General features: G+C 44.4%; 1 protein-coding gene across 1 annotated transcript; it reads right to left on the bottom strand.

The window, feature by feature from the left end:
- Positions 1-58,724: 58,724 nt before the first annotated feature.
- Positions 58,725-134,552, bottom strand: SV2B (synaptic vesicle glycoprotein 2B). The gene is made up of 13 exons (XM_080982141.1): positions 134,239-134,552; positions 95,977-96,857; positions 77,017-77,197; positions 75,368-75,519; positions 73,670-73,803; positions 72,259-72,348; positions 70,680-70,790; positions 69,545-69,633; positions 66,498-66,662; positions 64,178-64,311; positions 62,944-63,144; positions 61,530-61,689; positions 58,725-60,471 (listed from the first exon to the last, which is right to left on the bottom strand). Exons 2-13 carry the CDS (start codon positions 96,467-96,469, stop codon positions 60,288-60,290), a joined length of 2,094 nt encoding a protein of 697 aa, XP_080838267.1. The 5' UTR covers positions 96,470-96,857; positions 134,239-134,552; the 3' UTR covers positions 58,725-60,287.
- Between the last annotated feature and the right edge of the window lie 9,627 nt (positions 134,553-144,179).

The raw sequence follows: 144,179 nt of genomic DNA, 5'->3' as shown, positions 1-144,179 counted from the left end.
CCACCCCTCACCACAAAGCAAAGGAAAATGGTAAAAGCAGGAAATGAGTAATTTACAAAGGAGTATGCTCGGCGCCACCAGCAACATGCAACCGCCTTGTTACCTAATGGTGATTACTGCAAAGCAAATGTAAACTTGAAAGAACCTTAGCAGCTATTCATTTATTGCTCCCAAAATTTATTGCCCTCTTGGTGCTGTGAAATGTAAAATGCAGTAAAACGCTGTCCAGCCAGAGAGAGGCTCCGCTAGCAGAAAGTGCTGACTTAAATCTTGGAAGGGCTGCCAGGATGCTATTAAGCCGGACCATCACAAATCTCACGCTTGGTCATGATTAATGGCCTGCTGGGGTTTGTTCCCTGGGCTGCCCAGCACAGCCCTGCAAAAATGGTGAGCTCCGAAGGTCATCCCAAAATGCTCCTGCCTTGGGCACAGGGCAGGAGTATGTGCTAAGACAACTACAGGTGGCTGCTTCTACTCCGAGCTTTGAAGAAGGCGTTTTGATGAGCCTCAACTATGGATGGGGGAGAAATTTGATTCAGTTCACATTTAAAGGTGAATCTCCCCTAATTTGCACTTTCCACAATGATAGATGAACCAATCCTCCTAAATTTACACTTTCCCATATTTTTCAATGCACTTCTCCAGCCAAATGTTGTGTACGTGAACACATATACTAGGATAAAGCATGTATAAAAATCACACAGATTCACCCACACACAAAAAAAGATACAAAAAGGAATCATGGCTTTGTAAAAATGTGTACCTTAGGCAAAATTGCATAGAAAATGTGGGAGAAATTGTCACTAAAATGATGGTGAATTTTTGTGAGGCCTTTAAAAAGTGAAAACATATGTGGAAATTCAGAGAACTGAAGACTGGAAAAACGAGAAACAAAGAGAAACAGAAATGGACAGATTCATCCATCTCTGCACTGGCATCACTGCAGCTTACCGTATTTTTCACACCATAAGACGCACCTGACTATAAGATGCACCTAGTTTTTAGAAGTACCTAACATAAGGATATAAGTAGAGCCCTTCTGGATCAGGCCAATGGCCCATCTAGTCCAGCATCCTGTTCTCAGAGTGGCCAAGCAGCTGCCCTTATGGGAAACCCACATGAAGGATCTGAGGACAAGAGCAATCTCTCTGCTATGGTTCCCAAGCAACTGGTGTTCAGAAGCATGACAGACTGAAACCGTGGAGACAGAGCTTAGCCATCAATAGCCTCTTCCTGCCCAGATGGTGCTCGGATGGGGCATAGTGGCAGCAAAGTTGGGGCTGGGTGGTTAATCTGTCCCTTTCCAACTAGTCCAGCTGGAAACTAGAAATACTCCCAAGGTTTTTGCAATGGTGTGACCCACGTGGGTGAGTAATGCCATTGTTCCTACTGCCTCTCGGGGAAATGAGTGCTGCCTACCTATTCCCCTGATTCAACGCGATATGACGCTTCCACCACTTTTGTGTCTGAGCTTCTGCTCACAACAGTTATTATCCTTGCTGAAGCGAGGACAGAGAAAAAGACAGAGCAGCGCTGTCAAGCAGTTAGCAAAAAATCTTTCAAGGAACCAGAGATAAGCTTTTGCCTGCCTTTCTGAAGAGAATATCAAAGGCAGCAGTCCCCCCCAAAAGAGCTCTTCCCTCCACACCTCTTTTTAAAAGGTGACTGATTCCATCTCTTAGCAGTAAAGGCAGGTTTTCAAGTAACCCAGTGTAGTCACCTACATTCACAATTACAAAAATGATGGGTCAAATCTAAAGGTTCTGACAGCTGAGTAGTATACTGGAATCCACAGTGTCTTCACTCTCCCTGCTATGCAAGTCAATCACAGTTGCTTCAAGGAGTTTTTTTGATCTCAGCTTCACTTCACATCTGAAAATCCTACAAACCTCATATCAAGATGCAGCTGTGAGAAAAAGACAAATGGGCAGCACTTTCAAAACAGATGAGAAAACTTGATGGGTTCTGGCCAATTTTATAGCTTCCCTCTTCTCCTTTGGCATTCCGTGTACCCAGATTTGCTTCACAATGTTCTTCATGCCAAGGTACCTGGCACCTTGCTTCAAATGCTGTGTCACCAGCACTTTTTCTCTGCCAGAGCACAGTTCTGGCACCTCTCAGGTGGGTGCCATTGCAAGCCGATGCTCCCCCCGCCCTGTTCTTGCCTTTATGTACTTCTGAGAAGCCCAAAATGAGCCATTGTCATGTCAAAATGGAAACTGGCCAGTGTATGCAAGTCTACACATTTTTTTAGATCTATAACTCCACCTAGCTCCTAGCCGCTCCTAGCCATGATTGGTAAAGCTATGGGGTGAAGCCAATTTGTATTTCCTCTACTTCAATCCTTCTCCTGTGTAGCAGTGGTGGGCCTTAAGCCTTCCAGCCAGGCCTCTACCGTTGCACACATGGGGATTTGTGCGAGGGCCTTTCCGAGATGCCCTAGCCCTCCACCTGAATCTAAGACAACGAGGGAGACGGGGGCACATTGTTAACAGAAAAATCTGAGGGCTCCTTTGGACAAAAACAAAGACACCAACCAGGATAACTTGGAGCAAAACAGCAGCCTGTAGGCTTGGCCTTTATTGAATACTGTCATGACAGGACTCCCACCCACAACAAGATGAAGCAAAATGGAAGCCCAGAAAAAAAGAAGACCCCAACTTTTATTAGTTACTAATCCCCCAAACTATACCCCTAAGACTACATCACAACTACATCACAACTACATCACAAAAAGGAGGGGTTGAGGGAGGAGTTGTGGTGGTAACCTGAGTGTCCTGTCACCTGGCTGGTTCCTCCTTCCCCCCCCCTCCTCATGAGTACTTTCCAGGTGACAAAGGGGAGCTTGCAGTTTCCTGCCCCCAGGTGGAAGGGCTAATCATTGTCCTTTGCTCCAGTCCGTGCTGAATCGACTCCCATATGCAAGTTCTTTGTGATCTTGATGGTTTTCTGTCTAGGACCATCAGGGTTGGCATAGCAACTGGGCAGGGCTCCTGTGTATGTGCTGGTATGCTCAGGGGATTATGGCTGCCCTGTATCAAACCTTCCCCATTTTGTAGACCTTCCTTCATGGAGTAAAATAAAAGTGGAACAGTGCAGATCCGATGTGTGGTTGATTTTCTATGAATTTATAATATGTAGTGTGTGAGTATGAGTGTGAGTGTGAGTGTGTGTGTGTGTGTGTATGAAGTTTGTACAAACTGAATGATTGGGGGGGTTCCTGCAACAACATTTATTTGACCTGCACCAGAACCAAGACCTGCACCAAACCAACGAGGGAGACAGCTTGCAGTAGTTTTCAGCACCTTCATGGGCAGTGAACACGACTGTTGCCAAACCAGCATCTGTTCAGGGCTGCCCAGTGATTTACTGTAATGACTTCATGGTGAGTTCCAGCACCTATTTTTCGGGGGGAGGGGGGCAGAAGCACTGTGCATCACAGACTGATTTTGAGAAATGTGTAGCCAGCAGTTCCGTTTAGGCAACAAACAATCTGAAGCCCATGCTGCAGTATGAAATTGATCAAAACATATTACAGTGGTACCTCGGGTTACAGATGCTTCAGGTTACAGACTCCACGAACCCAGAAATAGTACCTCGGGTTAAGAACTTTGCTTCAGGATGAGAACAGAAATTGCGCAGCGATGTCGCGGCAGCAGCGGGAGGCCCCATTAGCTAAAGTGGTACCTCAGGTTAAGAACAGTTTCAGGTTAAGAACGGACCTCCAGAACAAATCAAGTTCTTAACCCGAGGTACCACTATAGTGGAAGCTATGAGTTGGAGGGTTTGGCATCAGAGCCTGTACCTTACCAAACAGGAGATGTCTCCATCATCTTTTCAGTGCCTGCTGAAAAACTACCGTTTTCTACAAGCCTTTTGGGTGGAGGTTTTTATTTGTTTTTATGCATGAAATTGTTTTAGTTGTTGTAATGCATGGAATTGTTTTTAATTCTGTACATATGGAATTGGTCTTAGGTATGGAAATCATTGTTAATTGTTGTTTTTACTGCAGAATTGCTTTGAGATGTTTTATGTGAAGTGATTCCTAAATGGAATTTTCATTTAAATCATTTAAATTAAGCAGGGGTGGTCATCTACCAGCCTGAAGGCCAAATTTGGCCTGTCATCCCCTTGACCTAAAATTTACTAGCAGTGGTCTTGGCAGTAGCACTAAACAGCCAACCACTTTCTTCCAGATAAAATTAAAAACAGGATATATCACTGCACCCTCAGTTGAGTCCTCCTTCCATTGAGATATGAAGCTGGAACCTGGAGCAAGAGTCATGAAAACTCACATCTATTTGGGTCCTTACTGCTTACCTTTTCGAGAGGCTCCATCTAAAGGTGGGAAGTGCCGTCATGGAGAATCTTGGAGTCTGATTAGCTGAGACACAGTGCTTTTTTCTGGGGGTACGCAGGGGTACTAAACATTTTGTGAATCTAAGTTTGGCCTCATTGAGGGGCAGTATTTCAATATGAGTAGGAGAATGATAGTACCTTTAAACATTTTTTTAGGAAAAAAAGCACTGCTGAGACCCATCAACACCTGGAGGTCTACAGATTAGTCACCTCTAGCGACAGGGGAGAAATTCCGTTTTGTTTACCTTTCAGTGAGACGCTACCTGATCCACTTTTTGAACCAATACACAAACCAAAACACAGCTCCCCCCCCCCATTTTTTTTTTTTTAGTTCTTCTCTGAATTTTGCAGTGCAGTCCTCCAACAAAGGACTGCCAACAAAAATGTATATACACTAAGGTAAAGTGTGTGTTAAAATGCATATGTTAGTGAAAATAACATTAAAATACATCATATCTGGTAAAAGTGCTTTTCAAAAATGTGTATATTAGGAGAAATTCTGCTGATGGGCTTTCATGAGGACTTTAGAAAGAAAATCACACATGGATGTGTATAACTGAACATAAGATTGGAAAAATGAGAAAATGAAAGAAATGGGTAGATATACCCATCTGTATCTGGTGCACAGTTTTGCATCCACCATATTAGGCACACCTGAGGCCCTCCCTAAACAAATGGCAGGATGTTTGCTGAGAGCTTTCAGTGCTGGCTGGCCCTGCAGCTGGTGGCAAACAAGCAAAAGCTCCTCGATAAACACGGTTTGTTTGTAGACCAAACACTGTGTAATTACTCCCCAGCCATTAACATCATACTGTTTATCTGAGGCATTATTCTGGATCAGCAAGAAAGCCATACTACAAAGAGCAGGAAGCTGTTACATACACCTGGTCCATGAGGGATGCTCATCTGGCTTGGATGAAGAATCTAGGCCTGAATGCCTTAATAAAAAGAGCCGTTTCCAGGTGGAAGGGTTGCCAAATGGCTAAGCCAGGCTTCTTCAACCAGGTGCCCTTCAGATGTCCCCTCCCTCCTGCTTAAATATTTTTGTTGATTTGCTGCACACACAAAGACGAGTGAGAAGTGACATGATAGAGGTTTATAAAATTATGCATGGCATGAAGAAAGTGGAGAGAATAAAGTGTTTCTCCCTCTCTTATAACATCAGAACTCAGGGACATCCAAGGAAGCTGTTGTAAACAAAAATGGCCCCTTTCCCTTATGGGGTATCCAAGAGACTGTATAGAGTCCTTACATAGGTTCCCTATTGGTAGGAGAAGATAACAAAGGCCAACCAGAGAATATTGAGAGGCAAAGCAGCTAGTAAGCTTGATCTTTATTGATCTGTTGCAGGAGAGGAGGAGGAACCCAGAACAATGGCACACAAGGCCTTATAAAGACTTTTGAAATTGTCACCCTGTAGATCAAGACCACCCCCAGAAACATCATACATCCATCACAGAAGGGGTGTAACCTAAGACCACCCCCCAGATACATCATACCTACATCACAAAAAAGGCGGTCTAAAACAGGAATTTGAATGTTGTTTTTCTCCTGTCGTTGTTTATCTCCTGTCTGGCAGGTTACTTGATTGGATTTCCTGGGGAGCCTGGCCAATCTTTTGTAATGATAAATACTTAGTTCCTGGGCCAGGTCACAGGCTCACACCCTATTCATATCTTAAATGTGCCCTTAAGATAGGATTTGTGAGGAAAGAGACAATGGGAGGTTTCCCACTTTGACCTTGCAGAGAAAACAGTTGCTCAGTTTACGAATCAAAATGGTTCCAGGTCGGTCTTCCTGCGCTGATCTATGTACGTGCTTGGTTGGTATGCTTATGAACATTACCATATATCTAAGACCTCAAAATTCCTATCACAAAGCTGAATGTTGGAAGATTCAGGATAAAAGAAAGGATGTCTTCATGTAACTCCTTCCCATAGGAGTTAGTGATGGACACTAACTTGGATGGCTTTTTAAAAGGCTAGACGAATTCATGGAAGATATGGCTGTTAATGGCCACCACTCACAATGCTATTCTCTGCCTCTACCATCAAAGGCAGCAGATATTATTTTCTGGAAGCCACTAGAGGGGAGAGTGCTGTTGTGCTCCTGACTTGCATGAGGGCTTCTCACAGGCATCTGCTTGGCCACTGTGACAGCAGGATGCTGGACTAGATGGGCCATTGGCCTGATCCAGCAGGCTTTTCTTGCATTCTTATGTTGTACTACAACTCCCATCATCCCTGACTGTTAACCATGCTTGCTGGGCGAATGAGAGCTGGAGCCCAAAATCAACAGGGGGGCCAAAGGTTTCCCACTCATAGGCTATTACAGCTCCAACAATATCCTAAATAGAAATGCTGAACCTTGCTGAAACACTCCCATGCCAGATGATCTAAGTGCATCCTTCAGAGAGTTTTGTCATTTCCTGGCTAAGGCAGCCGTCCAAACTATGTCTGCTCAGAAGCAAGACCTGTTGAATTCAGTGGAATTTACTCTCAGGTTAGGGGGAGCTTATGAAACCAAACTATAAATGCAGAAACCACACTGGTTCTCTGACAGACAACCTGCTTCAAAGCTGGCCTTTAACCCAGAGCTCTGTAGGCAATCTCAGCCCAATATGCAGATGGTCATATAATATTTCCGGGTAGGAATTGATGAGATCATTCACCTTCTAAAACACTACGGCTTGTTAACAACAAGAGCTGCATATACACCGTACATTTAAAGTGCATGACTTAGCCCCAAAAGTCTTGGGGACTGTAGTTTACCTTTCACAGAGCTGCAATCCCCAAAACTCTTAACAAGTAAAATGACCAGGATTCTTTGGGGGCAAATCCTGTGCATTAATTATGCTTTAAATGTATGGTGTGTGTATGACATCCAAAAACATACTCAGCATAGATGCACTGAAATCATTGGGGCTAATTTAAGCTCATTGATTTCAATGAGTGAACATGACTCAGTCAAAGCTAAAGCTAAAGGTAAAGGAACCCCTGACCATTAGGTCCAGTCGCAGATTACTCTGGGGTTGAGGCACTCATCTCACTTTATTGGCCAAGGGAGCCGGCGTACAGCATGACTAAGCCGCTTCTGGCGAACCAGAGCAGCACACAGAAACACCGTTTACCTTCCCGCCAGAGTGGTACCTATTTATCTACTTGCACTTTGACGTGCTTTCGAACTGCTAGGTTGGCAGGAGCAGGGTCTGAGCAATGGGAGCTCACCCTGTCACGGGGATTTGAACCGTTGACCTCTGATCGGCAAGTCCTAGGCTCTGTGGTTTAACCCACAGTGTCACCAGCATCCTTCAGTCAAATGTAATTCTGGGTAAATGCTGACTATTATCATTGTCTTACTTATAGCATAGTAGTTGTATGTAAATGCACTATCAGAACCAAACAATGTCAGGCAGGTGACCAGCTTTTAATTATTTCAGCTAGACCTTGTGATATACTGTCTAGGACCCTGCCCCACTCGCACATACACACACCAAAAAAATCCTTCTCTTGACCGCAATGTGAGAATCTTGAGAATAATTTCTGGGCGTCTCCTTAGTTCACACTAAGACTCCCTGCCCTGCATGACAGTCTTCCAAAACAACTCTGCCAATATAATTTTGCAAGCCGAAGGAGGAATTGCTGGGGATTTGGAAAAGTTAAAATGAGGTGTCAGCTAGATTGTATCCACTGTCCCTTCTTTTTTCTCTTTTTTTGCCCAAAAGATGCAAATAAAGATATATTCGGCTACATTACAAGCACAATTCCCTGCCTGCCCTCTCATTCTCTCTCCAAGCTTCATCTGCCTGCAGTGAGCGAAATGAGCTTTTGCAGCTTCTTGGCTCTCGGGGATGGAAGGAAGCCACGCAGCCCATTCAATTTGATCCACCAGCTTGCACAAGCTATGGATGAAGCAGAAGCCAAGTCAACATTATTGGCTCAGATGCTGTTTTATTTCATTAGCTAGTTATTTAAAACCCTCTCCAAAGAGCTCAGAATCAGTCACAAGTGAGTGTCAGGTTCAGCCACCAGAGGATTTTTTATTTTTTTAAATTTTTATCTTTAAAAACAAATTCGGTTTACTGAAAACTTCATTTTTTATTTATTTGATTTAAAATGGTAAATCTACCTTACCACTGGTTAAAAATGGTTAAAAATAAAATAAGGGCATTAAAAGAAGTGCTAAAAATGCAATAAAAATGCAATAAAACTTAAAAAAAAAAAACCAACAGCTTAAATCCATTAAATATAGTAAGCTGGGACAAACAAAATGGTTTTAGTCTGCTACACAGAACTCAGAAAACTCAGGGGAGAAGCCCAGGGCAACAAAACAAAACTAAACTTCTCCACAAAAGCACAACAGCTGTAAGCAAACTCCAGTTGTGTGAATGGCTTTCTTGTATTACACAAGACACCTGATCTCCAACATTTCTTTTCCCACCCAAGAGAACACAAACAAACCAGTCAAGCTGCACGACTGTTTTATCCCCCTGTCTGTGCTTTCTTCAGTATTTTGTCTCAGTGTGAGATGAGTACAGCATTTATTTGCCTGAATCTCTCCTGGCTTTGTCCTTGGGAACATAGCGTGTCCATTTTACAGAAGGAACGCTCCGGCAGAGTGGGCCCCCAAATAGCTCAGCCAGACTCTTCATCTCAGGGTTGTGGGTTCGACTGATCTATATGACCAAATCCTGCAGAGAGTTTTGGCCACTGTTAGTTCTAGCTTGGGACCCCACCCACAGTTATCCTTGATGTGAAGGTGTGCTTTTTAATGGATTGATTTTAATTATCACCCTGCTTTTCAGTCCCAATAAGTATCCCCAGGAGATCTGGGGCAGTAAAATCCCAAAGAACATAGAAGCAGAGAGTATTCGGCCCTGGCCCCAGCCTGGTGGAACACTCTGTCACAAGAGAGCAGGGCCCTGTGGGATTTAACAGAGCCTGCAAGACGGAGCTGTTCTGCCAGACCTTTGGTTGGGGCCCAGTCTGACCCTCCTTTTTCTCTTTGTTCTTTTTAATAAGACCCTGTATGTAAGTGGCCTCCCTAACCCTTTCCACCAGATCATATAAGACCAGCACAAACAGTTGGGCCTGGTGAGCACTCAATGTTCCCAACCCCTATAGTTATAATCTGTGGGCTGCTATCTGATTTTATTCTGCTCCAAATTTGATTTTTAAGCTGTATTTTAACTGATTGTTTGATTTATGTTTTTAATTTATCATATACTTTGATGTTAGCCGCCCTGAACCTGGTCCTGGCTGGGGAGGGTGGGGTATAAATTATTATTATTATTATTATTATTATTATTATTATTATTATTATTCTTGATTTGCTCTGCTGACAGAACTTTACCTCCCAGAAGGAAAATGATGTCTCTGCTCTTCCAGGTCAACAAACTCAATGAGATTATTTCCTTGGAAGAGAGAGATCTACCCCATTCCTGCCTTCTACCTTCTCTGTTTCCTTCTTCCTTTCTTCCCAGCCAGAGCAATATTTTCAGTTTTCATTTTTATTTCCCTCCTGGGAGGGCTTCAGACCATGCCTGTGTTGAATTGCACCAGACAGCCATGGAGTTTTGACTGCTCCCACCCTCCCTGAACAGCAACTATATTTAGAGCCTAACTAGACAAGATGACAAAGACTCTTGGCTTTAAAATGTATATATGTGCAAGCTTTAACAGGGCATGTATGAACTTCACGGGGCAATTTGCTTTAGGCAAATCATGCTGGGCAAAAGGATTGTGTTTACTGGACTCCTCTCCTAGGGCTCAGAGGCCAAGTCCAAACTGAGTGCTTGTTTAACGCAGTGTTCCCCAGCCTGGTGCCATCTAGGTGGACTCAAACTCCCACCAGTCCCAGCTAGCCCAAAACATCTTGAGGGTATCAGGTTGGAGGCAGCAGGTTAAATTAAACGAGACAGGGCCTTTCGTCATGGAGCTCTCTTGTAGTTTGGCTCTTAATTCAGGGGAAAGTAGAAGTCAAAAACTGGGTACAGAAGCACCAGTCAATTAATTACCTTGTTAGCGTACAATTAACTTCTGTGCTATAAGTGCTGCTAATCCTTGCTATTACCTAATCAAATACAGCTACATATGCAAACTCAATCTTCGCAAATAGGCTTAATACTCCCTTGATTCCCCAAGGCCTAAAGAACTCCCCCTGTGTGAACACACGAGGGTTTGCATGCACACTCAAACAGCTGCAGCCTCCCCCATGGAGGACTCTGACAAGGACAAGGTTCAGGGTGCTTTTGTCTCCCCAGCCTTTCAGAAACCAAGGGCTACAAAATAAGTCAAGGGTCCTTTAACTAGCCAGGCAGCTCCTCCAGGTAGGCAGAGCCTTCCACACTTCAGGTTTGGTCAGACTTATGTAAGGGTTCGGTTGGCACTAGCTTCCTGAGCAAGAGAATGCTTCAGCCAAGAGCAAGGAGCTGGCCAAGGTCCTGATCTTGACTGCCATCTGCTTGGACCAGATACTGCCTGCTTCGGTTGATTCAAGGTCCCTGTTGAAACCACATCTTTTGTGTCAGCATGGATAATACTGAGCTAGATGGACTGGTCTGACCCAATCCAAGGCAGCTTGCAATGTTTCTAAATGTTCTAGGAGGAAGGGTCATAGCTCAGGGACAGAGCTTTGCTCACAGAAGCTCCAAGTTTTTGAACCCTGATGTGACATAAGAATAAGCTGCTAGATCAGGCCAGAGGCCCATCAAGGCCAGATTCCTATTCTCACAGTGGCTGACCTGTGGGAAGCCTGCAAGTTGGACATAAGCACAACAGCACTCTGCCCACCGGCAGTTCCCGGCAAGTGGAATTCAGAGATGTAATACCTCCGACCACGGAGGTAGAACCGTGAAAGTGTTGTTGTTGTTTAGTAGTTTAGTCGTGTCCGACTCTTCGTGACCCCGTGGACCAGAGCACGCCAGGCACTCCTGTCTTCCACTGCCTCCCACAGTTTGGTCAAACTCATGCTAGTAGCTTCGAGAACACTATCCAACCATCTCGTCCTCTGTGGTCCCCTTCTCCTTGTGCCCTCCATCTTTCCCAACATCAGGGTCTTTTCCAGGGAGTCTTGTCTTCTCATGAGGTGGCCAAAGTATTGGAGCCTCAGCTTCAGGATCTGTCCTTCCAGTGAGCACTCAGGGCTGATTTCCTTAAGAATGGAGAGGTTTGAACTTCTTGCAGTCCATGGGACTCTCAAGAGTCTCCTCCTGCACCATAATTCAAAAGCATCAATTCTTCGGCGATCAGCCTTCTTTATGGTCCAGCTTTCACTTCCATACATCACTACTGGGAAAACCATAGCTTTTACTAGACGGACCTTTGTTGGCAGAGGTACAACCGTGAAAGTATCTCCACATAAAACTGGGGAAGAACGGCAGACCATCCGTGTTGCCAATGCTGAGTTAGTGTGAATATAAGCAGCCTCCCATATGGGAAGCAGAAAACATTTCCTCTTACTGTCACTGCTAATACTAGGCTGTCACCCAGTCCCCAACTGCTGCTCAATGAGGCAAGGCAAACAGATTGTTATCAGAAGGCCAACATCTTAGGGACCCCTTAACCCCCTTCTATCCCACCTCCATCACTGAGATCATTTCCAAGAGCATAGTTGGTCATGGTCCAAGTTGGTGAGGCTCCTTTGACAGACACATGAAACCAAGCTGGTGGAAGGGGCACAGGTGTTTGGCAAGACACGTTCAGAAACTTCAACCAGTCTCAGACTCCTCATGCTGTTCTTGAACTCCCAAGCCATACCTTTTACAATCTGTACCCACAGCCTGACGGTTGAAAGTCTCAAATCAAGCTTTCTTTCTAACTCAGTGCAGGAACCTCTGTCATAGCATTTGGGATGGGAGCCAAGACAGCAACAGTTAGCTGTTGATCTCTGGTTTTAACATTTTTATTGCTTTAGGTTGTGTGTGTGTGTGTGTGTGTGTGTGTATTTTCGCATGCCCTTTTGTTCTAAACCCCATTGATATTTTTCTATAAAATTGTGGCACATATTTCTATAAATAAATAAACAAGATGCGCTTCCTTCAAGAAATGGGTGAGTGAGGGGTTCTGTTTGGGAGGTAAGAACACTTAAACTTGCCAGTATATGCAGTTTTCCATTGAGCTGTGAGCTGTGAGTTCATCCCTGTTAGAACCAAGGATGTTACATAACAAAGGAGGCAAGTGAGGAAGGAATGAGAGTCATTTCTGTTGCAGCACACAGGTACAGCAGGAGCTCTGTGCTGAGAGTTGCTAGCCCTCTTCCAGATCCCATGTTCGGATGGTGATTTTTTTAAAAATTTTTGATATCCCGCTTTATCACTACCAGAAGGAGTCTCAAAGCGGCTAACAATCTCCTTTCCCTTTCTCCCCCACAACAAACACTCTGTGAGGTGAGTGAGGCTGAGAGAGTTCAGAGAAGTGTGACTAGCCCAAGGTCACCTAGCAGCTGCATGTGGAGGAGCAGAAAAGCGAACCTGGTTCACCAGATTACGAGTCCACTGTTCTTAACCACACTGGGTCTTGCCAGAATGCATTTAATTAAGCCCTTGCTCTGCTAACCCAGCAGCCATTTACAAGGCCCCATGCTAAGCAATCACTCTTGAAAGTAGAATTCTTTACAGGAGACTGGGGAGGAGCTCATCCTGGCTCTCAGCGTCATGCTGAAAGACTGTGGAACAAGTTCTTGGAGGTTCCCCATAAAGTACACTCCGCCTCAATGCAGCTACGAATCTTCAGCCCTGATCAGTAGTTGGCTTCACTGGAGGACCACTTTTAGAAGGGAGTGGTGGCAGTGACGCCCACCAACTTGGAAGGATTTAAAAGAGGCTTGGGACCCAGCTACACTGGTAAAGAAAAAACGATTTGTATGTGTTACAACACTGTGGCACCAGATGGCGCTGTGGAGTCCCGTCTTTCGCCAACGTGATTTCCCTTTATGAAGTTTACAACGTGTTTAACTGATACGCTTCTTTGATGTGTCTAGATCCAGGCTTGGACCAATTGTTGTGCTTGGGTCCTGCATGTGGGTTTCTCATAATGGGCATCTGCTTGGCCACTGTGAGAACAGGGTGCTGGATTAGATGAGCCACTGGCCTAGAGAAGAGGCAAGAACGAAGATATTGGAGATATTCTTCAGAGATCTAGGCTAGGCGGAGCCCGGAAAAATTAATAATTAACAATTTGGACTGTAATTTGTTCTGTTTTTTATATTATTGTTTTTAATTGGATTATGATGTGGATATGTTGATTGGCTGTTTTTATTGGAAAATCAATAAAAATGATTAAATTAAAAATTAAAAATGAGCCACTGGCCTGATCCATCAGGTTCTTCTTATGTTCTTATCTCTTCCTGTTCCTAGGAAGGAAAACCCTCATGGAAAATAACCAAGGTTTCCACTGGTAAAATATATCTTTGGAAATAGCTCCCTGCATTTATTTCCCAACAAGGTTTTCGAAAACAAAATGCCCTTGAGACGCCACAGGTTACGAGAAATGCATGTCTTTGGTGCTCAGCAAGAGACTAGAGGGATACTAATGCTGGCCTGTCACCCCAAATACAGTTTCTTCTCCCTGATATCTCTGGCTCTTGCCTTTTAAAGCATAAAGCTTTAGAACACTCTAACAAAGCAAGCAAAACAGCTTAAGCATATCAGACAGCACAACAACATCAAAGAAAGCAACAGCAGGAATAGTTTCTCCCCCTTTCAATGGAGCCTAAGAGAGTGAAACTAAGGAACAAATGTTCAACGTGCTAAAATAGCAAGTGTTATTCTTGCTATTATTACCACCATCTATGATGCTGTGATCCGTCACCACAGAGGGTTGGACTCGATGACCCCTTGTGTCCCTTCCAACTCTACAATTCTATGCTCATCAGTTACAGGAGTCTTAATTGTGACTGCCTAAACACAGCAGCGTCCTCTGATTGAAATCCTGAAGAGCCGCTGCCTGTCTGTGTAGACAATACTGAGCTAGATGGAGCACGATCTGACTCAGGCTCCATTCACACGACAGTTTCTTCCATTTCCCTGACATTTCTCTACTGTAACTGCTAATTTCTGCATCATATTTACATGGTGTAAAAAACACTTCTGGAAAATTATTAGAATACAGTGTATGTTTAGCATTTGTTTCCATCATCCAAATAATTTTTTTGTTAGCTTTGCTCTACTAAATGTGCATTCTGCAATTGACCTCCTCTGTAGTGGTTTTTTTAAAAAAGAAGAAGAAGAAGAAGAAGAAGAAGAAGAAGTAGTAGTAGTTTAGGATAATGTATTTTAGTTTGCTATTAATTATGTTTGAATGAATGTTTATTGTATTTAAATGTATACTTTATATTCAACTTTCTTCAGTAAGGTTTTATTCTGGATTATTTGTTGTTTTAATGTAGGTTGTAAACTGTTTCACCCCCCCCCTTCAAAATATAGAAATGAAATGAATAATAATAATAATTCCTCCCCAAAGAGCCCAGGGCAGCAAGCACATTTTTTTTAAAAAAAATATTATTATTAGAAACATTCTAATAACAATTAAAAACATTCTATTAACAGTGTAATGGTTCTCTCAACCAGTGATCTCAGAGTTGCCAGGAATAGTGTCTTTCAACCATCAAATGCTTTGGTAAACTGGAAAGTTTTTACATTCATCCTTAATTATGCAAGATATAGGCTCACCTCACTACAAATGTTTGCTTTCCAAAAATGGGGAACTGTCACTGAAAAGAACCTGCCACAATTCTGTGCCAACCAGGCAGCCCCCAGTGGTGGCAAACCAACCAACCAGGCCTCTCCTGCAAATTGTAGATAGTTGATGCTGGTTGTTATGTACTGAGTTGAATAGGATCCAAAATGCAGCAGTCTGATTGGTCCTAAAACAATAGGATTCAGAATGCAGCAGTCTGATTGGTCCTAGAACAATGCAGCAGTATGATTGGTCCACAGGAGCCACCCAATCCAGCTCCAGATGGAAGTGACTCCACAACCTGATTGGCCTACAGGAGAATCCCGGAATTAGCCAATCACGTGCAGCCCATTGTGTAAATAATGTATATAAAGCAGATACTTTGGGGGAACTTTCATTCCTCCTCACCACTATGAGCTGAATAAAGAGCATGAAATCCACTCCGAGTATATTTCTCTGGTCAAAGCACTCTTTTAGGTATCTGGGCCACTTGTCATTTAGGGCTTGAACACCTTGAATTGGGACCAGTAGCTCATTGCCAACCAGTGCAGCACTTTCAGCCTGCTCACCTTACCAGCCTAGCAGCTGCATTCTACACAAACTACAGCCTCTGGGCCATCTTCAAGGGCAGCCCCACATCGAGTGCATTACAGTAGCCCAGACAGTAGGTCACAAGGACATGGACAACTGCAGACCATGCTGAGCTGGAGGGACCAATGGTCTGGCTCAATATAAGGCAGCTTTCTAGGTTCCTGTAAGATAGCCATGGTTTCCCGAGGCAAATGAAAAAAGATGGGGCACAGCCTGCACTCTGGAATGTTCCAATACATCATACTAATTAGCTCTTAATGTGTTAAATGGTGTTTTACATATAAACTTACAGATATAATTTGTCTACCTCTCACAGGGGGGAAAAATACATAAGTTGGTCAGAGGACTGGTAAGCATATTTATCCTTCCTTGCTATTTTGGGAGCCAAACTTTAAGCAAGCGGAAGGTGATAAACGGCTCCCTTCAGAGTCATTACCTTTCGCCTTGGTAGGGCTGGAGGAAACACCTGAGGTTGAATTCTAGCTGAGATTAAGAAAAGGAGAGGCATATAAATCATTGTGAGATGCACAGCATAGAACGATGGATGAACCTTGCACAGGTCTCTTGCCGCTCGACAGACCTAGGAGGCAATCTTTTCTAACCCATTGCCTTCCAAATGTTTAGGACTACAACTCCCATCAGCCCCAGCTGTCCCAGCTGAGGCTGATGGGAGTTGTAGTCCAAAACATCTGGAGGGTACTAGGTTGGAAAAGGTTGCTGTCAGATCACTTAGATCATCCATTTAAATTCTGCTCGTGGTACCACACCCTAGAGAGTATCATTGGGCAGTGACCCCAAAATGTGTGCTTTCTACTATCATGCCTCTCCTATGGAATGCTCTTTCTTTTGCCACACATGAAGCATCAACTCTCTGTGGTTTCAGATGTCTTGTAAAGATCTATCACTTTCCCAGGCTTTCAGTGACTCATTAGATCAGACTTTTTATTTGAATCCCCTAGATTCCCATTTTTCTTTGTTCTATTGGTATACTGCTGTTCTACTGGTTTTTATGTTCTGTCTTTTTAAAATAATAATATTTTGTTTATTGTTTTTATGTTGTACATCACTTAGAGATGAATTAAATAAATGGGATGATTCAGTGGCGCTGAGACTCCAGCACAGATGTAAAAAGGAGAGAGGGTCACTATGACTAACAATCATTAAAATACGCAGTCAGAAGATGTCAGTTCCATCTCCCATCCCCCCCACTTACCAGGAGTTGTGTTCACAGCCTGGCAGTGGACTCCACTCCTGGCAGTTCTCATGGCTGTGGTGGAGCCAGGGAAAATCCACAAGGACCCAAGAGCCAATTGGCATCCAAGTCAGGCTTCTGAAGGGCGGGACTTCAAGGCGGACTTGGGTGAAGACTTCACCTGTCCAGGTCTGCTCTGAGGGAACATAAGGAGGTGAAAGGTGCTTTCAGGCACCCCAGTCTTCTTCAAACTTTCCCTCCCACTCACCTATCTTGTTTTGGCTTCAGAACTACAGTGGTACCTCGGGTTAAGAACTTAATTCATTCTGGAGGTCCTTTCTTAACCTGAAACTGTTCTTAACCTGAGGTGTCCACTTTAGCTAATGGGGCCTCCCGCTGCCGCCGCTCAATTTCTGTTCTCATCCTGAAGCAAAGTTCTTAACCCAAGGTACTATTCCTGGGTTAGCAGAGTCTGTAACCTGAAGTGTCTGTAACCAGAGGTACCACTGTATTCAAGGGAAATGAGTCAATTCTACTCACATACCTTGCTATGGAAATCTGTTGTTCACTGTTTTCAGGACCAGGGAGGAAGTTTCCTGCAGACTGGTTTCCTACAGAGTTGGCACATTTTGTGCACTTCAGAGGAATTGTCACAACTTTAGGGTGGAAGAGGCCTTGGGCTGCATCTTTAGTGAGAGTGGGTGGGGTAAGTTGCCCCCATCACATGTCATAGGGTTATCCTCCTAAGTGTTGGGTGGGGGGGAGGTTGGTGGCATAGGAGCCAACTCCTAGAGGCCAAGGTCCCTTCAGCCTCCCCAGTAAAATACCAAAGGGGGTATCAAGTTGATGTGCATTGCTATTCAAATGGTGTGTGTGTGTTGTGCCTTGTAATTGATTATGGAGCTTACCTGCCCCCCATATTTCATTCAAATTGGCACTCCTGGAGGTGGTACTTCCTGTTCACACACCTAGCTTCGGGGCTCAGGGCCACAACGCCCCCCGCCAGTGACAAGTCAGAGTTCACCAGATGCAGTTCACACCATCGGCGGACCCTAATATTTGTCATTCCCAGGTGGGCTGGTTGCTCACTGCATCCACACCCAATGCCTATCTCAAACCTGTTTTCAGCTGCAATCAATAAAGTTGTGTCCTGTTTTGAAACCAATACATACCTCCTTGAATTTGCCAGCGGCACACCCCATCACTTCATCTGGGCCTACAAATACATTACACTGGGGACATTTAAACCATCAGTTGTCCTCCAGATGTTTTGGATACCAACTCCCATCACCCACCCAAGGCACTGAGTCGGACCATCTAGCTCAGTGTTGTCTACACTGACCGACAGCAGTTCTCCAAAGTTTCAGGTGGGGGAGACATGCCCAGCCCAACCCGGAGGTGTCTTGGACTGAACCCGGGACTTTTTGCATATAACACAGGTGCTCAACCACAGAGTTTGGCCCGTCACCAAATATGATCCCAGCAAGTTTCAAAGAAATAGAACACTCCCCTCAAAACAAGCTCAGAGCTGGCTAAGTCGTTTCAGCTCAGCTGAAGTGTTTCCCCTCACCCAAGGATTATCTCTATGTGGGAAAATTGCAATGTGTGAAACAACCCACCCTCCCCAATTAAATCCGTATCTGCCCTGCAAATGGAGGTTAATTTAGGTGGCTAAAAGTGCGCCTCAGCTGGAATACTGTCAGCTGTTTTTAGAGCCCTGTCTTGAAATAAATTTAGTCCCTGAATTCCCAGAGCGAGGAAGAGGGTTGCCATGGTAACCGCAGCCTACCATATTGCTGCCATATAATCTCCCCCCATGAAGCTCTGTAAGGGAGGGATCAGTCAGTTTTAGCATAATGGGAACCATAATGGGAACGTGTCACTTTCAAGGGATAAAGAAAAACGAAATGAAACATTTTTGCAGTGGCAGAACATTTTATTAAACGTATTAGCCCACTCGTCTCTAAAGGTCCCAAGCAGACCCCTTCTCCCCCTCTGATCATTTTGACTCTGGAGCATCGGAAAGAAGAGAGATGACTTAACAGGGGATCCGCACACTTGCAAGCGACAAAAAAAAAGTGAAAGGATCAGTGCCTTAGATATTGAGAATTATAAAAATCCGAGACCGCAGCTAATAAATTGCAAGATCTGTAGGTTTATTAAAGTAGATTAGGGGAATGTTCCAGTGTAAGATCCTGCACTGGTCTAGAACAGGGCCTCCTCCAGGTGAGAAATGGAAGAGGGGTGTGTTAGTGCTTCACAGATGGGTATGGTATCTTAAATGTGTGGACTTGGCAGTTGCTCTTTGCATGTGGGGTGTAGTATTGTTGGAACTGAGTGGTTGGTTGAAAAAGATAATGTATGGTTAATGATTGACCTGGTTGGGTGGAAAGGATGGAGAGAGTGAGAATTGGTGAGCATGAACAGCTGCCACTAGGTGCCATTTTATTTACAGTGGTACCTCGGGTTACATATGCTTCAGGTTACATACGCTTCAGGTTACAGACTCCGCTAACTCAGAAATAGTACCTCGGGTTAAGAACTTTGCTTCAGGATGAGAACAGAAATTGTGCTCCGGCAGCTCGAGGCCCCATTAGCTAAAGTAGTACCTCAGGTTAAGGACAGTTTCAGGTTAAGAACGGACCTCCGGAATGAATTAAGTACTTAACTTGAGGTACCACTGTATTTCCATAACTTTCATCCAAGGAACTCAAAGAAGTGTGTATGATTCTTACTCTTCCCTGTTTTATCCCCACAGCAACCCTATGAAGATGATTAGTCTCAAAGTGAGCTCTCATAGTGAGTGGGAATTTGAACCTGGGTCTTCCAACCCTCTAACCACTAGACCACACTGACTCTATTCTGCTTATATCCCAAGAAACCTGCCCCGCCCCCCACTTCTATCTAACTTGCTTGCATTTTGGATTAAAAGCTTAAAGTGAGTAACTGACGGGAGGTTTGCCGCAGCTCCCTGAAGAGTCTAGCAGTTCATAACGCCAAAATATCATAAAGCCAAGTAAATAACTCAACAAAAGGGCAAAATGGAAAAGTAAGCATGTTTCCTCCCCCCCCCACTCCAATAGCCCTGAACAAAACATAATTATTTTGCACAGATACTCAGATTTCAAAGAAAAGCTGTATGCCTCTCTTGCAAGCTCTTCATAAGAGGAACAGAAGCTGCAGTCACTCAGCTGGAGATTAGGAGCAGATTTACTCTGTGGAAATTTGAGCATTCTTCCCTCCTGCTTGGATTTAGCAGTGTGCAGATAATCACTGAGAAATTTGGAGGCTTATGCAAAACTTGTCTAAACAAACTGCTTTAAAACACACACACACACACACACACACACACACACACACACACATAGCATACTGCTTTGGTCTGCATATTCTGAGCTAGATATAACCTGGTTTGCTCATTTGTGCTACCATCTTTACAGAGGACAGTTTTATAGCTGAAGAACTGCCCATTTATCTTGCCTGAAACCCTGGTAAGCTGCTGCCAGCCGCAGTGGTCAGTATTGACCTAGATGGACCAATGGTCTGACTTAGCATAAGGCAGTTTCCCGTGCTCTACTAAAGGACTGACTGGTCCAACTTGGGTTTGGACAATCAGTGGTACCTCGGGTTACATACGCTTCAGGTTACAGACTCCGCTAACCCAGAAATAGCACCTCGGGTTAAGAACTTTGCTTCAGGATGAGAACAGAAATCGTGCGGCGGTGGCACATCAGCAGCGGAAGGCCCCATTAGTTAAAGTGGCACTTCAGGTTAAGAACAGTTTCAGGTTAAGTACGGACCTCTGAAATGAATTAAGTACGTAACCAGAGGTACCACTGTACAGCACCATAACAAGGAAGAACAGGAGGGACCTGTGAAAACCTATTCTGCAGACCGAGTCATTTTTTCCCTTTCCCTTCTTTCTGGTGTTATATAATTTTGGGGTGCACACACACACATAGCAGACACACACGACACTGAAAACCAATCCTTCACCCTTCAGAATTTAGGAAATATTCCCAGGGAAAATACCGAGGCTAAAAATTTGCATTTGGGATGCCACATGAAAGCAAGGTGGGCAAGGTCATGCGATGATTCGTAAATATTTGCTTGGAACTGTCAAGTTCTTATGCATGAATTGTAAGGCAATGAATGATTCATTTGTTAAATTCAATCATTTATACCTTGTTCTCTCCACACACACCCTTAAACCACATCTGCCACCATCCATAATTGGAAATATTATTTTTAAAAATGTACCTCATGTACATACATTCAAAATTTCAGCAAGCAGCTTCATGGTTTTGTTTCATCTTTATTTCCTCTCAGCATTCTCTCTCTCTCTCTCTCTCTCTCTCTCTCTCTCTCTTTTTTATACTTCTGGCTACTACTCCACATGGCTACACATAGAAAAAATAAATATGAGATGTCATAGGAAGATTAATGCAAAGTCAAATGGCAAAAGCAATTGCAGCTCTTGCTAATCCTTTTTCTTTTCCTCCTCCAGGCCCACAACCCTCCTGCCCCCCACCACAGAATTCCACCTGCCTCCGTGGGGTTCAGGGCTGAGCATTGCTTTCCGTCACAGCAAGGCATTTTTATCTTCTCAGTTTCAGAATGGTATTTGCTGATTCTTAATAATCTGCTTCCTCGAGATAAAACCGCAAGTCCTTCGCCTCTTGGAAATAACAGAATGCATAGCTCTTAACCTACTGCCATTATTCTACTCTTGCTTGGCAGAGACCCCTAGAGAGGAGATGGCATTGGAACAGGTAGAAACACTTAACTTCCAAGGAAGATTGCCCTGAATTTCTTTATCATAAAGATTTTCTCTCTCTCTCTCTGTTTCAATTCTGCTTTATCCACCTAGCATGGGAACTAAATGGGCACAGTATTAGTTAAGAATTTAACAGTGGAGGAGGAGGAGGAGAGACAATATGCTGGAGAAGACCTATCTCCTGCCATGTCAACAAATAAATGGGTGATCGATTTAGTCATTGTGCAGATAAATAAGTGGCAACAGGCAATACTGCAGGCACTTTTACTGCTAACCTGGGACGCACCACTTTGAATGGTGAATCCGTAAAGAACCTTCCTTTCTGAACAGAACACTGCCGCCTTCAAACCAGAAGCAGACTTTGGTCTGTCAATGTTCAGTGGCGCCCTGTGTGCAGCCAAAATTCGGTGCCCCCTGCCTCTCACCTTCTGTTCTGTTCAATATGACTACATCATAGTTGTGACGCCTTGTGGCACCCCCTAGGCTCAGCGCCTAGTACAGTGGAACCAGTTGCACTTTCCATACTTAATTTCAGTCCTCTTCATTTGCAATTTTTAAAGAACTGTTCTCTTTTTAAAAAATATGATTTTTATTAAGTTTTCCATATTTCATTACATTTCCATATCAAAAATAAAAAATCCATAACTTAAAACATTGCTTAAATAAAGCATCGACCTCCTTCCCTCCCTCTATCTGACTTCCACACAATTTTACCAATTTCTTCACATTCCTATAATCACTTTTTTACACTTTTTTACCTTATGTCAATCTTTTAGCATTCACCTTCTTGTGTGTAAATCATCTCCTTATTTTCCCATTACCAAACATTTCAATTCAAACCTACAAACATTTTCAACTGTTTACAATTTTCTTTCATATAGAGTATAAATTTGCTCCAGTCCTTTTGAAACAATTCATCACACCGATTCCGGATCTTCCCCATCAGCTTTGCCAGCTCCACGTATTCGACCATTTTTATCTGCCAGTCTTCCAATGTGGGGAGTTCTTTAAGGACAGTTCTCATGAAAATTCACCAGCCTTTCAGTGCGCCTTTTCTCCTAATAGATATATTTTTTAATGCAAGTTTTACCGCAGTCGATGCATTTCTGTACACATTAATTGGCTGAAGAACTTCACTGCAAAATTGGGGAACATGTGGGTTTTGAAGGAGGGCTGTGTTTTGGTTCTCATGCCGTTTAAGGAAGCGCAAATTAGGTAGGTTTGCCTTTAAATGCAAACCGAATAGCATTTCTCCCCAACCACTACCTCTGAGTACCGGTTATTAGACACAAGCCATAGAGAAAGACCATCACTCTTGTGTGCTGCTTGCAAGCTTCCCAGGCACAACAGGACATTCACAGTTTGAAACGGGACTCTCTCCCTGTCCTCAGGCTGACTCAGCACCAGCAGGGCTTTTCACCCATCCTTATTCTCACACCTGTCAGCCTTCACCTCACCTGACAGCCACTGAGCTGACAGCAGCAACACTGCCACCAGCCTTTTCCCGAATCCGGCAGCTGTGCTGGCCCTGCTTATGAATGTTTCAGGATAACTAACCTCTTTCTCATTGGAAATTTCTCTGGGCCTCTTAGCCTGCTCATGTGGAATTGGGTTATTCCATTGCGCTGGCTTTCAAAAGCGCTAGCAGCGCACAGCGATGTGTCCACATGAACACAGGAGGCCTGTTGTGGGTAATCGAGTGGAAGGACATACAGGGACCCTCTTTCGGTGGCTTCCGCTCAGAACCTGAAGAAATGGCATATTCACAGCCGTTGTGGTTGCTCGGCAGGCTTCTCACAGAGTTATGGTTTCAGCCTGCAACCAGAATCCTGTGTGGGCAAGAAGGAGGGACAAGGTCACTCCCTCAAATTCTGAATGTCACAGTCACACCATGCATTTAAACAGAGCTACAATTTCCAGAGGGACGCGGGTGGCGCTGTGGGTTAAACCACAGAGCCTAGGACTTGCCGATCAGAAGGTTGGCGGTTCGAATCCCCACGATGGGGTGAGCTCCCGTTGCTTGGTCCCTGCTCCTGCCAACCTAGCAGTTTGAAAGCACGTCAAAGTGCAAGTAGATAAATAGGTACCACTCCAGCGGGAAGGTAAACGGCGTTTCCGTGCACTGCTCTGGTTCGCCAGAAGCGGCTTAGACATGCTGGCCACATGACCTGGAAGCTGTACGCCAGCTCCCTCGGCCAATAAAGTGAGATGAGCACCTCAACCCCAGAGTCGGCCACGACTGGAGCTAATGTTCAGGGGTTCCATTACCTTTACCTTACAATTTCCAGAATAGGTCAAACCACTCTGCAAATTGTAGCTCTGTGAGGGGAATAGGGGTCTCCTAACAATTCTCAGCACCCTTAACAAATTACAGCTCCCAGAATTCTTTCCTATACCACACATGAGGTAACTTTTTTGTGTTCTGTCTTTGCATTTGAAAAAAGCAGAGGAGGGGCCTCAGTTTAGCAGAGGAAGTATTGATCACATCTTAAGAAGCCACCAGGGACAGTGAAACAAAATGGGCTTGTCTTTCAACAGATCAATAGAGTGCAGTGTTGCTGATAAGTAGCAGTCATTTTGGAATTAGTTACCTGCATGTTAAAATACCATCTGCTAGGTGTCTTTGTTTTTGAATCTAATATTTTGGGAAAGGATTTGACTCTATTCTTCACAACCAAGAAAAGAAAGTGAATTGCCTTCTTCTTTTTAAAGTAGGGCTTTTCCCCAAAGAGTTATTCCACACTATCCATGGGCATAAAAGCACTGCCTTTATATGAACTGAATTAATGATTGCACATATTGATCTGTCACAAAGCAAAGTTAATAGACACATTTAAAAAATAAGATAATGTGGCATCAGCCTATAGATATACATACCTACATACATACTAGCCTATGAACAGCCTGGGCAGTAGACTCTGATAGGGACATAGGAAGCTGCCCCGCTCTGAGGAAGACCAATGGGTCATCTAGCTCAATATTGCCCACACTGACTGGCAGTATCTCACCAGGCTTACAGACAGGGCACGCTCCCAGGTCTACCTAAAGATGCCAAGGATTGAACTCCAGAACCACTACGGAAAGAGCAACAACATCCCCAGGATGATCCACCATCGATTCCCCTGTGCAATGGTTCCTGGTGCCTTTTAATATGATAGTATTATTTGTTGTGCTTTAAAAATATGTCATTGAACATCACTTGTAAGCTGCCGAAGTGGGATATATACATCATCACAAAGTGTAATAATAATAAATAATTGCAACAGCAGCAGCAGCAATAATAATAAAATAACAGTTTTATTTATGATATATGTTTTTGCTGTGTTTTCATCTAGTTTATAGGAAATGCTGCTGAATGTTATTGAGATAATTTAACTGCAAACTGCTTAGAGCTGATTATTACATTAAGAGGTATTAAAACGTTATAAGGGAAAGCATGGAAAGCATGCAGAGCCAAGCTGCATGAATTGTCCCTTTCCCTACTACCTGCCGCTCTTCTGAGAACAAAATTCATACATTAGGTCATTTCAGCACAGCAGCTTCTGAATGCTAGATAGATAGATGATAGATGATAGATAGATAGATAGATGATAGATAGATAGATAGATAGATAGATAGATATAGATAGATAGATAGATAGATAGATAGATAGATAGATGATAGATAGATAGATAGATAGATAGATGATAGATAGATAGATAGATAGATAGATAGATAGATAGATAGATAGATAGATAGATATAGATAGATAGATGATAGATAGATAGATGATGATAGATAGATAGATAGATAGATAGATAGATATAGATAGATGATAGATAGATAGATAGATAGATAGATAGATAGATGATAGATAGATATAGATAGATGATAGATAGATAGATAGATAGATAGATAGATAGATAGATAGATAGATGATAGATAAATGATAGATAGATAGATAGATAGATAGATAGATAGATAGATAGATGATAGATGATAGATGATAGATAGATGATAGATGATAGATAAATGATAGATAGATAGATAGATAGATGATAGATGATAGATAAATGATAGATAGATGATAGATAGATAGATGATAGATAGATAGATAGATAGATAGATAGATGTTTGTTTGTTTGCATGCACTTGCATGAAACTGTCAACTTAACAAGAGCCAAACTGGTTTGTTCTGTAAAGGAACAAACGTGGACTGGAATTAGTTCCTTTGGGGGCATGTTGAACCTGAGCCCATTCCTTTTTCAAAAAATGAACTCTCCAAGATCTGATTCCACCTGCATAAATTGTCTCTAGTTGTTTGTTTTCATCTTAGAAGCTGCCCTGAGATGACTTTTGCCCTCAAAGCATATCTAAATACAGTGGTGCCCCGCAAGACGAATGCCTCGCAAGACGAAAAACTCGCTAGACGAAAGGGTTTTGCGTTTTTTGAGCTGCTTCGCAAGACGAATTTCCCTATGGGCTTGCTTCGCAAGACGAAAACGTCTTGCAAGTTTGTTTCCTTTTTCTTAAAACCGTTACAGTAATACAGGGTGCATTGCTTGAAGAGGTGCAGTTGCGACTTGACTTAGAGGAGCAACTCATAGCACGCGGTGTGGTAGCCTTTTTTGAGGTTTTTGAAGACTTTGGTGATTTTTGAAGCTTTTCCAAAACTTCTTTTGCAGCCATTTGGTAAGTTAAACTTTTAAAACTTTTTTTGGGGTTTTTGGATTTTGGGTTGGGGTGTTTGGAATTCAAGGACTTGGTGTTGGGGAGGGGTTTGCAAGAATCTGGAAGCTTGTGTGGTTTTTTTCTGCATTTTTATGATTTTTTGTGACCATTGGGCCACTCTGCTGTTTTTTTAAAAAAAAATTCTGGGTTTGAATTTCTGTGTGGTGGGTGGCTGGGGGAACAGTTGGGGAGGGGTTTGCAAGAATCTGGAAGCTTGTGTGGTTTTTTTCTGAATTTTTATGATTTTTCTGTGACCATTGGGCCACTCTGCTGTTTTTTTAAAAAAATTCTGGATTTGAATTTCTGTGTGGTGGGTGGCTGGGGGAACAGTTGAGGAGGGGTTTGCAAGAATCTGGAAGCTTGTGTGGTTTTTTTCTGAATTTGTATGATTTTCTGTGACCATTGGGCCACTCTGCTGTTTTTTTTAAAAAAATTCTGGATTTGAATTTCTGTGTGGTGGGTGGCTGGGGGAACAGTTGAGGAGGGGGTTCTTCAGCAAGAAGCAAAGAGTGGAAGAGGAACCTTCTTCGAGTTGTCCCCCAGGGTCTTAGAAAATGTACTGTACACTTTGTTGATTTTTAAATGTTTTTCTGTCATGTTTAGAAACTTAATTTATTGTTCCTTCAATTTTTGAAATGTTCTTTACAGTATTTGTGACTTTAAAGAGCACTTAATAAACTCTTGTTGTACCAAATTTGGCTTTGTTTGGACTTTTTTTTGACCATAGGAACGCATTAATTGAATTTCAATGCATTCCTATGGGATTTCGTGCTTCGCAAGACGAAAAATTCACTAGACGAAAAAACTCGCGGAATGAATTAATTTCGTCTTGCGAGGCACCACTGTAAATAAACAGCAGCACTTCCTTCCCCAAACTAACTGTTTTCACCCCCTTCCCCTTCATCTGAAAATGTCTTCAATGTTGACTCTGTTGACTCCAACTCCCATCATCCTTGACCATGGGCCTTGCTGGTTAGGGCTGATGTGAGTTGGAGTCCATTCCAGTTGGAGTACCACAGGTTGAGCATCCCTGCTCTAAAGGAACAAACAGCCAGCCAATCTTTGTGGCTGGGCTTCAGCTGACTACAGAAAACCTCCTTCCCACATATGCATATATCTCCAGCCTTTGCCAGAATAATGAACTGTGCTTGAGCCAGCACTGGGCAGGCTGGGGGTAATTGTTATGATTCGTTTTTCCTGGTACAGTACAAATGCCATGGTTAATCTTTTCTGAATTTTAATCAGCGGGGAGAGGAAGACTTAATTAAAGGGTTCTTTGTCCTGTTTTATAGCAACTGCCATCTGCGAGCGCTTCAACTCGCTGTCTTATCTCCACCTCACAGCTTTGCCTTTGCAGGATTCAGGGAGGCAAAGAGATCTCTCCACTTCTCCCTCAACCTTCACACACACACCTCACAAAGTGATAGTTTTGGAGAAAGGAGAAACCAACATTCTAGAGGTAACACACTAGAGGAGGGATTGCAGCTTGGTGGGAGAGCGTTCACTCTAATAACAACAACAATAATTTTATTATTTATACTCCGCCCATCTGACTGGGTTGCCCAGCCACTCTGGGAAGCTTCCAACACATATAAAAACATATTAAAATGTCAAACATTTAAAAATTCCTGATACAGAAGTTTATCAGGCCCTGAACAACCTGGGTCCAGGAGACCTTAGGAACTCTACCTGTAGAAGGTCTGAAATCAGTGGGGGCTGGTCCATTTCAACCAATGGGGAACTGCCCCCACTGGTCTCAGTTTACTTGCAGCCAGCCCTCACCTGCCTGCCTTTTCACCTACACCCTGACCAGAGGTTGGTACTGGCTGTCAGCTTCCTCCTCCTTGGCCTTAGAGCGCATTCAGACATACAGAATATTGTGTTGGTTTCCCTAATTATCGCACTGGAGCATCCGCATTGTTTTATAATGTTCCTTTCACCTGTTGCACAGGTTGTGTTCTGGAACTGTGACCTTTTGACTGATACACCAGCCTGTTGTGCTAAATTTTATTCATATCACTGAGCATGATTGTGGCACAGCAATGAACATCATTGAACGATGTTGCTACTCTCCCATCTTCTCCACCTTTGTGTGCTTTTGCTCCCCCAGGATTTCCCCATGAAAACACCCCTCCTCGTTCTCTGGGTTAAGAGGACCACAAAACATCTCTTTCCCTGGAATCAAATTAGATGGAAATGAGAGGTTTACATCACTATATTCCATTAGTTTTCTAAAAGTGGCTTCTACATTGTGTGGAAGCTCAAACATAATGAGGAAATTAACAGCTAGGGAAATGTCAGGGAAACAAAATAAACTACTGTGTGGATGCAGCCTTTGTGTTGTCCTTCTGGATCTCAGCAGGAAGGAGGATGGGGACAAATCTAAAATTGGTTGGTTCTGTCACTAGCTCTGGCGCCACCTACTGTTAGCCTCCCTGCCTTCCTGTCCTACCAGTCCCAATCGGCATCAACCACCACAGTTCCAGATTCAATCCCTGATCTCTCTAGTTCCAGCAGGAAATTTACATCCCACCTTTCCTTGTGGTCTTGCAGGTCCTTGTTCAATGTTCTAGCCACCACACTGGCTGAAAAGATCACAAAAGCAGAATTGTGCTTCCTGCTTCTGCCATGGCTCCATTCTGTTAGGCAGCTCATTGGTTCCACCTGTACCTGCTTGGCTGTAAATGCTTTCAGGTTGGTCCAAACAAGGTGCAGCCAATGTGATGCCTTTCCACAGTTGTTGGACTACAGCTCCCATCAGCCCCAGCCAACATAGCCAATGGCCAAGGATGGTGGGAGGTATATCTAACAACATCCAAGAGGCCCACAGATTTCACACCTCTGCTTTCTAGGACCCAGACTGAGTCCCTTATGTCACCTGATCCTTGCTGATTTGACAGCTGGAATTCATATGCAGTGGTAGTGCATCAGCACAGCAGAGATCAGGGTAGCAGCAATTCCACACACAAACTGCAGCAAGCTGCCACAGAAACAGAGAGTAAGGTATTTGACTCCATCGACTAGCACCTCCACTTCAAAACCTCTGGCAATTTGCACCAGCCTTGCATTGCACAGACACTTGTGTGCAATCAAGTTGTACCTTCCAGACTCTTAAAAAGTGATTTGTTTTGTGCGGGCCTCTTTCAAGGCATCAGACATGAGCAAAGGTCAGAAGATGCAACTCCCTTCTCACTTACCAAGAATAAAATGGCACTGCAATGCAACCTCACTGCATGAAAATTCTACCTATCGCTGGTCATGGACTTTCCTTGGAGCAAGAGCTAACCCATTCATTTTTTATTTGTGAATCCAGGCCTTGCATCCTGGTGTCAGCATCTGTTCAGGGCAGCAGTACCAAAGTCAGCTCATTATAGAAGTATGTGCCCAGGGCCAGAGAGAGTCTCTGAAAAGCCAGGTAAGGAGATTGATTAATTCACAAATGTGACCTGAAAACATGGCCTGAATAACAGAACACATTGCAACACACACCAGCCCTTATCCATCAAAGGAACCTGGTCATGGGACTGATTCCCCCAACCTCCCATTCCCCCCCCCCCTTTTTGTTTGCTTGGTTGAAATCATCAGGAAAACAACTCACTGAACTATTTCAGGGACTCCATTTGACTGCTGCTAGAATTTCAGTCTTATTATCACATTGTCATACAGATTCATGTCATTGGCCCATCTGCCTTGATGTGGTCTACACCAAATGACGGCAGCAGCTCTCCAGGATTTTCAGCCCTACCTGGAAAGGCCAGGGAACAAACCTGAGACCTTTTGCATGCAAAACCTCTAGCTCAGTTTAGCTTTGAGAAACAGCCATTCTTCAGGATTTCAGACAGGATTTCTCTCTCCATGCCATACCTGGAGATGGTAGAAAGTGAACCTGGAACCTTCTACATGCAGAGCAAGTGATCTATGACTGAGCTACAGCCCTTGCCCAAAAGCACTTCTGCTCTCAGAAAATTAGAAAATTAGAAATTGCTGTGACTCAGGTTTACCAGATGGGCAGCTAATTCAATAAACCAGCATTATCTGTAGACTTACGTCTTGATTAGGGCAGGGATGTCTCCATGGAACTAAACATTCACAACCAGCTCTATGAACAGTGTTGTGCTGTGTGTCTGTTTTTGTAGGGTGGTGGCATATTTTTTCCCCACAGACAGAAGCTCGGGATCATTTTTGTTCCCTTTAAAAATAAATTTGAGGAGACAGACAGGTCTTGCTCTGTTTGTCATCCTTTGAGGAAAGCCAGAGAAATCTCTTGAGAAACATGGAGAGTGACATACAACGAAACGGCGCCAAATAAGACCCAAGTCTAGGGGATGAGACAGACAGAGATAACAACAACAACAACTCTGTACACCACTGATGATGTGTTTACTCTTTCCTTTCATAACTTTGAATGCTGTTTCTTTTCACTTTAATTGATGGAGAATGGTGTTTTTTTTTTTTCCAAGCAGAGGTAACTTTCAGTATAGTACTAATTAATCACTACCTATTAATCACTCTAAGGTCCCAGGCCAGGTTACAACACTTAAGGATCACCTGCTCCAAGTCAAAGCAAAGGACTTCTTAACGCAGCACAGAATTCCAACCTTTGAAATTTGCTCCCACATGACGGAGTAATGGCTGCCAACTTGGATTAGACAATCTGATGGAGGATAAGGCTAATGACAGCCACCCGCTACAGTTGCTAGCTTCTACATCCTCTGTTGGAGGCAGTATGCCTCTGAAGACCAGTTGCTGGGAATTGCAGGTGTGGAGAGTGCTGTTGTGCTGGGGTCCTGCTTATGGGTTCCCCATTGGGGGATCTGACTGGCCACAGGATCCTGGACTAGGTGAGCCATGGGCTTGAGTTAGTGTTACACTCCAGTGGATACCCACAGAGGCTAGGGTCCAAGGGTTGGTACAAGCCTCTCACCAAATACCCACCAACCCAGGCTGGGTTGCTGGTGCAGCACAGTCCAAACAGACTAAGGTCAAGCATAAGGAATCAGTCTAGGTTCCAAATGTGGTCCTGAAGTAAGGACAGGAAACAGTCCAAGGACTCAGCTACATCAGTCAAAAAAAGCGTTTTAAATGTGTTATAACACTGCGCCGCTAGATGGCCCTGTAGAGCTCAATCCTTTGGCAATGTGATTTCCCATTATGAGCTTTTGCTTCTTGAACATGGCCAGCCCACGCATGAGGCAAATCCCAAGGGGTGGCACACTCAGAAGCACCCCACCTACCTCTGCTGCTGCTGCTGCTGCTGCTGCTGCTGGAGAAGCAAGGAATGATGGTGGCTTCTGTCAAGATCCTGAGATATCTCACGGAACTCTCGTGAGACCTTACTGCTGCCACTACTTCTCCTCAATTCTCCAGAGCTGATCCTCTAAGGCAAGGCTTTGGTGAGGAGCAGACAGCAGCTTTCCATCTCACCTCAAATGGTGAAACAGGACTGGCCTGGTTCTTGCACCATGCCCTGATCACAACTGCTGGTAGTAAAGGAGTTTCATGGTGTGTCTACTCACATGTAGATCTGTACTTTCCAATAGCACAGCAGCTCTGAGCCTTTTGACATATGCTATAGTGTCACTCTTTGGCAGGGATCCAGCCCTTTTGGTGATGGTATTTTTGAGGACTGAGGAGTGGTTTCACCTCCTCCAACAGCTCCAGGGGTTCTGCAGCAGGTTGCAGACTGGAGGGCCCCTCAAGGGGTTCCTCAGCAGTGGTTTCTCTATGCCCTAATCCTGTCTGGTTGACTTCTTGTGTTGCTATGTTCTCATTGAAGCCAGCCTGGATGGTGACTATATTTTGGGAGGCCCACCACTGAATGTCTTTGTGGGATGGTTCCTGGCAAGAAAGAAAATTTTCATTGATGGCACCTTCTCAGAGGTTTCCCTGGCATAGAAACCTTCCATTTTTCTTTACCAGGTGAAGGCTCTTTAAATCTGTTGATCCCTGCTAGAAAAAAATGACTTTAAAAAAAAGCCAGCCACATTTTTATAACAGAAAACAATGAAGTTCACGCTACTCCAACAATAAGTCTTTTTTATTTTAAAAAATAGCAACTCTTGAGCTGGAGACTTTTGCCTTTACTTTTTCACCATTGTAAATCTGTCAGCCAGGCTGTTTCTTCCCCTTTATAATTCACCAGCAGTTTTCATCAAGCCAAATTGTGGCTCCTGCTCTGCTCAAATGAAAGATGCCCGAGTCCCTGCAGATGCTTCCTTTTAGCCTGCGTGTCAAATCCATTTTTGAAACAGCTGTAAATCCCAGACTCCCTTTGAGTCTCCAAGAGACAGAATATTGTTAATTAATTCTAATGAACATCAGGAAGTGGACCACTCTTTTGCACAGCTTTAGGAACAAGGCCTGTGCATATATCAAAACAGGTCAGTAAATTAACAATCCCCAACTCCATCCATGACCATACCCTTAGTTGCATGTAAGGACCAGGTGATTAAACTAAGAATGCCAAGGTTTGGAATTTTGAGAAAGTGCCACAGGCACCAGTTACAAAATGGCTGGTGTGGGGACATGGCAGAACACAAAATGGCTGCCACATTCAAATAAGCAGAAAAATAGAGATGTCATGGACTGGGTGGACACAGAGGAATGGTGGGAGGGATCAGCGGGGGAACTGCCAAGGGAAGAAGACTCAGAGCCTGGGGATTGGTGGTGGGAAGACAATGAATGATCAGAGGGAGATGAGGAAGAAGATTGGGAGGAGGAGGTGTCAGAAGCTGAAGAGGGTTTAGTGAGAAGGGAGAGTCGGTGGCAGAGAGAAGTCTAGAATCAGAGGAAGGAGGCCCAGATGCAGTGATGAGTCAGGCAGGTGAAGAAGCCAGGGTGTCTCCCCCTCCTGCTGTGACAAACTCCCCTCCTTCTGGTCTCTCAGGACCAGGAGAGGCATGAAGTGGGAGGAGCAAAGGCCAGCAGGCCAGCATAGTCTCAGTTTGCTTGAAAATGACCGGAGAGAGAAGGAAACTTATGCAGCTGCCTCATAGGGGGAAGACATATCAAAGAAGTGTTGCTGTGTTCAATAGGCTTGGCACTCCTGAGCAGATCCTGTTTCTTCTAATCAAGTGTTAACTTCACTTACTCCATGTGATTTATTGCTGGCTCTCTCCTGACAGCAGACCACAAAATGTTTCTCATGCCCTACCAACACCCCATGAAAGGGGGGAAAGGCTTTTTACACCTTTCTTCCTTCACAGTGGAAGGGAGGCTAGGTGTCCAATAATGACATCCAATGAAATGTGGTCATGTTTCAAGGGAGCATGCTCGATGTAGGAGGAAGTGGAGACAGTACAAACAGGAACTGGGCAAGAAGATCAAGCAGTCTCTTGTGCGATGTGGATTATTGTGCGAATATAAAATGAGGACTTTTGTGGGTGCCCATTTCGTTTTCCATTCAGACCACATTCTCCCCATATGCAGACAACTGACCCCAAAGCAAAATGAGATCAGTTTACAAGATGCAGAGTTTAAAAGGTGGGCATGTCTGTTTTAATTAGCTGTTGAGATGAAGCAGCACAAATGCACTTGGCATTTCTGCCTAGGAAATAAGGCTTAGTAACAAATTGTTCTTTGGCTGCTGAAATGGAACAGATTACTGGCTGATCACAGAAAGAAAAATAACCCAACACAAGAATATAAGAAGAAGAACCTGATAGATCAGGCCAACGGTCCATATACTCCAACATCATGTTCTCACAGTGGCCAACCAGAGGCCCGTGGGTTGGCTGCGAGTGGGACCTGAGGGCAACAGCCATCTCCCCTCCTGTGTAACTGGCATTCAGAAGCATCACTGCCTGGAGAAAAAAGCCAACCTGGTTAAGTAGCCCCCAAAAGCCTTATTCTCCACAAATTGGTCCAATTCTCCAAGTTGGTAGCCATCACCACCTCCCATGGGAGCAAATTTTTCACTGACATCCAATCGGGGTGAACGAAGGCTGGGTGTCGCTATGTAGGGGACATGTGTGGTGTCGCTATGTATGACGCATGCGCCGTAGGTAGCGACGCCGCACATGTGCTGTACATAGCAGTTTGCCGGCACCGCTGCTCCAGCGCCGTACAGACGGTGCCGGGATCCTCTGCTTGTGGCGATGGAGGGATCCCACTGCTGTCTGTATGGCGCTTGAGTGGTGCCGCCAGCAAACCGCTATGTACAGCGCATGTGCAGTGCATGCATGCGATGTTGCACATGCGCTGTACATAGCGGTTTGCAGCCGGCGCTGGGATCCTTTGCTCGCAGCTGCAGCCGCAAACAGAGGATCCTACACATGCAGCTGTGGTGGAACGATGGCTGCTCGTGCCGTGGCAGCAGGACAAGCTCCCATGGGGTGCCTTCTTGTCACCCCCCAGACATGGCACCTGGGGCGTACCGCCCCCCACCGCCTGTTGCAATGTCACTACATTCAATGGCCCTTTAAAATGTGGGGGGTTTATTGGGGGGGTGTTATTGGGTTCCTTTTATCTTTCTTTATTATGTATTTTATGTTGTAACCGCCCTAGATCTATGATGATGATGATGATGATGATGATGATGATAATAATAATAATTCCATAGTTTAAGTCCTCTAGGAGGGAGCTGAACATCACACCCTGTCGGCGACTGGAAGGGGTCTGCCTGGGACCCTTCACAAACAAGCTCTTAGTTTTAAGCAAGCTTTTAAAGTATCTCCCTGGAGCTGGGAGCAGAAGAGCTACTTAGCCTTGCACATTTTTCATTCAAAGCTCTGCTGAGCACCTCCAGCAGGTGTCCTTAAAACGCATCAGAAGGCGACCGCAAGGTGCAAGCCAGATAGGTTAATCGCACACTGGTGGGGTTCCCCCCCACCACCGCATTTCTTATCGCACTAAATTCAATCTTCAAGCTCACAGAAGTGGCACTGAACTGAAAAATTGAGACTGAACTCTGGAAATGGAGCCCCAGGAAGGCAAGAAATCAGCCAGCCATGGAGGAAAAGAAAATAACATTTTAAATATTGTTCTCTTTGGCATTTTCTCTTTAAAGACAGTTATCCCATGACAGTGCCATTGAAATGAAGTGGAGCTGTCCAAAACAGGCTTTCGAAAGGTGACAATAAGAAAATACGATATTGTGCAAAATGTGTGGGGGTTTTTTGGTTGTTTTTTTTAATGTAGCAATATTAAACTATGAAATCCTTATGGCAGATTCTGGGCAAATTGGTTTTGTGAGCTTCTCAGAGAACTTATATGATGGGACCAGGAGTGAGGAGAGTTGTTGTTGTTGTTTAATACACTTTATTGGAAAAAATTAAAACAATTACCAAACACAAAGTGCTGTCTTCCAAGACAGGTACACATGTACATTTGTCAAGTCTATCATTCAGTCATCCACATGGCATCAAAACAACCTGGAGAATTAAGTTTACGTGTTAAAGTGAATCTACCTAACCAGTGCTTTCCAAAGCCATATGCAAACAGAAACACAGCTCTCCTTCAAAATAAGCACTGCTCTGAATGTTGCAGCACAGTTCTCCAGCCAAGGGATGTGAATAAAAAGGCATACCGTACAGTAAAGTATGCATAAAATCAATATTTTAATTTTTTTACTTTTCTTTGTATGATCTTCTTTACTGAGTTTTACACTGCACATTTTAATTCAAACATTAAACACCATCATCAGCATTTAGGATTCCCTGAATTCTTAGATTCCCCTCCACCCTTCCATGGTTATCATCTTCAATCTTTTTCAACTGCCTCACATATTTTCTCTATTTATTTTTTTAAAAAAATCAATCTTTATTAGTTTATAAACAATACATACAGAAAACATAAAAAAAACTCATAAACAAAAAAAGAAAATAAGTACAACACCAAAACACAGAAATATTACAAACTGACTACTGTCTCTCTATTTTTCTTAAATAGTCCAGTTTTCACCTTAATTTTTTAGTACATTACAAGCGTTACTCAAATCCTGCCAAAGTTTTCAGTTGTTTACAGTGTTCTCTTAAGTACATTTCCCCCATTCCTTATTAAAGTTCCTCTCTTCTTGGTTTCTGATTTTCCTGGCCATTTTTGCCATTTCAGCATAGTCCAACATCTTCATCAGCCATTCGTCTCTGGTTGGGACTTTATTGTCTTTCCATCTCTGGGCCAGTAGTATCCGTGCTTCTGTCATCCAGTGCCAGATTTACGAAAAAGCTAGACAAACTGTAGCTTAGGGCCCCACTCTCTTGGGGGCCCCAAAAAAAATTAAAGGGGAAAAACTGGATGTACTGGTACATTTCCAAAACATAAGATAAAAAACAAATACAATAAAACCTACCTACAGCAACAGTGTTTTGTGTTGTGTAGGCTCCTATGATGTAAGTAATGGGCCCCACCTGCTAGCCAGCATGGACTGGGTGCATGGCAACATGTAGCAGGCAGCTGCAGTTGAATGCAGTTGAATGCAGGTCAAGCTGTTGTACCTGTTATCTAATATTAAAGAGTGCTTGTAGACTGATGATCAGACAGCATAGACTAAGGGTATGAGCATATGTTCAACACAAAAAACAGCAACAATTTGTTGTTGACAAAGGACAGTTGGACATATAAAGGGCCCTATTACCTTCAGTAGCTTAAAGGTAAAGGTAAAGGTACCCCTGCCCGTACGGGCCAGTCTTGACAGACTCTAGGGTTGTGCGCTCATCTCACTCTATAGGCCGGGAGCCAGCGCTGTCCGCAGACACTTCCGGGTCACGTGGCCAGCGTGACAAGCTGCATCTGGCGAGCCAGCGCAGCACACGGAACACGGTTTACCTTCCCGCTGGTAAGCGGTCCCTATTTATCTACTTGCACCCGGAGGTGCTTTCGAACTGCTTGGTTGGCAGGCGCTGGGACCGAACGGCGGGAGCGCACCCCGCCGCGGGGATTTGAACCGCCGACCATGCGATCGGCAAGTCCTAGGCACTGAGGTTTTACCCACAGTGCCACCCACGTCCCAGTAGCTTAGGGCCTCATCAAACCTAAATTCGGCCCTGCTGTCGTCACATACATAAATAATCATTTCTGCTCCTTTGGTATCTATATTTTAGTGTGGCGGCACCATTCCTCTGGCACTCCCTGCTATTGATATAGGATCATAGAATTGTAGAGTTGGAAGGGACCCACGAGGGTCATCTAATCCAGCCCCCTGTAATCCAGGAATCACAGCTAAAGAATCCCTGACAGTTGGACAACAGGCATTGCAATCTTTTTGATGCCTGCCAAAAACATGTTTCTTTAGGCAAGCATAACCAGATATGTAGAATGTTGGCATGTACTATAATCTGGTTTAAAGCTCATCCTTGGTTTTAATTACATTTTGAACGTTTCAAACAGTTGTTGCTGGGGTTTTTTTTTTAACGGGTAATTTCACTGTTTGATTCTTCTTGTAAATCACATTTGGGGGGTTTTTTTGGGGGGGGTGTTTCATTTTTAACAACCAAGCAGTATATAAATAGCATGAAATAAACAGATTAGTGAAGATAACAAGACACACGTGCATTACATTAGGGAACGTTGTTCCGCAAAAATGTGTAGATTAGGAGCAATTGCAGACAAATTGCTCATATGTGTATGAGGAGAAATTTGCACTCACATACTGACAAACTTTTATGAGGACATTTTTTACAAAAAATAATATTGCAAACTGATGTGGAAATGTGAAAAACCAAACTGAAGACTGGAATAATGAGAAAACGAGAGAGACTAAAATTGATAGGTTCACTCATCCTTATATGGGACAGTCATAAAATTGGTTTCGTATGTTTTTTGTTAATAGTTCATAATTGTTGATTGGTTCTTCAGTGGGCTAGAATATGGTTTCCTGAGAAAATGCTGCATTTGTCCAGTTTAGGAGGAGGAGGCAGATATAAGGGTTGTGTGTGAAAAACAGCTTTCATATATTTGTGTGCACTTATAATTGTGCAATGAGGGACACGGGTGGCGCTGTGGGTTAAACCACAGAGCCTAGGACTTGCCAATCAGAAAGTCGGTGGTTTGAATCCCCGTGACGGGGTGAGCTCCCGTTGCTCGGTCCCTGCTCCTGCCAACCTAGCAGTTCGAAAGCACGTCAAAGTAGATAAATAGGTACCGCTCCAGTGGGAAGGTAAACGGCATTTCCATGCGCTGCTCTGATTCGCCAGAAGCGGCTTAGTCATGCTGGCCACATGACTCGGAAGCTGTACGCCGGCTCCATCAGCCAGTAAAGTGAGATGAGTGCCGCAACCCCAGAGTCGGTCACAACTGGACCTTTTTAAAAATATATATATATATATACATATTTATTACTTTTCCAACAATTTAAACACTACAAAAAAAACACAAAAAAACAAAACAATACAATACAAAAACAATACATAACACTGACACATTAAACTAACAAAACGAAACAAAAACAGTTTAAAACACATCAAACAGTTTCAATATCTTATCTTTCATTCACTTATTTCAATGACCTCCTCACACCTCCCTTTTTGTATTCCACTTCTGTTAATTGTTTCAGCAATTCCTTTCCATCTTCCTCTGCTTTCTATCCTTTAATTATCTTAACACATTCTAACCTTATTTTTCCCTTTAATACTCTATTAATCTATTTATACTTAATTCCTTATAACATTTCTACTAAAGCCATATAACTTCATTCCAACATTTTCCTAACATGCATTAATTTTACAGTATTTCTGTAAATAGTCTTTAAACTTTTTTCCAGTCTTCTTCCACCGACTCTTCTCCCTGGTCTCGGATTCTGCCAGTCATTTCCGCCAATTCCATATAGTCCATCAACTTCATCTGCCATTCTTCCCGGGTGGGTAAATCTTGTGTCTTCCAATACTTCGCGATGAGTATTCTTGCTGCTGTTGTTGCATACATAAAAAAAAATTCTATCCTTCTTTGACACCAATTGGCCAACCATGCCCAGGAGAAAGGCCTCTGGTTTCTTCAGAAAGGTATATTTAAATACCTTTTTCATTTCGTTATAGATCATCTCCCAGAATGTCTTAATCTTTGGGCATGTCCACCAAAGGTGAAAGAATGTACCTTCAGTCTCATTACATTTCCAACATTTATTGTCGGGCAAATGGTAAATTTTTGCAAGCTTGACTGGTGTCATGTACCACCTGTCAGGGGTTCAGGAGCAGAGGCAAGGGCAAGGGAGGAAACAGAGAGCGAGGGAGAGGAGGCAGAAGAAAAGATGAGTGATGACGACGACCCGAGATCTCCGAGTCTTTCCAGTGAATCAGAAGATTCACAGAAAGGAGCACCAGTGGCCAGGGCAAGGGGGGAGCCTAGGGGGACACCCCAGGAAGATAGAGCCAGAGGGGACTCAGAGGGGAGCAGTTGGAAATCAGGACCAGCGTCACCGCCAGAGAGCAGGGAAGAGGAAGGGCGCCAGGGATCAAGCGCTGGCAGCTCACAACAGGGGGGAGGGCACGAGTCAGGAGTGGCCACACCTCCATCGGGGAGCGAAGAAACGGTCAGACGGAAGGTGGAAGGTTGGGCGCGCGTGCCAAGTTCAAATGCACAGGAAGGTGGCGCAGTAGGCAGCCCGGAAAGGGAGCCAGGTCCTAAAGCCCGCCGAAAGGAGGGAGAAGAGTCAGGGGGGTCAGCGTCAGCGTCAGAGGAATCCAGGAAGGAAGAGACCCCGGGGGGCAGAGGGACCCAGAGAAGAACAGTCAGGCGGAAAAGGTGGAGCAAGGCTAGGATATTAAGTTGGTGTACAAGGGGCGGAGACGCAGATGGAGCTTCGCCGATCTAACCATGAGACGTAGAGTTGCACGCAGCAGCTTGAGAATGGAAACTGTAACTCAATAAAGACTTTTATTTAATGATCGCTGGCTAGCGTGATCCTCTGTGAGCTAGGATCTGGAAGCAGCTCTGACAGTAAGCTCCATCTCGAAATTGTGGGCATCTACGTCCTCGCGGAGAGGAGAGAAAGCGGGTGCCTACTAGCGAGCTCACGAACGGCAGACAACATGACGGCCGAACAGCAGATAGTGGAACTCAGAGAAGCAGTGACACGACTGAATGCCGAGGCTCTTGCATCCAGGAAGAGAGAGGAGGACGCAGCTGCCGCCTACAGGGATCTCCAGGTCAGGTTGGAAGTGCTTACGAAGCAAGGGCAACTGACACCCAAACCGGAGGGGATTGGGTTGGGGAGACGAACAGGCGGTCTGGTCTCTCACTTCGATGGGAATTTGCAACAGTACCCCAACTTTAGAGCAGATGTAATGTGTGCACTGCAACTGCTGAACAAAGACTTTAGAGATGAGCAAGAGAAGGTGGGATTCATCATGTCCCATTTGCATGGAGATGCTAAAGCATGGCTGCGCAATTTGTGGAGAGATAAGGATCCGGCGCTCCAAAATGCGGATGCCTTTATTAAAGCGATGGATGGGTGCTTTTTATCAAGCATTGACGTGGATCTTGCTCGGCAGGAGATACATGGACTGAAGCAAGGGAGGGCCAGCGTAAGGCAGTACCATGCCCGCTTTTTCACTTTGGTCAGTGCCCTGGAATGGGACAGAGATTCGGCTCCTGTAAGAGACCTGTTTTGGGAGGGATTGCACGGCTCGGTTAAAGATCAAATTGCGAGGGGGGAGAGACCCCGGACCACGCAGGAGATCGTTCAGAGGGCGCTGGCGGTGGGGGTGCGGCTGGAAGGACGTCCGTGGAGCAGGGACGAAGGGCGTGGAGGGCGCGAACCAGCCAGGGGCTCCTCCTTCCTTCCCAGAGAAGCAGCGCGTGCGCAATCCACGCCTCCGCCAGGAGGAGGAGCGGAACCTATGGAGGTTGGAGGTGCAAGGGCTCAGTCAGCAACCAGAGCCCTAGCACCGGCAGCAGTGAAAGCGAAGCCTCCTAGAGGGAACAGGAAGTGTTACATCTGCGATGATCCACAGCATATGGCGAAAGAGTGTCCCCAGAGGCTCCACAAGCACACTGCAGCCTCAGCAATGGTAACTGCAGCAACGCAGCAAGGACAACCACAGCAGGGAAACGAAGGAGTCTGGTTGGAAGAAGAGGCACTGGGGCCCAGCCAGACGTGTCAGTGAAGCAGTCCCCAGAGATTTTACAGCCCATGGACCCCCTCCCGCCCAAACCGGTAGTGAAGCTCACCGCGTCGCTCCAGCTGCCCAATGGAATCACCATGGACGTGCCGATCACCATTGACTCCGGAAGCAATGCGGACTTTATAGGGCAGGACTTTGTCGACCGGCATGCTATACAGTTGCTGCCTGCCACGCTGCCCCTGCAGGTTGTCACGGTGGATGGCAGGGAGCTGCTAGGGGGGCAAGTGGTGAAGCAGACGCCACCAATGGTGATGCGACTTGGGAATCACAGGGAAATCATCAGCTTCAATGTCACTCAACTATCGGACACGCCCATTGTATTGGGCATGAGTTGGCTGGACAAGCACAGCCCGACGCTGGCTTGGTACCAGAGGCAGCTGACCTTCGGCTCTTCCTTTTGCGCTGAACACTGCATCGTGCCCAGGCAGGAAGGAGGGGAAGAGGAGTCACAGCTGCAGCTAGGCACGCTGCAAGCGGTTCCCCACAAGTACGCAGAATTTTTGGAGGTTTTCTGCGAGAAAGAGGCAGACAGGCTACCCCCCCACAGACCATATGACTGCAAAATTGACCTGCTGCCGGGGGCGGCGCTGCCCAAAGGGAAGCTGTATTCCATGTCTGAGGACGAACTGCAGGAACTCAAAGAGTTCATAGATCATAATTTGGAGCGCGGTTTCATCCGAGAGTCCAAGGCAGCGGGGGGCAGTCCAGTATTCTTTGTTAAGAAGCGGGACACGCCCCAAAAAAGACTTGTAGTGGACTTTCGCATCTTGAACAGTGTGACCAAGCCATCGGACTTCCCCATGCCCCGAATCGACGACCTCCTCGCAAAGGTACGGAAGGGCAGAGTGTTCACCAAGTTGGACCTGCGAGGGGCATACAACCTCATTCGCATGCGGGAGGGAGATGAGTGGAAGACAGCCATGTTCACGCCCCTGGGCACCTACGAATATAGAGTTATGCCTTTTGGATTGCAAAATGGCTCCCACGTTTTTCAAGCTTTCATGCATCACGTGTTGGCGGGGCTCCTCTACAAGACGTGCGTCTGTTTCTTGGATGACATCCTGATCTTTTCGGAATCGCAGCAGGAGCATGACAGACACGTCAAGGAAGTGCTGAGCAGGCTACAGCAACATAGGCTTTACGCCAAGCTGGAGAAGTGCCAATTCGACGTGACCGAGGTGGATTTCCTGGGCTACAAGTTGTCTGATAAAGGGCTCGCCATGGACAGCGCCAAGGTCCGAGCAGTGTTGGATTGGAAAAGCCCACGCAACCGGAAGGAGGTCCAACGGTTTGTCGGCTTCGCGAACTTCTATCGCAAGTTTATCAAAGGCTTTGCGATGCAGACAGCGGCCATCACGGACACGCTCAGTTCCAAGAAAAAGAAGTTCATCTGGACAGAGCAGGCGGAGCAGTCCTTTCAGGCACTCAAGCGTCTCTTCGCGTCGGAAGAGCAGCTGCTTCATGTCAACCCCAGCAGGCCGATGAGGGTGGAGACAGACGCTTCGGACAGAGCCGTGGGAGCAGTCCTGCTGCAGAAAGACCCGCAGGGGGTTTGGAGGCCGGGAGCGTTTTACTCAAGGAAGCTCAGCAAGTCCGAACAGAACTACACCATCTGGGACAGGGAGTTGCTGGCCATTCATGCAGCGTTCAAAGCGTGGAGGCACTTCCTGATCGGCGCCAAGCACACGGTGCAGGTCTGCACGGACCACAAGAATCTAGAGCACTGGCGCACGGCACAGTTCCTGAACCAGAGGCAGATACGTTGGGCTGAGTTCTTTGCGAATTTCGACTTCCGAATAGAGTATGTCCCGGGGGACACCAACATCATGGCGGATGCTCTCTCCCGTAAGCCACAGTATCTGGAGGAGGCAACGCCAGCGGCCGCCATGCACATCTTCGCACCGACAGTGTGGGCGTGCGCGGCGGCAACAGTTGACCTGGATGCGGTGCGACGAGCGTTGCAGGATGACTCCTTCGCGCAAGCAAAGATGGCAGAGGTGCACAGGGGCACGGCAGCGACCGACGAGTTCCAGCTGCGAGATGGTTTGCTCATCCGTAAAGGGGCCATCTACGTGCCGGGAGACGAACTTCGCGCCAAGGTACTGCAGCAGCTGCACGACGCGCCCACTGCCGGGCACTTTGGCAAGGAGAAGACGGTGGAATTAGTAGCCAGAGACTTCTGGTGGCCCGGAATGAGAGGGGAAGTCGCGGACTACGTGGCGAGGTGTGACACCTGCCAGAGGGCCAAACCAGTGCACAGACCGCCGGCCGGACTGCTGGAACCGCTGCAAACTCCGTTCGAGCCATGGGAGAGAGTGGCCCTGGACTTTGTCACGGATCTGCCCAGCTCGAGGGGCAAGACGGCTGTGCTGGTGGTGGAGGATTTGTTCTCCAAGATGGCACATTTCATTCCGTGTGCGAAGGTGGCCACGGCGGAACAAACCGCCAAGCTGTTCATAGACCACGTGTTCAAGGTTCACGGTCTGCCGCGGTCTATTCTGTCCGACCGAGGGCGACAGTTCATCTCGAACTTCTGGCAGAGGCTGATGGGCTTCCTGAACGTCAAGATCAACCTGGCGTCGGCTAGACACCCGCAGACCAACGGGCAAGCGGAGCGGGTCAATGCCATCATGCAGCAGTACCTGAGATGTTATGCGAATCAACAGCCTGCGACGTGGGTGGATTACCTGCCTCTCGCCGAGTTCGCCTACAACAACACGAAGCACGTGTCCACGGGGGTCACGCCGTTCTTCGCCAACAACGGGAGGCACCCTAGAACCTTCCCGGGACTGGAAAGAATGGGGGAGGGGGAGCCGCAGACAGCAGATGCGTTCGCGTCGGAGTTGCAGGAGGTCCACGATCAGCTGCGGCGGCACCTGGAGCTGGCTAAACACGCATACAAGGTACAAGCGGACAAACACAGAAGGGTTGGCGAAGAGATCCATGTGGGAGACTGGGTCTGGTTAGCAGCCCACGCAGTGCCGGCCAGGTCGTTGGCGAAGAAGAAACTAGGGCATAAACAACTGGGGCCCTACCAAGTCGAAGAACAGGTCAACCCGGTGGCTTTCAGGCTGGCTCTTCCGGAGGGTTCCAGAATGCATCCGGTGTTCCACAGATCGGTGCTCACTCCCTACAAGGCACCTCACAGGTTTCAGGAACCAGGAACGGCACCGAGTCCGCGCCGAGAGAGAACCGGGCAGGGGGGAGTGGCACGGGAGGAGCGCATCAACGAAGTCACGGAGATTTTGGACTCCAGATGGGGGGAAGAGGGGGTAGAATACCTTCTCGCCAAGGAGGGCACCCCGGCCAGTGCCAACAGCTGGGTGCCGGGCTACGCTTTAGACGAACCTCTGCTCAAAGAAGAGTTTCATGCCCTCTTCCCACATAGGCCAATGCCAGCAGACTTTTTCGACGACTGGCTTTTCACGCCCACGCTTTCAGCCAGCACGTTCCGGGGGTTCGACTCGGACGAGGAACCGACACGAGACGCCCGTTCCCCGGAGGGGTCACCCTCGGGATCTGCTTCAGAACCCTCGTATTGGTGGGATGATCGACCAGAGGAGCAGTTCCGCAGAAGGTGGCTGGAGGGTCCAGGACGAGCAACGTCTCCAGAAGGCAACGAGGGAGAGACGGACATGGACGTTTTCGGGGACGACCCGGGTTTCGAGCACGGCGGCACAGAGATGGAAGCGGAGGTGACCGTCGTCAACGAGAGCAGGGAGGAAGAACCGGAAGACTTCGGAGGGCGGCCCGCCACGGGAAGCGAACTGTATCCGACATTCGTCCCCCTGACACGGCAGCACCCAGATCCCGCACCGGAAGGAGGGGAGGGGGGAAGAGGGGGCTTCGAGGGGGGGATGGATGTCAGGGGTTCAGGAGCAGAGGCAAGGGCAAGGGAGGAAACAGAGAGCGAGGGGGAGGAGGCAGAAGAAAAGATGAGTGATGACGACGACCCGAGATCTCCGAGTCTTTCCAGTGAATCAGAAGATTCACAGAAAGGAGCACCAGTGGCCAGGGCAAGGGGGGAGCCTAGGGGGACACCCCAGGAAGATAGAGCCAGAGGGGACTCAGAGGGGAGCAGTTGGAAATCGGGACCAGCGTCACCGCCAGAGAGCAGGGAAGAGGAAGGGCGCCAGGGATCAAGCGCTGGCAGCTCACAACAGGGGGGAGGGCACGAGTCAGGAGTGGCCACACCTCCATCGGGGAGCGAAGAAACGGTCAGACGGAAGGTGGAAGGTTGGGCGCGCGTGCCAAGTTCAAATGCACAGGAAGGTGGCGCAGTAGGCAGCCCGGAAAGGGAGCCAGGTCCTAAAGCCCGCCGAAAGGAGGGAGAAGAGTCAGGGGGGTCAGCGTCAGCGTCAGAGGAATCCAGGAAGGAAGAGACCCCGGGGGGCAGAGGGACCCAGAGAAGAACAGTCAGGCGGAAAAGGTGGAGCAAGGCTAGGATATTAAGTTGGTGTACAAGGGGCGGAGACGCAGATGGAGCTTCGCCGATCTAACCATGAGACGTAGAGTTGCACGCAGCAGCTTGAGAATGGAAACTGTAACTCAATAAAGACTTTTATTTAATGATCGCTGGCTAGCGTGATCCTCTGTGAGCTAGGATCTGGAAGCAGCTCTGACACCACCTATAAATCATTTTCATTAAATTTTCTCTTAAGACATTACATGCCGTAAATTTCATACCTGTGGTCCATAACTGTTCCCAGTCAGCCATCATTATGTTATGTCCAACATTTTGTGCCCATTTAATCATAACTGATTTCACCATTTCATCCTGAGTGTTCCATTTCAACAGCAAGTTATACATTCTTGACAAATTCTTGATTTTTGGATCTAACAATTCTGTTTCCAATTTTGATTTTTCCACCTGGAAACCAACTTTTTTGTCCAGATTGTATGTCTCCATTATTTGATAATAATGGAGCCAATCTCGCACTCTGTTTTTCAATTTTTCAAAGCTCTGCAATTTTAATCTGTCTCCATCTTGTTCCAGAATTTCCCAATATTTCGGCCATTTGGCCTCCATATTGAGTTTTTTCTGTGCCTTCGCTTCCATTGGTGACAACCATCTTGGGGTTTTCTTTTCTAACAAATCCTTATATCTTATCCAGACATTAAACAATGCTTTTCTAACAATATGATTTTTAAACGCTTTATGTGCTTTTACCTTATCGTACCACAAGTATGCATGCCAGCCGAATACATTATTGAAACCTTCTAGATCCAACACGTCAGTGCTTTCAAGAAGCAGCCATTCTCTCAGCCAGCAAAAAGCAGCTGATTCATAATAAAGTTTAAGGTCTGGCAGGGCAAATCCACCTCTTTCTTTGGCATCAGTTAGTATCTTAAATTTTATTCGAGGCTTCTTGCCCTGCCAAACAAATCTGGACATACCTTTCTGCCACTTCTTGAAACAATCCATCTTATCCAAAATTTGCAATGTTTGAAACAAAAACAACATCCTTGGCAGCACATTCATTTTTATCACAGCAATTCGGCCTAACAATGATAACTTCAAATTTGTCCATATTTCTAAATCCTTTTTACTTCAGTCCAACATTTTTCATAATTATCCTTAAATAAATTCATATTTTTAGCAGTCATGTTAACCCCTAAATATTTCACTTTCTTAACCAATGTTAGTCCTGTCTCCTCCTGAAACTTCTCTCTCTCATACACAGTTAAGTTTTTCTCTAAAACCTTAGTTTTCATCTTGTCACAACTGGACCTAATGGTCAGGGGTCCCTTTACCTTTACCTATAATTGTGCAATATATGGCAGAGCCTCTGTCAGGTCCATACATTCCTGCTAATCAAAGAACAAAAAGCCTATTGGAGACCCTTATTATCCAGGATTGGGGTGGTGGTGTTCTTTTTTTCTTGGGAGCTACTGATTTTCACTGGTGTTCTCAGGTGGGAAAGGGGGATAAATAGCAGCACAGCAGCAGCAATCGTCCCTTCCTCCCATCCTAAACCGGGTCTGACAACTTGAGAAGGCACCTTCTTCCTTGCCCAGCTTCTGCTTCAAGGCTCAGTCAGCATTTCCAATTTTATGTGCAGTATCTTTTCACCATAAAGATGCAGTTGGTCGTAAATCCAGATATTAAAAGAGAGAGAGAGCCCTTTTTCCGGGAGTCACATTTTAATTAATTAACCAAATGGTTGTGCTGTGTTTTTAAGAGCTACTTGGTATGGCAAGGGCTAAGTAATGATCATGGCATTGATAATAATAGAGTGTTTTTTGTTTTTTTATTTTTTATTTAAAGAAAAATTGTTCCCAGGAAAGAGCACAGAAAATGCATGCCCAGAATGTCAAGGGATGACTAAAAGAGCCCTAAGCATTCCAGCATCTTTAACAAAGGTAATGAGAATGTTTAAAGGTAAAGATAAAGGGACTCCTGACAGTTAAGTCCAGTCGTGAATGATTCTGGGGTTGCGGCGCTCACCTCAGCTTTACAGGCCGAGGGAGCAGGCGTTTGTCCGCTCTGCAGACAGTTTTTCCGGGTCATGTGGCCAGCATGACTAAGCCGCTTCTGGCGCAACAGAACACTGACACCAGAGCAGCACACGGAAACGCCGTTTACCTTCCCACCGGAGTGGTACCTATTAATCTACTTGAACTTTTGGCGTGCTTTCAAACTGCTAGGTTGGCAGGAGCTGGGACTGAGCAACGGGAGCTCACCTCATCGTGGGGATTCGAACCACCGAACTTTTGATCGGCAAGCCCAAGGCTCAGTGGTTTAGACCACAGCGCCACCTGTGTCCCATTAATGAGAATGTTTAAATACCTTAAAGCAGGGATATCCAATGTGGAACATCCAAATGTCAGAGTTCAGCTTCCATCAGCCCCATCTGGCATAGCCAGTGGTCAAGCCTGATGAGAGCTGTAGTCAGACAACATCTAGAAGACACCATGTAGGCTATCCCTGCCTTAGAGGAGTTTTCACACCTGTGGAGATCTGGGTTTGAAATGAACTCAGTGGCTTGGTTCAGAGTGACAGTTTTTAAAAAATGTAATTGACATCAGCCAGGAAGGATGGAATCCCCTTGCAAATCGTCCCCACACCCACAAATATAAGTTTCCCTCTTACCCAGGAATCTGAAATCCCTGAGATCCATGGGGTGTAGAGTGAGCTACCATAGTCTGGACCAGCAGTGGGCAAACATGAGGCTTGTTGGCTCTCTCTTGATTTTTACTAGAACCCAAAAAACTATGAACCTGAGCCTGATGTAAAAGCCATACACTTAGAATGAACAAATCATGAGTGCACAAATTTATGCACGGTGCCAGAACGTAATAGAACTCGCTGTCCTTCCATAGAAAAGTTGCTGCTGATTACTCCAAGCTTGTTTCATTTCAGTTGCAGAATGCAGGAATGGGGTGTGTATATACCGGTAGGTTCTGCCATTGCTAAGCACTTGGGAGTCAGAAATCCTTGCCAATCACCCAGATCTTCCTTCTGCCCACCCTAGTCTGGAGCTACAAACAAGAACTATAAATTCACCAAGGGATTGCAAGGGAATGGTTTGTGGTGAAACACCCCAGGAGCCCTTTCTGTTTCATAACCACAGCATTGTAACTCATGTTGGGAAATGGATAGTTCTGTGTCACTGTGGGTGTTGGGGTGCTGAGATCACAAGTGCATTTGTTCTCCCAAGAATGCTTTTAATTATAACGATTTCAAGACCAGATTATACAATCAGCACACTCGTGTAATAAAGCTTTCCCTAGGCTAGACCACTTAAGGCTGCACATTCCATGTTTCCTGCCATTAAACAAATAATAAATAAATGTTGGTCATGTAGAAAACTAACTTCTCAAGAAAAGGCCAGACTGGGCCATTCTCCTTGATTAGCTAGTTTTCTATGTTGTGACAGTTGGTTCAAGGAAAAATAGGTATATATAGAAAGGAGAATTCCTGGATGCCAAGATCCAAGCACTCTTTGGTGAGATAACCCCAGCAGAGATTTAAAATCAAAGAAAACATAGAGCAAAGTAAAGCATGGAAATACAGGCTGTTAGACCTTTAAAATATGCCCTTCCAAGTTTCTTCTGAAGTCTCCCTCTTCTCCTGGCATAGAAAAAGGCCACACATTTGGTAAGTTAAAAACTGGTTTACTTACAAACTCTCCAAAGGTCAGTCATGTGCTTCAGAAAGTTACACAGGCAGTAAAACTAGGTTTAGTTTCAAAGTGGTGAAAGTTCCTAAATTACTGGTATAGGAACTCAAAAGTGATTTGCGAAAGTCATGCGGTCTAAGCTTGGAGCAGCCAGATCCTGACACACTGAGGTTCTCAGATAGACTGGGGTTTGAACAATAGGCTTGATTACCAATTTCCTCCCAAGGCAAGGGGAAGTGACCTCGCTAAGCCTGGCAGGACAGCTTACTCTATGGTATTAACCCCTTTGTGTACTAATTAGACGAAAGCATCTTGATTATATGAAGCTGATTATTCCACAGTGGCTGGGCATTGTATTCCCTGGGATCAGCATGCAAGTCCCACTCAGCCTCTAGGCTGAAGTGATTCAGTCCAATAAATGCTTGGCAGTTTGATTCTGCTGCATCAGCTTCAGAGGTGCAAAGCTTGAATTTTCTTCTGTCCATTATGCTGAGTGCATACATGGAACAAGATGGGGAGGAAATTAAGGCTGGAGGGTCATACTCTGCTACCTATACATTTCAGCTAGAGATGGGAGAATCGGTCAATTTACGTTACTCATTTTTCCAATCTTAAATTCAGTTCTCCACATTTGTATATCAGTTTGAATTTGTTGTTGTTTTTAAGTCCTCATGAAAATTCATCAACAATTGACTGTGGCTTTCTCCTAATAAGCACACTTTTGTATATAATCTTGTCCAATATGCACTTTTTTGTAAAGCAATTTCCCAGAATATAATGTATTTTTGTGTGTTATTTTCATCATTATATGTATTCCTACGCACACTTTACCCCAGTATATGCAAAGCTCAGACGAATGCAAATTTAAAAGGTTCCTGAGTTCATGTATTCTTTCAGAAAAAAAGCAATTAGGCAGCTTCACCTTTAAATGTTAACTGAATCATACTGCTCTCCCATTCCTAGTTGAAACTCTAGGGACTGGCGTTGGGGGCATCTGTCAAGCAGCAAGGGGAAGCGGATGGAATAACTGAGGAGCAGCAGAAGGAGTAATGTAAGCGAGCGTTTAACACATTCTGCATCAATTGAAAGGTCAACCACTGGCCCCGAGCAAAACTCTTTGCAGCCTGGAAACTGCAAGCAATGCGTGAGAAGCGAGTAAAGTTCGTGACAAGGGGTGAGGGTGGGGAATGAAATGGCTTTCCTTATGCATCATTACAAGGAAGAATGTCTATCTCCTGCTTAGTATCAACCTCAACAGAATAGGGGAATAACAGCGGGCCAGTCCCTTTGCCATGCGCCTACTGGATTCATTTAAAGATGTGGCAATTATTATTCTCTGATCACTTGCACAATCTAGCCCTTGAGGAAAAAGGTATTTATTTGCAAAGCTTCATGGGGCCTTTTGTGATCAAGTCACAGAACAGAGAGAAGAAAGATCAAAGACCCATTGATGAGCTTGATGTCCAAAGAGTCAAAGATTGCTCTTCTGCCTCCCTGAAAGATTCCCCAAGACTAATTTCCAGCTCATTTGCTCAGATGCAGATTGAGAGAAGCAGCTTCCATATTTTTTCCACTCAGCTGCTCCAAGCTGGCTCGGAGCTCTTATGATGCTCGTTTCAGAATGTCACGGTTTCTAGAACTGTAAGGCTGGAAGTAAGTCCAGGGTTTCCATATAACAACAACAACAACTTTATTATTTCTACCCTGCCCATCTGGCTGGGTTGCCCCAGCCACTCTAGGCAGCTTCCGACACATATAAACTCACCTGATTTCCAAAGCACTAGGCCCAGCTGCAAGACTAGGGGAAGTGGTGACTTGATAGATTTGTTTTCACAAGCCTAAGCCCTTCAAATGTTGCTACGATTGGACATTTATTTATTTTTTCATTCATTTCTCATGTTTAAGAAAATGGCACTCTTAAGCCTCGGAAGATGGTGAACTCTCCTTCTTTGGAGGTTTTCAAGCAGATGATGGATGGTCAGCCATCTGTCATGGATGCTGTTAGTTGAGATTCTTGTATTTCAGGGGCTGGACTAGATAACTCTCAGGGTCCCTTCCAACTACACCGTTCTATTATTCTAAGTACCGTATTTAGCATAGTGACCAGGGTCTGTTTTCTGACATGTTAATAAAGCTATATTGGACAGAGAGCCAAGCCAGGATATTATGGTGCTCTCTGTGTGCTTGCAATTTAAATTAAAGTCTGCTGTGATTTAAGACAGCCTCTGTTATTTGAAGGTCCTTGCTGTTTCTACAGAGAGGAAGAATTATTCCCGTCACTAAGTCAGGTAAGAACGCTCGATGGCAGGTAATTAGTGGTGTATCATAGTATGGCCATTTTACTTCCTCTTGTTTGAAAGATACCCACTGTATTTTCACTGGGATGACCTTGGGCTGCAGCCTGCAGTGACAAGCACCTTCTCTGCTAGAACTGTTTTTCTGAGTCTCTGGCTCTGTTTCCTTCGATGCTGGCTACAGCGGTGTCAAAGAATTCAAAAAATCTTGTTCGTTGAATGTGTAGGTGGGGGCAGAATAAAACCGTGTGTCTCTCTTCAGAATGCTCCAAAGTTGCCTTAGCTCAGTGGCAGAGCATCTGTCCTGCATGCAAAAAGCCCCAAGTTTTCTCCCAAACACTTCCTTGTAAGTCTGGGAATGAAATCCCAGGAGTGCGGCTGCCAGTCAGTGTAAGCAATACTAGGCTAGATGGACCAATGTTCTGAATCAGTATAAGGCAGCTTTCTAAGACATTGGGAAAAGGCTATAGCTCATGTCTTGCAGGCACAAGGTTGGAGATTCAATCCCCAGTATCTTAAGGTAGGGCTGGGAGAGTTTCCCTGCCTGAAACACCGGAGAGCTGCACAATGGGAAAAGAAATGTTTCTGAACTTTTCAAGACAGGTTCCTCCTTATTTTACTTAACCTTGCTTAAACCTTTAAAGCCCTATATGGCCTAGGACCCTCGTACCTACGGGATCACCTCTCCTGGTATGCCCCACAGAGGAACCTACGGTCTGCAAATAAAAACATCCTGAAGGTCCCAGGCCTCAGAGAGGTTAGGCTGGCCTCAACTAGAGCCAGGGCTTTCTCGGCTGCGGCTCCAATCTGGTGGAACGCTCTGTCACAAGAGACTAGGGCCCTGCGGGACCTGACATCTTTCCGCAAGGCCTGCAAGACAGAGTTGTTCCACCAGGCCTTTGGTCAGGGCCCAGCCTGACTCCCTCCTCTGGCAACCTGCACAGAATTTTGCTCAATGGTTGCCATTAATTTGATTTTAATTAATTTTTATAATGAAATGTTTTTAGAGTGTTGGATTATTTGATTGTTTGATTATTTGATTGTTGTTAGCCACCCTGAGCCCGGCTTCGGCTGGGGAGGGCGGGATATAAATAAAATTTATTATTATTATTATTATTATTATTATTATTATTATTATTATTGCTGCAGGAGGCGGGCAGCAATAGCCATGATTTTGGCAGAGCAGTTAAAACACCACCATCTTGCTCTGCTTTTGATACTGCTCCCTGCTGAAGAGAGAAAAGAGGTGCTGGACCATCCCCGGGGGGACCCCGGACTCACCCCCACCCCGGTTTTCTGCAGCTGGCCTTACGCTGGACTTCTGAGTGGGTGGGGACATTAAGAGATTGTTGTGTTGATGGGAAAGGTTTTGGGACTAGGGATGGGGCTTGAGTTTTTGTTTATCTGCTAGCTGATGGCTGGGAATATTGCTTTGTTCATTGTTTGCGGTGTGTTGTTTTTGCTGTTCTGTGTGATGTAAGGAACATTGATGTGATATATGACTTCCCCCTTTCCCCTAGGGTATAATGTATTTACATTCTTTTTATTTAATGTAAGTCACTTGGAGCCCTTTGGGTGACAAGCAGCTGAGAAAATCAAATAAATAAAAAGGGTGCCAAGGATTTTCTGCTCTCCTCCCACCCTTTTAGAACAAACTCTTACAGGCCTTTCTTGCCAGCTGCCCTTTGTGGGTTGCACTGGGAGCAACGCTGCATTGTCTCGGCATCACCATGTCACTCCCGAGGTGCTGGGAAGAGGCGCTAGTGGGAAGTGGAGCAGAGTTCTCACTCGCCACCCCGGCTGTTCTTCCTGGGACAGCCCAGTAAAGTCAGTAGCAATCCCACTCCAGAAACTTTGAAGGAATGCTTTCCCCTTGTCAAGAAAGCATCGCAAAATCACACACCCCTAGTTCCATTGGGGAATAATGTTTTTAGGAAAGAGGTTGCCATGGTGGTGATTTCAACCACACCTAAACAGTAGGAAGAACTTCCTGACAGTAAGAGCTGTTCGACAGTGGAATTTGCTGCCAAGGAGTGTGGTGGAGTCTCCTTCTTTGGAGGTCTTTAAGCAGAGGCTTGACAACCATATGTCAGGAGTGCTCTGATGGTGTTTCCTGCTTGGCAGGGGGTTGGACTCGATGGCCCTTGTGGTCTCTTCCAACTCTATGATTCTATGATTCTATGATTCTATGCTCTTACTGTCAGGAAGTTTCCCCCCAAAATGTTTAGTCAGAATCTCCTTTCTTGTAACTTGAAGCCATTGGTTCGAGTCCTACGCTCCAGTCTTGTTTGCTCCTCGTTGCATTCCAAATGACACCAGAGAAAACCATGCACGTAACCAGAGTTTCTCAGATGGATTTAAAAGAGGATGCTACAAATTTACAGGGGTGAAGGCTACAACTTCTAGCCATGATGATGACTATGTTCTACCTCCACTTTTGAAGACAGTATGCATGCCAGTCACTGGGAATCGCAAGTGAAGAGAGCTGTGGTCCTGCTTTTAGGCTTCCCATGAGGACACCTTACTTTTTTGTGTGGCGACCAGAACTGCACACAGCAACCCATAGATTTGTTTGGCTGCATTGTGAGAAGCAGGGAAAAGATGGTGATGCATCTCTTCCTCTGCTGCAAGCTTTGCAGAGGCACCTGCCTGGCTTCCATCAGAAAGGGAACTCTGGAGTCACCCTCCGTCGGGTCCAGCAGCTCCACACTTCCATTCCGAAAGCCTTCAAGCAAGCACCCTTCCTCATTCTCAGACAAAAGAGAATATCCATCCCTTGTCGCTTCTTCTCTGAGCAGTGCTTGCATCAAACCCTGGCCTTGCAGCATTGTTTTGTGTGAAACCAATGCCCCCTTGTGGCTGTCGAGGCCAATGGTGCCATGAAGCACACAAATACTTGAAAGCACCTTACTGCGTTCAAGTTAGGCATGTAAGGAGCTGCCTCGTGTTGAGTCACATTACTCCGTCCCATCAAGCTCAGGAATGCCTGCACTGACTGGCAGCGGATACCTTGAGATGCTGGAGGCTGAGCCTGGGACCTTCCATATACAAGGCATGTGCTCAGTGTGGTGTAGTGGTTAAGAGCGGTGGACTCGTAATCTGGTGAACCGGGTTCGCTTCCCCGCTCCTCCACATGCAGCTGCTGGGTGACCTTGGGCTAGTCACACTTCTCTGAAGTCTCTCAGCCTCACTCACCTCACAGAGTGTTTGTTGTGGGGGAGGAAGGGAAAGGAGAATGTTAGCCGCTTTGAGACTCCTTCGGGTAGTGATAAAGTGGGATATCAAATCCAAACTCTTCTTCTTCTCATTGAACTTGACCTCCACCTAAAAGAATCAAAAGTGGGGCCATCCCTACCATTAGGCAGAGGAAGGCAGTTGCCTCAGGCAGCAGATGCAGGGGCTTTAAGGTCTCCAGGAGAGGTTGTGGTCATGGTCCCACCAAGGGAAATAGCCCATTTGGCCAGGTCTTCTTTGTGGTGCCCCCTCAAAACTCCGAGAGAGCTGTGTTAGGCCCCCACACTAGCATTATTTTGCTGCCAGCTAAAATACACACTTCTTTGTCCAAGCTGAGGATGGGGAACCTCAGGGCTGGGAGCTTGATGCATCCTACAGGAGCTCTCTCCAGACCACACACATCCTCCCAACAACACTCCCTCTTCCCAGGGTACCTCCTTGACCAGCCCTGATTTGCCTCTTCTTTGAGTGTTTTTGCCTGGCTAGACTGTGGTCTTGAATTCTGATCACGCCTGGATGAACAGCAGAGAGGGGTGTGTTTATAAAAACACTAGCCTACTATATAAAGACAAAAGTCACATTCTTTGCCCATTTTTGCTCCCGCCCCCCCCCCGGGGTTTCCCAGAAGAGACTGTGGCCCTCAGGCTGAATATAGCTCTCCACCCCCACCATTCTACCCGGACACTGAAGTCCAGCGCCAAGAGCCTTCTGGCAGTTTCCTCACTGCGAGAAGCCAAGTTACAGGGAACCAGGCAGAGGGCCTTTTTGGTAGTGGCACCCGCCCTGTGGAACGCCCTCCCACTAGATGTCAAAACAACAACAACTACCAGACTTTTAGAAGACATCTGAAGGCAGCCCTGCTTAGGGAAGCTTTTAATGTTTGATGCATTACTGTATTTTAGTATTTTGTTGGAAGCCGCCCAGAGTGGCTGGGGAAGCCCAGCCAGATGGGAGGGGTATAAATAATAAATTATCATCATCATCATCATCATCATCATCATCATCCCTGGTCCAAAACTTCAGGGAAGGGTGATCAGATTTGATGTTCTATTATCTCTGCTTTCTGAGAAGCTGTTGCTCTACCATAGCTGTTACATAAAGGTTTTTAATGTTTAATTTTGCTATAAGATTGGATTGCATGAATGCCTTCTTGACTTTAGCAAGGCTGCTTTCCCTGTAAATCTGGCTTCTTGTAGTTTCTTATTAACCAGGTTGTGACACTTTGTTATCCCAACAAGAAGCTGTTAGCTCTATGTGAGCAGAAACCCTGCTGATCAGTTCAGAAGAGATTCTGGCTGCTGGGGTCTTCTCCAAAGCAATTGCTTTGTTTTAATAAACAGAGTCTTGGGCAGATCTTTGCCCTAATCACAGCGTGAAGGCTCGTTTTTCTTCCGCGCTGGGCTCCTTTGAAGGAAGGGCTAGACAAAAAAATAAAGCAAACCAATAAATAAAATTGAAACCCTCCAGTGGATTTCACAGCCATACATTTGTACACACAGAAAGTGCTCTCCCTTGCCCTGCAACATTTAATCTTACGGATTGAAGAATGGTTCCATTTTCCAGGGACAATTAGACAAGGCTGAAGAAGAAAGCAAATCAAAACCTTAAGAAAAAAGGAAATAAAATGAAACGATTTCACTCCTACCAAATCACCTCTAAGGAGTGCCTAAATGAAAAATTATATCAAAGACACTATGCTGGTTATCATTTAGGACAGTAAGAAGGTATCATCTTGCATTCCACCCTGTAGCTGTTACATGCAGCAGTGTCTATTTTCTGCTGCGGTTTGCTTTCTACCAAAAGCAACATTATTCGTCTCGCCATCCACTGTGGTGAAGTTACATCACTTGCACAGTTTACGTAATTAATTATATAAGTTAGGTAAATTCCATGGTCAGTATGTTGCCATTTTAATGCCTTCTGGTCCTTTGCCTCGGGAAGCAAAATGTCTTGGGCTAGTTCTACCAGTGACCTACTCTATTCTGACTGGTGATATCTCTCTAAGACCTCACCCAACACTTCTTCCCAAGATCCTTTGACTGGAGAAAGGCAGAGATTGCACTTGAGGTGTTCTGTATGCAAGCTACAACCTTCTGCCCAGCGAGTTCTCTGCAGAAGGTCCAATCCTGTAGACTCTACCATGGACAGCAGCCTTCCTCAACTGGGGACTCAGCTATACAGCTGCAAATATGTTTTAAGTGCATTATACAAATGTAACACTAGATGGCAATGGTTAGCTAATGGGAAATTCAATAAAGACTTTAAAACCTGTATTTTTTTTTAAAAAAAAAACATTTTCACATATGTCTATTTTCACATATGTCTTTTACATATGTCTATATTCAGCCCTGGTTTCCTCCAGATGTTTTGGACTATACAGTGGTACCTCGGGTTACATATGCTTCAGGTTACAGACTGCGCTAATCCAGAAATAGTACCTCGGGTTAAGAACTTTGCTTCAGGATGAGAACATGCGGCGGCGGCATGGCAGCAGCGGAAGGCCCCATTAGCTAAAGTGGTACCTCAGGTTAAGAACAGTTTCAGGTTAAGAACAGACCTCCGGAGCGAATTAAGTATGTAACCAGAGGTACCACTGTAACTCCCACCAGCCATCACAGAACTAAAGCTTCCAGAGTGGTTTGACAATCAATCCCTCTTCCCAAGGAACTTTGGGAATTGTAGTTTCTCAGCACATTTGACATGCTGCAGTTCTCAGGGTGTTCTAGGGTGAAAGTCATGACTGTTTAAAGTGGTATGATACTGCTTTAAATGTGCAGTGTGCATGGGGCCTTGATTTGGGGCTCTCCCCCTTATCCCCCCCCATTATTTTGGTGGGGGAGAGGAGGACACAAACCTGTTTCAGCACAGGAAAAAAGGTCGGTAGCCAGAATTACTTGTGAATATGGCTTAAGAAAACTACAGATAAATGTAACCTTCAAATACACCACGTTTGGTTTACATTTATTGCAATTTCATTGCATGACATGAATTTCTTCAAAGTAGTGGACACATTCAGTGGAGGTTGACAAAGGATTACAAAACAGCGTTTTCATGACAATTGATCCTTCCCCCACCCCCACCCCCCAAAAAAGAATTTTATAGTGCAGGTTCCTGGATGGTGACAACATCTATTGAATACATGTCTTCTGTACATATTATGCTATAGCCCCAGATCCCACAGCTATCAGGAGGAAGTGTCAACACAGATATGAAGGCGTCCATATAGATGCAGAGTCAGAAGAGGAAAACAGAGAAATGCAGGTCTGCATTTGGAATCAGCCCTGTCCTTTTTTTCTCTAAGGTTGGAAAAGACAATATGGCTTTTTCTTTTTCTTTTTAACGCCAGGAAGGAAGCAACCAGGGCTTTAAAGCTCATTGAGTAGAACGAAGAAGAAAATGTGGTCCATGCAATCTGAGAATGTGCATAAATCAGCTGATTTTCAACTCTGACTATGCCCAGAGAAGAGTTATTATGTAATGAGAGGCTAGTTTGCACTGCAGCTCTCTGAGGATGGCTCATTTTTCCTGATTATTATTATTTATTTTTAAAACGCTATCATCTCCAACGAAGGAAATCCTTCGTAGCAAAGCCTCCGTCCATTTTAGATGAATTAGTATAGAAGCAAAGCCTTTGTTGGGGAGAGTCTTTGGCTCCCCGTTGGGAACGGACATTTCATAAAAGCATCAAGGTGCATTGTATCTTCCATCATTCCCTCAGAGTCCTCATGGCCTCATCAACAACAGCGCAAAGCAGTGCTCAGCATCCTTTGGTCTACCATCCAGCCATTCTTGATGCCGGATGCCAGTGATGTTGCTCTCTGCTTTTGCCACAAAACATGGTCCATTCCATTCTGCAGCCAAGCTTGGATCTCTTGAGTATAAGACAGTTCGAGACCAACAAGTCCTGAAACCTGAAGGTTTTTTTTTTATTCTTTCAACCTTGGCTGAAGGGGCAGATCCAGCCATGCCATATGACAACCTTCTGTCGAGTGCAAATCTCCAAAAAAACAATTTAAATGGCTACTCCCCAAACTGTGCTTTAGAGTGGTCCAGTAAGATGGCAGTCTACATATAAGTAACTCAGACATTTATCATTTGTTAATATGGCTATAATACTGGTAAATTCCTGCAGATACCATACTCTATACTTGATCAAATATCCCCCTCCCCCAGAAAGCGCTCTATTTACACTGCAGGATATGTACATATTTGGTTTCAGGAGTCATAAGATGCTCAAGGAACGGTACATGAATGAAACTAGATCAAAACCAACAACAATTTATACTCTTTTAATATAGTGATGCCCCCAAACTCAACGCATTTGAAATACTGACTGATGGCTTAAACTTGTGTTAGCCTTCCTCTCTCCCAAGATCCAGTTAAAATTATTGTGGACAGTTGGAATATCTCTGTGGTTGTTTTTTTGTTTTGTTTTGTTTTTTTGAAAACTACTTGATGAGAATGAAATGGAAAGTGTGTGTGCAGAATCTCCTACAGATTCCCTTGCATACCTATGAGAGAGAGGTGGTGATGGTTGCTTTAGACAACTTGGAAATCCAATGTATGAAAGGACCAGCAGCTTTCCTTGAGGAAACACAACAAGCTATGTTGGGCGTCTCAGTTTTGGTTCTCGAAATACGAGGCCGCCCTCTGCAAAATGTAAGTCAATGGCTGTTGACTCCCCAGAAGGGTAGCCTTGCCCCTGAATAAACCATCTGGTTTTTGATCTCTCTTGAGGACCAGCTACCATTGGTGAATGGGCTTCAGTTTTAAAACTATATTCATCCCCCCTTTTCTTTTTGCTAATTGCCCGGAAAGCTATAGAAATGTAGACATCAAGCCATTCAGCTGAGCTCTGAGAGGGTCACTTGTGTGAGGAATGGCTCACTTCCCAGTGCCACCCATCACAATGCACACATCTAGACAAACATGCACGATCACGAGGCAGCTTCTTCTTCTGTTACTGGTTTAGTGCCTGAGATGTTCACACACATTCAGAGGGGAAATGGGGCTTCACCCCCTAACAAGTGATAGCTTTGAAGCAATGAGCAAAGCTCAGGGTGTGCGCGTGCGGGTGCAGCCCTAGACAGGCGGGCTCCATCACCACTTCACAACAGTCCTAGAACTAAGGGGTTAACATTATCTCAGCGGGGTGCCTCTTCCTCCCCCTCCCTCCTCAGATCTGAGGTATCGGCAGAGAAATATTGACAGGCTTTCCCCCGATTTTCTTCTAAATGCATCTCGTCCCTGTCTATTGACGTTTCCTTTGGGCGGCTCACATCAGGACTTGGTCGCGAGTCTCTGGCAGCCTCAGGGCAAGGAGGCCTCCTGCCACCAGAGCGGAGGATGCCAGGAGGATGGGGACCACTTTGGTTATCCCAACAAAGGAGGCAAAGATAGCGTTCCCGAAGATGGCCCCAATTTTGCAGAGCCCGTTGAGGATGCCAAAGGCTGTGGCTCTGTGGAGAAGGAAGAGAAAGGAAAGGGAGTTTAAAATGGGAACGGTCCAAGAGGCAGTGGTCCAGTGGTCCATTGTGAAGGGAAGGACCTCTTCATATTAACCTCCAAAGCAACACAGCCACCTAAGAAGGTTAGAAGAGTCCTGGTGGATAGGGCCAAAGGTCCATCTAGCCCAGCATCCCATTCTCACAGTGGTCAATCATATGCTCCAACAGGAAGCCTGTAGGCAGGACCTGAGAGCAATTCTCCCCACTGGTGACTCCCAGTGGAGGTAGAGCATAGCGAGTACCTCCACTTGTGGCTAGTAGCCATTGATAGCCTTCTCCCCCATGAATTGGCCACTTTTACAGTCAGCCAAGTTTGCTGTAGGGATGGGCGGATATGTCAATTTTGGCTTCTGATCAGGCTCTTATTTTCCCAATCTTTAGTTCAGTTCACCACATTGGTGCATCCTTGGTTTAAATATATATACAGTGGTACCTTGGGTTACATACGCTTCAGGTTACAGACTCCACTAACCTAGAAATAGTACCTCGGGTTAAGAACTTTGCTTCACGACAGAAATTGCGCAGCGGCAGCGCAACACCAGCGGGAGGCCCCATTATCTAAAGTGGTGTTTCAGGTTAAGAACAGTTTCAGGTTAAGAACAGACTTCCAGAACGAATTAAGTTCTTAACCTGAGGTACCACTGTATTTGCTTTCAAGTGGTTTTTATGATTTTTTTTGCTTGGTTTTATATTGATATGGTTTGCAGACCAGCACAGTGAATTCTTTTTGCTGAGAAAGGGCTTTTTAAAAACAATTTGGCATGCAGGAGATTAGTAAACAGAGCGCCAGATAATAACGTCCTCTCCTGCGCTGTGAAATAAGCAGTAGTGCTTCACCCCAAACCTACTTCCGTCCCCCCAACGATGCCACTGCCAACAGCTCCAGATTTACACTGGTTTGTTCTCAAATTGTGAAGGACCATGCTAAAAAGCTTCAGCCCCTGGAAATCTCCCTGTGTGTGTCTCCACCCTCCTTCCTAACCCCAAGGGAGGTTGCTGGGAAGAGTCACCTTTTATGTGTGGGGTACAGCTCCACAGTGATCACATCCAGGGCATTCCAGGCAGCAATGCTGGTACCACAAAATAGGCACTGCCAGCCAATCATGGCCGACTCACTGTTGCCAAAAAACAGGAAGAAGCAGCACACGGCAGAGATCAGCATGGAACCCCCTGCAAGAAAGAACAAAAGAGGAGGCAGGGAGAGATAAGACAAGGTTAATGTATGCCACTACTGCGGCCCATGTTTTGTTAGCCCCAAAATGGAAAATGAGTGAGGTCCCAACCAAAGAAGAATGGCAACTTAAACTGATGGAATATGCGCAGCTTGTAGACCTAACACACCAAATAAGAAACCAAGAAGAACATATGTTTAAAGAAGATTGGGAAAGGTTTATTGAATATATGGTGAGGGGCGATTGTGTACACTTGAAAACGTTGGCAGCATTAATATAAATTCAACAGTGTAAATAAGTTTAGATGGATGTAATAATGGAATACTGAATGGTTTAAAAAGGTAAAGGTACCCCTGACCATTAGGTCCAGTTGCGAACGACTCTGGGGTTGTGCGCTCATCTCACTCTATAGGCCGAGGGAGCCAGCGTTTGTCCGCAGACAGCTTCCGGGTCATGTGGCCAGCATGACTAAGCCGCTTCTGGTGAACCAGAGCAGCACACAGAAATGCCGTTTACCTTCCCGCCGGAGCAGTACCTATTTATCTACTTGCACTTTGACGTGCTTTCGAACTGCTAGGTGGGCAGGAGCTGGGACCGAACAACGGGAGCTCACCCTGTCGTTTAGACCACAGCACCACCCGCGTCCCACTGAATGGTTTAGTTTATATAAAATATGAAGGGATTTATGTTATGCAAAATGAACCATGGAAAGAGATGAAGGGGAGTTTTTTATACTTTAAGGTTGTTTAAATGAATATTCTAAATTGTAAAACAGAAAATTTAATAAAAAAATATAAAGAAGAGAAATAAGACAAGCTCAAATGTGAAGGAATAACACTTGATATAGGGGGTGGCCCTGGCTGTCAGCTTTCTCCTCCTTAGTCTCAGTGTTGACCCTTGCAGCACTCAGCAGGGAAGAGGAGGGGTGAGCTTGTTGGCTCTGCCTGCCATTGGCTCTGGCGCCACCTACTGTTGGGCTCCCTGCCTTCTGCCCTACCAGTTCCAATGGGCACCAGCCCCCACCACTCTTGGCAAACCTTTCAATGGGATGGTAAGCTCAAGTTCCTGTGCTGACACAGATTCTAAAGTGCCCTGAGGGCAAGGCACAATAAGTGAAAACCTCCTTCTCAATGGAGGAAGAGTTTTGGGAAATTGGAAAGAAGATTTTTGGCATGAGACCAACTAAACCACGTGGGGGGGGGGACCTTTCTGACCACTCCCACATTGACATATGTCATCCCTCCCCACTCACCAATCATCTTGATCCGACCTATTTTGTCCATCAGCAGGGCTGAGATAATGTTGCCTGGCAAGACTGAGAGGCTGCCTAAGAAGCCAACAAGGTAAACCAGGAAGTCGTTGTCCCTCTCAAAATCCATGTGGCAGCCCTTCTTCTGCTCCAAGAAGGTGGCATTCACAAACTTGCATTCGACAAATTTATGCTTGTAGAGGTCTAGGGGGGCGGGGAGAGAGAGAAAGATGGGTGGATGGATGGAACTCATACTGCATTCAAACATGGGAATTACTGTGATACTTTTCCTGGAAGTGTGACTTTTTGATGGATAGATTGCCACGTCACGGCAAATTTCATTTGCACCAGTGGGCGTCCCAACGAACGTCATTGGACAATGTTGCTACTCCCCTACCCTTTCCATATAAGCAGGCTTCTATTCTCCCATGATTCACCCATAAAAAGGGCACAAGGGCACAAGGAAAGATTGAGGGCACAAGGAGAAGGGGACGACAGAGGACGAGATGGTTGGACAGTGTTCTCGAAGCTACCAGCATGAGTTTGACCAAACTGCGGGAGGCAGTGGAAGACAGGAGTGCCTGATGTGCTCTGGTCCATGGGGTCACGAAGAGTTGGACACAACTAAATGACTAAACAACAACAACCCTTTCCATATAAGCAGGTTTCTGTTCTCCCATGATTCACCCATAAAAAGGCAGGAAAGTATGCCGGAATAAAGTACATAATTTTGTCACATGGTGTGATGCACACTGACATGGCTGTGTCCCCTATTAAACTTTGGAGCAGATGTCTAGTGCACCATTCAGAAAAATGCACAGCAGGGTCCCCAAACAACATGTGATATTTTTTTTGAAGTAAGTAAAGTGACTTGCATTATCATTTACAGAGGGGAGCCCTTAAGATATAACACACGCCCATCTAACTTCGCGAGACCAAAGGGAGTATCTGAAATCTGAAGAATGGAAGGCCTAGTCACGCATACTAACTTGTTCAGAAAATATTCCCCAAAGGCAGCAGCAGGACCAGATACCAAAAATCTGTTACCATTCCTGATAAACAGGGAACAATGGTGCTTAAGTTATTGTGTACTGCAAAAACAGACCAGATCAAAGTTATTATGATTTCTTCCCAGTCTTATCTCTTCACTTCATTCCGCTTTTCTATAAATGAAAACACAGTCAGAAGCCAGCAGATGCACTTTGCCAACACAGAAACACACACTCTCCCACATTACCTGTGTTAAAGAAGACAGTTTTTATAATGGTGCAGTTCTTAAAAAAGGTCTCGCTCGATGTCACATCTTCAAAGTAGCATTCCTCAAACACAGAGTCCTCAAAAGTCACATCTCGAAACTTCATTTTGATGAACCTGAAACATAGAAAATAACTCACCATCATCTTCATTTGAAGCAAGAGCCTATCCCTGAACTTTAAAAAAAATAAAAATAAACACACACAATTTAAGATACCAGAGGCCAAGACAGTGAGTTTGATGCAATCTAATTCAGCTTTGTTTCATATGCAAACACTTTAACTTCACTCCAAAATCATTTACTACCCATGGCTCATTAGGGGGAGGGTACTTTCAGTGAACAAAAATAAATATGTTGAAAGAAAGACTCCATTTGGTATCTCTCTATACCTCTGTGTGATTTCTCTCTTATTGATTATTGATTTGAGTTCCAACAGATGCCAGGATAGCTGAAACTCAAAGTCTGCCAGGAATGTAAGGCCCAACAAACTCAATTGCCTTGTTGACAATTTCATTTCCCAGAAGGTTGTAAGAAGCAACAAGGGGATTGACTATCTTGCACCTGATTCTTACCAACAGGGAAGAACTTGTCAATGTGGTGGAAGTTTACTTGCTTGTACTATGAAAAATAAGAATAAAAAACATTATTTAAAAAAAGATGGACAACTGATGCAACCAAATATAGCCAAGACAGAGTGAACATGGACAGAGCCTTCTTATGTGGACAGTTGCAATTTTTTATAATAATAATAATAGGTATGTGTGAATTTTTTTGTCCAAGCAATTCCTCCATAATAGAATACCTTTTTCTATGCTCTCTTCACTAAATATGCACATTTTTACATGCACTTTTCATTAATATATACATTTTGCCTGCATTCTTTGGTTGGCGACTACATTGCAAAGTTCAGAGTAGTGCAACTTTCAAAAGAGTGTTGTGTTTTGGTTTGCATACGGGTTTGGGAATTTCCAATCTGCTTGATTCTCATAAAAAATGAGAACCAAGCAAATTTCTACATCCCTGGTTTCAGCTGCAATATATGCCTTAATATGATATTTCAGAAAAAAGTAATGTGGGAACTGGCCCTAGATGTGCCTTTCCTTACATGACCACTGGATGTCAGTATGTCCAAAGGTGATTTTAAAATATTATGGCTCCTTGAAGAAAAGTTTATCAGCATGTGTAATTTAATTCATTTAGATCATAACAGATATCCAAGTTGATTTCCCAGTATAGATGTTGAATTAGCAAAAACAGTATTTTCATCAGTTGCTGCTGTTATTATGTCTATGGGTCACTCTTTATCTCATACAAGGACAAAAGCTCAAGGGCCATTCCATCTCCTATGGAACCTTTCCAGGGGCCACAAATCATCGACTGGCAGAGCCAAAGGCAAACATGGATGGCCAAGAGGCAAAAGGAGGCACAGCAATGGATGTGACTCTTTCAGCAAGTGCCACTGGAGGCTAAGCCACTTAGGCAAATGAAGCACTATCCTCCCAACCTCTGCCTACTCCCACCTGCCAGACTTCTTATGTGCAACTAGCCCAGGGGTGGCACTGACTATCAGCTTCCTCCTGCAAAGTCTTGGTGTTACCCCTGTAGAACTCAGCAGGGAGGAGGGTGGAGGGGGAAACTAGACTTAGTGGGTTCTGCACACCATTTGCTCTGGCTCCATTTATTGCTGGGCTCACTGCCTTCCACCCTACCCGTCCCAATCAGCACCAGCCACCATTACCTGGCAACAACCCTTCTGGTCACTCCTCTCACCTGTCCCCTGGAGATCTCTCTCTCTCTCTCTCTCTCTCTCTCTCTCTCTCTCTCTCTCTCTCTCTCTCACACACACACACACACACACACACAGAGAGAGAGAGAGAGAGAGAGAGAGAGAGAGAGTATGAATATACAAACCACTTTCCCAAAGGATCTGGGCCTTGAAAAGCACATAGAGCTGAAAGAGGAAGTGGGAAAGTATGTCCTCCTTCTTATTTCCTCCTTCAGCTCTCTATATTTTTCCAGGGAGAAAAAGTAGCCACACACTCTCCCTCATGACTAAAGGGGCAATAAGAGGTTCAGAGTCTCTGTGGGCACCAGAGATAAACCTCAAGGGTGCTCAAGGGAGCTCAAGGGCACCACACGGGTAATCTCTCACTGATCTCCATCATGAAGTGACTTCCATCATCTCTGGTCGTTCCAAGGTGCTGCCACAGCCAGGATCAGTGGGATAGTAGCTCCCACAGGACGCTGCACATATAAGCAAACATTTGCATCTGTTTTGGTGAGGTGGGGTGTGATGGCTCACTTGTCATTGAAATATGTCCCATTCCGGTGGATTTGATTTTCCAAGGTGAAGTTGAAGGTGATATCCTTCACTGATTCCCCATTAAATACTTTCTCGCGGGACTTATACGCTTCTTCTTGGTAGTACCGTATCATGTCAGGGAACCAGACGATAAGGCCATAGTAACTGCAAGAGGAAGAAGAGAACTGTGACACAGCGAACTGACAACTGTTACCCATGCTTCGATAACCTCAAGGCTAGATTGCTTCAATGAGCTGTTTGTGGGGCTGCGCTTGGACCTGGCTCTGAAGCTCCAGCTGGTGAAGACTGTGGCAGCCAGATTGCTGAAGGAGGCATCTGGCTAAGAATATGTGGCATCAGTGTTAAAACATCTGCACTGACTGCCCATCTACTACTGATCCAGGTTGAGGGTCTTTGTATGAATACCGATAACTTAGGTCCAGGGTACCACCTTGAACCCTTATCTCCCAGCTGAGGTCATCTGCAGAAGCATCATTGGTCACCCCCCAAGTTGACAAGTCCCATTTGACAACAACAAGAAACTGAGCCTCTTGTGTCATAAGCCCAGTTTTGTGGAGATTCAGCAGATGCCTTCTGTTTCAACTTTTAAATGCCTGCTGAATTTTTTTCTATTCTAGGGCTGGGTTTCTGCCTGAACCCTTGGAGAACTACTGCCAGTCTGTGTAGACAGTACTGGACTAGACAGACCAAGGGTCTGACCTGGTATAAGGCAGATTTCTATGTTCCTAGGTCTTTGGGTCTAAGCCTAGGTCTTCGCCGAAGAATTGATGCTTTTGAATTATGGTGCTGGAGGAGACTCTTGAGAGTCCCATGGACTGCAAGAAGATCAAACCTATCCATTCTTAAGGAAATCAGCCCTGAGTGCTCACTGGAAGGACAGATCCTGAAGCTGAGGCTCCAATACTTTGGCCACCTCATGAGAAGAGAAGACTCCCTGGAAAAGACCCTGATGTTGGGAAAGATTGAGGGCAGAAGGAGAAGGGGACGACAGAGGACGAGATGGTTGGATAGTGTTCTCGAAGCTACCAGCATGAGTTTGGCCAAACTGCGGGAGGCAGTGGAAGACAGGAGTGCCTGGTGTGCTCTGGTCCATGGGATCACGAAGAGTCAGACACGACTAAACAACTAAACAACAAAAACAAGGTCTTTGGGGGAAAGGCTGCAGTTCAGTAATGTGGAATATGCCTTGAATACAGAAGATCCCAGGTTCAGTCTAGGTTCATCTTCTGGTAGGGCTCTCCTGAAACCCAGGAGAGGCACTGCCAATCAATACTCAGTATATGGCAGCTTCCTAAGTTCCTAACCTTCCCAAAAGATAATGGTGGGAAAATAAACTATCTCTGAAATGTTCAGGACAGGTTCCTGCTGCTCTTATTTAGCCTTGCAAAGGTTATAAGGCAGCTTCCTGTATTTCTGATTTGAATGCTTGTTGCTCTGAGGAAACAGGCAAAGTCTATCAAAAGGAGCAAATATTTGTTTTGCTAAGACTGGCGAAATGTCTCAGGCAGACTTTACCCACAGGAAACTAGGCAGTTCCCTTATAACAAGTCAAACCATTGGTACTTCAAGTTCAGTATTTCTAGACTAAGGTTACCAGATTTTTTTCAAAAAATCCGGGGACACTTTTTCTTTTCTTTTTGAAAAGAGAAAAGAAATGTTATTAAAAGAAAAATTATTTTAAAAAATAATTAAGAAGTAATGTCTTCTCTTCTGTGGTCTCTTCTGTTGCACAGTCTTCCTCTGGGCCCCAGCCTGCTCTCTTAAAGTGCTAGCCACCATGGAGTAGGCTTGGATCGGGCCTCGTCTCGGCCACATATCCTTGCCCTCCTGGTGCTCTCCTACCTCTCCTCGGCAGCAGACGTAGCGCGGCAAGGTCGGGGCTTCCACCTTTTTTCTCCTTCCTCTTTCTCTGTCTTCCTTCTCCTTCTCCTCTCCTCCTTCTCCCTTCGTTGGCTCTGGGGTTTTCCTGGCCACAGAGTGCCATTGGGCAGTCGGCCAGGTGGCTGGGTGCTTTCGCTCCCGGCTTGATTTGGGTCACGGGGTGTGTGTGTGTCAGTAGTTCCCCCAGTTGACGCACTGGGTGTCCCCAGTTCACCGTCGACAGTGGCAGCTGCAGTCTCAGCAGCCCGGAGCCAGCCTGGTAGCACAGTTGGCTCTAGCTGGCTTCAGGAGCTGCTAGCTGCTGTGGCGCCAGCCATTTTGCCTTGCCTGAAGTTCCCATATGCTGTGTCTTGTGCCATTGAACCAATCACGCAACATTCGTTCCCTACTAATAAATCTACAACACTTAAAATATAAATCCAGGGACATTGAATGAAATCCGGGGACATTCTGGGGACAGATTTTGTCCGGGGACAGATTTGTAAATCCAGGGACTGTCCCTGGGAGACGGGGACATCTGGTAACCATAGCCTAGCCTAGACTCGCTGCCAGCGGCTTTCTGGGGTTTCAGACAGAAGTCTTTTTTGTCCTTACTAGGAAATGCTGGAGATGAAACCTGAGAGCCTCTGCTTGTGGGATAAGCTGCAGCTTAGTGGTAGAACACCCAGTCGGTTTGCAGACGTCCCAAGTTCAATCATATCCATCTCCAGGGAGGGTTGGGAAAGAGTCATCTCTAAAAATTGGAAGAACCACTGCCAGTCAGTGTAGACAATATTGAGCTAGAGCAACCTTTCTCAACCTGTGGGTCCCCAGATGTCGTTGAACCACAACTCCCATCACTCCTAGCTAGCAAGAGCTCAGGGATGATGGGAGTTGTAGTCCAACAACATCTGGGGACCCACAGGTTGAGAACCACTGAGCTAGAGGGACCCACAGTATGATTCACTATAAGGTAGCTTCCTTTGTATCAATATTAGAACAGACTGCCTTGGAAAGCAGTGGGTCCTCCTTTATTTAAGGTTTTTAGCACATGCTGGATAGCCAGCTATGAGGGATGCTGTACTAAGAGATTTCTTGCAGGGTTGGACTGGATGATCTTCCAACTCTCTGGTTAATAACAGGTTTGTGAATTCCAAGGCACATACCTTAAGGCCATTGAGAACCACACAATTGCCAGGAACAGCGTATTCATTCTGTACTGGGCTGTCAGACAGTATATTACATTGTCCATAACCTAAAAGAAAAGCATTGTCCAAAGAATCAGTTACAGAAAAAGTCCTAAGAAAACTAACTTCTAATGTATCATCTCCAAAAATGAAAAACAAATACCTGTTTGTTTGTGGAAATGGCGAATAATTTATTATGAGTATTTTCATTCCGTGTTTTTACATTGTAGCTAGCTGGCTAGATTCAGTGAAGCAGGATTTATTTATCTCAAATCCTACATTTGCTTTAAAACCCACTATGACATAAATCAACTGAAGCTTGGTTGATTAATCTATGGGGCAATTTAAATAATTTAAATTGAGGTCACTGTCAGAGGCAATTAAGTTCTGGTGTATCACTGGAATAGGGAACCAAAAAATAAAATATGAAAGGTACTTTGCCTTAAATATGGTATTAAAGATCTTCCAACAAATATAGTCCCGTTCCCCCCCCCCCCACTTAACAGCATGTGAAAGTGTTATTTATTAATTCCAATGCACACTTACACTGCCAACCTAGCAGTTCGAAAGCACGTCAAAGTGCAAGTAGATAAATATGTATCGCTCCGGCAGGAAGGTAAACAGCGTTTCTGTGCGCTGCTCTGGTTCGCCAGAAGTGGCTTAGTCATGCTGGCCACATGACCCGGAAGCTGTACGCCGGCTCCCTTGGCCAATAATGCCAGATGAGCGCTGCAGCCCCAGAGTCAGCCACGACTGGACCTAATGGTCAGGGGTCCCTTTACCTTTACACTTACACTTATTTCAGTATGTCAGGAAGACACCTTTACCGAAGCTGATAATATAACATAATCTATATGCAATGAATCGCTTGGTAAAAACGCAGGTGGTTGATCCACTTAAAAATCTCTGTTGAGTTGAGAGCCTTACATGAAACCAAATATTTGTTGATTAATAGGCTGGGTGGTCAAGGTACTGCACCCAGATGTAATCAGGAAAGGTTGCAATCCCGTGACCTGTTCATTGTGTGGGCAGGTAGCACAATGACAGATCTAGGCAATCAATCATTACTGGTTGTTGTGTGCATTCAGGTGCCACCACCATCCCCCTCCCATACCTGTTTGAGGGTGGTTGTCACTCTAACAAAAGAACGCTGGTACCACGTCCCTGTGGAACACTGTATTTCAATGAATTCGTCTATCTGCTTTGGAGTTTTTATGTTGGCTACCTGAATAAACAAGAAAAACAAGCCAAAATATTCAGCCCTAAATTATATTATAATAAGCCTTGTAATGTAATATGATAATGTTTACCGATGTAACGTAAGAACGTTATTAAATAAATAAAACTCAAAAAAGGGGGGAAAACATTCCCAAAATGTCAATATAAATGTAAAAAATATGCACATGTATATAATTATGTATATAATTTAAAGTCACCAAGTAAGCTCCAGGGAGCTTTCAACAAAGCAATAATGATTTTATTTTCAGCTGAATACTGTGAATCCATCTAACAGCCCTAATGTCCAATTTCTCTTATTAATTATAATTATACATTTTTAACAAAGTGTTTTTGCCTCTAGAAATAAATCAGATTTTGTCAAAAAAATAATAATAATTCAGCCCTTGACTTCACAGCAACCACACTAAGCTTGGTTCTTGTAAGCAACTGCGCAGAAGCAGCACAACAGAGGGTTGAGTCAACCGTCACCTGAATAAACACCTCTGCATTCCAATCCTGAATACGTTTACTTGGAAGCAAGTCCCACAGTGTACAAGGAGGCTTATTCCCAAATAATTGGACGTGGGGAAGGGGCATAGCTCGGGGCGGAGCGACTGCTTTGCATGCAGAAGGTTCAAGGTTCAATTTCTGGCATCTCCAAGTAGGCAAGGAAGGCCTTCTTTCTGAAACCCTGGAGAGGCACTGTCATTCAGTGCAGATTATACTGAGCTAGATGAACCAATGTTCTGACTTGGGATGAAACATCTCTGGGTGTTTTGAACCCAGCAGTGACTGGGTTTAGGGATGAGGGAGAAATCTGATTCAGTTTACATTTAAAGGCAGATTTCCCTAATTCTCATTTTCTGAAAGAAACACACCAACTGAAACAGCCATCTTTTGAAATTTGCACATCTCTGAATTTTGCAATGCAGTCTGCTAGCCAAGTAACATGTACAAAAATGCACATCTTGGCGAAAGCAATATACACAAATGCATTATATTGGGGGAAATTGTTTTACAGAAATGTGTATATTGGGCAGAAATGCATGGGGGGAATTGAATGCATTAGGAGAAATTTGCACTAAAATGCTATGAAATGTGTATGCCATTTCACATGGTCTTTTAAAAATATATATGCAAGGATGACATGGAAATGTGGCAAAATGTGGAACATAGGACTGGAGAAATGAGAAGCCAAAATTGGCAGATTTGCCCATCCCTAGCTGGAGTTGATGGGAGTTGTAGCCCCAAACTTCTGGGTCGGGGAGAACAGGCTCTTCTTGCCTGGATGGCAACCATGTTTGCCAGTTGGAAAATAACCTTGAATTAGAATCTGCATACTGAATCTTTGGGAGAAGAAAGAGGTGGATTGTGGGCTTTATGCAATGTATATAAAAAACCCAATTAGGTTTCGAAACTTTGACCAAAGTCTCCTATTGAGGGGAAGTGCATTCCTAGGAAGAAAGCATGCTTACCGTAAACACCCTCTCTGGCTCGCCTTTGGCCCTCATGTTGGTGTCGTGGACTTGCTTGAGGATCATCCAGGCTTCGTCGTGCTTGCCTATCTAGAAAGGCCAAAGCAAAGGATGTCAGAAAGAGCACTTCCTTCAGAAAATGTTTTTAAGATCCCAGGCTCTTTCTCTCCAGTTATGCTATGGCTCCATCGGAAGTCACATGGGTTTAACCACAGTGGGATGATGTCCTAGCCAAGGGCAGAAGTTCTGGATTCTGCCGGAGAATACCTGTACAATGTGAATGGGGACCCTCTGGCCCAGGGGCTGAATGTGGCCGCGCAGACCTCTCTATGTGGCCCCTGAAACTCTCCCTAAGCCACACACCCTCTTCCCACACCCTGAGCATTTTTGCCTAGCTGGAACCGGTCCTTGAATTCCAATAATGCCTCTTGCTTGCCTGAGTGGAGAGGGGTTTGTGAGTGTGTACAGAAACCATCTGACTGTACAAAGGTAAAAATAGCATTCACTTGTACCTCTGGCCCTGCCCACCAGTGTCATGTGGCCCTCAGAAGGTTAACCAGAATGGAAAGTTGCCCTTGGACTGAAGAGGAGCTCCCCAACGCTGCTGTTCAACATTGGGCATGTTGTTTTATAACATAATGGACACCAGAGTTGCTGTCTTCTGGATGGTTTCACACCTGGATCTTTAGCATCAACACAAAATGCATAGCAGGCAAAACTTGGCAGGGAGATAAAGTGATGATGTGGAAAGTTTTCCCTGATTTATGCCAGATAATGTGAGAAGGGGTCCCCATTTTCATCTTAGCCACAGAATGAAGCATCCTGAGAAACTCTATGCAAGTTTCTAGGCCTTATTTTTTTTATTTAAAAAATGCAATTACACAATTAACAGTTTTTCTAAAGGATATGTACTCAAAAACAAGTCCTGTTGAGTTCAGTGGGGCCTACTGCTGGTTGCCTTGCAATGATATAGTTACAGGTAGGTAGCCGTGTTAGTCTGCCGTAGTCAAAACAAAATAAAAAAAAACTCCTTGCAGTAGCACCTTAGAGACCAACTAAGTTTGTTATTGGTACGAGCTTTCGTGTGCATGCATGTATCTGAAGAAGTGTGCATGCACATGAAAGCTCATACTTAGTTGGTCTCTAACATACAAACTTAGTTGGTCTCTAAGGTGCTACTGGAAGGATTTTTTTTATTTTGCAATGATATGGTAAGCTCAAAATCCTGCACTGACCAATATTCCAAAGGGCCCTGAGAATGAGCCACTGCTCCCAGACCCGAGCAAATGCATTAGGTGTTGCAGCCTATGCCAAACAAATCCCAGTCCCTTTGGTTTCTTTTGCTTATAGCATATCCTCTAGAAGAATCTGCACAATGCAAAGGTCTGTTTTCTCAGACATGTGTTCTTACCTCCAGCAAAAACCGTGGGCTTTCTGGCATGAACTTCAGGGCAACCAGAGACGCGATGCAGGGCAGAGAGCAGACAACCACAAAAACTCTCCAGCTGTGGAAGTGGTAGTTGGTCCCCATACTGAAGCCCCATCCTATAAGCAAGGGAAAGGGGCTACAGTGAGGGATGGAAGATGGCATTGTTTCCCTTTCCACCCTGAATTTGTCCCATGCAGTCATGTTTCCGTTCTACTGTGGTTTGTCTTCCCCCATCAACTGCATTATTTGTCTTGCTGCCCACTGTGGCAGATTTATGCGACTTACGTGATTTGTGTAATTAATTACGTAAATTACCTGGCCATGCCGCAATTCCACCACATTCATTTCAATGCAAGGGAAACACAATGCAAATTTTTTTGGGGGGGGGCAGTATAATCAGTTGAAGATCATTTGCTGATGGAAAGCAACCAATTGACAGCAAATACCAATGGGTCAATTTGCATTCTGGAATCCTGGACATGGGAACAAATATGCAAACACCAACAATGTCCTCCTTTTTTCCTGTTTTCATCAGAATTCTCCAACATTCCCAGATGGCAGAGCACATCTGGTGTTCCAGGTAGTGAAGGTGCCTCAACAGGGATGCTGGAGGGATGCAAATTCCTGCGAGAAGTCAAGTTACAGGGAACCAGACTTTTAGAAGACATCTGAAGGCAGCCCTGTTTAGGGAAGCTTTTACTGTCTGATGCATTACTGTATTTTAATATTTTGTTGGAAGCCACCCAGAGTGGCTGGGGAAGCCCAGCCAGATGGGTGGGGTATAAATTGTTGTTGTTGTTGTTGTTGTTGTTGTTGTTGTTGTTGTTGTTGTTGTTATTACTACTATTACTATACAAAATGTCCTGATCTGCAACTCCTGGACTAATGTTCAAATCGGAACTTAGGTATCCAGGGATTTGAATTTGAGGGATTTGACCTTTTGAATTCCTGTACCAAATGACTTCACCTCATGGACTAATGTGTGAAGTTAGCTGTCTAGGAATCCAGCCTTTGCAAATTCAAGGGATTCCTCCTTGATAAGATACCACATGGCCTAATCTGCCCTTCTCGGGGAAATATTTGCCTTCCAAATTCTGCACTTCCCCTAACATAGCGACCTCATTCTTAATAGTCTTTGTGTGCCAAAACAGGTGCTTTGATGCAACTGTTTTGGAGAAGATGCCCATGTAAAAATATATTAAAGCACATCGTTAAATATGTACATTGAGGAAATCTGTTTTTAAGAATGCAGATTAACACAGAAATGGAATGGAATTGTGTTTTTTTAAAAAAATAATAATGCAAAAGTAAGATGGACTGGAAATAGATAGATCTGGCCATTCCTTATCCTCAGTATCTTCACTGAAGAGCACCCCAGGGAGTAGGGCTAGGGATGACCCCTGACTGAGACCCTGGACAGCTGCTGCCAGCCAGAGCATGCAGTATTGAGCTAGATCAGGCCATGTGGTGTTCTTGAGGTGTCACTTGCTTATCTCCCATCAGCCAGTGATCTGACTCGGTATAAGCATTCCTAGACCTAGGCCTTGCTAAGTCTGGCCCCACCTCCCAGTCCTACCAGGCGTAAGGGAGCATCGCTGTATAGACAGCAAGCAAATCCTCAGCCTGAATGCCACACATGGATAAAGGCCAGGGGTGCCGTCTGAATCCAGAGGTGATTACCGTAATGCGGGATGATGCTCCAGGCCATGATGGAGGCGTAGAGGGCTCCAATCATCCAGAACATGCAGAGCCAGCTCAGATGCTCCCCTCTCTTCTCACGAGACAGGAATTCGGAGAAATAGGCAAAGACAATGGGCAGAGTCCCTCCAATTCTGAGGAAGCAGGTGAGGTGGGAGAACAGGCAGGAAGAATAAAAACCATGCCAAAGTGTTGCTCTTAATACATTCAGCCCTGAATAGCTTCAGATCAGTTTACCTAGGGCTTCCATATGCCTGGAATTTCCTGGACACAGCCAGGCTGAAACCCTGGAATCCAGATTTTCACTTTTTGAAATATGGCAACTCTAGTTTACCTGTGTGGTTATATTACCCACTTGACCACTGGGACTGGCCTTGCTATAAGTGCCGTGTAATACTCAATCTACATTTGCAAGAAATTGTGGCAGCACCTACCCTTCGGAACCCCCCACCTAGAATGCTTAATATATAGCACAGTTGGTATAGCACGAGACTCTGAATCTCAGGGTTGTGGGTTTGAATTCCACACTTGGCAAAAGATTCCTGTGTTACAGAGGGTTGTACTAGATGACCCTTGGGGTCCCTTCCGATTCTACAATTCTGTGATTCTATTGATGTCAGACAGGCGCCTTCACTGTACTCTTTAGGTTGCCTGCTAAAAACATTTTTGGTTAGGCAAGCCTATCCTGGTGGGTAGAATGTTCTTGGTCTACAAAAATGGGGAAGGAGGGGACCACTTGCAAGAAAGGTGGAACATAAAGGTACAGTGGTACCTCAGGTTAAGTACTTAATTCGTTCCGGAGGTCCGTTCTTAACCTGAAACTGTTCTTAACCTGAAGCACCACTTTAGCTAATGGGGCCTCCTGCTGCCACTGCGCTGCCAGAGCACGATTTCTGTTCTTATCCTGAAGCAAAGTTCTTAACCTGAAGCACTATTTCTGGGTTAGTGGAGTGTGTAACCTGAAGCGTATGTAACCCGAGGTACCACTGTAGTAATAAATGCATACATTGTGCATGTGTGTGTGTGTGTGTGTGTGTGCGTGCAATGTAGTAATAAATCTAAACTATTAATTCATACAAACATAAATGCAAGACTAGCATTGGAGCCAAGACCCCAGGGGAATTCAATCCCATACCAGCAAATTCAAGTTGCACAATTAAAGATGGTTTGTGGCACTTCCATGAATAAAAAAATCAGGAAGTGATATGGAAATGTCCTGGAAAGTGTGAGACGACAATGGCTTAATGCAGCCTAGCCTTCTCACAAGCAAATCAGAATGAGTGATCAATAAATGGCTTGTCTGGACCAGCAGGTGAAGGAGGATTCAGTTCTGCTGGCTGCAGGGATCTGCTTCTCTCCTGCTTGCGTCTGCTTGCCCAGTGCATTCCCTGTGGGAAATGCTCTGCTGTTGCCTGCCTCTTTCCTGCCCAATGGCCCACACATTCACAGCCCCAGATTGCTCCAGGAAGCCCGACCCAGGGCGATCAAAGGCTATTGCCTCCCAACCCAGCCAATATCCAAATGCCACAAAATGGGCCTGATTCAGTTCTGAGATTCAGGCCAATCTGATACAGAGACCTATTCGTTAATGCAAGCTGGCCCTTTCCCAAGCTGGGCGCTGTGTAACTTACCCGAAACCAGAGATAAGGCGACAGAAGAGGAAGAATCCATATCCCTGTACAAACGAGGACAGGAACGCAAAAGATGCATTGATGGAGAGAGACAGGATGAGGCATTTCTTCCGGCCCAGTTTGTCTGCCAGGCCACCCCACATAATAGCCCCCAGCATCATGCCCAGGTAGACAATCAGTCCTGACGGAGAAACAAAGACAAGGGGGAGGTTTAAAAGAAGAAGAAGAAGAAGTGAAGCTACTTCATTCCAGACAAAGCAAAGCAAAACAAGACAAAAATCAGATATGTGTAGCCGTGTTGGTCCAGAAATATGGATAAAGGAGACATTTATTTGTTGGCACATTATTGGAAAATGACTTAATTTGCCTATAGAATAAGAGAACAAGAAGAACATACTTTTAAAGAAGATTCGAAAATGCTTATTGAATATATTGGGGGGATTGTGTACACTTGAAAATGTTGACAGCATTAAGATAAATTCAACAGTGTAAACAAGTTTCGATGGATGTAATAATGGAAAACTGAATGGTTTAGTTTATGTAAAATATGCAGAGATTTATGATATGAAAAATGAACCATGGAAAGAGAAGAAAGGAAGTCACTGATACTTTAAGGTTGTTTAAATGAATATTTTAAATTGTAAAACAGAAAATTTAATCAAAATTATACACACAAAAGAGGAAAATGACTTAATTTGTATCTAACCAAAGCAATATAGCTATCTCTTGAAATTCTGGAGTTTGCAAGGTAGTCCTCCAACTCCCCAAACTGCATGCAAAATAGTTCATGTTAGGGGGAGATGCACAGCAGTGTATTAGTGATAACGATATTGCATAAATATTAGGGAAAATTGCTTGCAAAAATGCAAATATATTGTGCAAATGAAAAATTTGCATGAAAATGCACACTTAAAAAAAAAATAAGTAAAGCAATGCAGAAAGGGTGCAAACTGAATTTAAGACTGGAAAAAAAGAGAAACTGAAAGAAGCCAAAATAGTCAGAGCAGGGAAGGGAGAAAATGGACTGGGTGGTGGTGGTTCCAGCTAGGGCAGGGTGTTTGTGTATGTTGTGGGTAAGCATGAATCTGCCCCTTGAGGGGAAAATTTGATGGTTGGAAGGTATGCATTCACTGCTCCACCCCCTTTTGCCTCTGCCCCCACCTATCACTGACATGTTGCCTACCTGGGAAGTTGCCTACCAGGGGAAGTGGCCCTCATGCTGAAAACATCTTCCTATCCCTGCTTTGCATGCAGAAGTTCCCAGAATATGGGAATCCTGGGTAAAAAGGATGTTAGATTGCAAGACTCTGCACCCAAGACTGCCATGAGCTGTTGTGAACTGCAAAAAATAGAAGTGCCACATTTATTGGGCAAATGGACTCGAACAATATAAGAAGGGACTGGACTTCCAGACTGATAAAGCATTCTGGGTAACCTGAGAATTCCAGCAGAAAGCCCAATGAGATGTGTGTATGACTAGGAGTGGGCCGTGTATGTCCTAGTGATTGTGGTGGTGCCAAGGCTCACATAGGGATGGATGGATCTGTCAGTTTCAATTATCTCCATTTCTGCTGCCATTTGCTTTTTCCCTTCTGAATACTTACAAAAATTCATCACGCTTCAATGGAAATATAAATAAATAAATAAATAAAAATTTTATTTGTATCCCACTCTCCCCAGCCAAAGCCAGGCTCAGAGCGGCTAACATCATATAAATAAGACAATATGCATAATACAATATACAATATGCAAATAAAATAACATTCAACATTCATTAAAACAATATAGAATAATATTAAATATCAGCATTTCAAAATTAAACAGAAATCCACTCAACAGTTGCCATAAGTAATTTCAATAAAACAACGGCAAACCACAGTGCACAACATAATACAGTACAAAATGAGAAGCAGAGACTTGAGGGTGGAGCAAGGCAGGTGGAAGGAGGCCTTTCCTGATGAAGTCTCTCCCCTCGCAGTTCTTCCTCCAGGCACAGCTTCCTTATGAGGAGACCCAGGGCCGGAGGGTGGGGCAAGGCAGGTGGAAGGAGGCCACCAATTTCTCCTCATATGCCTCTTCGTATGCATTTTAGCTAATGTGCCCTGATATGCCCATTTTTACAAGCAATTTCCCCTAACATGATGCATTTGGGTATGTTATTTTTCACAGATATCCCATGCTACGTGCATTTTTGTACACACTGGCTGGAGGACAGCATTCCCAAACACAGAGAGGTGCTAATTTCAAAGGACAGTTGCGTTTCAGTCTGTGTACCGGTTTGAGAAGTGTGAATGCAAACAAAATCACATTTCTCCTTCGGCCCAAGTGTTAACTGCATAGACGTTCAGCCTGAGTTCATCTCAGCTCTGAGTGAGATTACGTGCCCACAAGAGGGCGCTGCGAGCTGAGTCATCAGCGACGCCTTGCCTGACTAGTTGTTGCTACACTCAGAGAGATCAGAAATGCCGTGAGCCTCAGGCGGCCTAAGCAGCTTAAGGGCGCACGTGTCCTCTGTACGTGCCACCAGTGATGGGGGCAGGTGTTTGGCATCTTAGCCCTGCTAACTCATCCCAGTGCAACTGGTGCTGCAGGAAGATCAGCAAGGGAAGAGAGTTCAGTTGTGTTGAAAACCAGGAGGTGGGAGTTTAAAAAGGGATGTTAATATGTCTCTTTGATTCTGTGATTGGATGGCAAGCAATAATTTTAGGTGTTCCTGATGGATCCTGGAGAGGGGAGAAAATGTTAATGTTGAATCAGTTGCTCGGAAAGATTACCAAGTTCCTTCAACACTTTCCTATTAGATCCTGGATTTTGGAAAAGTGCTAAAGGAGGGGGGCAGACTGTAGGAATGGGTGCAAAATTCAATTTCCCAGCAATCACATCTTCCTTCCTTCTTTCTTTTACAGCAAGCAGCTAGTCCTCATGTTTATAAAGATACCCATGAATGTAAAATGGGTGAGCAATTCCCGGTGGGCCAAATCCTGATCTCCAGCCTGGTGGTCCAGCATTGACAGGTGGGCAAGAACACTCGCCTGCCAATCATCTGACATTATAATGATGTCAGGTGATTGATAGGTAGCTTGATCCCACCCATTCAGCTTTCAATGTTGGCCCTGGGTGGTGAGGTTCAGGCAACCCTCCCCCCCCCCATTTACACTCGTTCAAGATGTGCGTGACTGCACACATGCACATCACGGGAAAAATGGAAGTGACCCGAAGATGTCACAAAAAGGGTAGAAACAGGTGGAAGCGAAACAGGGTGTTTGCAGGGTGGGGTGCCTCAGGGTTCTGTCCTCTCCCCCATGCTTTTCAACATCTACATGCAGCCGCTGGGAGAGATCATCAGGGGGTTTGGGCTGGGTGTTCATCAGTATGCGGATGATACCCACCTCTACCTCACTTTCAAATCAAATCCAGTGGAGGCGGTGAAGGTTCTGTGTGAGTGTCTGGAGGCGGTTGGAGGATGGATGGTGGCTAACAGATTAAGGTTGAATCCTGACAAGACAGAAGTACTGTTTTCGGGGGACAGGAGGCAGGCAGGTGTGGAGGACTCCCTGGTCCTGAATGGGGTAACTGTGCCCCTGAAGGACTGGGTGTGCAGCCTGGGAGTCATTTCGGACTCACAGCTGTCCATGGAGGCGCAGGTTAATTCTGTGTCCAGGGCAGCTGTTTACCAGCTCCATCTGGTACGCAGGCTGAGACCCTATCTGCCCACACTCTCACCAGAGTGGTGCATGCTCTAGTTATCTCCTGCTTGGACCACTGCAATGTGTTCTACGTGGGGCTACCTTTGAAGGTGACCTGGAAACTACAAATAATCCAGAATGCGGCAGCTAGACTGGTGACTGGGAGTGGTCGCCGAGACCATATAACACCGGTCTTGAAAGACCTACATTGGCTCCCAGTATGTTTCCAAGCACAATTCAAAGTGTTGGTGCTGACCTTTAATGCTCTAAACAGCCTCAGTCCAGTATACCTGAAGGAGCATCTCCACCCCCATCATTCTGCCTGGACACTGAGGTCCAGCACCAAGGGCCTTCTGGCGGTTCCTTCACTGTGAGAAGCGAAGTTACAGGGAACCAGGCAGAGGGCCTTCTCGGTAGTGGCACCCGCCCTGTGGAACGCCCTCCCACCAGATGTCGAAGGAAAAAACAACTACCAGACTTTTAGGAGACATCTGAAGGCAGCCCTGTTTAGGGAAGCTTTTAATACCTGAAGGACGATTGTATTTTAATATTTTGTTGGAAGCCGCCCAGAGGTGGGGTATAAATAAAAAATTCTTCTTCTTCTTCTTCTTCTTCTTCTTCTTCTTCTTCTTCTTCTTCTTCTTCAGTGGTGTTTCAAATATACACATGATTTCACTTAAGGGCAGCCCTGTTTGGGGAAGTTTTTAATGTTTGATGTTTTATTGTGTTTTTAATATTCTATTAGGAGCTGCCCAGATGGGTGGGGTATGTATGTATAAATAAATAAGCAAACAAGCATGCAATGCCTTGGAACGTAACCCCTGCGTAAATGGGGGATTGCCTGTACTGCACAAGCTCCATTGAACTCCCCATGGATCAGCTGTAATTCCAGCCTGATTTCTGCAGGGTGTGGGTATGCCTGGCAGCTCCCAGCAGGAATTGGCTGGTGTGCCCAACCAAGCAGGATTGAACTAGGGTTATCAGATGTCCCCGTTTCCCGGGGACAGTCCCCGGATTTGCGAATAAGTCCCCAGACAAACTCCATCCCTGGAATGTGCCCGGATTTCATCTAATGTCCCTGGGAAACGCAGCAGCGGCAGTCTCAGCAGCCCAGAGCAGTTGGCTCTGGCTGGCTTCAGGAGCTGCTCAGAAGTCCCCATATGATGGTGGTGCAGGGGCTCTAAGATGCAGCTTCTAGGCTGCCTCCACCTTCCCTGACCCCAGCAACTAAGCTGTGAAGGGAGGCTTCATGCTGCCTATCGGAGCTTGCGTGCAAGCAGGAGGGGGCAGGAACCTCTCAGTTAGGCAACAGGAAGCCTCCCTTCCCAGCTGAGGGATCCCTGCCCCCTCCTGCTTGCACGCAAGTAGGAATGGGATTGGGGCTGCTCCAATGGGAAGGGAGGCATTGTGCTGCCCGAGCCTCACCACCGCCAATGCCGCTCTCAGCCCTCCTTCTCCGTCTTCCATGCCTGACCCACCGCACACCGCCTCCCCACCACCACTGAAGAATAAACAACTCAGGGGCGGCCCAGGCTCACGGAGAAAGGCCGCCCCTCTGCCTCCGACATTGCTGCAGCATCAACACCCAGAACGTTTTTTAATTGATTGATTGATTGATTGATTGTGTCCTGAGATTCATTGAAAAAAATCTAGTAACCCTAGACTGAACTCCCTGCATACCTGCTGATTTGCAGTGGGTGGGATGGGACAAGCTTGTTTTCTTCAGCATTCATACATTCCAGCCAGTTTCCAGCAGAATCTTGCTGGTGCACCAGAACGGAACAGGAATGAACAACCTGTGCATCAGGTAATGTGTGGGGTGGAGGTGAGGAGTTCAATCATGTTTTCTGCAGCCACATTGCTACCCGCTCCACATCTGATGTTTCCTGATGCATCATGGGCCAAATGGGGAGGCCTGGGGGTCAGGTTTGGCTGGATGTGTTGCCCACCCTTACTCTGCATCAAATGCTGGCTTTGGAACAAATTCAGTTCTCCTGACTAGTCAAAAATTCAAACCCGAAACGCTTTGCTAAATTAAAAAGCAATGCAGCACAACAATAATAATATATAAGAGAAACAGTGGATGATTTCATAACAAAAGCCTTTAAAGCTCATGGTAATCAGACCTTGGAGGAATCCATAAATACTGTAATTTCTCCTAATAAGAATGTAAGCAAATCCCTTCATAGTGAATCACACAGTATTTAAGCTTTTCAGGATATTGGCAGCAAGCCAGCTGCAGTTCCCTTTCATTTATTCATTATTCCACTTTTTTTTCCAAGGGGATTGTTAGTCAATGGATTGATCATGCATGCAACTATAGACGACACACAAGCAAACACATCCATTACAGAGTGTATTCTGCAATGAGATCTTGAAACTCAATTCACAGCTGGTTTGTAAGTTGTATGCATAAAAGGGTCCTGATCACTGTATGGATTATTGGACCCTGGGGATTGGCAATTGGCAACCCTCAAGCTAAATTCAGCCCTTGGAGAGATTCCATCTGCCACTTGTCCCTCTCCCTATTGAAGTGGCCAGCCGTCATTGCTGTTTGGTGCTTCTTGAATGTCTTCTTGAGACAGGGGTGGGCAGAAGTCAGGCTGGGATGTCCTAGTAGAAGTCTGCAAGATTTTCAACAAACTGGCTTCCAACACCAGTTGTTTAGCAACAGTAACATCAAAGGGGCTTTCTTCCTGGGACTGTTGGCTCAGCAGTTAGCGCATGAGACTCTTAACCTCAAGGTCATGGCTTCGAGATCCACATTGGGCGAAAGATTCCTGCATTTCAAGGACTTGGCCTACATGACCCTCAGGATCCCTTCCAACTCTTCAGTTCTATGATTCTATGATTACCCCATAAGCTAGGCAGCTAAAATGATAAAAGATAGCCAGGAGAGGCCTTTTTCTGTGACCTCAGTTCTGTTCTAGTAGACAATGCAGAGCTTAAGAACATAAGCCTGCTGGGTCAGTACAATGGGTCAGCATCCTGTTTTCACAGTGGCCAACTGGATGCATGTGGGAAGTCCACAAGCTACACTGATGGATCAGTGGTCTAACTTGGTCTGAGATTCATGGGGGATGAAGCTATCAAAGGCTACTAGCCACCAGAGCTGTGTTCTCTCCTCGTTTTCAGAAGCAGCGTGCCTCTCATTATCAGCCGCTTGGAATTGCATGGGGATAACTCAGGTTTGGGTCCTACGTGCAGGCTTCCCATTCAGGCATCTGGTTGGCCACTGTGAAAACAGGGTGCTAGGTTAGATGGGCCTTTGCTCTGATCCAGCAGCCAGGCTCTCCTCATGTTTATGTGCCAAAACTCCATTCCTCAACCTCTGCCCCAACCCCTCTCCAATACAGGGATAGTGGCCCACTGGTCAGGGCTGTTATAATGTTTACTGGGTGGGTGGGGACACTGGTGTCCTCCAGATGTTGAACTCCAGATGCCATAGTCCCAGACAATTAACCATCCTGGCTGGGACTGATGGGAGTTGGGGTCCAACAACCTCTGGAAGTCCAGAGGTTTATCTCCCTTGGTTTGTTGCAGTTTGCTTTGTGTGATGCCTCTGGCTTAACCCCTTAGGCTTTCCCCCTACACACACAACATGAAACTAAACCAAAGTTTGCAAATTCATCCCTTGTTACTCATCCTTTCCCCTCCTTCTTCTCCCTCCCCTACTGTTGAAAAATAAAATGTAAGTACCTTGGGGCAGAGACAAACACCTATTGCTTGTCCTACTCTGTCAAACACTGTCAACAGTGAACTGCCGTGCACAAAATATAATTATGGGGAGCACCTTTTTCAGTTAAGACAGCTGCTGGGAGCTGTTGCCTAAAGTATCTGGAGGGCACCAGACTGGGGAAGAGCTGTACAGAAGCATCACCTGATGCCATCAAGGAAGTTTCCTGCTTGGCAGGGGGTTGGACTCGATGGCCCTTGTGGTCTCTTCCAACTCTATGATTCTATGATTCTATGATTCTATGATTCTAAGTTCATGCATTCTGCCTGAGTTCACGCTCTTGCTCCCAGATTAAAAACTGAACGGCCAGGCTGGATAAATTGCTTTCTGCAGAGAAAATCCAACTTCCCAGCTGTTCATCCTAAGCTCCTTAAAAACGAAAGAACACACAAACGTATCTGATCCAGTGAGCCAACCCATCCATTTTGCTTTTAACAAAAGAACATGTTCTCATTCGAACACTAATGTGCTTCCCTGGCAGTCTATGTGGATACTGTCCAGGGTTGTTGTCAGGGAATAGTCTAGGGAGCCTGGGTCTTTTGTGCAATCTCCAGCCCCTTCCCCTACTTGTGGGCTTCCCATAGCCACTTGGTGATTATAGGATGCATGAATAGATGGGTCTTTGGTTTGATCCAGCATGGCTCTTCTTATGTTCTTGAAGTCCCAGTTCAAGTCCTGACACCTCCAAATAGGGCGGCAGAGGTCACTGTCTGAAACCCTGGAAAGCCCCTGTCCCTGGGAGGGTTATCAACATCTGGAGCTCTCCAGATGTTGGGCTTCCAACTGCCATCAGCTCTAGCCAGCATGGTTAATGCTAAGGGATGCTTGGAACTGGTGTGCCACAACATCCGGCTAGCTCCATGTTGGCTATTCCTAGTTGGACCAGCGGTCCAATTCAGTGGAAGTATGTTCCTAAAAGGAGGGTGGTTCTTCTATGATTCAGCACATGCTTCTCATGCAGAAAGGGAAGGGGTAGTTGTCCTCTTGTCCTGTTTATTAGTTCCCCAAATGCATCTGGATAGTTAAATGGGCCTTTGGTCTGATCTGCCAATGCTTTTCTAATGATCTCAGAGGTCAGCAACTGGAAAGTCTTCAGCTTCACATGGTCCCCTGAGTGACCCTATTTGGCACTCTGATCTCACTGTGCTCTTATTACTTTTCCTGGTAGACATGCACGTGGATGGAGAAGAAAACCTTCCTTCCTCTCACTAACATCCCTCGGTCTCCTCTCATCCCCTCTCTCATTTACATCATGAGCAGGATGGATACATTTCAAAACAAGCTGGCCTCCCTCACATTACACACATTTTTGCATGAACACCAGGACTTCCTAGAGCAGGGTTTCCCAAACATTGGTCTCCAACTGTTCTTATCATCCCTGACCTGGTCCTGCTAGCTAGGGATGAAACAGCTGAAGACCCAAGTTTGGGAAACTCTGCTTTAGAGGTATCTATATTTGGGGGGTAGGGTCTGGGGGCCCCTATGCCTCAAAAGCATGGGATCTGAGTGCAGCATGCCTCCAGCAGCTGGCTCCTCCTCCTCCTCCTTCTGCCATGGAGGGGAAGGAGGGTCGGAACACCCTCTTGCTGGTGGTAGCACCAAGAGAAGGTGGAAGAGGAGCTGCAGGCTATTGAGCCATGTGGCTTTTGCATTTGGCTCTGCCCCAAGCTCCTCCAGATGTCCTGACCTCATGCGTGTGACGTTGGGACATCGGTATGTCACAAACACGAGAAGAGCAAGATAAAAATGATTCACATAAATAAATTGGAATACATGCAAACATACATAGGCCCCAGCACACTGACTATCAGCTCTACAAATAGATTTGGGTTAGTTATATGCCCTTGAGGCCAGCAACCCAAGTTCAGGACCCATTTTGTTATTTATTCAAAATCCTGCCATATATATACTTTGTATCGACATCGAGCAGTTATGAAAAATCTCCCTAGCCAGGCATAGCCTAAAGCACTTGCGTCATTTGAAATTTCAAGGTGGGTGGGAACAGAACAGTGCAGAATGTTATTTCTACAATCCAAGTTTTCTCCCCCACTCATGCTGTGTGGCACATTGAAATGACTAATTATTCTAACTAAGCATAGGTTCGTTCTTCGTCATTTTATTCTGTGCAAGAAGCCTGGATGGGGGGAGGGCAGCTGCCTCTTGCAAAATGCAGGGGAACTTCTTCCAAACTGGCTGAGAACAGCATCTATGCTTAAACCAGCCACTTAAGTCACTTGAAATCCAATATAAATTAATAGGGATGGGCTATCCTGAATCAGCTCTTGCCTGCTCTGTTTTTTTCCAGCACTGCTATGCTGAAAATCCCTCCTCCAGCCCTCCCACCTTCCCCAACTATTTTTCATCAATTAATGGAACAGGAAATGGCAATCAAACATTATCAAAGGTGAAGAGAAAAAAATGGTGAAATTCTCAATGGTGGGGTTTGATGTTTCATGGTATTTATCTTACATTTGAAGTGGCCAAATGGTGTTTGTGAATGTCCTTTCTTTATCCTGCAACTCATCTCATAAGACCATAAGAAGAACCTGTTGGATCAAGCCAATGGCCCCTCTAATCCAGTATCCTGTTCTCACAGTGGCCAACTAGATGCCCTAATGGGAAACCCACAAGCAGGACCCAAGCACAAGTACACCTTCTGTGGCTTCCAGCAACTAGTATTCAGAATTATTATCATGTCCAACCACGGAGGCAGAGCATAGTGGCCTTAACCTCCATCAATTTGTCCAAGCCAGTGGCCATTGCTGCCTTCTATGGGAGTGAATTCCATAGTTTAACTATGTGTTGTGTGAATAAATATGTCCTTTTACCTGTCCTGAATCTCCCAACATTCAGCTTCCTTGGATGTCCATGAGATCTAGCCTTATGAGGGAGGGAGATGATAGATAGATAGATAGATAGATAGATAGATAGATAGATAGATAGATATAGATAGATGATAGATAGATAGATAGATGATCGATAGATAGATAGATAGATAGATAGATAGATAGATAGATAGATAGATATAGATAGATGATAGATGATAGATGATAGATGATAGATGATAGATGATAGATGATAGATAGATGATAGATAGAGATAGATAGATGATAGATAGATAGATAGATAGATAGATAGATAGATAGATAGATAGATGATAGAGATAGATAGATAGAGATGATAGAGAGATAGATAGATATAGATAGATAGATGATAGATAGATAGATAGATAGATAGATAGATAGATAGATAGATAGATGATAGATAGATGATAGATAGATAGATAGATAGATAGATAGATGATAGATAGATAGATATAGATGATAGATAGATAGAGATGATAGATAGAGAGATAGAGAGATACTTTCTCCATGCCGTGCCTAATTTGATAAACTTCTACCGTGTTGCCTATCCTTTGCATTTCCTTTAAACTAAAAAGTCCGAAATTTTGGAACCTTTCCTCATAGGGGAGTGGCTCCATCCCCTTCATCATTTTGGTTGACTTTTTCTGAACCTTGTCCTCATCTACAAGATCTTTTATAAGGTGAGGTGACCAGACTACAGGAATTCCTTTCCTAATGATCTCTCTAGTGCTCTACACTCTGAAGCCTTCCCACATCCTTGCCTCCCCTGAAATCTCCCTTGCACTCAGCAGGCCTTTCTTGTAAAATGTGGAGCCTGCCACAGTGCCATTGACAGCTATTCACTGCTGTTTTGAGTAGTCTTTAATCATTATTTTTTAAGAAATCAATTTGGAAAGATTTTATTTTTTAAGAGGTAAAACTATAGACCTAAAAACAAAACCAGTGAGTACACTGGTCTCAGGAGCTCAGGAGCCACACTTCCCGGCTTTTTGCTCTTCCAACAAACTTCAGGGGAAGTCTATTTAGATAAGGTACTGCCTACTTCCCTGGTGGGCCTACAGAAGACTTCAGTTGGCTGTACAGCCCTGCAGACATAACATCTCTTGTATCTGCCTTAGCAGGGCCCCTTGGAGCTGTCCAAGGTTTTGAAAGTTCTCTGCTTGACTGGGACTCCTGACTGCACACTGCCTGCAACCAATTCAATCCTCATACTTCCACAGGTCTGGACACTCCCTCACTTTCTGCCTGCCCTGGAAGAGGCCATGTCTGCACCACGGGACCTCCTCACTATCTCAGCACTGCTCTGCTCATGCATTTCATTGTTTTTATTTCATTTTGAGGGTTTTAAAAAAATATATATTTATAATTTTCAGATTTATACATTTCAATAATTTTACAGTCATTTTAGTATTTCAAAACTTGACTTCCTTCCCCCTCTTTCTGCAGTTCCTTAAATTTATTTTTAATATCTTCTGCATATCCAGATTAACTTAGTTTGTTCATTTATTCATCTACTTTAAATATATACTCTTACGAAACTGCAGGTTATTACAATAATCCTGCCAATGTTCTTATCTGTTTACAATTTATCTGTAAATATTCAATAAACTATTTCCATTCTTTTATAAAAAGTTTGTTATCTTGATTTCTTATTTTTCCAGTAAGTTTTGCCATTTCTGCATCTTCCATAAGTTTTTGTATCCATTCTTCCTTTGCTGGGACTTCTACTTTTTTCCATTTGGGGGCAAGTAACATTCTTGCCGCTGTAGTAGCATACATTAATAAGTTTCTATACAGTTTAGGTAGTTCTGTCCCTATAACTCCCAAAAGAATTCTTTTGGGAATCATTTTGGTTTTTACAAATTTGTATACCGCCCTTCATTCAAAGATCCCAGAGAGGTTCACAGTATAAAAATAGAAAATAAAAACGCAAAATACATAATAAAAAACAAAAACACAACAAACCCATACCACCCCACAAACACATTTAAAAGGGCATAGAATTTTAATCAGCACAAGGCCTGGTTGGAGAGAAATGTTTCCGTCTGGCACCTGAAGATAATGAAGGTGCCAGACAAGCCTCCCTGAGGAGAGCATTTCACAAATGGGGAGCCACTGCTGAAAAGGCCTATTCTCTTTTGTCATGCTCTGGACCTCTCATGGAGGAGACACCCAAAGAAGGGCCTCAGATGGTGATTGTAAGGTCCAGGTTGCTTCATATGGGAAGAGGGGGTCCTTTGAGGTATTATGAGCCTAAGGCATTTAAGCCTTCATAGGTCAAAATCAGCAATTTGAATTGGGCCCTGAAACTACAGTGGTATGTCGGGTTAAGAACTTAATTCATTCTGGAGGTCTGTTCTTAACCTGAAACTATTCTTAATCTGAGGTACCACTTTAGCTAATGGGGCCTCCCGCTGCCACCACATCGATTTCTGTCCTCATCCTGAAGCAAAGTTATTAACCCAAGGTACTATTTCTGGGTTAGCGGAGTCTGTAACCTGAAGCGTCTGTAACTCAAGGTACCACTGTAATTTGCAGCCAGCGCAGGATCAGTGTAATCTGCTCAAACCGTCTTGCCCCAGTGAGAATCCTGGCTGTCAAATTCTTCACCAGGCTGAAGTTTCTGAACCATCTTCAGAGGCATCCTCACGTATAACACTTAACTTTAGGCTACCCTGTGCAGACAGAGGGCCACCAGCCAAAGGTGATGGAAGGCACTGCACACCACTGCGGCTACCTGAACCTCAAGCGACAGCAAAGGATCCAGAAGTACACTGAAGCTACACAGCTGCTCCTTCAGAGGAGGTGTAACCCAATCAAGAGCAGGCAACCTCCCACCTATCTGGTTTAGGGAACTACCCACTAAAAGTGCCTCAAGTCTTATCCCGATTGAGCTTCAGTTTGTTAACTCTCATCCAGACCATTACCAAGGGAAGACATCCATTGCCCCACCTGGAAAAGCAAAGCTATGTGTCAGGGAACTGACATCGGAGCCAGAGGCGGAGGCTAGGCTCCCAAGTGATGCTGGAGAAGGGCCCAGCAGGGAGAGAGGCAGCTCATCAGCTGGGGAAGGAAATCAGCGCAACACCAGGGATAAAGGGGGGCAGATGGGGGAATCGGCGAGGGGGCTCCAGGACTCCTCGCCGGAGACCAGCGGGGAGAGCACGGGTCCTCCGCTACCCACACCCTCCCTGCGCAGAAGACTTCCGCGCAGGGAGAGTAGAAGGAGACTTGGCGTCAAACAGCTTTTATGCTGGAAAAGGTTTAAGAGACACCCACTGACGGATTCTGCTAGTGACTGAGACAGCCATGAAGTGAAGGGCTGTCCGGACAGGAAAGGTTTAACCAGGCAACCTAGCCAGGAGCAACCCCTATTCTTATTACACTATGTGTCATCCTATGCCCTTTTAAAATGTGGTTTTTTGGGGGCGGGGCTATAGGGATATTGTTTTTATTTTTATTATGTATTTTGTGGTTTTTATATCTTGATTTTATTCTGTGAACTGCTCTGAGACCCCCGGGTATGGGGCAGTATATAAATTCAATTAATAATAATAATAATAATAATAATCAACATATTGCTGACAACATATTCCAAAACTCTAGATAACCCCCTCGGTGGTTTCATGTAGATGTTAAACAGCATGGGGAATAAAATTGAACCTTGAGGAACCCCACATTGAAGGCTCTGCTGGGCCAAAGAGCACTCCCCTCTTGTTCATTTCAAGTTGGTAAGCAAAAAATAAACCCTTTAAAAAAAATGTAAGACTAGCATTGGGTTGATTAGACTGCGACTTTGCATACACCTGAGCTTTAATGTAAGTATTACTGTCTTTACCCTGTGTGTTTCCCTCTGATTTCACTACTTTCACTCCACACACACAATGCATGAACCTGCTAGCTCAGAATAATACTTTGTGCCTCTGATTCTGACCTAGTCCACAAAACCTTATGTCATAATGAAATCTGTTCGTCTTTAAGGTGCCACAACACTCTGTTTCTCAGGCAGAACACGGAAAGTGGCACCAACTTCTGGTAGAACACTCTGCTGGTTTGCAGTAGACCAGAGATGATTTCTTATTCCTTATTATTTAACAATAGCAATGAAACAACTTTCCACAGAATACTGAAACAAAGAAAACTCCAGGAGTGGACTTCTGCAGGAAAAGGCCATAAGTTCAGTTCAGTTCTGATGTAAAAAAAAACCCCAAATACCTGGGCTCAGAATGTGTTCAGGGACACAGCGGTCTTTCATTTTAACTCTCTGGTTTTTGTACCTGACTTTGGAGTTCTGGTAAAAACATAAAGTAGGTCTGACAAATCTGAAGTCTGTGCCCTAATCAGCTGACCTAACAATGGTTTCTAGTCTTCTCTACAAAGCTCTTCTCCACCTCCACCACCACCTCTCCCTCTCTCTCTCTCTCTCTCTCTCTCTCTCTCTCTCTCTCTTCATTTTCTCCACTGCCTCTGTTCAGCCTTGGATGGAGATTCTTTTTCATACTCACAGCCTGATCAGTGCAATCCTGCCAGGGCCACACATAAAACAATACTGGGCAGACTGTTCTCTTAGCATCGGGCCGAAGGAGACAGTGACATCTGGCAGATTGGAACACAAATAATCCCAGCTGGGACAAGCAAGCTGGGCTGAATCGCCCCTGCCAGGTGCGGAAATATCCGACTGATTTATGAGACTCTGAAAGGGAGAGCATAAAAATGGAAAGGCCTTGGATTCGCTAGCATTTCTTTGTTTGAATAAACAGAGCTGGATGCAAACTTAAAGACCTGCTGCAACCTAGGTAAAAGAAGAAAATGAAGTAGTGCAACCTGAAATCATATGTTTGTGGTTCAAGGTGCAATTCGGGGGGGGGGTTCAATTTACTTTGAATTTAAAGGCAAACTGACCTAATTCACACTTTCCAAAACGATACAAGAAATGAAACACAGTCACCATATGGTCCACCTTTCAAAATTCACACTTTTCTGAATTTTGCACTACACTTCTCCAACCTTGCAACTTTTACAAAAATGCGTATATTGGGGGAAGGCATGCATAGGGAAAAAATAGTGAAAGTAACTTTCGAAAGTGTTATATTTGGGGAAACTGCTTGCCAAAAAAATATGTGTGTAAATGACTCAAAACTGAATACAGAAATGTATTTATCAGGGAGAAAATGCACTAAAATGCAGACCAATTTTCATTTACAAATTGCTACAGGAACTGTTTTGGGGGAAGCCATGGCTGTTTAAAGTGGCATGATGCTGCTTCAGCTGTATAGTGCAGATGTGGTAAGATAGAAAGATATAGAGGGATATCCAACAAAATTACGCTCATAGTACACCTACTGAAATTTATGGACCCAAGTCCACTTATTTCAATGGGTCTATTCTATGACTTAGTTGGAAACACACACACACACACACACACACACACACACACACACACACACAAACACACACCTCTATCTATCTATCTATCTATCTATCTATCTATCTATCATCTATCACATATCATCTATGTATATCTATTGTTACTTTTAATGGTAGCAATTACATTGTGATGGTAAATCATCTCCATCAGTAAAGGATTGATTCAGATGTTGTCTAAAAATAAACGGATCCCTTTGATTATACTTGCTTCTGATTTTTTACAGAAGACCTTTTCTAACATTCCATTGTTCCTTCTTCTAACAAAGATCCATTGCAGTCAGCTCTTTCCCTCTTCACGCCCCACACTCACAGCCCATCTTAAGTTACTCGCTTTGTCTTTCTTCTCAGGTCTGGGCAAAGAGAGGCGCTTCTCATGCATTAACATGAGAACAAAGCCAGAAGGCTGACTCCTCTCCAGCTGGAACAGAACCAGTCCTGCCTCCTAATCAAAAATATGGCTTGAAAGGGGGCCAGTGGAGAGTATTATACCAAATGAACTCCCGGGTGTGAAAAAGAGGTAAGGAATAAGAAGCCATGCACGTCTAGCACTGAGATGCAACAGTCATTCAAACACAGTAATGGAGAAAGGGTGCAAACTGATCTTAAGGTATGGAGACTGAGTAACGGAGAGAAACTAAAATGGACAGATTTGACTATCTCTTGCTACAACGGGCGAGGGAATCCAAAATCCACTGTAAGGCAATACTGAAGACTCTTTGACGTTGGGGGTGGGAAATCAAAATGCAGAAGCTTTTGTTGTTGTTTAGTCATTTAGTCATGTCCGACTCTTCGTGACCCCATGGACCAGAGCACGCCAGGCACTCCTGTCTTTCACTGCCTCCCGCAGTTTGGTCAAACTCATGTTTGTATCTTCGAGAACACTTTCCAACCATCTTGTCCTCTGTCGTCCCCTTCTCCTTGTGCCCTCCATCTTTCCCAACATCAGGGTCTTTTTCAGGGAGTCTTCTCTTCTCATGAGGTGGCCAAAGTATTGGAGCCTCAGCTTCACGATCTGTCCTTCCAGTGAGCACTCAGGGCTGCAGAAGCTATATATATGCATTTTGCAGGGTTGGGCCTTGGCTGTGGCAGCCTCTCCTCTCCCTTGCCTGTTCTCCAGCAGCCACTGTGAGCTGCCCAAGGGAGGAAGCTGGCAGCGGCAGCCATGGAGAGGCAACAGGGGAGCTCATTCACAGTCACCACTGCCACCCCTGCCACTTAGGACAAGCACTGGCTCATCCACTTCCCTGGTGGCAATGGCACTGGTGGGGAAAACAGGGACATTCTGGGATCAGATCAGAAGCCATGGTGGCTTTTGTAATTCCAGGATTGACCCTAGAAAACAGGGACACTTTGAGGGTATAGATCATAGCCATCATGGCCGAATCCTCGTGGAGACAGAGAACTGGGCCAGATGGTTCCCCGTTTCATCTGATCAAGCAAGGCTCTTCTTTTCTTTTTTTAAAAAATGTTTTTTAAAATGTTGATTAGTTTGTGGAACAGCATCTTCAAACTACAAACATTATTTGAACTCATCGAACTTGCCATGTTTGGAAATTGGAAGAGGGAAGATGGGGCAAACCTATTTTCACACATTACTAAATATTTAATATTTTGCCATGGAGAAAAAGATCTGCAGTTTGGACCTGTGTGCCATGAAAAAATGCAAAATGTTCACTGTGAGATATGCAGTTTCTCTCCCCCCACCCCGCCCCCAGGAGAGAGTGAGAAGGAGTGGAGAAAATCTATTTATAATATCAGGCCATCTGCTTTCTTGTTTAGTCAACTCCCTGGTGTGTTTGTGTATGTCTTGTTGGCATGATGGACAATCTAGCATATACATTGTGCGGATTGTTGGAAGCGCAAGAGCAGGGATCATTAGGTGTGTGACTTAAGGGTTAATTCTCTTACTGTTAAAGTCAGCTAGCCAAGAGGAGGATGTGTGAAAGTGTTCCTTAGCAACCAGAAAGAATGGGAAGATCTTCACCCCATTGGCTATGTAGTTCTGAGGGAGATTTTCCTATGTGCGTTTGGCTGAATGTCTTCTTGCTATGTGCAAGGCTTGAACTAAGAAGTTTCCACACACACTCACATACCTCTCTCTATCCTCCATCCAGGCAACTAGCAAGCATTCTCAGAGTTCAAGGATACATTTCACCCTGGCAAAAACACTCAAGGAGTGTGCAGAGCATGGCCTGAAGAGAGGGATGGTGGCCTGGAAATATTTCCCAAGGGCCAGTTAGCCTGGTCCCTCTTCTGTTTTACTTGGTTAGCTGCTGGGATCGAGCTGAATACCTGTTGATTCCTGTCATATGTGTCACACCAGATTTCCCAAACAGAGTTCTGTCCCCACATTCATAATCATATGTAGAATTTGGCTTAATGAACCAGCCCAACCTGCCTGAAACTTTTCAAATACATTATCAACAATCAACCTTACAACAACTTGCATTTTTTTCATAGATAATCACTTCAGGATGTTTCATGGAAAGGAAGGAAGGAAAGAAGGAAGGAAGGAAGGAAGGAAGGAAGGAAGGAAGGAAGGTTAATTAAAGCAGGGGTGGGTAACCTTTGACCCACAGGCTTAAGTTGGTCTGACCAGCATCCTCAATTGGCCTGCAAGGCCATTTCAGCCAAGCCACACCTAAACCTGATATATGTATATACATATACAAGTGCTGCACAATGGGCTTGTTGGGTTCCATTGGTGAGAAGAAACACTCCATTTTGATAAAAAGCATTCCCCCCTTCCTAAGGAGGAGGTTTATATTCAAAGCACTCCCTCCAGCACTTTGAATGTAAATTCCTTTTTCTGCAAAGACTTCAAAGAGGCCCCCTTTAATTGACCACCAACTGATTACTGGTAACAGTGGGGTTCTTTGAAATGCACTCCCATGCATCTTCCAAAGAGGTTGTGTTATAGCAATGTCTTCTGAACTTTGGCAGGTGTAATTATGGTACCATATGATTGGCATGAGGGCGACCCACCCCCTGTCAAAGTTGGCCTGTTACAAGTAGGGAGAGAGAAAGATCTGCCCTCTCCCCCCACCCCACCCAAATTTTATCTGTAAGGAGAAATTTTTGAGGAAACCACCAAGAGAATGTTCATTCAGCTTTGACTCCTAGTGGGTCTGCACCCTACTGGGAGCTGGAGGACATTAAGAATCAAATAGAGGGTGCTATTCCAAGCAGTTTCAAATTATCCTACAGCTAGCCTCTTGGCATATGGCTGAAGAGAAGAGGGACTTACCTAGCATTCCTTTGTTGGAGCGTGACAAGCACATATCCTTCTCAGCGCTGGGTAGAACGAAGCCAACCACAAAGACCTCCACCCCATCTGCCATCAGTGCCAAGCCGAGGACAGTAAACAGCATCCATTGGAAGCGTCCATGACCGCATTCCTCAATGATGTTTTCGTACTGGTGGGCCAGCTGCTCCTCATCCTCCATCTTCTCCGCCATGAGGTCGGCATGGTCTCTGAACTCATCAGCCACCTCTGGGGCTTTCTTCTTCTTCTGCTTCTTGAGGTCATCTGGGTGAGGGATGCCCTGGTACTCTCCTTCATAGACTTCATCATCTTCATCGTGCCCTTCGGTAGCATCGCTTTGAGCATCTTCCTCTTGAGCAGGCTCCTCCCCACTTTGATAATATCCATCATTGGGAGCATAACCTCCATAGCCGCCATCTTGGTACCGGTAATCATCGGAAACTTGGTTCACTTTGTTTCTTTGGCCATCATCCATTTTGAGTCTATATGTCTAGATATATTTAGCACAGTGTGTGGCTTTTATACTCTAACGTACTATACGCTATTTCTTTTTTAAGTTGTCCAATTTGTGCTGTTAGCTACACAAGCATAGCTTCTCCTTTGGAGACTGTCTTGATGTGCAATAAAAATGCCACGATTCTGAGAAAGCTCTCTGCTGGCGTTGTTGTTAATTAGGAACGGTATCCTCCCAGAGAACCATTGTATAGTACTTTAAAAAATCTCAGCGCTGCCTTATCATCTGTTTTACTTCTCTCAGCTATCAAGAGATATGGAAGGGATCAGCAATTTGGTATGACCAGGTACTGGTGGGGTTTGGGAGGTTGTTGACTTTGCTGATTCATTCTGCCATGGAAGGTCAAGCCCTGGGGAAGAAAAAGAAAACAACAATGACTTGAAAATGCAAGGAAAGGTCTCAGCAAAAGGCAGGCTGCATCTGATGGCAAGTTTGTTTTTAATTGCAGAGGCACATAAAGGAACACAATATTATGGCACACAGACATAAAGGTGCATTTATCTTATTGGTAGAGACAGTAAAGGAATTCATCTGGTTCATATTTTTTTTAAGAGAACCACTTTTCAGCTCTCACCTCAATTAGCATATCAAATGCATATAAAATGCATATTTTGGGGCTAAGATGCATACCAAAAAAATGTGCATTTTAGGAAAGTGTGCGTTTTTCACAAAACACATATGTTGTGGTGGGAAATGCATATGAGCACAACACAATTTTTCATGCAGATTTTTTTTTTAAAAAAAAACCATTTCCAGATTGATGATGAAATACAACAGAATACAACTACAAAAGTGACATGAACTGTAAGTGGACCAATATATTCGTTCCTAGTTATCTCGGTAACCTAGCTGTGTGACTTATTTATTTATTTACAACATAAAAACACACACCAAAAATATGTCAAGCTTACAGTTTACAGTATAAAAACACAAAATGCATAACATAATAACAAATGAAACAATACCCACCCACCCACAGTTTGAAAGACCATAGATTGTTTAATTAGCCAAAGGCCTAGGAGAAGAGTTTTGGGGTTTTTTTGCCAGGTGCCTAAAGATGTGTAATAAAGGTACCAGGTGAGCTTCCTTGGGGAGAGCATTCCATAAATGGGGAGGCACTGCAGAAAAGGCCTGTGTTGCCACCCTCCAGACCTCTATGAGTCTGTAATAATTCAACAGATTAGGTATCATTGCTTCTATTTTAAAAGAAACCCCCAACTTTCTACTCCTTATAAGACCAGGAAAATAGACATTCAAGTGTTTCTACAATGAATGATGAAATATCTGAAGGGAAAGGAAGGACCAAAGGTGATTTCCAGAGGTTTCTTGGTAGCAGGGTGGGGTGGTCAAGTTCCATTGCCCTTCATAACTCCTTAGCATCCTTCCATGAGCAAAAGGAACAGAAATCATGTACAAAATAAGTCCAATTCTGCCAACAAGGAATTCAAAGGCAGTAGCTTTGAAGAAACAGTCAAGGAAGGAAGGAAGGAAGGAAGGAAGGAAGGAAGGAAGGAAGGAGAGTTTCAGCTAGACTTTGTGGAGCAGCTCACAGATAAGAGAATCAGGGTAGATGAAATGTTTTCCACAGACTCTGCAGCATCTTCGAGAAGACAGAAATAAATGATTGAGACAGCTTGTCAATTGCTTACATGTTTCCCTCACTACCACAAGCACAGCATCTCAGTACAGCACAGTTGTCCCCAGAACACTGGGAGAAGTCCAAGTCCTACCACCAGCCGGACGTTCTGCAGTCTTTAAAAACAAGTTGTGAGCAAGGTTGGGGAATGAAATATAGAAGAAGGAACAATGGGGTGTCTTAGGTGATCCATGCCTAATCCATGGGGTCCCTACAACATGAAGTCAGCACCCCATCCCCATCGCTGCTCTGCTGGCATGCACAAATTATGCTCTAGGTGTCTAAAATCCTACACATACATGCAGAATCTGTGCAGTCAGTCCCCAGACTAAATCTTTGAATCAAGAACACAATTGCACATAAAGAAGTTTGGGTCTACTTTTTCATCTCCCTGCTGCCAGCATGTACAGAATTTCATTTGCTTATCCCAAGCTGCTAGCATGTGGAGCAGATCAGGGAAAGCCAAGTCTGCTCGGTAGTAAGGCCACCACCCTTCAGTCCTGAACCAGGGACTGGTTTCTGGATGTTCTTGGGATTCACAAAGACAAGAGCCAAGCAGTCCAGTCACTGTCTTCTGAGCCCCAAGAACACAAATTACTCATTAGCGTATGACTAGGCGGGCAGGTGCCAGATTCAGACCTGAGCTTACTCCAAGAAGGCACACAAGGAATGAATGCAATGCTTTATTGTGGAGGTTATAAACAAAAGAAGAAGAAGAAGAAGAAGAAGAAGAAGAAGAAGAAGAAGAAGAAGAAGAATAGACGCTTAAGAATGGCTAACAGTATAATGACAACTTTGGGGTTTTGAGTACAGAACAAAATAACTGTCAAGGCTCCATGAAAGCTATTCCTCCCCTAGTTGCAGCAAGAGCAGAGAAACAAGGTGAAGTCCTTTTTTAATGGGAAAGACTCCCTGCCTGAAATCCTTGAGAGCCACTAGCAGTCAGTGTGGACAGAACTGAGCCAGATGGGCTAAAGTTCTGACTCAGCAGGAAGCAGCTTCCTGTGCTCCTATGGCTCTGGAGCTGAGGACACACCTCCTAAATCTAGATTCTGGTGCAGCCACCCACAGTTCCAGGGCAGACCAGACATGAAGGTCTTTGCATGGGAGGCTTTCCTCAGTTTGAGGGCTGCATTTCCTTGTGGGTAATGTCCCCTGGGCTGCATGCCAGTGGTGGGCAGGGAGGAGATTCAAAAGGTGGGTGACAAGTAAAATTGGTGTGGCAATGGATGGAACTCCCTCGGTATAGTAGGTTATATTCCATCCACGCAAAAACCAGATTTATACCTAGAGAGTGGGGCCCGGCGTGCATTGCTCATGTGTGATGTCATGTGCATAACACATGACATGCACACATCACATCATCAGGAGGAGGCTGAGCCCAGAGCCTAGCATGTGCCAGGCTCAGCTCTGTGCTTGGCCTCTTCCACTCCCTCAAAATTGAGAGGACCTATTGGCCCCATAGATCTGGCATCCCTGGAGCGGCAGAAGGAGGGAGGAAGGAAGGAAGGAAGGAAGGAAGGAAGGAAGGAAGGAAGGGGGACAAAGCGGGCCCAATAAGGGCTTAAGGAGGCAACATAAGATTTTATTTATTATTTATCTCCTGCATTTATATTCCACATTTTCTTCCAAGGAACTCAACATGTACATGGTTCTCCCCTCCCCATTTTAACCTCACAACAATCCTGTGAAGTAGCTTAGGCTGAGAGGCAGTGACTGGTCCAAAGTCACTTCGTGAGCTGCACAACCAAGGGGGGATTTGAACCCTTGTCTCCCAGGGCCTGGTCTGACACTCTAACTACTACAACACACTGCCTCTCAGACATAGCCTAAGGGTAGTCCAGGGGACCTGACAGAGAGGCCTGTCTCTCTGTTCTTCAGCCCCAGTACAAACTACACACTAGATAGCATACCATCACAACATTACGGAGATGTAGCTTAGCTGTGGTTCCTGCGTTGCAAGGGGTTGGACTAGATGACCCCTGGGGCCCATCCAGCTCTACACACAGAGAGAAACATTGCACAGGATATGTGCAAACAGAGGGGAAAAACGACAGTGTTGGCACTCAGCAGATCCAGGCCCTGACTCAACCAAGACAGAATCATTTGTTCTTGACTTCCGGGGGCGGCGCGAACGGCAATGGCGGTCCTCTTCTGAACGGGAGAGGAGGCTCCACAGACAACGGGTCGTCCGCTACGGCGAAGCGGAGACCCACTCCGGAAAACCACAGGCAGCAAGAGCCTGTGGTCTTGAGGCTCGGTGGGCGCCTTAAGCGACCCTCCAAACGCTAAAGGAACCCCGTAAGGGGCTCCGGAGCGTGGAGGGGGGTTGCGGTGCTGAGAGCTGTTTCACAGTCTGCGGAGCGAAGCCGCGCTGCTGCTGCCGGTGAGCGCTGATCCCTTTTCCTGTCAAAATTCGGATTCGGATGAAAAGCAACTTATTCGTGAGTAAAGACTGAATCACTTGAAATTAGAGACTTTAAATCAAAAAATCTGAATTTGCTTGAACTTGGCTGAAAGCGGAGAGACGTGGAAACAGGAAGTCCGTCTTCCGCTGCCATTGAACTTGAAAAAAGCAACTAGTTGGAGGAGTGGAGGCTGAAAGAAAGAGATTTTAAACTTTACAGATCTAAGCACCCACTGAACTTGCAACCTAAAGTAAAGATTCTAAGTTAAAGATTTGGAATTATTACTTGCACTTGACTTTCCTCCTTTTATTGGATTACAATTAAAAGGTGAAACCCAGGGTCCGGAGCTGCCTGAGCATTGAGAGATTGAGCTGTCAGTACTGCAGATTTGGATATTGTATATTGGAACTTGCAACATTCTGAGGGTATTGAGACCTTCTAAGTTTGAAACATTCTTTTTGGAGACAAATAAGCACTGTCTGTAACAAAGTGATTATTTATCAACTCTGCTAAATATTTGTATCTGAAGGTTCTTGGATACTAAACTAGACTCTGAAAGACATTTTAAGCTCCCTCTAGAGGATTGGATTAAAACAGTGACTTTACATTTACATTTACTTTCGATTCCCTTGTTGTTTGCTTGCTCTGGGCCTTTCTATTCCCATGGGAATAACTCAGTGTGACCTTGACTGATAGATAACGTTGGAATGAGTGGCACAAGAAAAAGAGGGAGAGTTAGACAAACAACTTTAACAACTCTAACCTCAGCCTCGCAGACACGCAGATCATCTGTACCTACTTTGCCCTCAGAAGTAGAAGTTGAAGAAGTTGCCTCGTTACAGGCAAAAGAGGGAGAGGGTGAAGTAGAGCAGTTACAATTGGAAGATATGGCCTCAGGAGCATCTGTTTCTGTTTTAGACAAAATCTTTGAAAAATTGGAAGCTTTGGACAAGAAAGTAGATGTGCAATCAGCAAAGACTGACAAAAATACAGAATGTTTAAATAAATTAACTATACAAGTGGTACAGAATACACAAGCAATTGGACAGTTAACGGAGGCCTCAGCAGAAAATCGGAAATTGGCTGAGGATACCAGACAAAAATTGGAAAATTTAGAACAAGAGGTAAGACCACTCACCAAACAAGTTGGGGAACATCAGATCTATCTTTCTATGATAGAACTGCGAAATCGTGAGAATAATTTGAGGATTAGATCACTACAAGAGGCAGAAGAAGGAAATCTAACTGAGTTTTTGACCAAAGAATTCTCCAAGTTCTGGAATTTGGAAGAAAAGGACTTTAAAATTGTGTCAGCTTTCAGACTTGGAAGATTCACAAAGAAGGAGAGGCCCAGAGACTGTTTGATAACATTGAGATCAAAGGAGGAAAGGGACAAGATTTTGGGCCTACACTACGGAAAGTCACTGGAGGTTTTGGACAGAAGAATTGAAATTTACAAAGATATTCCAAGACAACTGTTGGATCTTAGAGCCGCCTACTCTGAACTTGCTAAACTACTAAGGAGCAACGCAATTCCATTTAGGTGGGAATTTCCCCAAGGAATATCTTTTACCTTTAGAGGGAGAAAGGTCAAAATTAGAACATTGGAAGAGAGAGACAAATTTTTGGCCACACACGGAGAGGACCTTCAAAAAGGAATTGAACTACCTTCTGGGCCTGGGGCAACGCCAGCATCAACACCTGCACCTGGGGAACCTGAAGATCCAGAGAAGATACCACCCCTGGAGAAATAACCAGATCAATTCAGGATGTCTCTGCAATTGCTGAGTTGGAATATTAATGGTTGTAACATTCCGGAAAAAAGGAAGAAAATATTTCACATACTAAAAAAAGAACAATTGGACATTATCTGTCTACAAGAAACACATGTGACGAGGCTCCACAGAAAAGTGTTAATAAATAAAAGATTGGGCCAGGAATTTGTATCGTCGGATAAAGTCAAGAAGAGAGGCGTGGTGATATATGCAAAAGAGAGCCTGTCACCCAAATTCTTATTTAAAGATGAACATGGAAGAATTTTGGCTATTGAGATACAATATCAAGGAGAGAAACTGTTGATATTAGGAATCTATGCACCTAATGAAGGGAAATCGGAATTTTACAAGAAGCTGCAGGAGACAATGCTGGATTATCTGGACTACAACAACATCATAATGATGGGAGATATGAATGGGGTCGTATCAACTAACATGGACAAGTCACAAAGTCAAAATGTTACAAAAGACGGCAGACTACCTAAAACCTTTTTTGAAATGATAGACAATATGGATTTGATTGATGTTTGGAGGACAAAGAACCCACTAGGAAGAGAGGGAACATTCTTTTCTGAAGCCCAACTGACCTGGACAAGAATCGACCAAATATGGATTTCTAGAGGCCTGGCACCTAAGGTCAGAAAAGTGGAAATCTGCCCAAAGACCTGTTCCGACCATAATGCAGTAAAGATGGATATGACACTACTACCAACTGGATCCTTTAGATGGAAGATGAATGACAATTTGTTCAGAGATCAGGAAATTACTAAGAAGGCCCAAAAAGTTTTGAAGGATTATTTTGAGATAAATATGAATACTACGGTGGAAAAAAGAATCGTCTGGGACGCAAGCAAAGCTGTAATGAGGAGATTCTTGATACAACTGAATGCAGTAAAGAAAAGAACACAAAATGAGAAAAAAGATAAGATCTTGGATAAAATAAAAGAATTAGAGAAGAAATTAAGAGTGAACCCGAAGTCACAGCCAACTCTGAGAGAAATTAAACTTTATCAAACACAATATTCTAAACTGATAAATCAGGAAATCGAATGGAAGGTTAAGCTAATGAAGCAAAAAACGTTTGAGTCGGCGAATAAATGTGGAAAACTGCTAGCTTGGCAGTTGAAGAGAAGACAAAGATTAAATACGGTCACAAACTTAGAGGTTGAAGGAAAAAACATTCAGAATCCAGTGGACATTAGAAAGTGTTTCCAGAGATACTTCAAAAAACTATACACCCAAGGGCCGCAAGACGAAGTTGAGATTAAACAATTTTTGGCAAAAAATGGACTATCCAAATTGTCACAAGAAAATAGGACAATCCTGAATTCTAAAATAACACGACAGGAGATTGAACAAGCCATTCAGAACATGCAACTCGGCAAATCTCCAGGGCCAGATGGGCTGACTTCCAAGTACTATAAGACATTAAAAGACTATTTGATACAACCTTTGATGGAGGTCAGCAATGAAATTATGGAGGGGAAGAGGGCACCGGAGTCGTGGAAGGAAGCGTTTATCACATTAATACCAAAGTCGGAAGCTGAAAAGACACAACTTAAGAACTACCGTCCCATCTCCCTTCTAAATGTGGATTACAAAATATTTGCAGACATTTTGGCAAGTAGATTTAAAAAAGTTTTAAATGAAGTAATTCATAAGGACCAGGCCGGCTTTCTCCCAGGTAGACATCTGTTTGCTAATACAAGGAACATTATTGACATTTTGGAACTTTTGCAAACAGATATAAATACAAAAGCAGTTTTAATTTTTATAGATGCGGAGAAGGCCTTTGACAATATCTCCTGGAAATTTATGATGGGAAATTTAAAAGAGATGGGAGTGGGACGGGGTTTTGAGAATGGGATTGAGGCGATATATTCAGAACAAAAAGCTAAATTGATAGTTAATAATGTGGTTACAGAAGAGTTCAAAATTGAAAAAGGGACACGACAAGGTTGCCCTATCTCCCCTTTGTTATTTATTTCGGTTCTGGAAGTGCTATTGAACATGATTAGAGGGGATCGGTTGGTGGAAGGAATTCAGGTCGGACAGAAACAATATAAATTAAAAGCTTTTGCAGATGACCTGGTTTTGACCCTGCAGAAGCCAGAGCCTAGTACGAAAAGAGTATTACAACTGATTAACGACTTTGGTCGGGTGGCTGGATTTAAATTAAATAAACAGAAAACTAAGGTCTTGGGAAAAAATTTGACTGATACAGAGTCAGAACGGTTTCAGAATGAGACGGAACTTAATGTGGTTAAAAAAGTAAAATACCTAGGGGTAAACATAACAGCAAAAAATCTAAGTCTATTTAAGGACAACTATGAAAAATGCTGGACAGAAATTAAGAGAGACTTAGATAGTTGGTCAAAATTGAAACTTTCTTTGTTAGGCCGAATTGCTGCTATCAAGATGAATGTATTGCCAAGGATGTTGTTTTTATTTCAAACACTTCAGGTTTTGGACAAAACGGAGTGCTTTCAGAAGTGGCAGAGAGATATTTCTAAGTTTGTCTGGCAGGGCAAAAAGCCCAGAATTAAGTTTAAGATATTAACTGATGCAAAACAAAGAGGGGGCTTTGCCCTGCCAGACTTAAAGTTGTATTATGAAGCCGCAGCGTTCTGCTGGCTAAAAGACTGGCTACTTCTTGAAGACACTGATGTGTTAGATCTGGAAGGGTTTAACAATGCTTTTGGATGGCATGCATATTTATGGTATGACAAGGTTAAAGCAAATAAGGCCTTTAAGAACCATATTGTCAGAAAATCATTGTTTAATGTCTGGACAAAATATAAAGACTTGCTGGAAAATAAAACACCAAGGTGGCTTTCACCTTTGGAAGCTAAGGCCCGAAAAAGACCCAATATGGAGGCTAAATGGCCAAAATATTGGGAAATACTAGAAAAGGATGGAGATAACTGGAAATTGCAGAGTTTGGAGAAAATGAAAGACAAAGTGCGAGATTGGTTACATTACGCTCAGATTAAAGAAGTTTTTAAAAATGACAAGAAACTAGGGTTCCAGGTGGAGAAATCGAAACTAGAAACAGAATTGTTAGAACCAAAGATTAAGGTACTTTCAAGGATGTATAACTTGCTGTTAAAATGGAATACACAAGATGAAACGGTTAAATCGGCTATGATAAGGTGGGCACAGGACATTGGGTATAATATCATGTTTGAGGACTGGGAAAGGTTGTGGAGTAATGGATTGAAATTTACTGCATGTAACGCTTTGAAAGAAAATGTAATGAAAATGATTTACAGATGGTATATGACCCCAGTCAAACTTGCAAAAATTTACCACCTGTCTGATAATAAGTGTTGGAAATGTAAAGAGTGTGAGGGAACGTTCTTCCACCTCTGGTGGACTTGCCCTAAAGTGAAGGCGTTCTGGGAAATGATTTATAATGAATTGAAAAAGGTATTTAAATATACCTTCACTAAGAAACCAGAGGCTTTCCTTTTGGGTATTGTCGGCCAAGGGGTGGTAAAGAAGGACCAGACATTTTTTATGTATGCAACAACAGCAGCAAGGATACTTCTCGCAAAACACTGGAAAACTCAAGATCTACCCACACTGGAAGAATGGCAGATGCAACTGATAGACTACATGGAACTGGCCGAGATGACCGGCAGAATTCGAGACCTGGGAGAAGAGAGGACTGAGGAGGATTGGAAGAAATTTAAGAACTATTTACAAAAACATTGCAATTTGAGTGAATGCTAAACAGGATGCTAGATCAAAATAACTGAGCACCACTAAATTCAGAGGTTTTTAAGAAAATAAGTAAGATTGTGAAAATTTAACTCCTTTCGAGAACTATAAGAATATGAAACACAGAAGGGATATAAGAATGTAAATAAGATAATAAATTGCTGACAAAATGTTATAACGATGAAAGTGGGAGCGGGAGATGTGAGGAAGTCCAAAGAAAATGTGAAATTATGTTAAGACAAATGTTATATTGTTTATTATGTTTATTTCTATTGTAAAACCCAATAAATTGTTTAAAAAAAAAAAACAGAATCATTTGTTCTTGTTGTTTATGGTGTTTTGTTTTTTGATCTTCTGTACACACACAGCAGGTAAGTACAACTCCCATTTCATTACCAGTGCCCCACCGGCCCTGGAAATAATGAATTTCAATCAGGCCTGTGAATAGTGGAAAGCAAATTGTATCAAAACTGCTTAACACCCTGCAAGTCCTGCTTTGCGTAGGATAGCTGGAAGAAAGACGACGAGAGAGGAGAAAATGTGCAAACGGTTTATAACTGGGGCGGGTGAGGAATCTAGCTCTTCCCTTCTCTTGAGCTTTCAGCTCTTAATGTGCAAAAAACAACATTAGCTGATGAGCTGTGATTGCTTCCTTCAATTCCTTGAAAAACCAATTGTTTTTGGGATGCTTCTGCAGTGCCCTGGGGTAGTTTATTTCATTTGGATGAAATGAAAGAAAAACAAACAGCGGCATATTTTGACTTGGGCTTTACAGAGTTTCCTGCCCTGTTCAAACCCCTCGTGACTTGTTTTCTGCCCCTAACATCAACCCCTGGAACTTAACGTGGGCTGTGGGTGGATTTGATGGCAGAAAATAAAATAGCTTCAAGCAATAACATTTTTTAAAATAAGAAAAAGACAGCTTGGCTTAAAAGCAGTCAGCAAAGCGACATTCCTTCTAGCCTTTAAATTCAACCTTTGTCGTTTCAGTGGCTTTTCTGATTTTTTTTTTTAAAATGGATTGTTTGGGTTTTTAAAGGTGAAGCAATAGGTTTCTTCAAAACGTCAATTAAAAAAAGAAAAATAAAGAACCATGGAAAAGGTTGTGTTTTTCAGAGCATGAGCAGCTGATTCCTGCTTCCTGCCACTTTGGATTCATATCACTGCTCCCAAAAATGCTAGGTTGTTTTTCTGTTAAATACATGCTTCTCTTCCTAAAAAGGAGGCACTGTAACCCTTGTTAACATTCAGAGTAGAGAGAATGGTGCCTGCTACTAGCAGAGTTCTGAGATCTTCAAATTAAGCCTAGGAAACCTTGGTCATGCAACAGGAATCATCTAAAAGTAGAGTTCTATTTTGGTAGCAACTTGGGACAGAACAATCCTAACTTCACACAGAAGAGTCTGAAATGGTAAAGACTGGCCAGGAAAGAAATCTTGGGGTGATAGTGGACAGCTGAGTGAAATGTTGAGCCTGCTGTGACCTAAAAAGGGGCATTTTCTGCTACTCTTCCTGTGCTACTATGGAACGCCATCCCCTCTGTTGTAATGCTCTGAATTCCCCAGGAAGAGTGATTGATTGTTAAACCACTCTGCGGTTTGATTGTTAAACCACTCTGTGGGGGGGGGGGGGGAGAATGAGGATCTCCTAACAACTCTCAGCACCTTTACCAAACTACACTTCCCAGGATTCTTTGGGAGAAGCCATGACTGTTAAAGTGGCACCATACTGCTATAAATGTATATTGCAGATGTGGCCTTAGTTTGCACGCTTTAATTCGGGAACATAATTTTTTGCATCTGACTCCCCTGTTAAGATTTTCTTCCCTTTTCTTTGACCCCTCATGCATTTTGTTTGTCCATTTTAAAATATTTATATGCTGCCTTTTACCCAACCAATTCCAGGGAGGTAGGCTTGCCATAGGTCTGGAAAATTCCTGAGACCTCCGGGTATAGGGTGGTATATAAATTCAATGAATGAATGAATGAATGACATGTCCTGATTTTGGGGTATAAAAGTAGCATCAGGGGGGAATTTTGCCAAATTGGCAAAATGTCAGGGAAAACCCAGATGTATGGAAAAAGCAGTGGAAACAGCTCAAAAAGCTTAAAATCACTATATTTGGGGATTTCACTTTTTAAAATGTGGCAACCCTAGGGAAGGTGAATTATAAATCATGAATTTTATAAGTCATGAATTACTAAAATATACAATAAAAGCATACATGAGCAAGAATATGAGGCTGAGGCAAATTAAAATACCTGAGAAAACAGAAATGCCATAATTTGGCACCAAAAAGAGGTGTGTGTGTGTGTGTGTGTGTGTGTGTGTAAGAGAGAGAGAGAGAGAGAGAGAGAGAGAGAGAGAGAGAGAGAGAGAGAGATGCACCAATTGGAGATGACCCTTCATGTGTCTCTACTCAGCCTTCCCCATCCCAGTGACCTTTAAATGCTTTTGGACTACAGCTCCCATCATCCCTCACCATTGGCCATGCTGCTTGTGGCTGATGGAAGTTGGAGTCCAAAAAACCATCAGGATGGGGAAGACTGCTCTAGTCCATGAAAGTTTCATATTCAGAAGTCACTCAGTACACAAGCTCATGACCGGCACTTTATTATTATTCCAGTTCTGTCTTTCCGCTTTCCTCCCAGCACTGCGAGAGAAAGGCAAGCTGCAAACAGACGCCTTTCCTCCAATATTCATGTGTATCTTTTTTTTTTAAAGGGAGATTGATCTCATGTGACCAATCCATTTAAACTTTGCATGGCCCCTATACCACCCTGCATAATGCATTACCAACAGGAATTACTTTAGATGCTCACATTACTCCCGCATCCCATGAAGACCTACAAATCACTCCCTATTGAAAGTTGTAGCAAAAATAGTGTCAGCAAGTTGGGTGACTAATGTTTCTCTCCTCTTCTGACCTTCCTCCCCTCCCTCAAAATAAAACTCCCTTTATAGTTATTTTGTTTGTTTCTTGTTCTCTTTTCTATCTTGGATTTATCTTATCTTATCTTATCTTATCTTATCTATTATTTATTTATTTATTTATTTATTTATTTATTTATTTAAATAAATGGTGACTAAATTGCATCTATTGATCATCATTCCCAGAAATAGCCGCACAGAGCTTGACTGCTGGGTGCAATCAGACAGTAACTCTTGGATTATTGACCCAATAGCAGAGAACCCTTCACAGCCTGTATTGGAGACAGATATGTTATATGGGGTAATATTCAGGGGCAGCAACTTCCTGAGTAGGTTGCTAAAACCCAGTCATAGGGGATAGATTTTGCACTTGCAAGATGATGCTTTGAATATTGGCTAAGAGAGTTTTTTGTGGCTGCTGTCAGGCTGAAGAGCGAAAATGAAAATAAACCTCAGATTACTCCAGCAGTACTTAAATAACAGTAGAAGAAAGCAAGTAATGTGTCTGATGGATTTGATATTGCCAGTTATAAGAACTCTCCATAGGGTTTATTAAGTGAACAATCTGTGCTATAAGATCCTATGTTAGTAGCTGCATGATACAGTTTGGAGGAGCCAAAAGGCATTTGAAGGTCATTGTGATGACACGGGCTGATTCCAAGAGGCAAATTTCAGCACCATGGACAGTGGACGGGTACTTGCATGCCTAGAGAAATGGGAAAACAAGGTAGGCCATCGCTCCATTTATCGCTGTAGTATCACCAAGTTGCTTTTTAAGACGCTGTATTAGCTCTCCCACAGCTAGAGTCACATACTCCCTTGGTTCAAATTACAGGTTGGCAGAAGGTCAAAGAAGATGCATCTTTGGCAAGGTAGGCAAGCAAGGGAGTGAGGAGAGAGGCAGAGCTCAAATCCTGCTGGAATATATTAGCAAACCGAGTCCATGAATTATTTAAAGGAGCCATTTTGCTACCAAAAATATCACTGCAGAGATTATTTTGCCTGAAATGCCAGTCTGTAGCTAGAAGAACCCATGTTTGTTGATCATTTTTCTTGTATGTGTGTGGGGGGGACGGGGGAGTATGACAAGTATAATGAGGTATTTTATGCTATTGTTGCAGTAATGTAATCTGTTTTCTTGAAGGACAAGTGATCACAGCTGAGGAGGAGTAATTTGTCTTGACAAAAACTTTTAAAGCTACAAGCAAGCTACTTGCCTATCAGATACTATCCTAGGTGCTGAAATTTGTCTCTTGGTCTCCTATCTCCATCGTTACCACCGTGCAAGGGGTGGGGTTACAGAGAAAGAAAGCACTTTCTGGGGGAGGGGGAGCCCTCATAATTATTGCACATCCATATTAAATGGTACTGAAAACATGTAATGCAAATTTGGGTTTTAAAACACATTCAAAGAGCAACCTTTCCCCAAGTTTATGGGACTGCACCCACAAATATTCTTGTAGATTCCAGGAGTTATTTACTGAGCATTCATTCTGATACATTCACACAAAACATGTGTGGAGGTTATGCAACATCGCCTACTTATTGAACATTTATCATGATACTTTAGTGCTGACTTTATGGGTCATTGCCAGCTACTGGTTGTTCCCTGTGAAATTTTCTGTCGTGTTACTTATCAGTCTTTGTGGGGTTGCGGGGAGGGGGGAGAGACAGAATATTAGTACTAGATAGTGCAAATTAACAGCAACATTTTTGTACATATAAACAGCCTATCTAGAAACAGCTTTCTACTGACTGAAGGTGACCCCTCACTTTCATGAATGCAGTGGGAGTATCCATGGGGAACAAAAATGGTCTAAAATATTTGCCTCTACCCTCAAAAATTAAAAGTTCTTCAAGGCCAGAGGCTTTCAATGTGGATGCCTCCCCTTGAGACCACGGGGATCTCTCTTCCACAGCACCCCCCCCCCAAAAGAAGTCTTGAAAGAATCAATCTATTGTAGCCAATAGCATAGCTATGTTTGTGGGCTATGATTGGTTTCAGAGTGTGATGCCCTTGACAGTTTCTCTGGTTCAAATATGCACCTACAGGCCCTGAAAGGTTGACAACAAATAAAAAGAATACCAAGTTCATTTAGTGAAGGGTATGGCATTTTAGGAAATCAACATATACTAGCATGACTCATCAATCACAAGTAAGCAAAAACTAATGATGATCATCCACGTTCTTCATTAATTTGCATACCTGCTGCTGTTAATTATGTTGTTATACTGCTGATCGCATAGTCAGTGCTGTTGTGCAGGATGAGGCTCACCTATATTTGTTCAATGAATGTGCTATAATAGAACCATAATAGAATAGAATCATAGAGTTGGAAGAGACCACAAGGGCCATCGAGTCCAACCCCCGGCCAAGCAGAAAACACCATCAGAGCACTCCTGACATATGGTTGTCAAGCCTCTGCTTAAAGACCTCCAAAGAAGGAGACTCCACCACACTCCTTGGCAGCAAATTCCACTGTCGAACAGCTCTCACTGTCAGGAAGTTCTTCCTAATGTTTAGGTGGAATCTTCTTTCTTGTAGTTTGGATCCATTGCTCCGTGTCCGCTTCTCTGGAGCAGCAGAAAACAACCTTTCTCCCTCCTCTATGTGACATCCTTTTATATATTTGAACATGGCTATCATATCACCCCTTAACCTCCTCTTCTCCAGGCTAAACATGCCCAGCTCCCTTAGCCGTTCCTCATAAGGCATCGTTTCCAGGCCTTTGACCAATTTGGTTGCCCTCCTCTGGACACGTTCCAGTTTGTCAGTGTCCTTCTTGAACTGTGGTGCCCAGAACTGGACACAGTACTCCAGGTGAGGTCTGACCAGAGCAGAATACAGTGGCGCTATTACTTCCCTTGATCTAGATGCTATACTCCTATTGATGCAGCCCAGAATTGCATTGGCTTTTTTAGCTGCCGCGTCACACTGTTGGCTCATGTCAAGTTTGTGGTCAACCAAGACTCCTAGATCCTTTTCACATGTACTGCTCTCAAGCCAGTTCCCCTTCAATAGCTCTTAATGTGTTTCAGGCATCAAAGTATTGTAGAACAACAATGAAGTGGTGGGAAAGAGAGATCACAAACCTAGATATCTATGTTTTATTCAAAGAAAATAGAAAAAGATTTGAAGAGGTGGGAGGTGGGAACAGAAACATGCCCCTTCCCATAGATTTGAATTAAAAATAAAACCCTAATACTCCAGAGATACTGCCCCATAATGTTCAGTTTGAATCTCAACTGAGCATTGCATCTCCCATAGAACCCAGGGCTTTCAAATGAAGCTGAACGCTGAGATGGCTTTAGAAGAGAATTAGGCAAACTCACGGAGGATGAGGCTATGCTCCACCTCTACTGTCAAAAGCAGGAAGCCTCTGAATGTCAGTTTCTGGGACTCACAGCGAGGGAGAGTATTGCTGCACTCAGGTGCTGCTGGTGAGCTTCCCATAGGCATCTAGATGTCCACTGTATGACACTGGGCTAGATGGACCTTTGAGCTGAGCCAGAACGGCCCTTCTTATAGGGCGGCAGGTGGCGCTGTGGTCTAAACCACTGAGCCTTTTGGGCTTGCCGATCAGAAGGTCAGCGGTTCGAATCCCTGCAATGGGGTGAGCTCCCATTGCTCTGTCCCAGCTCCTGCCAACCTAGCAGTTTGAAAGCACACCAGTGCAAGTAGATAAATAGGTACTACTGTGATGGGAAAGTAAACAGTGTTTACATGTGCTCTGGCTTTCATCACGCCATTCCGTTGTGCCAGAAGCGGTTTAGTCATGCTGGCCACATGACCCTGAAAGCTGTCTGTGGACAAACACCAGCTCCCTCGGCCTGAAAGCAAGATGAGCGTCACAACCCCATAGTTGCCTTTGACTGGACCTAACTGTCCAGGGGTCCTTTATCTATATTTATTATTATTTTGAATTCATATTCCCAAATAGGTGGTTATAACCATTCAACCCACTGTTAATTTTGAGTCTCTTAAACCAATCTGTACTAAAGGCACCTCCATAGATACCTTACATTTCCTCCCCGAAACAGTGTAACCCAATGAACGATGTCATAATTCAATTTAATATAGTGACAGGTGTCCTTCAATTGCATGTATGTCTAATACTTCAGGAATCCTGAGCCACATGAGTAAGGGGGTTCTTTGCGTATAAAGGGGATTCTTAGAATGTAATTACTTTCCTATCTCTCCCCCAATGATTATTTCAAGAAGTTCATATTCCACATCACTTTAATTTTATTTTTAAGAACAGCTTTTTGCAGAAAAGTAAGAGCTGGTTGGGTGGTGGAGGAGGTTGTTTGTTTGTGATTAGAAAAGAGTGGCAGAAGTTTTTGTCTGATTTTTAAGGAATTATGGTATTTTTAAGTCTGACATTTTAGAAGTGTGAATACTTGAAAAGATTGACTAACAGCATTATGGCCAACAATAAGTTAGCAGAATGTTCCTGCAACAGGCGATGCAAACAGATCCCATTGGTCTTACTGGAAGAAAAATTTGTAGCCTTATTTCAAAGCCAGAATGCTGGGGAAATTGTGCAGTTGTTTGAAAGCTCTGGCTTGCAGGAGAAAAAATGTCAGGGGCAAAGTCACAACCCCATTCAGCAAATAGTTCACACAAACATGTCTCTCCCTTTCCCATGTACACACACACACACACACACACACACACACCCCAATGGTCCCCATTTCATCCATTTCCCAAAATTTCTGAGGGTTGAGTCCAATTCATAGAATTATGTGTAGAACATATTAAGCTCATGGTTTATGCAGGGGTTACATTCCAGGGATTGTGCCTAAAGCCAAATTGTGTATAGTCAAAACACATTGGATTAAATTGTGGGTGGGATTGCCAAAGTCATTTTCCCCAGAACCCCATCCCCTGTCAAAATTGTCATGTGTACGATGCTGAATTTGCACAAGTTAAATGTATGTAAGTTGCAGGCTTACTGTACTGCAAAACACAGTAAGACATAAATCTGCCCGCAGCTTACTACCAGATAAAGTGCATATACGATTGCAGCGTTAAGTCACAAAATAATGGATGGATCTATCTTGGGCCTTCATGCATTGTATTGTTTCTCCCCCCCCCCCCCCTACAGCAGACTTGCTCTTTGGTTTTATTGAATTTTTCTTTTTTCCATTGTGCTGTTTAATTTTTCATTATGTCCAATGGGTAGGATCCAGCTGGTATTCTTGCACTCACAGCAGGGCTTTTAGTGAAGGCTGGTGGTTTTTTGTTAGTTCCACCTGCAGCTGCCCACACCACCTCCCACCTTGTTCTCCAGAGACCTCAACTTTCTGAAGCTCATTTCAGGTGGTGCTAGTAGGGGCTGGAGTGGGGAAGGAGAACTACCAAAAACCATCTCGCCTCCTCCTGAATCATTTGCTTTTCAGCATATGCTACCAGGTGGAGAGGGCTATTCGAAATTTTTGTGACCGACAGACTTCTGGACCTGTTTGCAAGGCTGGCTCTGAGGAATGTAGCCTTGGAACTGAATTATAGTCCATTCACATATTCCCACTACTCTGACAATCTAAAAACAGAGAAAGAGTATCAGCAATTTTGTCAAAAGCAAGATTCTAGCCATAGACGCTGATGAACCACGAATCTAAACATTATAGCTAAAACATATTGGGTAAAATTTAGTCACAGAATTTAGCACAGCCATGCTGGCAGGGGCTGATGGGCATTCTAGTCCAAAACATCTGGAGGGCACCAGGTTGAGAGACACTGTCCATCATCGACAGGCTTAAATAAGTGCCCAATGAATACAACACAACCATTTTGCAGGAGAGTGAAAAATCTGTCTTCCCACTCTGACAGTCTCTCAGCAACACGAGGATCTGAGCCCCTTAATTCCCTGCCTTTCTGCCTGCCTCATTCCATCTCTACTCTTATGGATTGTCAGATGAGAGTCCGTGCCTGAGAATCCGCAGTGAGGGGGTTCCCTGCAGTATGATGTCATGGAGAGAGAAAAAGTTGGCTCAGCTCGCCAATCAGGTGGTTTATTCTTCCGCTGGAGTAAACCCATGCATTTGTCTGACTCCTGCTGTCTTTTTTCCCTGGGCTTATCCATACTTCCTCTTGTCCCACTGCTTTCCCCCAGAGAAAACCACTCCTTCGTTTTCTCTGGATTGACATTTGCTCTGATTTAGAGCTAAAGAGCAAGTTTTCCCTCAGAAAGGAGCAGGGCAAGGGGGAAATGCCTAGAAAGCATGAGTCAAGTGGCAAACTGCTTGGACCCCATTCTTTCTAAGCAAGGCACAGCTTCTCCTTCTAGTCCACCAGCTCACCCAGCCCCTGCCTGTCCAGTTACAGACAGACAGTTGTCCGTCTCACACTCATCTCGATGCTGACATGATATCTTGTCTTAAGCATATGCGGCGCTGGAGTGCAAAGATCGGCTGGGCGCCCCCCTCCCAGTTGCCCAGTCCCAGGCAGGCAGGAAGGCGGAGCCAGCTGGCTGCCTCAGCATCTCACTGGCTCGGTTGCCCCCGAACTCGCAACACAGAGCCGCCTGCAACAGAAGAGCCCACTGTGGCGCTCCGACCGACGGGTGGGCTCTTCCCTGGACTCAACTCTCGGGCCCTGGGCTCTCAGCCTGGTGCCCCTGAGAGCCTGGCGCCTGGGTGCCCTGCACCCGTAGCACCTATGGGTAAGACGGCCCTGTGTCTTGGGCATTTGGCAAAGAGAAGAGGCTGAGGGTTACCTTTCTCCATGACAAAGTGCTTCCTTCCCCAACCCCTCTCCCCCCCCCTTTCCCATCTTACCTCCCTGAATTTCTATTTCTCTCCATAGTCAGAGTGTGTCTAGTCATATGCTGCGTTTTCCACAGCTACCTCTGCACTCAAAGCAGTTTTAAAAGACTAAATAGACTAGCCTGGTAACTATATTACACGGTAATGATTAATATATTGTGGCAGTACTATCAGTTCAGCAATTAACAATTTGTTTCAAATGCATCAGGGAAAATTAAGCGTGCATAAGGTTTACCAGCAACAGGCCAATACACATCCCAAAGTACAGTGGTACCTCAGGTTACAGACATTTCAGGTTACACACACTTTAGGTTACAGATGCTTCAGGTTACAGACTCGCTAACCCAGAAATAGTACCTCGGGTTAAGAACTTTGCTTCAGGATAAGAACAGAAATCGTGCAGCAGCGGCGCAGCAGCAGGAGGTGGCCCCGTTAGGTAAAGTGGTATCTCAGATTAAGAACAGACCTCCAGAATGAATTAAGTTCTTAACCCGAGGTACCACTGTATACCTAAAGCTGATGACATCAGTAGCTAGCCACCCCTACCCCTGAAACAACCAACAACACCTCCCTGGCTAAGGAGTTCTTGATGGTCGGAGACAACCCACCCATCAGGTGGAGTCAAACACCGGTCTCAGATGGCAGTAGAGCAAGAGGCAGCACTCTGCCCTTCCCATCACTTCCACCACCACGAGGGAGGTGTTCCAGTGTGTGGCATTGCTGTTCATCTTCCCCACCCCACCCCCCAACACAGAAGCCGAGTGGCAATACTTTGAGGAGCACGCCATCTCCTGCCAAGTTTGGCAAGAGCTGGAGTGTTCCTGTACGCTGTGTTGCCGCTTGGCTCCCCACTCCCTCCCAGGGGAGAAGCTGAGTGGCAATGCTTTGAGGAACACCCCAGCTCCTGCCCAGTTCAGTGAGAGCTGGAGTGCTGCAGCAGTGGCAGTCGTGCTGGTGGATGGGGGGCAATTCCCATTTTGCCTCAGGCGGCAAAACAGAATGGGCTGCCCCTGCTGATGGTTGTTTCCAAGAGGATGTATTTAGTGTGTCTGTGAATTCTCTCTTTTAACATATAGTGAATTGTTGTGCGCTATAGTGTTATGGTCATTATTATTATTATTATTATTATTATTATTATTTATTTAATTGATATACCGCCCTATACCCAGGGGTCTCAGGGTGGTTCACAGAATAAAATTAAGATATAAAACCACAAAATACATAATAAAAACAAAAACAACCCAATAGCCCCCCTCCCAAAAAAACACAGTTTAAAAGGGCATAGGATGGGAATCAGATCAACCAAAGGCCTGGTTAAAAAGGAGTGGCCTGGTGCCTAAAGGTGTATAATGAGGGCGCCAGGCGAACGTCTCTGGGGAGAGCATTCCACAGATGGGGAGCCACTGTAGAGAAGGCCCCTTCTCGTGTTGCCGCCCTCCGGACCTTTTGTGGAGGAGGCACACGAAGAAGGGCCTCATGTTAAAGTGCTTCATATAACTATGTATTGAATCATGTTGTGATGCCATGGAATTATAAATAAAATTAGAATTATTTTTACAAGAACAATATTGGGAGAAAGGCACCTTCCCTTCCACCCAACACACGGAGTAGCTTTTGGTTTATTCAGAAGGGTCACCTCTTTCAAAGAAGTTGAAGGTATCTAGAAATGTACCTGCCCTGTAATATTCTACATGAAACACAGCTGAAAGCAAAGGAGGCCAGTTCTCTCCTTGAAGTGCAAGATCAGATGGTTCCTATTTTAGACTCTAAGCACAAATGGTATTAAGAGGCAGAAACTGAATCCCCGAGTGACCTCCTCTATGACTCCTTGGAGAATAGGTTGTGTCGAGATTGCGCTTCCTTTCTCTTGATCCAGTATTTAAAGGCCATAATGCAATGCCATATGGAGAGGAGTGAGTTAATGCACAGTGGGTAATGGGAAGACAAAAAATGCTTTCCCCTGGAAATACGGCCTTTCAGAAGGGGAAGCATTTCTTTCCCTGTGCAAACATACAAAAATAACATGCCAGAGACAGAAGGCTAGCCTGAAAACCTTCTTCCTGACGTGCTAGATTTATATGTGCAGGAAGTCACTTTGTCTTTTTCACTCTGGGGAAATCTCCAGTACAGCTTTATCCACACCCAACAATCTGAACTGGTACAGTCCAGAAACAATTACATCACACAACTTTATGAATTTATTTAAAATGCAGTATAAGCTGCCTTTCATCAATACAGAGTCCAGGGTAGGGTACAGAACATAATTTGTGGTTTTTTTATATAAAAAAACCCCCAGCATGGGGTCAGTGGTTCAGGAGCACTGGGAAAGAGGTCTTAACCTTCCCAAGGCTCTCGATCCAGCCCAAATCACAAGAGGGATGAATGAGTCTGTCATTTTCAGTTTCTTTTGGTCTCTTATTTTTCCTGTTTTATGTTCAGTTCTCCACATTTCAATATCAATTTGCAGGGGTGGGGGGGTGTTATTTGAAAGGCCGCAGGAACATTCATCAGCATCTTCATGTGAATTTTCCCTAATATGCACATCTTCTTTTGCATAATATATGCATTTTTATAACAACAACAACAACAACAACAACAACTTATTATTTAAACCCCGCCCATCTGGCTGGGTTTCCCCAGCCACTCTGAGCAGCTTTTTGACCATTTTTGACAATTTCCCATAGGTGTGTGCACAGGATTTGTTAGGTATGCCCGGGCACACTCTAATGTTGTATGGAGCAGCAACCTGGCTCCCTCAGCAGCCACAATCTATGTGGAAGGGAGGAGAGCGAAGCAGACAGAGACAGAGAGACATAGGCAGAATAAAAAGGCTGGAATGTATCTGAAACTTCTGCCTACATCTATCTATGGTGGTGAATGGGTGGAAGTAAAGAGACTAAAAATCAGCACTTATTTTATTTAAAATAGCCATTTTGGCTCATGTGAATTTCTCCTATATTGAGGATGGACTTTCTTTCTACTAATTAGGAGTTGATGTTATTATTTTTAATCCTAAATTCTCCATAAGCAGGTGGTGGTATTTTGGTTTGTAAGGTATTGAAACCTATTTAAGACCCATGAGAAGCAGCTACTTAAAAGAGCAGTTTTATGTGTGTCCACTCAGAAGAAAGTCTCACTGAGTTCAATATTAATTGCACTCAATTAAGTCAATATAGATAGGACTGCAACCGCCAAGTGCTTCATTCTGTCCTCCTGGGTGGCATTTGTAGGCATACTTCCAGAGGGACAAAGCACTTCACCCACTGTCCACAGTGTGTGGAATCCAAAGGTTGGTGCTTCCATGAGGCAAAGTGAAGCAATTTGACGCAGGTGGCAGCCCCTGTCCCCACAGACAGATGGCCATTCAACCTCTGCTTGAAACCATCCAAGGAAGGAGAGTCCACCACCAATCCTTACACTGCTCGGCTCAGAGATGGTGGCCTTTGCCACCCAATGGGCTTGTGACTGTAGTGGAATTCAAACCAGGAACTTCCCAGCTCACTCGCTCTCAGCCACTGTGCTATACCAGGCTCTTGGGAAAGCCATGCAGAACTAATCACGTCTGTTCCTGCAATGATCCAGTCAAATGGTTGCTTCTGCTTAAATCCGCTCCTTGCTCCAGTTGCATTTTTCTGTTGTATGTTAAATTGTGGTTAAAAACTACAGAGGCCATTGTGAGGTAACTCCCCATACGGGTCCAGTTTCAAATCAGGAACTGTGGGCAGGCAGGGAGGCTGCAGCATGCTGGAGAAATAACTGCACGCCATCCTTGTAAGAACAGACAAAGAGTCTGCCTTCTGGATGAGGCCAAAGCAGAGTCAACTAGTCTAGCATCTTGTTCTCACAATGGCTAACCAGATGCCCCAATGGGAAACCGGCCAGCACAAGAGCACTCTCCCGCTCTGATAGATATTTGCTTGCTTCTAGCTTAGGGGTCATCAACCAGCAGAATCTAACAATGTCTCTACACAGCCATGCCTTCCCCTTCCCCCAAACTGGTGGGCCTTCCTTCTGCAAGGCTGTCAAGATATTGAATGCTCAATCTTTAAACAAAAAACACCGTTGCAGAAGGAAGAGGAACCCCTTCCAGGCATTGCCTGAAATTTACGCCGAAATTATTTTGATTAAAAAGAAGAAGAAGCCCGTGCAATTTAGACACATCCACTTCAACTCAGAGATGCCCCCCTGCCACATTAGTAACATCTTTTTCTTTTGGACAGACTGCAGTTAATTAACACAAAAGCAAGCACAGGAATTAATTACAAAAGCTGCTAATTAATCCCCCCCCCCAGTATCACCCCTAACAACAAACTCGAGTAGTGAGTACTGACAGGGTTATAGACCAAACAGAGTCGCTGAGAAACAAGGAGTGGGTATTAGCAGGCTCAGAGAGCCACAGGGGCTTGCAGAAATACCTCAAAAAGATAAGTTTTTTGGGAGAACTGTAATGGCACAACTCCCTGCCCCCACCCTAAAAAAAGCACAGTACATTCTGCGTATGCTCCATGGCCACAGAGTGCTGAATGCCTTTTGGGGGGTGGAAAATGGGAAGGGGAATGGAATGAAGCATCCTGGGTGGCTGGAACAGTGAAAAAGAATGTAATGTTCACTGTATGCCATCACTCACTTCCTCACTACCAAACAGCACAAGTTGTTCATTCATTGGTTACCTTGAGACCGGATGACTGCAATGTGCTCTGAGTGTGGCGTTCAGAACAGTTGGAGAGAGAACACAGCTATTGCGACTAGTAGCCAAGGAAGGAAGGATGGAGGAAGAGGGGGTGGGAAGGGGCTGTTTGCTCAATTTCTTTTTCTCATCATTTCTGTAGAAACCCCTGAGTCAGTTTAGCGCATCAGTTCCCAAATCACAGTGTGCCTCAAAGTCCTCTTTAAAGCTGGCTTCCTCTCCTTTTTCAATCAAGCACCTTTCTAACAGGCTCTTAGCCTGCCCCCATCCACACACAATGCTAAAGCAGAACATTATGTTCCGCTGCGTTCAGAGATGAAAGGGAGGCCACCCAAGAATCAGCCTCAAAGCTAACTAGGGGTGCAAACAAAAAAAACAAAATGAAAAGCAGAAAGTGTGGCCACACATACACACACAAGTAAAACCTCAAAAAATGATTTAATGCAAAATACTGCTTTATGTTCCGAGATACGAAAATGTTCTCTCAAGGCACTTTTAAATCTGCATACAGGAAGCAAACATATCATGGGGGGTGGGGAAAGCTTTGTGTAGCCTTCCCCCTGATGGACTACATTTCTACATGCAGGCTTCCAAGGTTGTTTTTCGGGCAGACAGCTCTGCAGTGCACTGCAACCAAGGATCTTCCCAGGTCCTTTTGGGTCATGTTTAGGCTGGTTTTTTTGGGGGGGGGGGTTTAGAAAAGAATGGAACCACCAAAGCCGCGGTAGGCTGGTAGGGAAGAGATGCCTTGCATCCATCTTGATTTATCAGGCCTGCAGCTTAGCATAGCAATATCCCAGAAGTCTGAAGTGCTGAAAGTTAGATTTACACCTGGAAGGCTGCTCTGAAAACAGGCCAGCATCTCTAATGAGGTTCCTGAGACCCTCCTGAGTGAAGGGAGTGGCTGACAAGCCAGGATCACCCTCATGTCCTCCAAGAAGATTGCATGGATGAAAGCACTCCAGCCTGGCTACCTCAGGGAAGAGCCTCATTAGTGAAATGCATAAGAAAAGCCTCCCCCCTCTTCCTCTCCCCCACCCTCATTTTTCTCTGCCTACACAGTCGAAGCCAGCTGGTGCTTTTTGTTCCGTGGTACTGTTTAAATATTGAAAGGATTTTTCATCCTGGACTTGGCAGGTGGGGGTGGGGCGGGGGGTGGGGGAGAACTGCAGGAGGATGAATCAGGCCTGGCTGGGGTTGGCCGGCTGCAAGCTGGACCACAGTCCTGCCTCTCGAACAGTCTCACGTATGCAAAACAGGATCCAGCCGTAACTGCCTTCCTCACACATCCCTTTCTCCAACTCCCTCCTGGCAGGCTCCAGCTGGGCAGAGTAAAGAGAAGAGACCCTCCCAGTGTCTCTATTTTCCAAGGACAGTCCTGGATTTACAGAAGCCATCCCGGTTTCTGATTTGATCCTGGAATGTCCTGCTTTTTCTTAGGACGTCCCTATTTTCGTCAGAGAAATGTTGGAGGGTGTGGAGTTATGAGACCCCCAAGCCAAGGAGATAAGTAACTATACAGCCTTTAGAAGACATCTGAAGGCAGCCCTGTATAGCGGTTTATTAATGTTTGATGTTTTGTTATCTTTTTATATATGTTGTTATCTGACTGGCTAGAGCAACCCAATCAGATGGGCGGGGTATAAATAAGATTAATAATAATAAATAATAATAATAATAATAATAATAATAATAATAATAATAAATAGAATAGGACATCCCTATTTTCATTTTTGGAGAAATGTTGGAGGGTATAGGAGAGAGATGGATGTAGCTTGAAAAGGAGCTGGGTACTGGGGCCTAGATTTAGCTCCCCATCAGAGACTCTATCTGGCATTCAGGACTCTCCATAGGCCATGCCTGCACCCCAGTCCTGCCCTCTCTCATGGGCCCTGCCACATACCCTCCTCAATTGCTCTTCCCTGGCTTGAATACAACATTGAACTGTGAGAATGCCTCTCGCTTGCCTTGATAGAAGATGGAGGGACATATGCATGTATAAACCTCTGACAACATTCTTATCTGCTGCCCCACTCACTTTTGGCACAGAGTCCACCTGCTTTTGTTTCAGGCCATGTCATCCCTGGAAGGTGTCCCTTGAGGAAAGGTGTCCCTTGGGCTGAAGAAGATTCCCTACTCCCACTTTAAAGAACCATCCCCCCATCCTAAATTTACTTGAAAGTATATTCAAGCATAGCATGACCCTTGAATGTGTTGTCTGGTGTGGGTTGGTGGGTACCAAAGCCCACCTATTAAGCCCTGATTCCCCTGAATCCTCAAAGGCAAAGTCCTGCAATAACAACAGCCTCAGTGAAGAGATAGATATACTCCCTGGTCTGTCTCATGGGGAGCCATAGACATTGGAGCCTGCATCTCCCCATCTAAACTCCAGGGAGATGCTGGTCCACAGACTCCTCAGGAGATCAAGAAAGCCCTGGGGAGAGAATTGCACAGCTGGGAATCCCACTGAACCATCAGTGGCAGAAGAAAGCACCAGCCCTTTAACTTGAGGTTGAGGGCCTCCAGTTAATGACTACCTTGCAGTGCTATAAAACTCATCCTGTTACTCCAGAATCTTGCTGAGATTGCATGTCCTTTTGAATTCAGCTGCAAAAGCACTGTCCATGGTCCTGAATTCACATCTAAGTTGCTCTCCAAGGTACCACCTTTTGACTTGTCCTACCTCACCCTTCTGCCCAACTGGGAAACCAGGAACTTCTGACCAGGAACTTTATGAACCAGCAGGCTTTCTCCCTTCTTGACATCCTTGTGGATCATGACTGCTGAACTCCAGCTCCCGTCATCACTAACTGTTGACCATGCTGGCTAGGGCTGATGAAAGTTAGAGTTCAACAACATCTAGAGCCAACAAGGTGCACAGATTCTGTTGGACTACAATCCCCATCATCCCTGATCATTTGCCATGCTGGCTGGGGCTGATGGGGAGATGGAATCCAACAACATATGGAGGGCACCACATTGACTCCACTCCATTCCCTGCTTCATACGCACCATTCTTGCTCTTGAACATGCGGTCTAAATGGGCAGGTTTATCAAGATAGGAGAAAGGGTGTTGCAAGCTCTACTGAATTTCTCTCATGTACAAATAATGCTACACTCTGCTTTATAAAAAGAAAGGACAAAAGGAGGGGTCTTTCTTAATCCATCCACTTTCATAAGCGCTTTCTAATTTAAAAAAGAAACATTAAGCCACAACCATGGTGTTAGAAATCTGTTCATGGAACATGTTCCCACATTACATTCAATGACTGCACAGTCTCTGCACCTGTGTACACAAATAGTTTATACTTGTGCAATTATTCATGTATAATGTTTAATGGGTGTATAGTCTCTGTACACAATAGCTGTACAAATCACATAGTGAACACTCTTTCACACAAACACTTGTACATGTCTAGAGGCAGTTGGCAGCTCTTTACCCCTGGTTTTTGACACTTAAGATGTATATTTTTAGGACCCATCTTATTCCTGTGACTGCAAATTGTTTTCAGCTGCTTTTAATAACATAAAAACTGCCAAAAAAATGAATTTTGACATACAGGCACTCCAATTTCTTGTTGTTGCTGCTGCTGCTGTTGCTATTAACTAGTCACTTTACTCACATAAATGACTCAAAGCAACTTACAGAAACAACGGGAATGCAGAAAACATTTACAATAAACATAATTAGTAAAAACTGGGGGGGGGTGGAATCTATGCAAATAACTACTCCTGGCAATAGCTAGATGAAACAGTTGGTGCTTTTCAGTTTCAAGGTGGGAAACACAGCTGCGTGGGGAGTGTCTGGAGGTGAGGAGGGATAATGCTCAGCTCATAGCAGCTTAGACGGCTTCAATGTGCTCTCTGCCAGGCTGCTTTTGAAGGGCATTTTGGAAATGACAGCTTGCCCTTCAGATATTTTGGGCTACAACCTGGGCTGCAGGAGTCATTCAGCAGGAGGTATAACATATGTGGCCATAATATTGTACAGAGTGAATGTCATTTGCATGAAGTTCAGTCCCCAGCATTTCCAGGTAGGACTTCCATGAGAAACCCTGGAGAGCGAGTTCCTTGCTAGCTTCTTGGGCTGGCTGGCTGATGATGGGAGTTGTAGTTCAGAACCTCGGGAACACACCAGGTTCAGAAAGGCTTCCTGTGATGGCCTGGGATTTGGACTCGGAGGCTGAATCTGAGGAATCCCAGCCTGCACAGAACCAGCTGAGCCGGGGCTGGGGCTTGAGCCTGAAGGGTCCCCGCCTGTGCTGGATCCTCAGGTGCAGGCACCAGCTGAGTCTGCTCTGGCTCCTGAGGTGATGGAGGATCCATTGCCTGCAGGTTCTCCACTTTCAGCCCCGTCAGGGGAAGCTGAGGTTGCCTCTGGGTCCGGTAACCCTCCAGCCAGGAGAGCCTGAGCTACAGAGGCTCAGGGCAGAGAGGCGGAGGGAACTAAGTTCCCGCAGGAGGAGTGCTCACCTCCAGGCCAGGAGAGGCGAGTCACCTGTGGACCGGGGCCACCTTATGCCTCGGGGCAGATAAAAGCCAGCCAGCCCCAGTCCCAAGTTGTGGGAGCAACATTGTTGGTAGCCAGTTCCTGCCTGCACCCTGCCTTGCCTCTCTGCCATAGCTCCTGACCTCACCCGACTCCCTGCCTTGGACCCAGCTTCAGCTTTGACGGACTGTCTCCCTACTGCACCCTCAACCTTGGACTGGACTCGCACCTTGCCTCACAGATAACCCTTGGGACCAGCACACTTCCTTAGTGGAAGATCCTTCCCCACAAACCCAAACCCCCAGATTAAGTTTCTTGTGAAGGGGGATTGGCTGTTAGACTGCTTTGAGAATTGTAGCTCTAGGGGGTCCTCTTGATAATTCTCAGCACCCTTAGCTAACTAGAGCCCCCAGAATTCTTTGTGGGTAACCATGGCTATTTGAAGTGGTATCATAGAGCTTTAAATTAATGTGGCTAGAATGTCAACAAACTTTTCTAGGCATGAGACTTGAGATGCCATGAAGCCTTTGTCCCTTTTCGCTACTGTTCTGTGCAACCACTTCGGCAACTTTTCTTTGGCAGAAATATCCCTTCCACCAGTTGGGAACTGAGGCCATCTGTTGCTGACAGACCTAACAAGATTCTGCAGACAATCCCTGCTTTCAAACAGCAAAGCAGGAGCTCCTGTTTTACAGAGTGAGTATCTCTCTCTCAGGGATGCGGGTGGTGCTGTGGGTTAAACCACAGAGCCTAGAACTTGAAGAAGAGTTTGGATTTGATATCCTGCCTTTCACTCCCTTTAAGGAGTCTCAAAGCGGCTAACATTCTCCTTTCCCTTCCTCCCCCACAACAAACACTCTGTGAGGTGAGTGGGGCTGAGAGACTTCATAGAAGTGTGACTGGCCCAAGGTCACCCAGCAGCTGCATGTGGAGGAGCGGAGACGCGAACCCGGTTCACCAGATTACGAGACTACCGCTCTTAACCACTACACCACACTGGCTCTCGATCAGAAGCTTGCTGATCAGAAGGTCGGCGGTTCGAATCCCCACGACGGGGTGAGCTCCCGTTGCTCGGTTCCAGCTCCTGCCAACCTAGCAGTTCAAAAGCACGTCAAAGTGCAAGTAGATAAATAGGTACCACTCCGGCAGGAAGGTAAACGGCGTTTCTGTGTACTGCTCTGGTTCACCAGAAGCAGCTTAGTCATGCATAGTATCACCAGCTCCCTCGACCAATAAAGTGAGATGAGCGCCACAACCCCCAGAGTCGGTCATGACTGGACCTAATGGTTAGGGGTCCCTTTACCTTTACCTTTACCTTTACCTTCTCTCTCTCTCTCTCTCTCTCTCTCTCTCTCACACACACACACACACACACACACCCCTTCTCATTCTCAATGTTTCACCACCCCAACCCTAAACCACCCCTAGCGCGCGCACACACACACACACACACACACACACAGGTAGACAGGCCTAGCTTAACAAAAAGGCCAAGTGGGCTTCAGCACCACAGCCACAATGCGAAAGAACCTCACTAAGACATCGCTCAAGTGAGAGGAAGGGCTGTAGGCCAGCGGTAGGGCACCTGCCTTGCATGCAGAAGGTCCCAGGTTCAATCCCTGGCATCTCCAGGTACATTTGGGAGAGCCTCCTTGTCTGACACTTTGGAGAGCCTCTGTCAGTCAGTGCAGATGATGCAGAGCTAAATGAACCAATGGTCTCCCTCGGCATAAGGCAGCTTCCTATATATATAAAAGACTTTGTATTTTAAAATGCAAGCTGCTGGTAGGAGGGGTTTGGTTTCAAACCAAAGCACTCTGTATATATAATTCATTAATACATGGCAAAAGCAGGCTGCTAGGTTTGCTTAGTGGGGCAAGTGCTGCTCAGGCATGCAAATATTTTCCAGTGTCCTATGGTGGATCCAAGCTGTCTCTACACATGTGCAAGTGTTTTTGTAAAAGAGTGTGTGTTTATACAGCTCAACTATGGTACACTTGGGTACACTTGACTGTACACTCATTGAGCATTACATATGAATAACTATATGTATGTACACAGCGCGGCTATTTCTGTGCACAGGTGTACATACACATGCTACACTCATTGAAGCTAGCATGTGAACACTCCTTAACCTTCCCAGGGTCAGAAACTCTGCATGCTCAGTTTGAATCCAAGTTTGTTTGTCTGAATGCATTTGTGTGGAGTGTGTAGGACTGGGACCTATAAGGATGTTTGGGAAAGGGGCAACACGCACAGCTCTGCCCCCCTACTCTTAATTATGACATTTTGCTTCCACTTTTCCTCCAAAGAACTCAAAATGCTATACACAATCTCCACCATTTCGTGGCCCAGGATCACCCAGTGAGTTTTCTGGCTGAGTGGGGATTCATACCCTGGTCTCCCAGGTCCTAGTCCGATACTCTAACCACTGCACTACATTGGCATCCTTGCACATATTCCTGGGGAAATGCTGACAGATGAGGGCACTAAAGACACTGGGGTTTCGGGTTGCCAAATGGGACCAGCTACTCAACTTTTATAGCCGTAACAACAGCTTGATCTGCAGAGATCAGAGGGAGGAGCTTTTTGCAACGCTCCTCTGCAGCACACTTAGCATATTGGTTCATCTCAATATGGATTCTAGCACTTACTGTTGCTGGGGGTGGAGAAAAATAGTCTTAGTGGCTGGAATCCAGAAGTACAATAAGAATGAAAAACAAGGATTTGAAAGAGTGCTTTAATATTTCTCTTTTTTTAAATCTCATTAGTGTGATTTGCTTGTCTCTTTTAAAGTAATTGTTTCTCTGCAAAGCCAAGACCAGCTCATGCCACATTAAAAACTGGCTTGTCATTTGTCCCCCAGGGAGGACTGAGGCTGGATCCTGGGCTCACACATTTCATCCAAATAGCACGGCCTGTTCTTCTCATAAAAAGAGAATTGGCTGCAGAGGTGACTCGTGGGCAGGAAGGAGAGTGAGCTGAAACCCAAATAGATGTATGAGGGCAAAGCCAGCATTTTTTCTACTGGTGTACGATTGCTATCAACAAACCAAAGCTTGATAATTCTGCATTTATACATTTGGTTCCCCTGCAGGGTGATTCACAAAGACCAGAGGTTCTCAACCTGTGGGTCCCCAGATGTTGTTGGACTACAACTCCCATCATCCCTGAGCTCTGGCCTTGCTAGCTAGGGGTGATGGGAGTTGTAGTCCAACAACATCTGGGGACCCACAGGTTGAGAAAGGCTGCACTAAGACAAAAGTGGGGCACTGCCCCACTAAACTCAGTCTGCCCACAGTCAACCTGATTGACTTCTTCCTTACAACCAGTCCAGGAGGTGGCACTGCCTGCCAACTTCTTCCTCCTCCTTAGCCTCAGTGTCACCTCTGTAGAACACAGCAGGGAGAAGGAGGAGGATCTAGACAAAACTAGAATTAGTTGGCTCTGTCTCTCATTGGCTCTGGCTCCACCTACTGGTGGGCTCCCTGCTTTCTCCCCTAGCAAGTCCAACAGGCACTAGATGCCACTGTTTGGTTCAAAACATTCACAGAATCATAGAATTGTAGAGTTGGAAGAGACCCCAAGAGGCATCTAGTCCAATCCCCTGCAATGCAGGAATCTTTTTGCCCAAGGTGGGGCACGACCCCAGACCCTGAGATTAAGAGTCTCATGAGGTGGATTTTTCCTGCTAGCAACAAAGTTGCAAAAAGCTTTACATGAGCTGCCGGTGGGGGGCAGGAGGGCTTTTAGGGATAGGGGAGAAATTTGCTTGCAAACCTACCAAAATCTGCACATCTCAAACCAATACCAAAACACACCTCTCCTTTGAAATCTACACTTCTCTGAATTTGCAGTGCAATTCTCCAACAAAATAATATGTACGAAATGTGCATCTACAAGGGGGAAGTGTGCTTTAAAATGCATCTGTTAATGAAAATAGCATACAGCATGTGTTATGTTAGGGGAAATTGCTTGCAAAAATGTGTATTTGGGGGGAAATTCCATATAATATTGAGAAATGTGCACTAAATCACTGGCAAATTTTCAGGAGGATATTATTATTATTATTATTATTACCACCACCACCATCATCATCATCATTTCTTAAAAAAGCACCAACTGATGCAGAAATTTGATGAACTGAAGACTGGAAAAATGAGAAACTAGGGGAAACCAAAATTGACAACCTGCCCCTCTCCCAAAGGCAACTCTTAGGCAAGATCATTGCCAACAGGGGCATCGCGAATAAATTCTGAGGGTCAGATGATGCTCTGCTTTCACAACACACACACACACACACTGGGAGGCAGTTTTCTGCTATTAAGCAGGACCAGCTGAGGCATCAAGTCCCAGGAGAAAGGGTGGGGGAGAAGCATGTGTTGATAGGCGCAGTGGAATGGGGGGGGGGAGGCGCCTTCATTTCACAGGGAGGAGGGATAAGGCATGGGGCAGGGATATAAAACAGACCGGGATAAAGCGAAGAAGCTGCAAGCTGGCAGGTTTTTCCTCTTGACAACGTCACAACAGAGAAGCCAGTCAATGTTTCCACCAGCCAGCTCAATCTTTAATGAGGCAGCTACAAATGCAGAGAAGGTTTTTTTGCTCAGCTAGGCCCTGCCATGCTTAAAGCACTTAACATGGGGGGGGCGTCTTTTTACTTTCAGAAAAGGGTAGAGCTTATAAGCTTTAAAAACATTTTGGTATGGCCATCAGAGCTGCTGTGTTTCTGAAATTCACCTCGCCACAGCCCAACTCCACCTTGTTTAACCTGGGAGCCCCTTTGCCCTCACCCCAGATATTTTGGGGGGCAGAGTGTGAAATGAATGCTTAGTGTGTGTGCTAAGTTGGTGAAGAATTTCAGTTTGAGTTGCATTTTATCGTGAATCTACTAAATTTGCACTCCCCGAATCAATGCACAAATTGAAAAGGAGCTAACTCCTGAAATGTGGATATAGTTCTGGATTTTGCAATGCAGTCCTCCAACCAAAATAATATGCACTGAAATGTGTATATATTAGATAGAGCGTGCATAAAAATGCCTGCATTTGTGAAAATAGCACACACAAATGCATTATATCAAGGAAAACTGCTTCCAAAAATGTGTATGGCAGACAAAATTGTTTGCAAAATATATGTATCTTAGGAGAAGCGCACACGAAAGTGCTGGCAAATTTTCATGAGGACTTTTTATTTTTAAAAAATTGCAAAGGGATGCAGGAATGTGGAGAACATTCATTGGGAGAATGAAAAATTTAAGAGAAACCAAAACTGACAGATTCACAGATCCCTAGCTGAGAGGCACATAAGAACTGGCTTAATCTTTCACCTTCCCTCTTAAAACCCTTGTATGTTGAGATGCACTGCATCATGGAACCATATCCCATGATGCAGCAATATTGTATCACCCATTTTTAAACAGGGCCAGTTTAAAATGTACCATAGAGACAAAGAAATGCAATGTTTTAAGTAGCACTTAGATCCAACTGTATCGGGAATAAGTCCCACTGAACTCAATGAGACCTCTCATCGTACTAACCTTGCTGTTTTTACATTTGTAAATACTTCCTTCATCTCATCTTAAGACAGAAACTACCTGAAGACAAATGCTTATAATTTACATCTGTTACACACACACACACACACACACACACACACACCTCTAGCATGGAAGAGTTTTGTGTAACACAAAGGCTTCTACATCACACTGAGAGCATTGATTAGAATTTCATCAACACATCCTTTTCCAGATTATTCAGCAAGGGATGAGAGAGGAAATTGGGTTGGTTTGTAATTAAATATGAACCTGCTTAAATTGTAATTAAATATGAACCTGCTTAATTTGCACTTCTCAAAACACTATGAAAACTGAGCACGGTCATCTTTTAAAACTTAAAACTTCTCTGAATTTTTCAATACAGTTCTCTAAACAAATCAATGTGTACAAAAAGGTGTGATTTAGGAGAAGCTGTGCAAAAAAAAATGCATATGTGAATGAAAGTAAGGCACATAACTGCATTATAGTACAGGAAATAGCATGCAAAAATTTTGCATACATTTCTCTTGGTATACACATAACAAGAAAAAAGCTTACTAAACTCCTGGTTAATATTGAAAAGCCTTTTTAAAAAAAATCAAACTCATGCAGAAATGTGGCATGGTGGTTGGAAAAATTAGAAAATGAAGCAGACAGATTCACTCATCCTAATCAGCAAATTTCACCTACAGAATTTAGAGTATTTCTCAGATGGTATTCAGCCTGACAGCATCAAATACCCCAGACTTAACACCAACACAGAAGAAGATTCTGCCAGTGATATCCAGTACATGTTTACTCAAAGCTAAGTTCTGCTAGGTTCCATGGGGCTTACTCTCAGGTAAGTGGATATAGGCTTGCAGCCTTAACTGCTTCTAACTATTGTTAGATGCACACCCAAACCCCATGTATCGCATACATTTGAGTGGAATATGTCCAACATTATTAAATATTGTGCCTTTTGTACAAGTAAATCTCCTGTGATTTTATACACTTCTAATTTAGATCACAGTGCCTTGTTTACTTTCTTGCAAGAAAATCTCACTTTCCTGACTTTTAGCAACCTTGATATGTTATACCTGCAGGTGAATCAGCCATTAGTAATAAGCCAGAATGAATAATTTAGAATCGCACGTACTGTATCTGGAGTTACTTGTATCTGATGTTATTCATGGCTTCACGGGTGATAAGATAATAAAATCAAAACACTGAATCAGCAGCACTTTCAGAATGTTGGTATGTTTATGAAACAGATAGCTAAAATTTGTAGTTTGGGCAAATGAATCAACTAATTAACCAAATCCACCATATCAGCAGATCTTAACAAGCCTGAAAATTAGGCACTAACCTGGTCATATGTGTCAAGCAAAAATCTGTTCTAGCGCCCTTTTTTATAAATTGTGTTTTCCCAATTTCCCCTTCAAAGGCCACATAGTCTTATGTGTGATCAGGAGCACTAGTAAGGTTTTGGGGGCTAGTAATTTTATGGACCTATCCACAGGCTGATGTACAGTAAAACAGGCAGAAATGAAACAAGAATTACTGGGGCAAATAAAATTATCCAGACTTTGCTCATGATCAACTTTGGACCAACCAATCCAGGAAGAAGAAAAAACACCACCCTCATTCAACTTTACCAGTTTAGATGCAGGTATCATGCCTTTTCCTAGATGCCTTTGTTTCTTGGGAACACGAGTCCTTAGGATTCTTAATGATCCATTGAGCAAAGCATTTTAAGATGCACGTATGTCATTGCCTCTGAACCAAAATAATGCAACGGCTTACCTCATCTCAAGTTCTTCCCTTGCCCTCCTTCCTGCATCTTATATTGGACTCAAAGGTCTGGCCCCTTTAAATTCTTGCCAGCACAAATGCAAAGACTATTAGCCAGAGAACCCCATTCGTAGCAACCACTCAAAGGATTAGCAAACCCCAGCTGCTTGGTAGAAGTGAAGCCTCACATTAAGGTTTAATGTAACCGTAGTACAAGCCTGTAGGGATGCGAGAAAAGGGGCACACGGAACGAGCGTTGCAAACTGAAAGCTACATTTGCACATTTTCCTCCTCCTGTATATCAAACCAGCAAGGGAGGTGTGCTTTACAACAATAAGCATACAGTGGACTTTGATCTCAGAAGAGCAATGGGTGACTCTGACCATTTCAGTTTCTCTCTGTTTCTCATTTTTTTCCAATCTTAAGCTTAATTCTCCACAGCAATTTTTGGATGTTTATATGTATTTTTAAATCCTTATGAAAATTCACCATCCTTTTACTGCGAATTTCTCCTAATAGACACATTTTATTGCGATTTTACCTGGCACACACATTTCTCCAGAGCCATTTCCTTCTAATAAAATGCCTTTTTATATGTTGTTTTCGCTAATATGTGCATTTATATGCACACTCTACCCTGGCATATGCATTTTTGTACACATTTCTTGGCTAGAGAATGGCAGAGCAAAATTCGGAGAGGTGCAAATTTCAGAAGATGGCTGTGTGTCGGTTCGTATCTGGATTCTGAAAGTGAGAAATATGTATGTTTGCCTTAAATGAGAACTAGTTCCCATTTCTCCCACATCTCTATCTCAGAACAGTTACTGAGGTGGGGAATTCCTATTCCTTATCCGTCCCACTTGTGCTAGTTTTGCATACTATCCATAAGAAGAAGCGAAGCCCCAAATGCAAGGTGGGCAAGGTCCATGTGTTATGACCAAAGGTCATCATTGCAGATGGATTGTACCCCACACCAGTAAATCCATGTCATCAGGTAACAGGAGAGTGTCAGGAACTGCCGGCTGAGGTTCTTGGAGCCAAGCCAAGGAGCTACAGCTTTACGTTTGGCAAAAACCTAGCAGTGCTCTCATTAGGAACATACCATTGCCAACTCAACACGAGCAGGCTTTGCAGATTTAAAATAAATAAATAAAAATAAATAAATCAAGTTCATTTCTGTTGCAACTGCATTTTATTTTTATGGGGATGGCAAAATATTTGTTCCTTTCAATATCCCTGCTCTCATCTCCGAGGTGTAGGTTGGATAATGATCATTATTCAAAATGTCCATTCAAGCACTTCTGGTGTGTATAATTTAGGGTCGTTTTGTTAAAAGTTCCATTCAATTTATGTTCCCACATGGTCATTTTCACCCCTCACTCCCCTGTCTTTTTTCACCGTCTCTTAAATTTGATCCAGAGAGATCAACTATACGCAAAATATAAATTCGCTAGCGTAATAAAAAGTTTATTGCATTCAATTTTTTATGGATTTCCCCACCTCTGCTTCTGAACTGATATTCACTTCTGACCTGTCCCCAAGACCAATCTGGAACGGGACATTTGCTAGAAACCACCAGTTCGCGGCTAGCAAAACGCACCAGATTGCAATGTAACATCTTTTGAAGCCTAGTGCTGGTCTCCAAATGATACCCAGACGTCCTGTGCGTTGGGGGAGGGGGAATAACCAAGCAACACACCCATCCGCAACCCTTCTGGTAGTCCAGGTACACTCAAGAGCTCTTTTAAGACATAACCCACACATCCTCAAATATGAGCTGGGTGCACCGATGAACCTTCACAACCCGAACGAACCCTTGACGAGCTCTGGGGACTTTGCAATCTCCCTTCTCCCCTCCTCCCCTTTCCGCCATCCCTTCCTGTTCCCTGCCTTTGCTCTTCGGATGAATCCTTTACTGCTGCACTGTAGCTGGACTTCCAAAGAAAAGTAGGGCCAAATGCACCCAGGAATTAAAAGGAAAAGAAAAGAAGGAGTATTTCTTACCAGAATTAGTCAATGTTTCGTTCCAGAGCTGCTACTCATTTGTTTATTTGCTCCCCGGTCATTTTTCCCCCCTTCCCTTCTTCTCCTTTTGCCTCTTGGACCCTCAAATGTGGGCGTCAGAGGGGGATTAAGCAGACCAAATGTTCTGGCAAGCCAAGCGGATCAACCCACTGAGGACAGGCATCCAGGTAAGGAGAGATCAGCAACGAGAGAGTCCATCAGCTAGGAAGAGAGAGAGAGGGAGTCTCTCTCTCTCTCGTCCACAGACATACACACACACATACACACACACCCCAACAACAAAGCTATACGGGGAAGCTGCAGGCAGAACAGATGGGAGGGGTGGGGAGGGAGGGAAGGAGGGAAGGAGGGAGTAGGGCGTCAGGGAAGACTAACGTAACAGATGTGTTGACTTTAACTTATACAGAAAATTGATTATGTTTGGCACAGAGGGAATGAGGGGGAGACAGAGAGAGACAATAGTCGTTATTAGAAGGAGGGAGGCAGTTTGGAACACCAGGCTTCAGTATTGCTTTGTTTCTCCGATTTTATTCTGGTATCCGAAAGAGCAGGACATGTGTGTTGGAGGGGTGGACTCTTCGCTAAGGGTGAAACACTGAGCCAGATGGATCTTTTCCATTAAACGACAGCCTCCATCCACTTGAGAGCTGTGAGGACAGTGTGGTACAACATTTAGATGTAGGACAGGTGTGGAAAGTCAAGAGAGAGGTCCACCTATAGTTTTCTAGCTGCTGTTCATCTTCACCAAGCACCACCCATATATGGGACTCAACACAAGCAAAGGAGAGTCATAGAATCATAGAGCTGGAAGGGACCCTGAGGATCATCTAGTCCAACCCCCTGTAATGCAGGAATCTCATCTAAAGCATCCATTACAGGTGGCCATCCAACCTCTGCTTAATAACTTCCAATGAAGGAGAGTCCACCACCTTCCGAGGGAGTCCATTCCACTAAGAACAAGACATTTTGAGGGGCTGCAAACCCACCTCACTTCCCCTGATATTGTTTAATTTGTGTGGCAATCAAAAATGTACTGTTAGTGGACTTCCTTGTCTTTCTGAGTTTCTTTTCCCGCTCATTATATGGATTCCAATGTTTGCTTTTGGAATTTGGATTCCTGCAGTTTATAGTATATTTGAGCAGGGGTAAACTTCCTCTGTCCTGGGGGTATAAGAAGGGCACCAATTTCCATTTCGCTCTGTATTTGTGTCATGCACCCCCATTTCCATTCCACTGCAGTTCATCTTCTGTCCACAACTAAATTATTTGCCTAGCTGTCCACTGTGTTGAAATTGCATAGCTTGCATAATTTACTTAAGTAATTACGTGCATTACATTGTTATTATGCACTGAAAGCAGCAACAAATGCAGATACTGATCGTATTGGCTGGATTGATTCCTGTTCTGATCATGGGATGAACATTGGCAATTTCTGCTCCTGTGTACAATATTTTGCACACCATTCTCTTAAAAGAGAGTCCCTTGGCTTTTGTCAGTATTCTCATGCACCTTCTCCAGAGTGACCCTATGAGCCAATCGTCTATGGCTGATTTGTCTCCTTTCACTCTGGCTCCAATCTGCACAAAGGCTGATAAGACTTCTTCTCAGTGGCTAAAAAAGCTACCCTTTCATGCTGATTGGGTAGCTCTAGGATGTTGTAGATAGGGAGAAACAGTAATGGGTCTTTGACACACACCCCCAACCCCAGACCACAACACCTCTGAGCAATGGTGATGGGACAATATCTTCTACCACACCTGAGGGCAATAGACTAGTGGGTACATGATTTGCTGTGTAAGAAGCTCTGCTCTCTTCTCCAACACTTCACCACTGCTGCCTGCTCCTCAAACCTCCCACCTGAAGTAGCTGTCTCATTTTGCCTAATGGCAGGGCCAGCCCTGGTCCCGAAGCTTTCTCCTCCCAGCGAAGAAAAGAGAAGGAGAGGAGTCCCATCCTGTTAGAGCAGTGGTTCTCAAAGGATGTGGCATGCCACACTGATGTGGCAGGAGATGATGGCAAGTGTGGCAGGAAGAGTCAAGGACAAACAATATTTTATTTTGGGAATGATTCATGTTCCTATGTAGCTGCATTGTTTTATACTTTCTGGTTGTCCCACGATCATATAATAAAGTAATTGCATTCTATGTTACAAATCAAGCACCGCTAGACACTGTTTCTTTTTGTTTTCCAATGTATTTCTTTTCAATTTAAAATTTGATATGGTGTGAGCAGATTGTTATTCTGAAAGTATGGCCCAAGGGAAAAAAAGTTTGAGAAGCACTGTGTTAGAGAGAGACCCACCAGGATGGGTCTGGGGTGAAGGGTAGCCCTGATCTGTTTGTAGTCTGGCTTGATTCTGGACTTTCCAAATCTGACCATGGAGAACAAGGAAGGATTTCTTTCCTGACCCTGGGGCTGAGATTCAAAGCCTGAATTTGGTTGGAGAGTGTCAGAAGGAGGCCTGATCAGGAGCAGCCTCCAGTTGGAACCAATTCAAAACCCACCCTGGTTTTGAATTGGCTGGGGAGGAATCTTCTCTGTTCAGAGTAAGTGAGGGACAAATGACTTTCCTTTCACTTCCCCTTCATCAGGAGCTCTGCAAAGTCTATGTCCCTGTTTCATTTTGTATTACTTTCAGGAACCATGTTCACATCAAACGATGTGCTGAGGAACCCTTGCACATTACAAGGGGTTCTGGAGCATGTTCTAGGCCTCAGTCAGTTCATGCAGGGATGCCAGCTACGCCTCCTGAACTTCACTGATGTCAGCTGATGAAAACCAGAGAACCAACTGCCAGAAACCACCCAACACTTCCTCAGAGTTGCACATTGCAGGGAAGGGCGGGAGTGATGGGCAAGGGATCTTTCCGGGAAGGTTGGGGATCCATCCCATTGAGCAATCCAGATAAGATGTTGACAAACTCTGGGGTTGTGTGTCCTGCTTTACAGAGGACAGTCCTCTTTTATTCTGAAGGGTCCCCTGCTGGAAGATATCCTCTGTTAGATTTGAAAGGCTGTCTGGTTCAAAGCTAAAGAACCATAAGAAGGGAGAACAGGAAGTTGACTATCAAGAGGTGCAACACCTGGACAACAACTGGCAGGTATAAAATTCACCTGGACACAGTCTTTTCCCCCACACTGGTGAGATGTGTTATATTTCTGTGTAAATTCCAGCCATTATTTCCAAATGTGTGTCTGGATACATTAGTTACCATATGTAAATTTTATGCAAACCACTGCCCTCTTTGACCATCTGATCTGGGCAGGGGATAAATATGCTTTGTTTCAGCCTTAGTACCTTCCACCAAGTCAAGTGCAGAGCCCCATTCTGTGGGCACCCTATGTTTTTGTATCCATGGCGTCCCTTCTGCAAAATGTGAGTTTTCAAATGCCCATCTCTTCCACAGTGTCCTTATGGAGCGGGGGAGGTTTGGCGAAGAGTTTAAAGGGCCTAATCCCCCAAGCTAGATAATTCAGGGAAAGAGGATTACCCACCCTGAGCACTGCCCTCACCTAAATATAGATGGGTTCGGCCTTTTCATTTCAGCTCAGCTAGGCACGGAGAGGTCTCATGCAAAGAGAAAGGGGGGGGAGAAAGAGAAAGAAAGAAAGAAAGAAAGAAAGAAAGAAAGAAAGAAAGAAAGGCATTCTCTTTCTAATTCCTGGCCTGGCAGATGATTTCTTCCTATATACATAAAAATCTAAGGCTGTCATCACACAGTGCCGTTCATACAGCTGTCGGTGGAGCAAAGGGCAGGACAGGTTGGTGAGCAGAGCAAGCAGCAGCAGAGCCAATACCTATAATCCAGGTGTTGTGCTGGATCTGGTCTCCTGAAGCAATTTCCTCTGGCGTTGGGTTGCCCGAACGTTTGAAAATCAAGCACAGCCTCCAACTTTTCACAGAGGGAAATAGGGAGGTGCCTGCAGCCAGAGGTGGTGCATCCAGTTTTGCCACTTAAGGTGAAATGGGAAGTGCTACCCTGCCACCACCACCAGCAGAGAAGCAGCACCAGAATCAGTGCCTATGTCAAGTGAGATCTCGTGTGCTTTGCAAGATCTTGTGCAATTTTGGCAAGCTCTCACCTGAAGCAGTAACAAAAGCAGTGGGGCAGGTGTGGTGTCCACAAGAGTGCCATCTTGGGGCACCCTCCCTAACCAGCCCTGCTTGTAGCATCCTCCATTCTCATCCAGGATCACTTTCTGAGCTCCCGTCTCATTTCCGAATCATGAAAGGCTCTCCTCATGCCCTGGCTGCATGCTGCCTTCGTTTATGTGTGTAGAAACTAGGTAGAAACATAGGAAGCTAACTTACACTGAGTCAGACAAGAATAATAATAATAATAATAATAATAATAATAATAATAATAATATATTATTATTATTATTTATACCCCGCCCATCTGGCTGGGTTTCCCCAGCCACTCTGGGCAGCTTCCAACGAAACACTAAAATACAATAACCTATTAAACATTAAAAGCTTCCCTAAACAGGGCTGCCTTCAGATGCCTTCTAAAAGTTTGGTAGTTATTTTTCTCTTTGACATCTGGTAGGAGGGCGTTCCACAGGGCAGGTGCCACTACTGAGAAGGCCCTCTGCCTGGTTCCCTGTAACTTGGCTTCTCGCAGCTAGGGAACCGCCAGAAGGCCCTGACAATTGGTCATTATAATCCTTATTGTCTGCACACTGACCGCCGGCGGTGGCTGTACAATTTTCCTTTTTTGTTTTTTGGTTTTTTTTAATGATATTTATTGAAATTTCAAAAAATACAAAAAATACATAACAAAAAATAGAAAATACAAAAGCTTACAGAAAAAAAATACAAAAATAAAAATAAGAATATGAGAAAGTAGAAGATACAGAAGAAAAATAATAATAAAGAAGAAAAAACAGAACAATTTCATTATTTTCAGATCCTTAACTGTCATTACCTTCTTTCTTAGACCTCCTCCTCCTCCCTTCCTTTGTATTCTAGTTGTTAATTATCCCAGCAAATCCTTTCCATATTTCAAAAAGAAAATAAAACATAAGAGAAATTCTCAACTAATTTAATCCTATCTTTCTATAATAAAATAAACCTTAAAATTTAAAATTTAAGTCTTAACTTTACCAGCTTCTTGTGTTCATAATGTTCTTTCATAATTCTTTATACATCTTTACTAAAGCCAGGTAATTTCTCCAACATTTTTCTATCATTCATTTTTCTATCATTCTATCATTCATCAACTTTATAAAACATTCTATTAGTTAAAAAAAGGAAAAAGAGAAGAAAGCATATAAACAAGTCCAATCTTTATCCAACGTCCCTTCCTCCTGGTTCCGGGATTTGTCAGTCCTTATTCCTCAATCTAATCTGGTGACCTTATGTCCGAGGCCCTCAAGTCACTTCCATGGCCCTTCCGCAGCTTTTCTTCATATTTGTGGCTGTAGTCACTTGCTCGTAGTAACTCCAACTTAATAATGTTTTTAACCCTTCTCATCAAATCAGACACTTTTCCATATTCATCGCTGCATTCCATGTAGTATTTAAGAGCATGCTTCAAGGGCCCTCCGAAATTGTGGGCCCCCACAATTCCAAACATGTCGCAGCCTGTTACTGTATTTAAAAAGTCCAGATATCCCGACATAGGGGGGTCAATCCAGCCCCCCATTTCCAAACCACAGCGAACTTTCCCTTCCCAGATCTGGTTTTTTCCAAGTTCCTTTGTCAAATCCGAAGGATCAAACTCCTGTTGAGACTGTTCTGTCAAGCCACACTCCTGATTTAATGCCACAAACCCCTGTTCTGTCAAAACACACTCCTGGTTTGAGTCCTGGATAGACTCCACATATATTCCCACAGTCTGATCAAAACCTTCCACTGCTTGTCTAAGATTTCCAGTCAAATTGGCCATCTGGTTCACCTTATCATATATTTCTTCCAGTAGAATATTTGTTTTATTAAGCAGGCACACCACAACTTCTGAAAACATTGTTGCGCTTTCCCACGGTTATTTGTAGCAACTGTCAAGTCCTTGGCATTAGTTACAGTTTCAAAGGCTCCCCCTAGGGAGAAGACTTATATTTGTTTTTGCTACATTTCCAAGATACTTGAAATACTTTATCCATATATATTCCTTTAAAATGCGAAAGGGAACAGTAAAGTCACAAAAATTCACTTCTTTTAGCTATCTGTCAGACACAGTTATCTTGATAAATTCACGTCAGTCCTGACTTCCCCGCTCCAGGATCAGGACGAAAATAACTTCCTTTTACTACTTCAAGTAGTCCAAAAAAAAAAATTCCCAATTTAAAATGTTGGAATCCACTCTTTTAAAAGCAATTTTCAAAGCTCTAGTGTAAATTGCCTTTGCTTTGTTCTATTTACAAAAGAACGGAAGGGTGACTTCCTGTTTAGCCCTTCCCGCTCCGTACCAAATTCAATAGATTTTTTCTTTTCTTTTTTATAGTCCAATTCTGTCCTTTTCCCAAATCTTCATTTACTGTCCCAATTTGTTCAAATTCTAAGTACTCACGGGTATTTGTTTTAAAGTCTGAATTGTCCAGGAAAAAAGGCAGCGCTCTCCGGCAACAGCTACGCGGCTTCACTCCACAAAAGAAGCAGACGACTCGCAGCACAGCGCCACTTCCCCGCTCTGTTCCGGAGCCCGTTGCCGGGTTCCTTTGCAGATTGGGGGGGCGCAAACAGTGCCCGCCGAGTCCCAGGGTCACAGGCTTCACCCGCCTGTGGTTTAAAGGGTCCCCGCTGCGCCGAAGCGGTGTTAGACCCGATTTCTGTGGAGCAGTTTCCCTCCGAATTAGAGGGATTCCGCCATTGCCGTTGGCGCCACCTCCGGAAGTCCCTGTGGCTGTACAATTTTTCAGAGAGGGTTCTCTCCCACCTCTACCTGTAGATGCCAGGGACTGGACCTAAGTGCTGTTGATGAACCTGAAACCTGCCTCCCACAGAGTAAGACCAGTCTATATTGACTCACCCTAGTTCATTGGTCCATCTAGCTCAGTTTTGTCTACATTGACTAGCAGCCACTTTCCAGGGTTTCAGACAAGTGTATTTCCTGCATGGAGAAGCTGGGAATCAAACCTGGCGCCTTCCACTGAGCAGGTGCTCCCCCACTGAGCTATGGCCCTTCTGCCACAGGCTCCCCCACACTGATTTAAAAGCAAGTGAGTTTTTTGGGGGAGAAACATATGGTCCTTTAAAAGGAAAGAAAGACATAATCAGCCTTTTTCAGCTTTTTTTCCTTTTGTTTATTCAAATATGTTTTATGGTGCCCTCTTCAGTAAAATTATCAGGGCAGGCATTCAACTGGATTTTTTTAAAAAAACTATCAATATAAAATAACAGTTAAACAAAAGCACAAAACAGAACAATAACAAAAATTCAGCATTAAATTTGCAACCTACCTTTTCCAACAAGTCTCTTAAACAGAGTTGGGGATTTAAAAAAAAAATCCTAGCTGGTATATGTTTGAAATGGTTTTCATATATGAAATTGCTTTCGGTATGTTTTTTATTGTAGATGAGGTTTCCTGTTGAATTGTTGCAAGAAGACATTTCATAGGAAGCAATTTGTAAATGAAATGAAATAGATGCACAATAAACAAAGGAGCAGTTTTACTTAAGATAATACCTTTTGTATGTTATTTTCACATATATGTGCATTTTTATGGATATTTTACCCTCTTACAGATGCATTTTCATACAGAGTACTTCGCTGGAGAACCACACTGCAAAATTTGAAGTCCTGCAAATTTCGGTTTGCATCTTGATTCAGGCAGTGCGAGTGAGTCAAGTTCGCTTTTCAATGCAAACTTAATCGAATTTTTCCCCCATCCCAAGATGTCACCAACTTCATTCCCAAGCCAGGCCAGCTGCATGGGAGTCCATGAGCACTGGGGGGAAAACAACACTTCCTGCGAAACAGCATGGCCCTTGAGAAGAATGTCCTAGGCCAGGCCTCCTAATTCCTTTCTCAACATCCATAATTGCCACAGCATCAAAATCCAGCCACGCCTCTATCTCTCTCTGGTGCACCTTGTTCTTTGCAAGATGTTAAGCCATTGTAACTTTAAACTTCTCATTAGCAATGGGGTCATTCTATCATCTTTTTTCTTCCAGAGGGAAAATGCTGTCGGAGCATTCAGTTGGTGATCTGGAAAATTAATTTAGGGAGCTGACAAGATTCAAAAGACGGTCTCCTGGACCGTCTCTTGGTTGGATTTGCTGGCATTATTAGGATATTATCCCAAAGAAAGAAAGGATGAGCGAGACAGAGAAGAAAGGTGGTTTGAATGACGACCAGATTAACACATCACTTATTTTTTATGCTTAATCCAGATCTAGGAGCGCACTCCTCCCTACCTTTCCAAATTGCTACTGCCTGAAAAAAGCATAAGAACATAAGAAGAGCCTGCAGGATCAGGTCCGTCTAGTCCAGCATCTTCTTCTCACAGTGGTCAGCCAGAGGCCTCTTGGGAAACCTGGGTGGGAACCCATCAATTTGGGTTTTTCTCAGTCTCATATTTTCTCAGTCTTACCCTCAGATCTCTACATTTCCACATCGGTTTGTCAACTCCGAATGAAAATTCACCAGCATTTAGTCAAAAAGTATCCCTGTATACACATTTTTGCAAAGCAATTCCCCCTTATCTAACGCATTTTGTCTTATATTGTTTTCAGAAATATATGCATTTCTATGCACACTCCACTTCAGTATATACATTTTTGTGCACATTACTTGACTGAAAAATTGCATCGCAAAGTTCAGCCAAGTGCCAATTTCTAAGGATGGCTGTGTTTCGCTTTGCGTATTGTTTTGGAAAGTGCAGCTTAGGTAGGTTTGCCTTTAAATAGGAACTGAATCAGATCTCTCCCCCATCCCTTGTGGGAATTTGACCTGGATGGAGCAGTGAATTTCTTCCTTGCTGATGAGTGACTGGATGGAATAAAGAACACAGGCTGGAGCAGGCTGAGGTCAGGCTGAGGTTGGTGAGCAGTGACACATTCACCCTGATGGACCAACCTCCACTGGCACACAACCAAGCAGAATGCACCTGAACACATGTGCAGTAGCCTCACATCCATCATCATCAACAACATTTACTTGCATTCTACCCTTCCATAGTAAGCCATGCTCCAGGCAGCTTGCAACATCAAAAAGCTTGCATGATCCACAAACAGTTGCAAGATATGACAACATTTATATAATAGGCTAATGAAGACATCTTCTACAAATAGACATACCGTTCAATTAGCGAATCCATTGATAATTGATAATATTAATACAATGGCATAATGGAGCAGAAATAATGCACCTCCAAAATAAATCTTGACTCCAGCAACAACCCCTAAACAATATCCCGTCCTGACACATTTTTACACCAATTGCACAGTCTGCCAGAACACAGTTTCCCCTATCGACTCTTTCCAGAGTCACCCTAATACTTCAAACATCTACTTCAAATTGCACAAACCCATTATATGCATAGACCTGCAGAAGACAAACCCACTCCAGTTTAAATTATTGGGTTTTTGGCAACCCTGATCTGAACAAAATGGTTGTTTAAAGTCCCTTGCGGTTGTGAAAAGCATTGATCCAGCTGGACTGCAAAAGCCACAGATGATCACCCCTTCATTTTGATTTTAGAGTTCCATTTCTACAATGCATTGCGGTAAATCATGAGCATAGCTGGGAACCAACAGACAGAGCACCCTGAAATGTCTCCTGCCAATTCAGGGAAAGGGATGGAGTTTGTGTTGCGGGTGCAAAGGTTGAGGATTCATGTTTTAGGGAGGCTTAACGTGGTCTCCCCCAAAATAAATGGGCATTTTGGAGACTGAACATTTTGCTGTTAGACCTTGAGAAATACGACTGGTCCATCTGGACCATAGCAAAGAAGAATTGAGGGGAACAGGTTTAAAAAC

Source organism: Podarcis pityusensis (assembly GCF_964106645.2).
Source record: "Podarcis pityusensis genome assembly, chromosome: 14".
Classification (NCBI taxonomy): Eukaryota; Metazoa; Chordata; class Lepidosauria; order Squamata; family Lacertidae; genus Podarcis; species Podarcis pityusensis.
The sequence above is the reverse complement of the archived record's forward strand: the minus strand, read 5'-3'. Positions and strand labels throughout refer to the sequence as shown.

Excerpts from the sequence above, each read along its gene's own strand:
- SV2B (XM_080982141.1), bottom strand. The coding sequence starts at position 96,469 with ATGGATGATGGCCAAAGAAACAAAGTGAACCAAGTTTCCGATGATTAC. Across the intron at positions 75,520-77,016 it reads CGCCTTATCTCTGGTTTCGG|AATTGGAGGGACTCTGCCCA; the intron begins GTAAGTTACACA and ends CTGCTTCCTCAG. Across the intron at positions 70,791-72,258 it reads AGCCAGAGAGGGTGTTTACG|GTAGCCAACATAAAAACTCC; the intron begins GTAAGCATGCTT and ends TTGTTTATTCAG.